Source organism: Drosophila rhopaloa, unplaced genomic scaffold (assembly GCF_018152115.1).
Source record: "Drosophila rhopaloa isolate 14029-0021.01 unplaced genomic scaffold, ASM1815211v1 contig_115, whole genome shotgun sequence".
Taxonomy (NCBI): domain Eukaryota; kingdom Metazoa; phylum Arthropoda; class Insecta; order Diptera; family Drosophilidae; genus Drosophila; species Drosophila rhopaloa.
The window spans coordinates 5,818,284-5,938,431 of NW_025334990.1; the positions used below are offsets into that span (position 1 = coordinate 5,818,284).

The 120,148-nt window shown below is 41.3% G+C and overlaps 13 protein-coding genes and 2 non-coding genes across 16 annotated transcripts; 7 read left to right on the forward strand and 8 right to left on the reverse strand.

Annotated features, from left to right (window-relative positions):
* Positions 1 to 8,096: 8,096 nt before the first annotated feature.
* LOC108052210 (tetraspanin-7-like) lies at positions 8,097 to 10,462 on the forward strand. The gene is made up of 6 exons (XM_044456822.1): positions 8,097 to 8,156; positions 8,526 to 8,684; positions 9,023 to 9,169; positions 9,575 to 9,757; positions 9,826 to 9,935; positions 10,444 to 10,462. Exons 1-6 carry the CDS (start codon positions 8,097 to 8,099, stop codon positions 10,460 to 10,462), a joined length of 678 nt encoding a protein of 225 aa, XP_044312757.1.
* Positions 10,463 to 15,044: 4,582 nt separating this feature from the next.
* Positions 15,045 to 17,354, forward strand: LOC108052205 (protein late bloomer). Of its 2 annotated transcripts, XM_017134545.2 has the most exons (5): positions 15,045 to 15,191; positions 15,278 to 15,347; positions 16,444 to 16,602; positions 16,667 to 17,002; positions 17,064 to 17,354. In XM_017134545.2, exons 2-5 carry the CDS (start codon positions 15,288 to 15,290, stop codon positions 17,133 to 17,135), a joined length of 627 nt encoding a protein of 208 aa, XP_016990034.1. In that variant the 5' UTR covers positions 15,045 to 15,191; positions 15,278 to 15,287; the 3' UTR covers positions 17,136 to 17,354. The 2 variants fall into 2 exon arrangements, with proteins under 2 accessions (XP_016990034.1, XP_044317088.1); XM_044461153.1 differs by lacking the exon at positions 15,045 to 15,191 and having other exon boundaries at positions 15,244 to 15,347.
* A 779-nt stretch (positions 17,355 to 18,133) lies between these two features.
* Positions 18,134 to 19,711, forward strand: LOC108052209 (protein late bloomer). Its single transcript, XM_017134548.1, has 5 exons — positions 18,134 to 18,334; positions 18,402 to 18,575; positions 18,635 to 18,790; positions 19,203 to 19,397; positions 19,508 to 19,711. Exons 1-5 carry the CDS (start codon positions 18,275 to 18,277, stop codon positions 19,577 to 19,579), a joined length of 657 nt encoding a protein of 218 aa, XP_016990037.1. The 5' UTR covers positions 18,134 to 18,274; the 3' UTR covers positions 19,580 to 19,711.
* A 973-nt stretch (positions 19,712 to 20,684) lies between these two features.
* On the forward strand, positions 20,685 to 27,482 carry LOC108052208 (protein late bloomer). The gene is made up of 5 exons (XM_017134547.2): positions 20,685 to 20,991; positions 21,659 to 21,832; positions 21,893 to 22,048; positions 22,109 to 22,306; positions 27,377 to 27,482. Exons 1-5 carry the CDS (start codon positions 20,932 to 20,934, stop codon positions 27,446 to 27,448), a joined length of 660 nt encoding a protein of 219 aa, XP_016990036.1. The 5' UTR covers positions 20,685 to 20,931; the 3' UTR covers positions 27,449 to 27,482.
* A 715-nt stretch (positions 27,483 to 28,197) lies between these two features.
* On the reverse strand, positions 28,198 to 29,387 carry LOC108050941 (protein late bloomer). The gene is made up of 4 exons (XM_017132857.2): positions 29,283 to 29,387; positions 29,053 to 29,226; positions 28,618 to 28,977; positions 28,198 to 28,552 (listed from the first exon to the last, which is right to left on the reverse strand). The coding sequence occupies exons 1-4, from the start codon at positions 29,340 to 29,342 to the stop codon at positions 28,394 to 28,396; spliced, it is 753 nt and encodes a 250-aa protein (XP_016988346.1). The 5' UTR covers positions 29,343 to 29,387; the 3' UTR covers positions 28,198 to 28,393.
* Positions 29,388 to 29,461: 74 nt separating this feature from the next.
* On the reverse strand, positions 29,462 to 33,660 carry LOC108050940 (polypeptide N-acetylgalactosaminyltransferase 3). The gene is made up of 6 exons (XM_017132856.2): positions 33,165 to 33,660; positions 32,785 to 32,885; positions 31,943 to 32,123; positions 31,717 to 31,883; positions 30,208 to 31,466; positions 29,462 to 30,143 (listed from the first exon to the last, which is right to left on the reverse strand). Exons 1-6 carry the CDS (start codon positions 33,296 to 33,298, stop codon positions 29,982 to 29,984), a joined length of 2,004 nt encoding a protein of 667 aa, XP_016988345.1. The 5' UTR covers positions 33,299 to 33,660; the 3' UTR covers positions 29,462 to 29,981.
* A 352-nt stretch (positions 33,661 to 34,012) lies between these two features.
* Positions 34,013 to 35,518, reverse strand: LOC108050921 (protein late bloomer). The gene is made up of 5 exons (XM_017132835.2): positions 35,401 to 35,518; positions 35,158 to 35,331; positions 34,935 to 35,087; positions 34,537 to 34,734; positions 34,013 to 34,470 (listed from the first exon to the last, which is right to left on the reverse strand). Exons 1-5 carry the CDS (start codon positions 35,458 to 35,460, stop codon positions 34,396 to 34,398), a joined length of 660 nt encoding a protein of 219 aa, XP_016988324.1. The 5' UTR covers positions 35,461 to 35,518; the 3' UTR covers positions 34,013 to 34,395.
* A 1,547-nt stretch (positions 35,519 to 37,065) lies between these two features.
* Positions 37,066 to 39,434, forward strand: LOC108050923 (protein late bloomer). Its single transcript, XM_017132837.2, has 5 exons — positions 37,066 to 37,232; positions 37,821 to 37,988; positions 38,050 to 38,202; positions 38,634 to 38,816; positions 38,876 to 39,434. Exons 1-5 carry the CDS (start codon positions 37,173 to 37,175, stop codon positions 38,945 to 38,947), a joined length of 636 nt encoding a protein of 211 aa, XP_016988326.1. The 5' UTR covers positions 37,066 to 37,172; the 3' UTR covers positions 38,948 to 39,434.
* Positions 39,435 to 42,421: 2,987 nt separating this feature from the next.
* Positions 42,422 to 44,299, forward strand: LOC108050926. The gene is given in 5 exon segments (XM_017132841.1): positions 42,422 to 42,543; positions 42,748 to 42,832; positions 42,834 to 42,868; positions 43,684 to 44,013; positions 44,082 to 44,299. Coding segments are annotated over 5 exon segments (738 nt in total). The 3' UTR covers positions 44,248 to 44,299.
* Positions 44,300 to 44,401: 102 nt separating this feature from the next.
* Positions 44,402 to 44,475, reverse strand: Trnat-agu. The gene has a single exon. It is a non-coding gene; the product is annotated as a tRNA-Thr (tRNA).
* A 730-nt stretch (positions 44,476 to 45,205) lies between these two features.
* Positions 45,206 to 45,279, reverse strand: Trnat-agu. The gene has a single exon. It is a non-coding gene; the product is annotated as a tRNA-Thr (tRNA).
* Positions 45,280 to 47,799: 2,520 nt separating this feature from the next.
* Positions 47,800 to 48,754, reverse strand: LOC108050924. The gene is made up of 2 exons (XM_044461893.1): positions 47,979 to 48,754; positions 47,800 to 47,917 (listed from the first exon to the last, which is right to left on the reverse strand). Exons 1-2 carry the CDS (start codon positions 48,665 to 48,667, stop codon positions 47,824 to 47,826), a joined length of 783 nt encoding a protein of 260 aa, XP_044317828.1. The 5' UTR covers positions 48,668 to 48,754; the 3' UTR covers positions 47,800 to 47,823.
* Positions 48,755 to 76,962: 28,208 nt separating this feature from the next.
* On the reverse strand, positions 76,963 to 86,043 carry LOC123037199. Its single transcript, XM_044456825.1, has 3 exons — positions 85,507 to 86,043; positions 80,934 to 85,416; positions 76,963 to 77,123 (listed from the first exon to the last, which is right to left on the reverse strand). The coding sequence occupies exons 1-3, from the start codon at positions 86,041 to 86,043 to the stop codon at positions 76,963 to 76,965; spliced, it is 5,181 nt and encodes a 1,726-aa protein (XP_044312760.1).
* Positions 86,044 to 91,403: 5,360 nt separating this feature from the next.
* On the forward strand, positions 91,404 to 115,383 carry LOC108050937 (protein espinas). Its single transcript, XM_017132853.2, is given in 7 exon segments — positions 91,404 to 92,629; positions 104,269 to 104,878; positions 105,991 to 106,104; positions 107,216 to 107,344; positions 111,956 to 112,159; positions 112,941 to 113,378; positions 113,381 to 115,383. Coding segments are annotated over 7 exon segments (3,537 nt in total). The 5' UTR covers positions 91,404 to 91,610; the 3' UTR covers positions 114,404 to 115,383.
* LOC108050938 (cytochrome P450 9b2) lies at positions 115,349 to 117,361 on the reverse strand. Its single transcript, XM_017132854.1, has 4 exons — positions 117,122 to 117,361; positions 116,549 to 117,056; positions 115,843 to 116,479; positions 115,349 to 115,580 (listed from the first exon to the last, which is right to left on the reverse strand). Exons 1-4 carry the CDS (start codon positions 117,325 to 117,327, stop codon positions 115,414 to 115,416), a joined length of 1,518 nt encoding a protein of 505 aa, XP_016988343.1. The 5' UTR covers positions 117,328 to 117,361; the 3' UTR covers positions 115,349 to 115,413.
* Between the last annotated feature and the right edge of the window lie 2,787 nt (positions 117,362 to 120,148).

The window sequence follows — 120,148 nt, forward strand, 5'->3', positions numbered from 1 at the left end:
AATATTGCACCATACCCATCTGCACTAGCGTCAGTGTGAAGTTCAACCGGAAACTGTGGATCATAGATGATAAGTACCGAATCGCTAACCAAAGTAGATATAATCTCTTGGCGCACCTGCTCATGTTTGTCACGCCACTCAAACTTGCTGTTTTTCGAAGTTAATAAATATAAAAGTTTCATTAATTCGGAAAATCGTGGGACGAATTGTCGAAAATAGGATGACACGCCAATGAATTGTTTGAGCTGCTTAACTGACTGAGGGGCGGCAATGCGGCCAATGACTGAAAATGACTTCAATTTCTCGCCAATATTTATTTATTTCGACGTATATTATTAATCGTTAAAACTATGTTGTTTGCAAAAAATTCATTCCTTCATTCTTAAAATACTGTTAACGCACAAAAAATTTGAAATAAATGCCAGTGATACTATGATTGAATAATTGCATTGTAGTTTTACATATACCAATAATTTTGTTGCCTTGGTTAAAATGTGAAGAAATCTAACGAACTCAAGCATTCTGGGTGCTTTCGATTACAGACACCATATTTTCGGCCATGTCACACAAATGTGAGTAGGTCTGCATGTAGAGGCTATCCCTGTAGGCCTTCCTTGAGCGTAGTTTTTTGAGGAGATACAGACCGAGGTCTTCCTTACGTAGATGTCGCATCCAGGGCTTGGAATCTGGACCTTGGTCTTCGTCATCGTCCTCCTCCTGCTGCTTGACCTGAAAGCGGTTTATCTCCAGTTTAAGACCATTCAGTTCCATCGAGGCTATCAGCTCCTCCCACTCCTGGATGCCATTGCCAATGCAGTCGCGCACGTAGATGAACCTGGACCGAATCCTTTCATCATTCCGACTAAAGTGAGTGAGCGAACTATTGCCACCTTGACGAGCTTAGCAATGTGGAGTTCGCTTTGTTTGGGATCCCTGAGCCGTAGGATTACCTCAAGTATTGCCTCCAGTCGCAGGTTCCAAGCGGGTTCCTTGGCTTCTTCAGAGCTCGATGCAGCGCCTTCAGGGTCTCCAGGTAGATGGCATTTGGGAAGATGCCAATGAAGCGCTGCTTCAGCAGGTGGCAGCCACGTGGCCTGAAGAGCGCCCGGCACACCTGCTCCTCGACCGGGAAAACGGTGAAATTGGTCTGGGACATGACAAAGGTATCCTGCCCCCGTTCGACGCTCTTCCCAGTGCGCTTGCACTCGGCCACGGTCCACTGGCAGTTGAGCACCTGCGACCCACGTTCTCCACGCGGGTCTCCTCCTTGACCACGTTCTGGTACGGGTGGCACTCGAAGAAGACACTCCTTCTGCCCGAGTTGAAGAACAGCACGCCGTTGATCTTGACGGCTGCACGGTCCATCCAAGTTTCCAGGATTTGGGACGTGCTGCTCACTCTGTATATAGAGCCACAGGACACCCGCTCGATCTGACTGCTGTCATGGTTTTGATTGAGGTACTCCTGCGCGATGTCGCCCACCACTTCCAGTTTGTCCACACCCGCTGGCGAAATACAGCCTCCGTGGAATCCGACATATGATCCAATTTGTTCAGGTGACATATGATCCAATTTGTTCCTTTAAGGAACTCTGAGGTCTGCACAATATCCTCGGCTGCATTGCAGATCAGTCCGTACAACTGGATGTATATCGAGTCATGAAAGTGCTTGGAATGGGTAGGGTCCTCCTGGTAATCTCCCCTGGCCATTCTTGTCCGGAGGAGCTGCACTTGATCGTCCCATTCCTCCAAGCGGCTGGCTAGTATTCCTCGCACATAAAGCACCTTTGTGAAGTAACGTTCCCTCAACCTTTCAAATGAGTCCGCCCTGCCAAGGGGAAGACCATGTACATCCTGTTCATTACACACGCGATGAATTAGCGAGTGCACACTGTAGTCCCAGAGAAGGAATGGCCCGGCCCAACCCGCTCGTAAAACTCCTGAAGGAGCTCCAAGTCTCCGTAAGTTTGGGAATGGAAGCTCCTGTTTCGTCGATTGAAAGCCTCACGCTCATCCAGCTCCCGAGCATATGGACAGAGGATCGAGACCCGCTGCTCCAGATGCATCGGCGGAAAAAAGGGAATATTCTCGAGGGTCTCCATTTCCAGGCACTGAACTCTTTGGGCGGAGTACAGCGACCGTTCAGGTTCAATGTGAAGCCACAGGGTCGGCAGAAGAAGATTATAGGTTTCGTGGAGAGCAGCCAGCGTTGCTTGACAATGGCCACGCAACGTGGTTGATACAGAACAGTGAAATCCCGGAACTCGCCAGCAAAAAGCATGAAAGGACCCACATCGAACACAAAGTCATCGCTGTCGGCTTCCATGAGAGTGTCATTGCCCGAGAAGAAGTTGACCTGTTCCACTATTTTCGATACGAACTATGCTACGCAAATGCCGCCGGAAGGGATGGCAGATGAATGTCCTGTCTACAGTGGGCGAGAATTCCGGGACATGTGGCATGTAAAGGAATCCGTTGATACGGACACTTGGCCCGGTCGACGGTTGTTGAAGCCTTAGTACCGATTGAACCAGCTCACTTCATCCACTCGACCTTGAGAGTGTAGCGCTTGCTCGGAAAAAGATACGTTTCTAGCGCCATCTGTTGGACGTTGTGAGAGAGGGTACTGCGTTGCCCCCGGAGTTAAGATGAGAATGGAAGATATCGGTAGGATAGCCGCGAGAGAGCAACAGTGGCAAGTGTCAACTGCCTCCGCTTTCACCCTGAATTCGACCTGGGGTTACCGCCACTTTTCCGGCGGCGTGTTCGTTCTTTTCCGTTTTGGCAGCAGCAGGGTGAAGTCATAAATTAGCAGTGATCAATTAAAGCTCGAAAAATACACGCGAGTGTTCTCACTTTAGTGCCAAAGGGAAGGAGTAAAACAATTTGGCTTTGAGCCGCATAAAAAGGGTGAGAAGAAAAAAAAGTGAGTTTATATGGGCAACCGTTGGATGATGTTCGAAGGCCACAAAGTAGAATAAAGGCGAGTTCGATTGAGACGAACGGGCGCCAGCGCAGTCCACATAACCAGCGAGCAACCTCCACGCCAGCGTTTCAACTCAGAGCAGCAGCGCACAAGGAAGGGCGCAACTATGTGTCCATTTATATTTCTATCTTTAATTGTCCTCGTTAGCCGGTGTGTCAGCCCCAAATTTATTAGGCCAAGAATGTGAGCTAGGCGCCGGCCGACCATCGAGCCGGTTAATCGAGGCGAACAGAACTCAGGTTCGATCGAACCGAAATTACCAGTTTCGCTTTGCTCGGAGTGCGCATACGACGTTGCGGCTACGGTCTGCGTTTTTGAAAGAAATTCTCCGGTAGTTAAAAAGGCAGTAACTCAAGTCAAGAAAATCCTCGTCGTTCCGGCCGAATCCCGGTCTGGAAGGTCAATCGGAGTACCCGCCACGGAGAAGCGGGATGTTTAGGGTTAAAATTCGGTTTAAGTTATGCAATAAGTGTTCGTTCGTCAAAAGGAGAGAAGAAGAAGGTTGATTTTATTTTGTTCGGTGAAAGTGTGGTTTGGGGATTAATTCCTAGTTAAATCCCAGATAATGCAGTGCTGAAGCTATCAGAAGGTGCTCACTGGCTGTACATTCAGCTTTTCTAATTTCTGGTTTTAAAAATATATGTCTCTCTGAGTGTGTTTCCCTTAATTAATCTTATTTAGCCATCGTCAACGAGGAAAGCGCTTTCGTCGGTGAATGAACAAAAGTATGGTGAGTTTTAAAAAGAAAATCTATACCATAATCTCATAAGAAAAGTCGAAAAATTAAAATCTAGAATGTTAACCTAAAAGAAAAAAAACGAATACGGAGAAATAAAGAAACAAAAATTGCTACACTCAGAGAAAAAAAAAGTAAAGTAAATTAGATTGAATTCAGATTTAACTGAAAGCTGGTTATGAATAACGTGATGCATCCTTCCGTTTAATGGTGAAAATTGCAAAGTCGAAAAAGTGGCCGCAGCTAACGTTGTCTTGTAATGTAGGGTAGCACTTGATGAAGGGGTCGCTCAGGCTGTTAAGCGCTGAGGATATGAGCGACCATCGGTAGGTACATTAATGTACAATAAATGAAATTTGTAAAAATGTCGTAAGATCTTTTAAAAAAATTCACGAAAATATGCCTTTTTTGTGCTTCAAGACCCGGATAACCCCTTAAAGGTCATGACAAGTCCTCTTAAAAAAAGAAACATTTGGAAAAGGAAATCCGTGTTTGTTAATTAAGAGATATAAATATATGGCGGGATGCAAAACCGAATTACAAATGAAAATCATGACCGCACTTAATGCATTTTGTGATTTATTTTGTATGCTAAAGATATTAACGTAGCAATAGTGCCAGTATGTACATTCATTCTCAGAAAGAGATTCTTAGAATTGGTGCAACACTTAACCAATTGTCAAGATTGTTGGGATGGTTTTCCTTTCTATTTTTGGTATGTTTTGTATTCATTTTGCACAGTTTTGTATACGATCTAAAGCAAAGACACACACTTACAGGAAACATTTGATTTGTGGAGGATAATCTCAAAACGAGAATTCAAGGCTATTTGTTTACTATGTCGGGACTACTTCTGTGCTCTCGATGACGGACACGATGTCCTCGGACATGTTGCACAGATGCGAGTAGGTTTGGATGTGGAGCGAGTCCCGGAAGTATTTGGAGCGGTCCAAGTTGCGCATCACCGGCGACCTGACCTCCTCGCCCAACTCCGCCTCGCCGATGATTTCCATGAGTTTCTCCCTGTCGATGGGCGTCACTGGACTTGACTGTTTTGGCTGTCGAGGCAGTATTGGCTCCTCCCCGCTCTTCACGTCATCGTCCTCTTCCTCCTGCTCCGACTCGCCCAACAAGCTTTGGTAGAACCTCTCTAACTCCGGCTTGAAGAAAGAATCCTCCACATTACACATGAGATCCTCCCACTCGGCAATCCCGTTGCAGATCACACCGCGCACGTAGATGAATATGATTTACTGAAAACAAAAATGAAGTACAATACTAAATCTGTTCATTTTGAACTGGCTTTTAGCATAATAGAGGTAGTTTAAATAATAAGGCCTATTTTGAAGCAAAAATTAAATAGGATAAAATCAGGCTTCGTAAATCGCAACAATAAGAACAAGAAACATTTTTAATTACAGTCAATAAATAAATAATCAATAAATTTGTAAAACATTTTGGACACCCACTCTTGTGCTATAAACAAACGGGTAAGAAATATTTTCCTGTAAGCTCGTTGACAAAAACCAATTTGTACTTTTTTGTTGACTTTCTAGTTATACAAATTGTAATGTATCTAATTTGTTTTCCATTATTTTTTTAATTAAACAGGTTAAATCTACATACTCGTGCTAAATGATTTATTGGGTTCGGTTTTTGTGCTCGATTTTAGGATTACAATCTTGGTGCAACAAACCGAAAAATGTAACCGGGGAGAGAAAGCACGCCTATAGTGTATACACTTGGTCTATTGTCGGGCTCAAAGCCTTTTTTTGCGGTGAACAGCATAACTCGTTAGTGGATGATCGGAAAAAACAAAAAAAATTGATTATTAGTTAAAATGTTTCTAAAGGTAACTTCGTTGAGTTTTTTAATTCATTTTTTGGATTTATGGTTACACTTTGAACTCAAAAACGTAATTTTAGCCTAAAAATTCGATATATTAGTTATTATAGAATGAAAAAAAAAACAGTAAAAAAACTGTCGTCAGTACCTGCGGATTTATGTACAGAAATAGTGTGCCAAATTTCAAAACTATTCGTTCAGTAGATTTTGCAGGATCGTGTTCACCGACTTTGAAATGACAACTTTTCAGGAGATCGTTTTTAAGTTTTGGACACCCAAAAATCTAATACAAATCGAGCTAACTGACCAACATTCAACTGCCCAGTTTTACTCGGATCAATCCAAAGCTTTAATCCAATGTTCTTCAAATGTTGTGAATTCAGAAAAAACAAGAAAGAAAAGCTAACTTCGGGCGGAGCCAAAGTTGATATACCCTTGCAGAATATTCTGTAAGTTATGGCATTTCCAATTGTTCAGTTATATGAGAGCTATAGAATATAGTCGACCGATCCTTATGAAATAAAAACCACAGAAAATCCCAACTTCCTAACTTTACAAACACCAAAGTTATGGCATTTCCGATCAATCAGTTATATGGCAGCTATAGGATATAGACGGCCGATCCCGGCCTTTCCGACTTATATACTGCGTGCAAAGGAACGAAGGGTGTGTGCAAAGTTTCAATTCGATAGCTTTAAAACTGAGAGACTAGTTTGCGTAGAAACAGACAGACGGACAGACGGACATGGCTATATCAACTCAGGAGGTGATCCTGATCAAGAATATATATACTTTATAGGGTCGGAGATGTCTCCTTCACTGCGTTGCACACTTTTGACCAAAATTATATTACCCTCTGCAAGAGTATAAAAATTAACCGTGTGGTTTCTTTTCGCTTTCATAAGAAATCAGAGATTACATTTTTGGAATATTTTCGCAGTATAAGTTTTGTTGGCCAACATCTGGCTTATTTCCGGCTATTTATGTCTGATAGCAAGGGATTCAAGTAAAATAAAGCATAAAATATATGTATTTATTTTACTGGAATCACTTGTTATCAGCCCAATTTGATTGTAGTTTGACATAAAAATTAGCCATATGGTTTTCTTTCGCTTTTGCCCTGCATTTTGCCATCGTTTCTATGGCAGCTATATGATATTGTCCGATTTTGACAAAACTAAAAATATTTTATTCAAAATAAATATTTTTATAAATAGAAAAACAGAGAAACAAATTTTTTTTCATTCTTATTTTTAGATTTCGCTATGGTAGCTATATGATATAGGTGTTCGATTTTCATTTAATTAAAATCATAATTCCATAGTATTTAAATATTGAAAAATCCCAAAGAACAAAAGAAAAAATTAAAAACAACAAAGTTATCCTTTTTTTAATATTTTTCCGATTGTTCCTATGGGAGCTTAATGATATAGTCGGCTGATCCGGCTCGTTCCGACTTATGTACTACCTGCAATAGAAAGACAACATTTGGGAAAGTTTTAAGCAGAAAAAACTGTTGACTGAAATTTTAATACCCTCTGCAAAGGTATACAGATATTTTAATTTTATTTCAATAAGAGGTAAAACTTTTAGTCGTTCTAAACATTACTTCTCATGTGTGTTTCTAACACAAGTAAAAACGAGGACGGAAACTAACTTCGGCAAGCCGAAGTTTTAATACCCTTGCAGACTTTGCCGAAATTGCTAAAATTTAAAAAGTAGCGAAAGGAATAAAGTTTACTTAAGTATAGTATAAAAATAGAAAAAAGGTATATTTTCGCAGCCTTTAACAATTTTTCTATGAAAGCTATATGATATAGATGTCCAATCGGCAAGCGCTTTTAGCCCGATCAAGATATGCGTAAATAAATAAGACTTGGAAAAATTTTATGTCAATAGCTTACACACTGCGCGAAATAGTCTGAAAATCATCAAATTTGGACCGATTTCACCCTATTGTTCCTATGGGAGCTATAGGATATAGACTTCCGATCGGCTTGCGCTTTTACCCTGATCAAGGTATGCATAAAAAAATAAGATTTGGAAATATTTATGTTAATAGCTTTTACACTGCACGGAATATCATCAATTCATCTAGATATATCCGATTGTTCCTATGGGAGCTTTAGGATATAGACGGGCGATTTTCAAACTTGATCTGCGTACACATGTTTTAGGACGACTGTGAAAGTTTCAGATCGCTAGCTTTTAAACTGAGCTTGCAAACGGTATTGAAACAGACGAACAGACGGTCATGGCTATATCGACTCCCCTATTGATCCTGATCAAGAATATATATACTTTATGGGGTCGGAAACGTCTCCTTCACTGCGTTACAAACTTTTGACCAAAATTATAATACTCTCTGCAAGGGTATAAGAAGAAAGGAAAGCTAACTTCGGGCGGAGCATATTCTGCAATTTTTTATGAATGTGACCGTGATCCGAGTAGTCCGCGCTGCAAACAGACCGACAATCTGTAAATAGTTGCACGTGCTAGAAACATTGAAAGACAGAAACAGATATTCAAAATGAGCTGCGCAACGAGCACTATAAAGTACTCGTTTTTCTTCTTTAATGCAATATGGCTGGTAAGTAGAGCACGAAGTCTTAATAAACATATGATGCTTTGAGAGGGTTTTTACAAATATCTAGCCATGATATTTTAAATATACGAGCTTCGATGTCATGGGTTCTGTTTTAGACTTCCCATCCGGCCACTAAATTGTATTAGTGGAAACGTAAAGCTTTTTCTAATTAATTTAACAATTAAACCTTTGTCATAAAGTATAAGACTAATAAATTAATTTAGTGAATTAATCAACGAATTAAATTTTTTTCCGAACAATGCTGCAAATTCTTTGATTAGTTCTTCGAGTCATGGAATAGATTTTGATGCTTTTTCATCAGCAAGAGGCATATTTATTTCAGCTTCTTCTAATTTTCCGCCAAACTTTCAGATGTTTGGAATCCTTGTGATCGTTTTCGGAGGCAGTAGCTTCGAGAAGATGGGGAATGTGTTTGCTATTTGCGGTCTACTCTTGGGTGTCTATATACTTTTGACATCCCTTTTTGGCTGCTATGGAGCCGTTCGCAAATCACCGCGCATGCTCTGGATGGTTTGTACTTGAACAATGCTATTACATAAATCCCACACGAACTCCATGAGTTACTTCCCTGCAGTACCGTTCATCACCTTTTAATCGCTTTTTTATCACCAAAAATTAATCGATGAATCTTCATACAAATTAGTGATGAATTTAACATTGGCATGTCCTAGGAGTTAATCAAAGAAAAATTCATCACTCTTTAATCAGTAATTCATCACTCTTTAATCAGCATTTGCTGATGAACATGCGATGAAATAGTGATTAACGAGGGATGAATTACTGATTATAGAGTGATGAATTACTGATTAAAGAGTGATGAATTAAAGTAAACTTTATTTGTCCTGCAGTACGTGTCGTTTCTGCTGGCGTTGCTGGTAGTACATGTGACCGTCAATGCCAAAGATGCGATCAAGAAGGCCGGTATCCAAACCGTCGAGGATCAATGGAAACTGGAGGAGACTCATCCGGGTACCATGGATGGAATTCAGACATCTGTAAGTACGGCCTTATTCTTTATGTTTGCTTATAAATAAACCATTGAATTTTAAATGAATGTCTTTTATTAGCAAAGGTAATATTTATTTATAAAAAACGAGGACGGAAGCTAACTTCGGCAAGCCGAAGTTTTAATACCCTTGCAGACTTTGCCGAAATTGCTAAAACTGAAAAAAAGCGAAAGGAATAAGGTATACATAAATAAAATAGATATGCATCGTTAGATGTCAATTGCTTTTATACTGCAAAAATGTCATATAAAAATAGAAAAAAAGGGATACTTTCGCAGCCTTTAACAATTTTTCCTACTGAAACTATAAGATATAGACGTCCGATGAAATAGCAATGTTTTTCTCGAGTTTTCTTTAATCAATTACTACTTCATAAATGTCCATTCATTGCAGTACCAATGCTGTGGCCTAGATGGTGCCGCGGACTACCTGAATAGCGAAGTCTGGAACCACACTGTACCCAACAGTTGTTGCAAGAATAATAGCTGTGTGAATCCCCAGAATCTCAATAGAGAGGGATGTCTCAAGAAAGTGGAACTTTCGGAAGTAGGAATGTGGGGACTGCTCGGATTCAATGTGAGTGTTACCCTATTAAACATTCTTAAAATAATGAATAACTTAATCGCATATTTTCTCTTTTATAGGGTGTCATCAATGTGTTGGGCGCAATTTTGGCCCTTCACTACACGAAAAGCTTAAACAAGAAAAGAAAGCTTACTTCGGGCGGAGCCGAAGTGGATATACCATTGCAGAATATTCTGTAAATTATATTGTCCAAAATTTTTCATATGATGCGTTCTTAATACTCATAAAAAATCCTTCCTAACTTTAAAATCACCAAAGTTATGGTATTTCCAATCGTTCAGTTATGTATATGGCGGCTATAGGATATAGTCGGCCGGTCCACATGAAATTTAGTAGATCGGATTGATTGGCCAAAAATAAAATCCATAGAAAATCCCAGTTTAAATTCAATATCTTTAAAACTGAGGGACTAGTTTGCGGAGAAACGGACGGACGGACAGACAGACATGCTTATATTAACTCAGGAAATTATCCTGATCAAGCATATATATACTTTATAGGGTCGGAGATGTCTCCTTCACTGCGTTGCACATTTTTGACCAAAATTATAATAGCCTGTGCATGGGTATAAAAATGTGTACTTTTTAAAGAGTTATCAAAAAGTAAACATTTACATGCAGTGTAGTTATGCTCGTGCTAAAAGATTTATTGGGATCGGTTTTTGTGTTCGATTTTAGGATTACAATCTTGGTGTAAGGCGTGCTACGACAAACCGAAAACTGTAACCGGGAAGGGAAAGCACTCCTACACTTGGCCTTTTGTCGGACTCAAAGCCCTTTTTACCTGCGATCGCTTTTCGACCTCAGCAGTTAATGAGGCGGAATAATAGGGTGAAATCGGTCCAAATCTGATGTTTTTCAGGATATTTCGCGCAGTGTATAAGCTAACGACATACATTTTTCCAAGTCTTATTTATTTGCGCATACTTTGATCGGGGCCGATCTTGAGACATCTCCGACCCTATAAAGTATATATATTCTTGATCAGGATCACCTCCTGAGTTGATATAAGCATGTCCGTATGTCTGTTTCTACGCAAACTAGTCTCTCAGTTTTAAAGATATCGAATTGAAACTTTGCACACACCCTTCTTTCCTTTGCACGCAGTATATAAGTCGGAACGGCCGGGATCGGCCGACTATATCCTATAGCTGCCATACAACTAATTATTCGGAAATGGGATTTTCTATGGGTTTTATTTTTGGCCAATCAATCCGACCTACCAAATTTTTAAGGATCGGTCGACTATATCCTTAACCTGCCATATAACTGAACGATCGGAAATGCCATAACTTTGGTAAACTTTGTAAAGTTATGAAGGTGGGATTTTTTATCGGTGTTATCTTTGGCCAATCAATCCGACCTACCAAATTTCATAAGGATCGGCCGACTATATCCTACAGCTGCCATATAACTGCCATAACTTTGGTGTTTTTAAAGTTAGGAAGTTGGAATTTTTTATTGGTTTTTTTTGTCCAACCAATATAATTTACAGAATATTCTGCAAGGGTATATCCACTTCGGATCCGCCCAAAGTTATCTTTCCTTTCTTGCTATAACTAGAAACTCAACAGAAAACCAAGAAAGGAAACAAACTTCTGAAAGCCGAAGTTTATATACCCTTGCAGTTATTACAAAACAATGAGCTCAAAGAAGTATGGTCGACTAACATCGAATTTTTGAAATATGAATAGCTTAATCATTGGCCCATTTTGCCCACTTTTTTTGCATTTAGTTTTAAAAATATGGAATCTTCGAAAATTTTCGAACTTTTTCGAAAACATTAAAGTTGGCTTTTTTCACTTTTTTTTTGAACATATTTGCCTGCAGAAAAAATCGTTTGCTCACCATTTTAAATTCGTTATTTTGAAAAAAATGAAAGATGCCCATGTTTGCCCATCTCCTAACAAGTAAGAATAAAAAATAATCGTTTGTCCACCTCTTAAAACAGCCATTTTTAACAAAAATCAGTTGCCCACACCTTAAAAATCGTTATTTCGAAAAAAAGAAATTGGCCATGGGGGCAAACATAAAAAATGCTAGTTTAAAAGACTTTTGCTCAACCAAGCTCGCAGAATCTATTAAATTCTTGCTTATGAAATACTTATATTTTATTTTACTGAAATCACTTGTTATCAGGCCAATTTGATTGTAGTTTGACATCAAAATTAACCATAAGATTTCTTTTCGCTTTCATAAAAAATTAGAGATTAAATTTGTGGAATATTTGGCAGAATAAATTTTGTTTGACCAACATCTGGTTTATTTGTATGTCAAATTCAAATCAAGATAAGAAATCTATACGCACATGGCAAGGTTTTTATAAAAGCGAAAAAGAAACCATATGGTTAATTTTTATGTCTGATAACAAGTGATTCCAGTAAAATAAATAATAATATATTAATACCCTTGCAGAGGGTATTATAATTTTGGTCAAAAGTTACAACGCAGTGAAGGAGACATCTCCGACCCTATAAATTGATATAAGCATGTCAGTCTTTCTGTCCGTCCGTCCGTTTCTACGCAAACTAGTCCCTCAGTTTAAAAGCTAATCTGCTTAAAACTTTCCCAAAAGTTGTTTTTCTATTGCAGGTAGTATATAAGACGGAACGGCCGGGATCGGCCGACTATGTCCTATAGCTGCCATACAATTGATTAATCGGAAATGCCATAACTTTGGTGTTTGTAAAGTTAGGAAGTTGGGATTTTCTATGGGTTTTATTTTTGGACTATTTTTGAACGATTGGAAATGCCATAACTTTGGTGTTTTTAAAGTTAGGAAGTTGGGATTTATTATGAGTATTAAGAATGCATCATTTAAATAATTTTGAACAATATTATTTACAGAATATTCTGCAAGGGTATATCATTGCAAATATATAATTGCAAAAAAACAAAAGGTGTGTGCAAAGTTTTAATTCGTTGTCTTTAAAACTGAGAGTCTAGTTCGCGTAGAAACAGACAGACGCCCGTCTGACAGACAGACGGACATGCTTATATCAACTCAGGAGGCGATCCTGATCAAGAATATATATATGTATAATACTTTATACTTTTTGACCAAAATTTAATACCCTCTGCAAGGGTATAAAATGCTTTAATTTGAATTATTTTTAATGCTGTCGAATCTTAAAATATTCCATTGGAATTATGTTCGGGAAAACATAAAAAAATCGTATTGAAGAGTTTACTATTTAATTAATGTATAAAGTCTTTTTCCACAAAGCTTGAATATTAACATATACGAATTTTTTTTATTTTTTGTATCAAAATAAAAATATCTGAAATTAAATACTAATTTCTGTCAGTGTGGATAGTCTTCTACGTTGGAGTAAATTGACCACTAGAAAGCTATTCAAATCAATTGCGCAAACGAAACGCTAGTGGTCTGGTGTAAGCATAGTGACGTACAAGAAGAAGAAAATAATAAGGCCCAAAATGACGCTTCCTCGCTTTATTCATATGGCTGTATGCTCGTGTGGAAGGAGTTTGGGAATCTGGGTCGGGAGAGGGGGAACACTCGAGCCTAGACACAACAACAACAAAGCGAGAAAGAACTTTAGTCAGTATTGGGGATTGTATTGGTAGTCATCAACTTATTGAAAAATTGACCTAATGGTTTCAAGACACTGAGCTAGGCAACACTTCCCAGTTTCAAATCCCACCAAACAAAAAAAAAACTTTCTTAAATTGAATGAATAACAAAAGTTATAGCAACTCTGTTTTTAATCATACTTTTAAAAAAGAAAAATATGTCTTTGTGAAGAAAACTGAAGAATAAGACTTACTGAAAACAAAAATGAAATAAAATACTAAATCTGTTGCACATCATTTAGAACTGGCTTTTAGTAAAATAGAGGTAGTTTAAATAATAAGGCCTATTTTGAAGCAAAAATTAAATAGGATAAAATATGGCTTCGTAAATCGCAACAATAAGAACAAGAAACATTTTTAATTACAGTCAAATAAATAAACAATAAATTTGTAAAATATTTGTGCTATAGACAAACTTGTAATGTATCTAATTTGTTTTCCATTATTTTTTTAATTATACAAGTTAATATCATATTTAAAAAAAATGTATGTTTTTTTTAAGAATTATCAAAAAGTCGAAATGTACATGCTCGTGCTAAATGATTTATTGCGTTCGGTTTTTGTGCTCGATTTTAGGATTACAATCTTGGTGTAAGGCGTGCTACGGCAAACCGAAAACTGTAACCGGGGAGAGAAAGCACTCCACTTGGCCTATTGTCGGGCTCAAAGACCTTTTTACCTGCGATCGTTGTTCCACCTCAGTTGTTTTTGAGGCGGCGTTCAGTCCATCGGCCTTAAAACCACTCCAATGACAGTTTCTGGAGATTTACGTGTTTTGCCTGTCCGAATGTCGTAAACCGACAACATAATATGCTGCTGATCGAAAACCCTTGTTGTTGGTCTGCAACTTACCCCAGGTTCTAGGACTGGGCAGTAAATAATGACAGCTCTTCCACTTCGGGGTTTTTTTTTGCCCCTAGTTGCCTTTTCCTCGAAAATTTCCCCGAGCTTCGCTTATATACCAGCTAGGCCCAAGTATTCACGTCAAAACTTACAGATTTTCACGACCGGATCGGTTGGAGGTTCGAATAGGAAAGCCCCTTAGCAGCCGAAAAGAAAACCGCTCTCAACAAAAATTCAACTGACATTTCGCCCTGTTGACCTACTGGCTTTCTCTTACCCCCCAAGTAAGCCCGCAACCAACCCACAGATGGCGCTTACTCAGACTTGGTTACTTGGTAACACAAGTTGGATACTGTAATTTGATTATAAAGTTTTATTAGTTTTAATTTACAGAGTCACAATTTACAGATTCACACGTTTTGTCTTCGAATCTTGGCTCTGGTAGGGAGAGAGAGTGACCAGCCGAGTCTTTTCAATTTAGAATTTGGTTTTGGTACTGCTTCCGTCCGCTGTGCGGGTTCTTAATCTGGACCGCCACACTGCTTTTCATTTTTCTACCAGCGCTACAGTGTTTTAAGTTGCTTGTGTTTTCCAATCAATCCAATCACCCACCATATTTCAATGGCTCTACAGACGCCCAATAATAATACAAAAACACCACTGAACAAAACACAAATCGACGTGACGTCATTGGCTTGGAGCGGTGACCTAAGTACAGTGCTCTCTTTCGAGAGTGCGACTGTGCTCTTTCTGTTTTATTTTGATTGCGGGCGAAGCAGTGAAAAAGGGGAAAGAGAATAACAACAACTTTTCCCGCTTTCAGTTCGCCAGCGAACGCAGAACGTGCCAGACCCAAAAGTTCAGTTTCGAGAACGCATATTCCGGACAAACATCCAGCGGAAATTCATTTCGTTGAGAATTCAAATCCAGCCACGAAAGTAAATAAACAAAGTCGAACTTGACTCGTGTGCAGACGGAGAAGTCAAAAGGTTAACAGACTTTTATTTGTGAAGTGGTCGTGTTTTTTTTCAATATTTGGATATTAAACTTGATGCATTTGGAACATGTTTTCCAGGTCCACAAACATGGGCTGTGCCACGACCAGCGTTAAGATCACCTCCATCGTTCTGAATGCCATTTTAGGGGTAAGTCATCTCATACTTGGGCTACTAATTACCTCGACCGCATCGGATGTATCGTATATATCCACGTTTCGTGGAAGGAAATTAGCATGATGTCATGTGGAACGGGTTGCACAAGTAAACGCACTTCAAAAGAGCCTCCAAATGAATTATTTTTGAAATATTCTATACCATATAAACTTGAAGAGCGCACAGTCAGAAAGAGAATGTTTTCGAAAATGTCCATTTGGCTCGGGAATGTTGTTCGTTAGCTTGGTGTGTATTTTTAAGCGTCGCCCGTCATTTGTCCGGTTCGTGCCCACCTGAGATAGACAACCTGGTCTCAAGGTGGCCAATTGCTCCTCCTCTGCCCCGTTCGGTATCCACCCACGAATGCCACCCGCCTGGCTTTCTGGTTGCCATGACAATCATGTTTACATTTTGGCCTATTCCCTGCTGGTCGACTTTCGCTAGAGCCTTCAATTGCTCTAGTTTACGCTCCCGTAGGATGATGTCATGTCCATGCACCCTCGACCAATATTCGCACTCCGGTTTACACTCTGACCCATAAAAGAAATCGAATCACTGGAGCTTGGAAAGGGAGAACCCGAAACTAGGACACGCACAAGGGTGCTTTATAAGACCCCAAGAGACGGGAATGGAAGTGCGGGGGAAGAAGAGGATTCATTACATTATCACAGCTCAGTCAGGCGAACTTCCCCGAACGATAAATTATGTGATGCATCAGCTGCGGGTTTTAATTGTAACACAAATGAATAGCAATTGCCCTTGTAATTGCCACTGCAACTGCAGTCAGATCATCTTGTACAGTCAATCTTCCCTAACATCAAACATTATAAAGAACCACATTATACATTTAAAAATACTAAAAACAGGAAGGAGCAAGGAATATTAACAATTAATCAATTCAAGTTTAACCATAGACTTTAACCTATATATATGTAAATCTTTCAGTTGAATAAAAAAAGAGGTTAACACTCCATGAGTTACCAGTTTAAAGTTATTGATTTACCCTAGAATTTATACCGCAATAAAACTTTTATGTTCCTATAGTTCTATCGAGTTCGACCTAAATGAGTTTCACTGTTATTAATTTCAGTTTCTGGCTGCTGGGGCTATAGGCTGGATAGCTTATAATGCGGACACAGAGACCGAAGAATTCGTTGTGGCTGCCTACATAGCGTGCTCGGTCATCTTGCTGTTCTCATTGCTGGGCATCTTCGCGGCCATCCGGGAATCGGTGGTACTAACAGCGACGGTAAGTGGATTTAACCAAAGTAGTTAATTGGATTAGAAGATAATGATTGTTCCCCAACCGGCAGAGTGCCGTGTTCCTGCTGATCCTGGCCATCCCGCAAATCGTGAGCACCTGCCTGTTCCTCCACCAGTACGATGTGAAGAGTGGCCAGGAGATGGTGGAGGTGGCCTGGCTGGCGAACAACATGGATGCAATGCAACAGAAGCACGAGTGCTGCGGCAAGAACAGTGCCCAGGACTACGTACACCTCACCCAGCAGATCCCGCCCAGCTGCTACGCCGATCTGGTCCTAGCGCCAAGCCATCTGTACGTGGAGGGGTGCATCGAGAAGCTGCAGACGTTCTATGAGGATGACAAGCTGCGCTTTATCATAGTATCCTGGGTTCTCGTGGCCTTCGAGGTGGGTTCCCTCGCCCCGGATTTAACTCCAATACAGTTTTAATATCTTGATTTCATTATAGTTAATTTGCTTCGCCTTGGCCGTTTTTTTGGCAATTAGTTTTAAGAACAAACAGCGACGCATGGAGTTCTAGGACAGTGGAAAGTTCGACCTGAACTCACAGTACAAACGAACTCGGATTTTGAAGTATCGCTGGTATATCTCGCTTCGACATTTCGTAACCAAATTTAATGGACAGTCATAAATTATTTACTCCTACCTTTAACTTACCTGTAATTAAAGTACATATTTATAGTTCAATTACACATTATAAGTATCATAATAAATGTACGCCATGTTTGTTTTCACACGATTCGCCGCTTGTCGGTTTGTTTGTTTGTTCAGCGTGATGGAAATATTAAGCATACGACGCGTAGACCCGGCGAGCTTTGAATAGTCAAAACTTTTGGTTTTTTCGTCTTTCATGGCCAGACAACTTGTTGCTCGTCACGTAATGTGCGAAATGTTTGGCTTACTTCAGGGTGAATAAATTTTCTGCCCATTAATCCTTTACAGATGTCCTACATTCTCCTGCGCACTCAGATGAATAAAAGCTTTGTTTTTCGTTTTCACCCCTTCCAATTCGTTGATAACGGTAACGTAATGAAAGCTTTCGGTGTTGTGACATCATGCCACCCACAAATCGACGACACCGCCACATAAAAAATTCGCAAGAGTGATATAAATACACTCAGCAGAAACGGGATTTAATAGGGTAAAACAAAATGTTTATAACATATAATACGTCTGGAGAAAAAAAAAGCACAAATTAAAAGAATCTTTAAATATATAAATTAAATAATAAAATGGAATGGAATGGAGAATGAAATGACATTAACGAACAACAAATAATATTTCCCATTTAATTTTGGTTAATTCATAAAGAATGTTCTTTAAGCAGCCTAAATATGTATAATAACCCACAGATTCTATATAATATATTACCAAACTTCTTCTGGATTCTTTTTCATTCATTCTTTTTTTCAAGTGTGGAAATAGTTTATTTCCTTCGAGTGGCAGAACCCACTAACTGGCGCTTTTGGGGGCGCCACATTTCAAATAGAAAGCGTTGCGCTCAGTCGCACGTCAACGTTTATGGCAACAGGGCTGGCGGCATTCATCGAGGTTTTCGCTTTCCTGTGGTCATCGCATCGGGTTAACTGCGCAGCGGAAAACAGGTGCGGGGACTAAGGATAACGCTGTCAGTAATTATAGGGATTATTGATTGGCAATATGGCCTGCCGCACCTCGTTCCTGAAAGCAATTCTCATCATACTCAATGTGCTGCTTTCGGTGCGTATGGGTGATATGGGATCTCCGTTGGCTTCAATCGATTGAATCAATGTAACTTTATTGGCAGCTGATTGGCGTCACTCTGATTGCCCTGTCCGTGTACGAGCTGAACAGCTCCACGCCGGGCACCTTCGAGCACATCGCCATCGTTGTCCAGATCTTCGTGGGCACCTTTGTCGTGCTGACCTCGTTTCTGGGCTGCTTTGCCTCGGCTCGGGTTTCCCTCGGACTCGTTTGGAGCGTAAGTGGAAAGTGTCGGATGTCTATACAGAGTTTCATGGATTTTCCCTTATCTGTTAGTATGTGATCTGCCTGCTCATCCTGTTGTGCCTGCAGATCTACATCATTGCGGCGGCCCACTCCACGGACTATGTGAAGCGGTCCAAGAAGGACTTCCTCGCCATCTGGGCCGATCCGAGGGCAAATAAAGAACGCATATCACTCATTGAGCAGAAGGTACATTTTATTTAAGTCATATCCCTTACCCGTTGAGTAGAGTCTGTTTGAAAATCTGGATCACGAAAACCATGAAAGCTAGATCCATTTTATTTGGAAAAATGATTTACATTATTTCAGTGACAGTTTAAATTTATACATATTTAAAGACTCTTAAATGGAGTCTTGCACGTGACACTACGATTTCCATATAACGCTTACAGTCTTTTAGACAAAAGTCCTATATTATTTGTAATTCATATATTAGGTATTTCCGTTCATTGTGTTCTTAGTTGGCAAAGATTTTTGTATTGATTATATTTTATTTGATAATATTAATTGTAAAGATTTGTTCTTATCAGAAATAACATATCACAAAGCGAGTACAACTTTGTCTATTTCCGATATGACTTCTCGTCACTCTTTGTTGCAGTACTCGTGCTGCGGAGAGTTGGGCTACCATGACTACATTCTGATGGGCCGGGGAATACCCAGTAACTGCTACAAGTTGTTCTTGCGGCATGCGGAATTCCTCTTCACCGAGGGCTGCCTGCAGGCCGTGCAAGCTCATGCCACAGACAACGTGGTGATCGGACTCATCATCAAGTGGATGCTGTTGGTGGTGGAGGTAAGTTCCACGCGACCTTGGGTGCATAGCTCCCGCCAATGGCGGGCCCTAAAAATAGACTCCAGATTTGGGTGGAGGGCTCTAATCATTTTTCCCCTATCTCCGCACAGTTCGCCGCCCTGGGAGCCGCCACGCACTTGGGCATCACGGTGCGCAATAAATTGCGGCGCGAGAGATTCTAACAGGTCCCCTGCGAATCACCGAAATCGCTTGTTGTTGGCAACGCATAAACCAATATGTATGAATTTTTATAACAGCTTAAGATGATCTGGAGGCAACAAAAACGTAGAATAAAAAATAAACCAAAATCAAAATATTCAATAAGTGTTGTTTGTGCCAACTATATGCCGAACATCGGAGAAGCTGCTAAGTATATATGTGTCTGCCTATAAAGACGCATATAAAAATATACGAAAGAATGAGGTACACTCATACAAATTCTTATCAAAGTTTCAGAAATATTTAATTTTGTTTGTAGTAAACTTTGAAAACAAATTATTGCTTAGTAAAATGCTCAAGATTAAAGCCTTTATTAATGCTTAAACTCATATTTTCAATATTATTTTTTTAAGGCAACAATCTTAACACCACAAATTTATTTGTGTATACTCATCACTCATAATATTAATATTATGTTTTTGAAACGCCGTTACTCGTTAAGAATAAAGGTATATTGTATTAAATAGCTCCCGAGATTTCGACGTATGGCGATTAATTCTCGGAACCTAGAAGATTTTTCATTTGACATGCAGAAATAGTAAAATTATATCGGGATTAGATGGAGTAATTATTTTGGGCAGTATAAATTAAAAAGCAAAGTTTCCAAATAGAACAAATATAATATTTCAAAAGGTGTTAACAAGTTTAACATAGTCAATAACATCAGCTCTAGCTGAAAAGAAAACATAACGACAGATGGCGTCACTTCTTTTATTTTCGCCGCGGAAATATAATTGCGAGTAGCGCCATCTGTCGGGGCTATACTTGTTTTAAAATCGAATAAAATATTAAGTTTCTTCTTTCTTGAAATTAATTTACAAAATTGTTACTTGTTACATAAGCAACAGTTTTTCAAGTTGAAAGGTACACTTATATTTCCAGGAAGAGAGTTGAAACAGTTGAAATAAGAACAAAAACCTTACTAACAGGGCTGAAAAACCTTGTTTAAAGACAAAAATGCGTTTTTTATGAGTGTAGGGCGGAAGAGGTGGGGAGCCAATGGGATCTGGTGGCGGCCGGTCTTTTGAGTAACGACCGGCACACAAAACGCCGGAACGGAGACCGAGACGGACACGGACACGGATACGGACACGGACGGCCACTCGGCGGATTTGTAAACATTTCGCAGCTTCTTTGCGCTCTTCTTTCGGGTTTCGCTTTATTTTTTCCCGATCCGACGGCACTAACCGTTCGGTCACCGCGACGCACAGTCGGTCGAGAGTGGAAACGCGTCCGCTGCCTGGAGTCGCCACCCGAATGAGTGTTGAATTAAATTTATTACATATAGAACAATATTGCTAATGCAAATAGTAAAATGCCCACAGTTCGCGTGTTCTTGCAATGGACCTCGGTTGTCTTCAGTACAATCACGTTGGTAAGGGATTTCTCCTGGGCGTACATGGCGTATTACTCATTTTGCATCATAAAATTTCCATGTTCAGTCTTGGAAAATACAATACGGCAATTAAGCAATCATTGTCACTGTGCACTGTGTAAATACTTTTAATGCAACAGTTAGCAGCTACACTTTTTGAGTGACACACGGCGTATGAGTAATGGCAACAAGTGCTCATGGAAATTTTGATTCGAATTTAACTCAGTGACAGTCTGTCAAAGCAAGATAATTAAATTTCTTACATTCCTGTCCCATTTTTCATTGACGATTGTAATTTTTTTTGTGTTGCCCGAGTAGATAGCCAATTTGGCAGCAAACAAATCCAAGTCCAAATTTCCATTTCTACCAGACAAGATGTCACTTGGCTCTCGTTCTCCTCGCTTTTGTTGGGCAAACGAATTTTCGGCACAATCGAAGCGACAGCAACAAGAAAGGAAACTGTGTATGTGCCATTTAAAAATAAAGCCCAAAGTAATTCAATTTATTTTTGCGCCAGTTTTGTTTTTATTTTGGTTGTTCTCGCTGGCCGATGACGTCGCCCACGAGCCGAAAGTTTGTCTCTGAAGATTTTGTTTGCCCATTTGATGGCCCATTAACAAACGCTAAATGTGAGCAGGCATAATTTATAATTTTAATACCGATTCAGATCGTTGGCATCCTGGCGGCCCTGGCCGGCGTCTATGAGCTGGACAAATTCAACGAGGGCTCCGCGGAGCACCTGGAGAAGTTCGTGCAACTGGGCATGGCGGGTGCTCTGATCTTCGCCGGACTGGTCGGTTGCCTGGGAGCCATCCTCGGTTCCATCAAGGTGATGGTGGTGGTGAGTAGACCAAGCAGATGATTTGTCGATTGACGGGACTACAGCTGCCTAGGGTTGTAGAACCTGATTGTGCTTCTGATCCTGATAGCCGCGCACATCTGGAAAGTGTCCCACTACAACGAGACCAAGCAGCAGGACGCCACTGAGGTGTACGTGATGGATCTCTGGATGAAGGAGCTGGTCCACCACGGCGCCATGCATCACCTGCAGCAGGAGGTGGGTCAAGGATTTCCAACTCCCGCCCGACTTTTAAGACTTTTCCTCCCCTTCTTCCAGTACGAGTGCTGCGGCGACAAGGGCTTCTCCGATTACACGAGCCTTAACCTAAAGGTGCCGCATAGCTGTTTCCACACAAAGGACGGGATCCGCGCCCTGTATCCTTATGCGGTGGGCTGCATGGCTGCCGTGAAGCAAGCCTACGCGAAGATCTACTGGTACGAGAATTGGATCCACTGCGGACTCATTGGCTACGAGGTGAGAAAGTGTGGTGGGGAAAATGGTTAGCCTTTACTCCAGTCTCATACTCAGAAATCTCATTTAACTAAATTCAAATCGATAATCGTATCGGGGTGCCTTCCAGTTCCTAAACCAAATATTCGAAACTTTACCCAGGAACATAAAAACCACAAAGAATAAGAAAAAACAAGAAAGGAAAGCTAACTTCGGGCGGAGCCGAAGTTGATATACCCTTGCAGAATACTCTGTAAATTATATTCATATTATGCATTCTTAATACTCATAAAAAATCCCAACTTCCTAACTTAACAAACACCAAAGTTATGGCATTTCCGATCAATCAGTTATATGGCAGCTATAAGATATAGTCGGCCGATCCTTATGAAATTTGGTAGGTCGGATTGATTGGCCAGAAATAAAACCCATAGAAAATCCCAACTTCCTAACTTTACAAACACCAAAGTTATGGCATTTCCGATCAATCAGTTATATGGCAGCTATAAGATATAGTCGGCCGATCCTTATGAAATTTGGTAGGTCGGATTGATTGGCCAAATATAAAATCCATAGAAAATTCCAACTTCCTAACTTTACAAACACCAAAGTTATGGCATTTCCGATCAATCAGTTATATGGCAGCTATAGGATATAGTAGGCCGATCCCGGCCGTTCCGACATATATACTGCGTGCAAAGGAAAGAAGGCTGTGTGCAAAGTTTCAACTCGATAGCTTTAAAACTGAGAGACTAGTTTGCGTAGAAACAGACAGACGGACAGACAGACGGACAGACGGACATGGCTATATCAACTCAGGAGGTGATCCTGATCAAGAATATATATACTTTATAGGGTCGGAGATGTCTCCTTCACTGCGTTGCACACTTTTGACCAAAATTATAATACCCTCTGCAAGGGTATAACAAGAAAGGATCGGGCGGAGCCGAAGTTGATATATCCTTGCAGAATAATCTGTAAATTATATTGGTTGGCCAAAAATAAAACCAATAAAAATCCAAACTTCCTAACTTTAAAAACACCAAAGTTATGGCATTTTCAATCGTTCAGTTATATGGCAGCTATAGGATATAGCCGGCCGATCCTTATGAAATTTGGTAGGTCGGATTGATTGGACAACAAGAAAGGAAAGCTAACTTCGGGCGGAGCCGAAGTTGATATACCCTTGCAGAATATTCTATAAATTATATTCTCCAAAATTATTCATATGATGCATTCTTAATACTTAAAAAAAGTCCCAACTTCCTAACTTTAAAAACAACAAAGTTATGTCATTTCTAATCGTTCAGTTATATGGCAGCTATAAGATATAGTCGGCCGATCCTTATGAAATTTGGTAGGTCGGATTGATTAACCAAATATAAAATCCATAGAAGATCCCAGCCTCCTAACTTTACAAACACCAATGTTATGGCATTTCCGATCAATCAGTTATATGGCAGCTATAAGATATAGTCGGCCGATCCTTATGAAATTTGGTAGGTCGGATTGATTAACCAAATATAAAATCCATAGAAGATCCCAGCCTTCTAACTTTACAAACACCAATGTTATGGCATTTCCGATCAATCAGTTATATGGCAGCTATAGGATATAGTCGTCCGATCCTTATGAAATTTGGGAGGTCGGATTTATTAGCCAAAAATAAAACCTATAGAAAATCCCAACTTCCTAACTTTAAAAACACCAAAGTTATGGCATTTCCGATCGTTCAGTTATATGGCAGCTATATGATATAGTGGCCCGATCCGGCTCGTTCCGACTTATATACTACCTGCAATAGAAAGACAACTTTTGGGAAAGTTTCAAGCAGATAGCTTTAAAACTGAGGGACTAGTTTGCGTAGAAACGGACGGACAGACGGACAGACGGACGGACAGACGGACATGGCTAGATCGACTCTCCTGGTGATGCTGATCAAGAATATATATACTTTATAGGGTCGGAAATGTCTCCTTCACTGCGTTGCAAACTTTTGACTGAAATTATAATACCCTCTGCAAGGGTATAAAAATAAAACCCATTAAAAATCCCCACTTCCTAACTGATCAAGAATATATATACTTTATATGGTCGGAAATGTCTCCTTCACTGCGTTGCAAACTTTTGACTGAAATTATAATACCCTCTGCAAGGGTATAAAAATAAATAATAATTATAATTACACAGGTATAACATCACAGATTATAAAACTATCAAAAATATTTACAAATATCAAGAATAAAATAAGTAAACCAAATTCTTTATTGTATCAAATTTTGTTTATTAAGTTACAATAGGTTTTTTTGCTAAATGCTGTTACAGAGTATTGAATTTTGAATATTACTCGTGAGGTAGCTTGTTGTCATCCTCTCGTAAATTAGGACAGTTAAAGGCCTGGGCGAATGAAGGCAGCTTTGTCAATTGATTAAGCATTCCGTTCATAGGCAACCCAGTTAATTCGATGTGATAGCTTTGGGCCAACCTCAAGAAAGAGAGCTGCTTCAGGGTTTTTGTGGTGAAGCTGGGCTGGATCTGTGTAAACATTGATTTTGGTGCAAAGTAGGATTCATGGACAATATTCAGGGCGATTAGGATCATTTGTTGAATACCTAATAAATTTTCGCTATTCGAATGGTTTGAACAGTATAGGTTTGGTACATTAAACTTAAAATCGTCAAACATTTTTAGAAAATCAATGTTTTTTTGGGTACAACTTTTTGCTTTGTCAATATCTATCATACCTATGACAAATTTAATCCCCAGCTGGGTCATCTTAAATAAGTCATGGCTTTCGAGGTCAAAGGCTAAATTTTCCAATAGATTGTAAGGCACCACAATGATATTTCCAGATCGTTTAATTTTAGATAAACCGCTGAACAGTTCGCTCTCTTCTTCAAGACCCAGGACTTGCCGAGCCTTAAGAACTGCGGAATCGTAGTCGTCTTCAACGGTAAAGTTTAAGTGCTTATAGCGGTTTGTTACAAACTGACGATGATTGAATTTCTTTGGTAGATTTCCAATTCTAAGGGTCAAACTATTTAAATTTTCTTTAAGATCCTTAATCTCAGTCGTCGTCCAGTTAAGTGAGTTTCTTTTGAGTCGGGTGATTATTTGATGGCGGATCGCTTTGAAAATTGGTTCAACTTGGGACTGGTATTGACTTACTTTTGCGGGACCCAAAACACGCTCCTCATAGAGTAGGTTGGAAGCTAATTGCAGGTAAGCGGTCGTAGATGTGAAACATTTATGAACCTTTTCGATGTCGGGAAAACGTAGCGAGAATTCAAAAGAACCATATAACTCGATAATATTCCGCGTTTCACCCGGGTGAAAGTTTTTCAACAGTTCCTTGAACTTTTGAAAGCTCTCCTGGCTCATAACATGTACAGTGGCACTGGGCGGAACGGTTTGATCGAAATAGAACTCGAGATATTTGCTCAGGGATATCCCATGCTGGACCTCCAGTTCCTGGAGAGTCAATCGTTGCACTGGTTCCATGTAATAAGGGCTTAGCGTCCTCGCCAGACAGATATTATAGAATCGCTGCACTTTTCCCTCCAGGCTACCCTCCTCAAAGTCCTGACCCTTTAATTCGTCGAACATGGTATGAAACTTTGCACGCGTTGGTGGTTTTATCCAGTTTGCGTACTTGGTTGAATAGTTGTGAAAGTTCTGGCAGGGCTCGAGACTTTAATCCATGTAACTAAGCACTTGGTTAAAAAGTGCGACATTGGGATCGGCCCAGGCAAGTTTAAGATCCACGCCAAGTAGCAGCACGCAGCTAATCCAAAAAAAGGGTCTAATTCTCGCCATCGCAACTAGCAAACTAATAAGTCTCTTAGAGATTTTCGTTGCTGAGCCCCAAAATACTTCAGAGATTAAGCACTGCTTATCAACTAAGCAGTAAGACCTACACAATCATTTAAAAAACAATAGTTCATTGGAGTAAAACAGACGTCTTACAAAATAGTCAAGGCAATCAGTGGGACATGATGAAATCCAAGGTCAATCCATTTCAGTCTTAATTCAAGTTGGTTAGCTTCATATTTTAGAACTGTAATTTGTAAAGTCCATTGAGTCTTTTGATTGTTTACCTCTCATTTTATTTTTGGCTAAACAGAAAAAATTTGTTTATTTATTATTTTTTTTTAATTTATTTGCAAATGGAGAGGCTTTATTTTGAAATATTTTAATATTTTAAATATGCCAATATAACAGTTTTTGGGATTATTTAATATCTTTAAACTTGAAATTATTCAGCAAGTACTTAAGACTTACAATTTTATCTCCAGACAAGAAAGAAAAGCTAACTTCGGGCGGAGCCGAAGTTGATATAACCTTGCAGAATATTCTGTAAATTATATTATTCAAAACTATTCATATGATGCATTCTTAATACTCATAAAAAATCCAAACTTCCTTACTTTAAAAACACCAAAGTTATGGCATTTTCAATGGTTTAGTTATATGGCAGCTGTAGGATATAGTCGGCCGATCCTTATGAAATTTGGTAGGTCTGATTGATTGGCCAAAAGTAAAACCCATAGAAAATCCCAACTTAACAAACAGCAAGGTTATGGCATTTCCGATCAATCGGTTATATGGCGGCTATAGGATAAAGACGGCCGATCCCGGCCGTTCCGACTTATATACTGCGTGCAAAGGAAAGAAGGGTGTGTGCAGACAGTCGGACGGACGGACAGACAGACATGCTTATATAAACTCAGGACGCGATCCTGATCAAGAATATATATACTTTATAGGGTCGGAGATGTCTATACCCTCTGCAAGGGTATAAAAAGTGTTATTGCAAATTGATTGGCCAAAGTGTATGGCATGACTTTCTAATGAGAGCTTTACAATATGGGGCACCAATTTTGAGACCTTTATGAAATCTCCTAATTCACATATTATTGTCTTCACAAATAATGAAGTAATGCTGAATTGCTATAATTCCTGCTAAGACGATTACCCTGATAATGGGATAACCAAAAGCGAACGGAACTAAAATAACCCAATATTATTCATATTAATTCTTGAAAAATATTTATTGAGACTGTTAATGGTAACACATTCCTTTCTCCATTACAGGTCGTGGGCATCATCTTAGGCATTACCTTGTGCTGCCAATTGACCAATAAAACTCGTCGTTACACCTACTGATAACCAATGACATTTATATAAAAGCCTATAACTTTTAAATATCTGAGAAAATAAGGAAAAAGGTACAAAAAAATATATATATTAAATGATGATCGATTTGATCTCAATTTATAACAAAATAAATATTTATCTTGAATAATATCCATTGAAATTATAGAAAAAAGAGGTAGTATAAAAGGTATGCAATGGCAATTTGAACAACAATAATGATTAATCATTATTTTTAGTTTTTCAGCACTAAGTTTTATTAATTTACTTTAAACAAATTATTTCATTGAAAAATAAATCATGGTGGGAATCCACAAATGGTACATAAAAAAGGATTATAATGTAAATAATTCCTTTCTGCTCCATTGCAAGTGTTTTTTTTATTTAAAACAAATACAAAATGGTTGTTCTAATGTTACATTTTTATCCTAAAACTGAATGTATAGGCTATCTATCAAAGTCAGCTACGGAGCGTTTAAAGAAAACATACCGAAGTGATCAATACTTTACACACATTTTTAACCCGAATCCATCCGCTTCAGTTTGCACAGAGCGCATGGACAAATATATAAGATTGGTATAATAAGTGGGCATTTAAGGTACCGAGAATGAAAACAGGAAAATATCCCTTTGTGTGGATATTGGTGTTAAAGTTGGCATTGTGAAGGAATAGGTGATAAAACGAGTGCCCCGATAATGGCGCAATAAAAAGAGTGTTATTTGCTAAAACTATTAAAAAAGCAATAAATCGAAAATATATATATAAATATAATATTTTTGACCCCTTAGTCAAAATTTATTTTTATTTTATACTCGCCACATAAGAGAAAAACTCAGCAAAACTGTGATAGCAATCCGCTGCTTCTTGAAAAAGTCAAAATTAATTCTTGTAAATGTCCAATTTCGTAAGACTAATGAAATTTCTACAACAAAAAACCAATTTGATAAGATCAAGCATCAGGCCTCGTTGAGTAGCTGGGCCCGTGAGGCGGTCACATGATTGGAGCGCGGTTCCCGCCGCACACCTGGTGGCACCTGTCTGCGCGCGAGGCGCTGCCGCTGGCGAAGTCTGAAGAGCAGCACACTCAGCGCCACCGTTTGCAGCAGTATGAAGATCTGCGGGCGAGGAAGGTCAAGTGTTATTAGAGAAACTGCAGTCCAGCCTCAAGTCATTTACCCACCTCAAGGCCAACGATGGCCCACATGCACAGCTTATCGCGCTGCTGAATGTATCGCTGGCTGTGGCTCAGTGTCTCCAGGCAGCCGATCGGATAGATCTGCTGGGAGGTTTCATTGGCAGTGGCCTGATAACAACTCGCCGGCACCAGCAGATGCAGGCGCTTGTAATCGTCGGCGCTGTTGAAGCCGCAGCAGTGCTGCGAGGCCTCGTACTGGTGCATCAGCTCGGGCTCTCTGTCCAGACCATTCCAGGCCAGTTCCAACTGCTGCCAGGCGCCACCAGAGCCCTTGAGAGTAGGACTGTGATAGTGGTGCAGCTGTAGGTACTCCGCAGCCAATGCAATCAAAATGAACAGAGTGAACTGTGGGAAAACAAATGCTGTAAGTTTGTGGCAAATGTTATCCCTCATTAGGAATCGATATTACAATAAGCTTACGATCAGATTGACACACAGCAAGTTGCAGACCATGCCATAGCATCCAAACATCACGATCATGCAGATGGTGCCACCCAACACCAGGCTCTTTACGAAATACGTGTGCTCTGGTGTGTTGGGCTCCGCCACCTGAAGCCCCAATCCTGCTCCAGACATGACGCCTATGCCCAGTAGCTGAAAGTCCAAAGATTATTAACCGATTATATACAAGAAATTTTATTCAGGCTTACCATGTAGAGCAGATTGGACAGCAGGCCCGTGTACTTTATTGTGCTGTAGCAGCCGTTCATTGCGAGAGTGCTGCAATCTGCGGGAGATGCGCAAAATTTAAAGCAATTGCATCGCGACCTTTCCCAGGGGCCAGCGATAAGCAGTCACAAAAAGAGAAATATAATGCAGCGACCCGTTCTACATTTGGTTGCTTTATTAAGTGATATACAAAAAGTAGGTTCGAAGGTATTAAGTAATTTAGTACAGCTTAAAATTGCCTAAGACTTGCTTAATAAATATGATGTAGACTTAGCACAGAAATATGCTATCTAGATCTATCGAGTCGCAATGCGCGGCGAGAGAAAAGCTCTCGGACGCATTCAGATAGTGTTTAAAAAACAATTCTTGTGGGTCTGCATCGGTGTTCAGTTGTTTTGTGAAGCCTGGTTCCACTGTCACTAATTTTTTCCACCACTACTTTAGATAATTTTTGATCATTTGATTATTGCTGCTCTAATGGAGAATGTGACAGTGGTATCGGGCTTTTGGATAGCTAGTTTGCAGGTGTTTTGTGTGCTTGTGGGTTGGTTACTTGTTTACATAAAAAAATCAACGAGTGAATTTCGTTAAACAATTTCAATAAATATCACAATGCGTTAAAGAGTTGCTGGCAGGGTTATTGGATATAAATTCCTGGCACTGGCATGGCACCCTTTACTCTACATGCGCCATGGCAATGGTATAAAGCCCCACTTCTGGGTGATGTCCTTGAAGTCGCACTCCATGCTGAGCACTACCTTGTCGACCTTCTGAAGGCGCGCATTCGTAGCCGCTTTGAGGGTCAGGCACAGCTTTGTGTCCCTATGCGAGATTTGTTGCGTCTGCGGGTAAGATAATAATTATTGATATGATACCATGATATCTTTGGAATATTAAGCCCCTTACATCCATGTCATAGGTCCACAACTGACTGGAGTCAGAAGCGCACTGCGCCAGCATTACATTTGAAGTGGTAGCGTTGCGGTTCTTAAGCATCTTGATCACACCCAGCTTTGGCTGGCGGTAGGTAAGGCATACGTTGTCGTTAGTCATGATCTGGCCCTTCGGGGTTATCACGAACATGTCCATCGTCTGGGCGTGGGATGTGCAGTCGCCCACGGTTACCGGCGACAGCGAGGAGCGCGGCACGTCTTCTTTAAGTGGGCGCAGACACTTGTCCCGCTCCAGATCGATCAGCGCCAGCAACTCCTCCGCCTTGGTATCGATCTCTTCGAACGCACGTTTCCACTCTCGTGACAAAGCACGACCTGGAAGGTTTTTCATGTGCTTGCTGTAGGCCTGGGCGCATTCCGTCTCCCCGTCCAGCCAGATGATCTTGCCGAAGAACCGGTCGGGGGCCGGAAAGAAGTGCTCCGGCCAAATGTTCTCCAGATACCAGGAGAACGGTTTACACTGCAGTCTCTCTCTAAGCGCCACACGCTCCGTCACATTCACCTTGTCTTTGGCACCGAGCGACAGACCGGAAGTGTAGAGCATCACAAAGTACTGCCAATCGTCCATCCACACGGTGGCTGCCCTCGCCAAATTATCGGTTAGCACCTCGCTCATGCCGCCGGGAAACGTATATGGCGTGCTGCTGCGGAATACGTGACCCACGTGGGAACAGGGACTGATCTCGACACGACCGCCGCACTGCCAAATGCGAAAGGACATCTCTACGTTTTCGCCGCCCCAGACGCGCATATTGCTGTCGTAGGATCCCATTTCGTAAAAGTACTTGCGATCGATGGCGAACAGTCCGCCGGCCATTCCGGGCGTGGCTATCGGGGCAGTGTTATCCTTGGAGCTGTTACTGGCGGTCTGACGCTTGCGGTCGGAGGAGAACCACCGGAAGCTCAGCTGCCAGTTGAATGCGCCCCAATGGTTCTCGAAGGTCTTTGTGTAGCTGAAGTTGTCGTCAGATATGATGTCGATCACAGGGCATATAACGACCTTGCGCGATTCCTTGATCCGGGAAAGAAGTGGTTCCAGCCATCCTCGCGAGCACTCGCAGTGGGCGTCCAGGAAGGTCAACACATCTCCGCGAGCGTGCTCGGCTCCCAAAAGACGGGCGGGTACCAAGCCACTGCGCTTTTGCATGCGGAAAATCCTGGTTGGCACCGAAAGAACCTTCACATAACTCTCCAGCTGACGTTTTAAATAAGCTAGAAAGAACAAAAAATGTCGGTATTTATAAATTCACTTTCACTTTCATAAACGCTATGAATAATAAGAATACTATGTTTAAAAATATACAAGCCAAAACACAGTAAATGAAACTGCAAACTTTAAATAATCTAAATTCCGAAATGTTTTTGCATATCCGATAAAAAAAATAAAACAAAAAATAAAATTGTTTACTTTAGGTTATTTTTCCGATATTTAATCGGAGTATACATAACGTTGCTAACTCACAGCGATCGCTGGCATCGTCGACCAGGATAATTTCCTTAAGGGCGTGTCGCGGCGACCGATTGATGACGCTGGTGATGGTGCGCAGGAGTACGGACCAGGCCTCATTGTGAAAGACAATGATCACCGATGTGCTGGGCAGACCGCTGGCGTACTTCTTGTCGCGACATCTGCGGGTTAGAAAAAGCTCATAAGTTATGGATATAAAACAATTGAAGAATATACTTACTCTGGGGTACGGTAGTCCTTAAGGGTGCGGTTCAATGGGATGCGATCGCTGGCCAGCAAGTTGAAGCTGTTTAGCCGGAAGAAGCGCTGCATGCGAAAGCGGTCGCGCGGCGGCACCACAACAGGTCGCCCATCGGCACCTTCTCCCTTGATGGGCTGGAACAGGTTGATGTTGTAATCGTCTGCAACCGAGTGGATATTAATGCATTTCGACGTTGTGTCATTGGTGGGAAACTCTTTAAGTTATTTTCCATTAAAGATGACTTGGAAATGTGCAACTCGGGTCCACCGATTTTATTAGTTTCGGGGTAAGGTAAATTTGAAAGTATTTGTCGGTTTGGTTTTTATGCTTAATTTCTTTATATTTATATGATTGCGCAATTCTATATTATTTTGACTTAGATAAGATAACGAGTAAATACTATATATTGTATCCGGTTAAATAAAAAAAAATTCAAATAATATACATCATTATTTAAAAGTTATTTGTTGCAGGAACAACATGTTGATATCTATTTATTTAGGGTATGGCAAAGAGAACTAGATAAGGTTCTGTTTAAAAGGTATTGACAATTTGATACGTTTGAAACATTCAAATTCATGAAAGAAGATAAGCTCCTTGGTAAAATAGGGTATTTAAGTTTTAGTATAAAACCTTTCCCTGATTACCTTAATGAAATGTACTTCTAATGTGATTGCTGTAGTAAAATTAAACTAAAAAAATGTACCCAGCTAGTTTCTTGATAATTAAGAGTATCTATACAACATCAACTACTAAAAACGTTTTATTACGCAAATTAACTACCTCAGCTGATGGTGATGAAGTGGAATCATCTTACTCACCTGCAGTCATGTTGCCGAAGATGTCTCCCTTGCCGATGTAGTGGGCCACTATGTTTTTGTGCGGCCAGAGGGATCGGCGTTTGGGCGGTGGTTTCGGATGACTGTGCGGGAAATCGGGGTAGTGATCCAGAAGAGCCAAATGGACGGAGATGTGACAATGGTATTAAGACTTGGCATTTACAATGGCCCTCGAATCACGCGAAGCGATGGCAAAACAAACAAGAGACCCAAATCAAATGCAAAGTGCCTCCGCAATCGAATCGCGGAGGCGAGGCACTCGAGTGGAACTCTTGCATTTTGCAATTCGAGCGCCAAAGGGAAATTGTGCAATCCGGCACATCCTCGTGGGCCTAAGCTAGTGGGTAACGGATATTACTCACCGCATCTCCGAATCGCTGCTCTGGATGCTGCTCACATAGAGGTTAATGCTGATGGCGAACATGAAGAACGCGAAAAAGAGGAGAAAGAGGTAGAGCAGCCAGAGCTTCTTCAGTTGCTGGAACCGCAGACCCATCTCGAAGGCCTATGGGTTTGGTAGTGCTTCTGGCCAAAACGATGCGGTGTGAATGACCGATGCGATCGCCAGCTCTGTTTACTGCCAACTAATCAAGCTACTGTTGTTGTCCGACCGTTTTAGTCACCGATCCAATCCAGTCTAGTCCAATCCAACGACTCCGCGGAACGTTCGCCGAAGAAATGCGGCGCTTCTGCCCCGGGGTCGCTTTAAATTCCGATTCGCAGGTGTACGGAAGGTGCTTATGAATACATGGTGCTTGTTCGGCAGTCACTCACTTAGACAGCAATTGTGCAAATACGGCCAAAACAATTCATTCTACTGCTTTCACCAGCATTTCAGCACTTTTGACAACAGTTCACGGAACCAGTTACCCGGTACCAGTACAGCAAAGCAGTATTGAGAATTTAGCTACTCTCCAGCCAAATCTGGTTTATTTTGTACTGTGCCAAAAAGTAAACATTTCACCAGGCAGAAAATCTATTTTATTTTTCTATGGTAAATACACTAGGACTTTTAATACGTTTATGAATAAAATATGATTAAACTATTTTACTTCTTCTGGCGACGCTAAAGTCAAAAGTTGACAGCACCAGCGCGCTACTTCATGCAGTCAGCTGTTTTGCCTTAGTTCAACCGGCTCGATAGCTGTGGTGGAAAATAAAGTTATCGTGCGCTGATATCGATATGCGTTGAGTTGAATAAGGGGTATTTAAATAAGTTCGAACTAAATTATTGTTTAGTACTTTAATCATTGTTAATATTATTTTTCTTGAAATAAATATGACCTGCCGTAATAGCTCTGGCCTTTTCGCAACATTTTGTTATTAACCTGTTTTGGAGTGATAATAATTATGTATTTCTTATTTGAAAAATTAGAAGACTTTGACAACTATCTTACATCTCCAACAGAATTAATCCACTTAATATTTGGGATATATATTATACTAATTAATATACAAATATTAAAATTGCCTTGTAAGGGGATTGTTACGAGTTATTTGTTAAGCTTGACTATTTACAGATTTGGGAACAGATTTACTATATATATTCGCACAGCTTATAATACTGTTGACAGATATACTAATAAAAAGCTTCTATCGGTAAAGACGACGACGCTCCGCATTTTGCAAGGTTATAGCCAGGAGACCGGCCACTGAAACGGTGAGCATCTGAAGAATATATTTCAAGTTATTAAATCACTGCTAGTCATATATGCATATATTAACTTTGATTACCTCGACACCCACAACGGACCAATCGCTGATCCGCTCCCAGCGAGTCCCCTTAATGAAGGCAGCTGCCAATTTCTGATCACAGCCTATGGTATAGAGATCCGTTGTCACCGTCGCATTCTGGTTGAAGTAGCAGCTCTGAGGAATTCGCAGGCCACTATCCGGATAGTTGTTAGGCCCCGACTGCCCACAGCAGTGGTACTAAACAAAGAATGGTTAATATTTACGCAAACAGAGATAAAAAGGTAATTCCGATAAAATTAAACAAAATACTAATTGATAATATTTCCTGGAAAATTTAAACAATTTTTTTTTTATAACTTTGAGGCATTAGTAACACACACTAGGTAATTTTATAAAAATAGTTCGGGGCTTTTTAAACTTGTTCCGCCATAACTCACCTTAATCTCATAGTAGGACATGCTTCGCTGATGATAGAGCTGACCCTGCCAGGCGTCGTATATCGTCTCGTTGGCCAGTAGTTCAAAGTTTATGGGCTGGGCGAGGATCACGGTGATCTGGCCGAATACCAGGGCCATCATGATTGCAGCATACTTTCGGGGCGATATGAGGACAGCGTTTGGAATTCATTGAGGGTCAGCTTGTGGAGGCTTTACTACTCACGATCCACGTCATGCGGATGCTCTCTCTCAGGGCGGCAATGCAGCCGAAGATCGTGCTACCGAAAAGCAGGGCTCCCAGCACTATCCCCAGAATACAGGGTATTCGGATGGCCATGCTGTGGCTGAAAGTGATCAGGGCATAGGAACATGCTGCGATGGTCAGTGCCGCCAAGACCTGGGGGCGTGGAAATATATATAACAAATAAATTCACTATCAGTTGGCAATTTGGCGATAGCAACTCACACAGCACAGAAAGTCCAGAACGAAGGAGGACACCTTCAATGTCTTTGTGCCGCAACTCATTTTGGCAGGTTTTTAGGTCTAGGCTGTCGGATTCGGCCGCACTCGCTATCGGAAATCAACTGAAATGTAGCGCCCATGCCCAAGCAGCGTACTCCAATGGGGCTTAGAATTATCAAAAAACACCCGGCCATCGGACTGATAAGGCGCTTCGCAAACAGCTGAGCTCCCATCAAACGAAGAGCGTAGTGATAGACCAACTGCCTTTTTATACCCTTGCAGAGGGTATTATAATTTTAGTTAAAAGTTTGCAACGCAGTGAAAGAGACAACTCCGACCCTATAAAATGTATATATACTTCATCAACATCACCAGGAGAGAGATCTAGCCCTGTCCGTCCTTCTGTCCGTCCGTCCGTTTCTAGCCCATCATTTTTAAAGCTATCTGCTTGAAACTTTCCCAAAAGTTTTCTTTCTATTGCAGGTAGAATACAAGTCGGAGCGAACTTTATTATGATAAAGCTCCCATAGGAACAATCGGAAATTTTTTTTAAAAAAGTATAACTTTGTTGTTTTAAATTTTTGGTAATATTTAAATACTTTGGAATAACGGTTAAAATCGGACATTTATATCATATAGCTAATTTATCATCAAAATTAAAAAATATAAAATGAAAAAAAAAGTTTATTTTTCTGTTTTTCTATTTATTAAAATATTCCTTTGAGATATAGTAATTATTTACTAATTATGCTTTTAGTTATTGTCAAAATCGGACAACAATATCACATAGCTGCCATAGAAACGATGGCAAATTGCAGCGCAAAATTGACATAGCTTCATTGATATTATTAATATAGGCATAGAAATCGAAATGTAGTCGTTTTATAATAACAGCAAGGGTATATAAACTTCAGCTTGCCGAAGTGTGCTTCCTTTCTTGTTTAGTCGTCGTATTTGAAAAGCACTTGAGCATACAAATTCGCCCGATATTTGTTTACCTCACCAAAACACTGAGTAGGAATGCCAAAGTTAAATTCGGGTGATCAGGTTTCGCAAAAAAAATTGAATTTAAATATTTGAAATAGGTTTATGCTATTAAATGATGCATTAAAAGAAATTACTCACTTGTGGCGAAAGGGATGTACGAGTTTTTTAATATCAACTATGTGCATATTCATTTTGTTGCGGTTTTGGTTGAATTATTCGAAGCAAAAACAAAGAACTAAAGAGTAGTTATACTATTTACATAATGATTTATAAATAATACCCACTATCAGCCTATCATATATGGCCACCCTAGAGAGCAAACGCTTGAAAATGTTATAATGATAATTTTGTAGGTGAGAATTCATTACTTATCTGTCTGCTATTTTCATGAGCATTTAGCTTTTCCTAAACAGAGGGAGACTTTTTATCTCATTGTGAATCAGTTGAGAGTAACGTTATAATAATGCTAATTTTGGGGAACATTTCATCACGTTCATTTTGGTGATTGCTAACCACACTTCGAGATACTCAAAAAAAAGGTTTAATTATTTTTTTTACAAAAAAGTTTAAGTCAGAAAGGAATTATTTTTAAAATTAAATTGTTAATATTAAAAATTAATTTTTTCAGTGATTGTCACACTCGATTGCAAGCACAAACGAAACTCAATCGACGATCGTATTTGCCCAACTATTTAGTATAGCAATAACCTTCTAGGAGTAAGCATTTGAATTAAAGTTAGTAAAATACGGAAAAGTAGACCACGCGTAGACCCAATTTTTATATCGCCATGGGTTTGTCACCGTTGTTGATTAAATATCTAGCGTTCCTGTTTAATTTTCTTTGTGCGGTGAGTTGTGATATGCCAAAAAATAACGGTGCGATCAATTTAATTATAAAATTGGCTGCAAGTTATACGTAAAAAAATGTGTAAATAAAACATGTGCAAGTGTAGCAAATTTCAACTAATAATCAGCCCTTTATAAAGTGATTTCCCAACATCTTAGTTTATGGAAAACAATAAGGGAGTAAAAAATAAAAGTAAAATAAAGGAAACACCTAATTTAAGTTTAATAAAAATATTAAATATATATTTCAAATTAATAGTACATATCGGTGAGATAAAGTTTTAATTTACATACATCAATTCGAAGTTCTTTAAAAAAATTAGCAAGTACGTATTTCGCGCAACAATACGACATTCATGTCTTAGACGATTTTGAGTTGTATAAATAAATATTGGTAAAGCGGAATTAAAGCTCATTTAATCTCTATTGTGAGTCATTACAGTTGCCTTGTCAAACGTTATCTGGGCCGACTGTTTTGTTAAGAATGATTAATGTGGGTAGGGATCTGTGAATATTCATAAATATAATAGATTCCTGTGTTCAGCTATAATATTTACTTATTAGGCTAAATAAATTGAAATAATTTTCAGGTACTAGGAATCGTGACTATCGTGATCAATGTAATCGCAATAGAGAGCATTGATCCAAAGGATCAACTCATTTTGTGCATCTACATTGCCGTCGGTTCTATCGTATTCCTGTTGTCCTTCTATGGCTGTTTTGGGGCCATTAAGGAGAGTATCTGTATTACCTGGTCGGTGAGTGATCACTGTAAAACACTTATTAACCACTTACTTATGAACTTTTTTAAAAATTCAGTACGCTATCTCGATGCTGGTAATGCTGCTCATCTCTATAGCCCTGCTGTTCGTTTTTCGCATGCATTTCGATGACGACTCTCATAATAAACTACATGAGGCCTTTGCCAAACAGTTGAAAGACCAAGATGCAATGTCTAAGTACCAAATACAAGTAAGCTTACTTTCATACAATGGGGAAAAAGCACGAAAGAATTCAAAAGTTAAACTCTTGCTTCTGTATCAAAATTGTACTCATTCATTCTTTACCGTGAATAACGTACATTTGTATATATCAAGTTTTGAAAATGATGTCAAGTTTTTAGATAAATGATTCAATCGTTCCTATAAAATTTTACATTGCTTTGATGTAGTAGTTAGATTTTTATGAAATTTAAAATGAATTTTTAATATATGCTAACAACTTGTTCCTTTCATTTTACGATTTTTCTTCCGATTTTTAATAATAATTAGAACCACATTTCTTAAATGCAAAATAAAGTACTAAACAAAAATTATTTGATCGAAAAAATTAAGACTTTCCAGAAACTATTATTGAGTTAACTTTTTCTAAAATTTGATTTTATTTATTGCTTTTAATTAAAGTACGAATGCTGTGGCATCAACAAATTAAAGGATTACACCGACGCCTCTATACCCCTTCCCAGTAGCTGTTTTGACAAAAATGATTCGCCCTATAAGGACGGCTGCCTGTCCAAAATGAAGGCTCAACACGAGGAGCTGTTGACGGGTCCCAAGATGGTTGGCTGGATGCTTATGGTCATTGAGGTGCCCTTTTACATTTCTTTTTGATATCCTCTGGTTTCATTTTGTCCATTCTCTTACAGATCGGTGCCTTTACTTTCACCACCATTTTGGGGGTGACTTTGAGGAACGAACAGCGGCGCTCTGAATACTAAAAATCTGACTGATTAGCTGAGTTGAGACTCATTAGTTAATATTAATAAGAAAATAAAAATATTCTTGCTAATAGCGTATTTCTATAGATACTGGTTAATAAATTAAATACATTAAAATTAATACATATAATATTTTGCTTTAATTGCAAAGCACAGCATGAGACGTTAGGAAAAAGCCCATGTGTCAGAGTGATTCATCGAAATCCATGACAACTGAAAGTAATAATCTTTACGCTCACGAATTGCTAGTTTTAAATTGTGAAATTCCAAAAAATACATTTTTTTACAAATTGTATACGGTGGGAAATCTGTAAGCTTTATGGGTTATCGGGAATGGTTTTTGAAAATTCGGAATCCTTTCTAATAAAAAAACAGTTGTAAATTCTTTGGAAAGTGTAATTAAAAATTGAACAGCATGTTTAAACAGTTCAATCCGTATGCTAGTTATTAAATCTGAACCTTAATAAAAAATCGGTTAAAATGACTATTTTCATACAGTTTTTTCAATACATCCTATCTTGAATTTGTATTTTAGATTTCTTCTCTCTGTGCATTCGATCATCCATATTCTTTTCGCGCCTTCTACATATTTAGAAGCTATTTGGTTTGCATGCGGCGCGTCGACAGTTGGCAACCTACAATTTTAATTGCCAAACTGTCTGCCGAAGTCAGGCGATGTGTGTGCGAGCGGGATGTGCCTTCGCTGGATTGCAAATTACTCAAAATAAACACAATTTAGAATACATTGGCACACATTTGCTCTGTTTTCCCGACCCGAAAATTGCCGCTGAGTTGTCCTTAGACATGCTAACTCAAATCAAATCGCAGTCGAGCGCGGGCTAACGAGTGACATGAAGACTTCCTTTCAATCCCCTCTCCCCCTCCTGTTGGGTTGTGAGCCAATCACCATCAAAGCGTACACCTTGTTGGCGCACTCAGCTCAACCCTTTCACCTTTCACCTTTCTCCTGTCTCCAGTCGCCGTTGCTTTTGCGCTTTTATGCTTCGGAGCTCCCGGAGCCGGAGACTTCAGCCAGTTTCATTTGTGAGTTTCGTTCGTGCAGTTTCGAAGCAGCCGAAAATATTTATCCCCAGATTTATCAACTGAACTACACTCTCGGGTGAAGTAAAGCATAAGTTGAGGCGCCGCTGCCATGAGTCGCATGCAAGCGTAAGTTGTATGCAAATTTTCACGGGTCGCGTGCACTCAGGTGCTAATGAGTTCGAACCCGCTCGCAATGCCACTCCGTGCTCCCCTCGATTCCCACAAAATTGTGGAGAGGAAGGCGGTGCAAATTGCCTAATTTGTTTAGCTGTTGTTTAATTTACGCCCACGCACATGTGAGCCCGCCTTTCGCCAAATTCCATTTCGAATCCCTCATCCATTTGACGTGAGTCGGGAAAAGTTTTGTGTTTTGGAAATTAGTAACCTGCTTTCTGGTTCGGGATTCGTGCTGCGTTCTCATTTTGGCGGTTCGATGAATGCGTGCTGGGGAAATCAAAGGTTAATCCGAAATGGATTCGTGTGCACCGGGGAGATAAATAAAAATATTCAAGATTCAATCCTAATTAATGGCATTTTCATATTAATCTGCGGTTAATCATAATTTCAAAAGCATTTTAATATATTTGAGAGCTTACATAAATAGTAAAGATCCTAACACATTCTTCAATCTAATAATTTGCATACTTTTTTGAATGCCTATTAATTTTAAAGTAAAACATTAACAAAAACAGTTGTCCTTGTAGTGCAAGTAAAACGATTCCGGCCATATACAGAATATATATTCCTCAACATTAAAATCTGAGATCTATGGAACTATAATTGTTTTTCACCTTAAACATATGCAAATTAAATTCTTAAATTCTTAGTTGGGAACGATTAAATGGGATATTTTGCTTTTCTTTGTCATATTATAGTCAGAAAGATAATCGTAATATTATCCTACATCATATAGTATTGAATTAATGAATTAATTTAAAGCAGAAGTATTAATTCAGGTCAAAAATTTGTGTAATTGTATTATATTAAATGTTTTACTATAAGGGGTCCGAATAGTACGAAAAAAATATTTTTGAATGTCCAATCCCCCTAACTTAAAAATGGACAGCTTCACGGAAAACCATTTAAAGGATTACATCAATCTTAAGAAATGAAAAACTTGAATATGAATTTAAATGACTTTAAAGGATATATTACTTGATCAATGTGAATTAAGTTAATTTGTATTAATATTGATGACCTAAACAATAAGAGTACATATTAAAAAAAAAACAAGAGAGAACGCTATAGTCGGGTGCCCCGACTATCAAATACCCGTTACTCAGGTAAAGGGAGTGCGAGGGAGATGGAGATAGAAACTTTGATCACGCATAACTTTTTAACGAATGGTCCGATTTGAAAAATTTCTTCTACATTTCGATAGGTATTGATAAACACAATAAAACTGCATTTTTACTTTTCCGAAATATTTAAATTTTTAAAATCGTATATAAGCGATTGTGGGCGTTAAAGGGGGCGTGGCACCTTTTTGAAACAAACTTGCGCTGCGTAGGAACTCCTAGAATCTGCATGCAAAATTCCAATCTTCTAGCTTTTATAGTTTCCGAGATCTCAGCGTTCATACGGACAGACAGACAGACAGACGGACAGACAGACGGACAGACGGACAGACGGACAGACGGACATGGCTATATCAACTCAGGAGGTGATCCTGATCAGGAATATATATACTTTATAGGGTCGGAAACGCTTCCTTCTAGCTGTTACATACTTTTGCACGAATACAATATACCCTTTTACTCTACGAGTAACGGGTATAATAACTTACATTAAACTTCATTCAATGACCTTACTTCATGAAATGATATCGCAGATTTATCCAGAGGTATGAAAATACCTTAAGTAATTCAACTATTTTTCACCATCAACCTGCGGCTTTTTATACCTATTCGTGTGTCCTGCGCTGTTCGCACTGTTGTTTTGGCAATAACACCGACTGCCATGGCCTACCCCAAGTGCTCCGCCGTCGAAATGCTCAATTCTTCTTTATTTCCCGGCCACTTGATTCTCCCATTTGGGAACAATGAGGAGTCGTCAACTCCGCGCTTCATGCACGTGACTTGACAGTTATTTCAATTTAATAACTTCATATACGGATACAGATGCATGCCGATAGATTAGATTTGGAGCGCCAACGCGAAGTTTGCATACGCTGCCGTAGCGGGAAACTTTTGCGATAAAAAGTAATCAAAGTGCTTGAAAGTTCGCGCCCAAGACGAAGACACTCACCTGGCCGCGAATACCGCGCCCAGGTGTCGCAGGGCAGCCGATCAGAAGTCATCAACTTCGGATGGGAATCGCGTGCCGTCAAGGCCCCAAGTGATTCCCTTCAGCCCACACGTCCATATGGCAACACTTTGCCTTTGACTGGGCCCGAAACCCAGTATACATCCTGCCGAGTGGCTGGTGGCGATGACACCCACGTCTCCGCCGCCATCCGGCCGATTGCAATTGGAGCGCCCCGGCAGTGGATTTATGATAAGCGGCACGCAAGCCGGAAGGCTCAAGCCAAATTCGAAGTTGGCGCTGGCAGCGTGAGCTATTCCCGGGCAACTCCACCATGGTTATAGGTAAATTCCATCGAAATGTGCCATCCCTAGGCTCCGCTGGATAGCGGGCCTAAACCAACAAAGCTTCAAAGAACTTTTGACGATGTGTGGATACCCCATCATTTCGCGGGGACGAAGAGGGGACCTTGTCGATGGGCAGGACTCGTGTCGGCATGTCGGTCCTGTCAGTGTGCAGATAGCAGCGCTCGGTATTTGTTTTCCGCTGCCGGCTGGCAGAGGCAGCTCCGAAAATCGGCAGTCCATCGGTTAAAATAAACACCATGACCACCTGGACCACCATGAAAACGCGGTAGGATTTAACACAAATCGGAGTCTGTCAAGTCGCGGGTGCCAAAGAAGTTCTTAGTGCTTATATTGTGAAATAAGAAGTGTACTCAACAGCCTAGCATAGTGACAATGAAATAAACCAGTAAACAGTTTTATCAGGGGAAAGCTTGGTTCACTTTTGAGACATTTTATTTCTCTAAAAGTTTACATTAATTTGCTTAATCGACTCTGCTTTGATAGAGAGTCAAGGAGAACAAGGTTCAACAACGACACACGGAGCTATAATTCCCAACTCGTTCTAGCTGCATGTTGGAAGTAACTCCCCCGTCGCTTCTTTAAGCCTAAGACGTCACTTGACCCATTACCATATTATTTTAAAATACTAAAGTTATTTCATATTATAATTTTTATTGGTTTTGAAATACGTTTTCCAAAATAAAACGAGATAGGTCGCTATAGTTACTTGTTACTTACAACGCGTTGTTTGCAACACGGTATACATTATATCGGAATGTTTTCCTTCAACCTGTTATGTACTTTTCAACAAAAACCATATACCCTTTTACATTTCAAGTAGTTTCCTACGTAAAAAATATATATGAGTAGGTACTGACTGATACATTGAAATGAATCTGATATCCATTCTGGAATTAGAGAATTACCCCGAGCTACCATTCTGTTCATTGCTAATATGAAACAAGTTATTCTTTTTTTTAAGTTTTAGGTATTTCTTAGAATTTGTAGTGTATTTTATCTCTGAGTGTATGATTGGATTGTTTTGATTGAAATATGGATTGTAAGAAAGGGCTAAGCAATCATCTCGATTACCATCCGCAGGATAACCGCATCGGTGCGCACCACCAACCGCATGAATGCCCTGCTCTCGGAGTCGATGTTGAGCAGGCGGCGGGCCGCCCAAAATCCGGAGGGCGAGGCGACCGCCGGCGAGGGCGGGGAGCCGGTCAAGGAGAAGCCCAAGAACGACTGGAAGTTCTTCCACACCAACTTCAATATGGAACGTGCCCTGAAGATCATCGAAGATTGCATCGAGGAGCGGCTGCTGTGGGATCGCTTCAGCCGCAATTACGACTCTTGGCGGGCTCTGCAGCTGGTCGAAGGTCTGGCGGCCGAGATACGCGACCGGGTCAAGAAGCTGAACCACAGGCGGTAAGTGGCGATGCCAGCTCCCCTGCCATCTAATCACTTAGCCCCAAAGATACCCGTTAAATTGACAGCCACCGCATCGTCTGCCTGCTGTCGATCGTGGAGAAGCAGAACCAGGGCGTCCACCAACGGATGTGCCATTTGATGGACGAGAAGCGGGACAACTTCACCCAGCTGGTCTTCGAACGGCCCACGTACTTCATGATCGTGGTGCTCTATCTGGTCTACAAGGACTAGGTGTGAAAAATGTAGTTGGAAGCCGCACTTCCAGGTGCTTGTTAATTACTGTTGTTAGGTTTAGTTAAGTGTTGACCCAGAATTACGCATTAGGTTATCGAAAAATAAAATAAAAAATTCGAAAAAAGAGGAAAGCTTTTCCATCCTCGACTTAAGGCCCCGGCGAGATTCGAACTCACGATCTCCTGTTTACTAGACAGGCGCTTTAACCAACTAAGCCACGGCGCCGTTGTGACATCGGCCGTTGAACTACTCAACTTAAGAGAAAACTACCACCCTCTTGGCGTTTTTTTCAATTAAAAAATTAATTTGGAAATTGATATTTGCTCAGTTGTTTCAACTGAAAGTCATTAACTGATATGAAAGATATGAGATATAAAGTATTCAAGACAATTTTTGTCATTGTACGGAAAAGCTTTAAGTACGGAAATAATTTTTGCTGTATATAAAGCTTTTAACATTTGTACTAAAAGCTTACCGAGGAGCTAAGGATAGACAAGAACCTTTTGTAAGTATTTTCAAATTCCAAAAGTGAAACATAAATTAAAATAATCAAGCTAAAAACCAGTAAACAAATGTATAATCTATTAGTGGCGAAGATTAATTTTAATCTACTGATTTTTGTCACCCTATATTTGATTTATTATTAAATGTATTATATAAACTTAAGTTGAGAAAGCATTCCAAAAAGCTCTTCCTTGACGAGGCACTGAGAATGGTGAATTGCCCGAAACCCAAATAATATCAGCAACATTTTAATGATTATTGAACCTATTATGGCCGCAATTGGAACACGTTAATGGGCTGCAGAGCGTCAGCTGGCAGGCAGAACAATAAACAGCCGTAAAGAGCAATGAAAATATCAGTTATTGTTTTGGGGCCCCAGTGGGGCAACAGGGGGGTTAGTTTGCGTGTAGAAAAAATAAAAACACCCCAGAAACACAATTTTTCAAGGGTTAGGCCCCGGCGAGATTCGAACTCACGATCTCCTGTTTACTAGACAGGCGCTTTAACCAACTAAGCCACGGCGCCCACGAAAGCTTCTCGGTGAGAACGGCGCATTTGAGTTGCGGCACGACGACGAGCGGAGTCTGCGGGGAAATTCATAAATAAACGCTCCTCCGTCATGTGTGCACAGATACTTAGATACTTATGCTTTCAGATACTTATGCTCGGATATCCATATGTATTCTTGCTGCAAAGCGAGCTAACAAAGTTTTTTTGTGGCGCAGAACTAGTTATGTAATCTATGCCATATTTATCTACAACTTGTGCCGTATCGTTTGCCGAGACGACAAAAGTATTTATAAGTAGACGTATCTGCCAGCTATTTAAATACTGGCCGCTGCGCCCGGCAGGCATGTTTGTCTTTTCTACCCTGGATTGGGCTGGGCTGAAGTGGAAAGAAATATGCAAATGCCGCCGCCTTGGCCAAATGGAAATTATTTGTACTTTGCGGTTAACTCGCACACACTGCGAAGAGCAGAGCAAACTTGGGCACTCGAATTGTATCTTTGCAATTGCTGCGAGGTTGGCCCCCAGCCAAAAGGCAACTTCTTTTTTGGTCGGGCCTCATCGGCTTATTAGCAAGTCGGCTCTGTCGGTTATTTCTATTTGTTCTCCGCAACTCAGGCTTGTCAAAGAGTTCAGTGGAGCAGCAAGAGCACGAGCACGGAAAAAGCCGCAGGCGATTGTTAAGTATAGAATGCGAGGCTCCGTTAGAAACGAATGTCATTCCGGTGCCAGGGGTCATGTGCCTGGGAATTGTGTGGAAATCGGGGGGAAATTTCGGATCAATCCGAAAGTATCTGTAACTTCCCCGGCGGACTGTCCACAATAAATCACTAGGAAAACTTTTCGGGCCTTCCTGAGCCCACCATTTGCACTGAATGCCCACCTCCGAGCAACAGTTTAGCTGGACACGCACAGCAATTGGCAACTGGGAACTGGCAAGCGTTTACCAAACTAATTGCCCGAACTTAGTTGCTCATCAAATTGCCGCATCATTTTACGCAGATTTTTATCGCACCAACACAGCTCCATTCTCGGGACTGGGGGCATTGGCGGTTCAGAGGGGGAATCCCACTCACTACCACTGCGAATCGGGCAGAAGTATCTAATGCGTTTCCTGTGTTTCAGCCATGTAACAACAGCCAACCGTCCGGTGTCTGTATTTGTGTATCTACATGTTTCCATCTCTGTTTGCGTTCTCTACATCAATGGGTATATCTGTGAGGGAAATGTGGGGAAAGTATTGAATACAAGCTCCTATTTTTACTAATTTTAAATTAATTTAATTTTTAAGACTGTAAGTCCTTTGACTTATAATTAAATGACATTATCTTAGGTAACAAGTATAAACAACTCTAACTTAAAGCTGATCAACTTATATCTCAGACAGCTTACATTATTATTTTAAAGAAAGATAAAATTGCTATATAAATAAAATAACTCATTTGCAAACCTAGAAATGAGCAACTTTGTTTGTTATATTAATAGTTTGTTATACTAGTTAGTACTAGACATGTAGGAGGGACAAACAAGGAGATTTGTAGGCTCAATATGTTATTCCGTTTCTGAAAGTACTCATCGAAACAAATTAAAAACACATTCAGACTATTCTCGATTATCTCGATTTTGGAAATGAAAGCGACCAAACAATTTAGAGTGAGGTTACGCTTCAAGTTATTGTAGGTGTCTTCACCGTTATTGTAGGTATTGATTTAAAATAATATGCATACTAAAATTCAAACTAGTAAATTAGCTTAATTAAGTAATATAATAAACCAAGTACCAAATACAGCGTTTTTTAAGACTTTGTTTTGTATATAAGGGTGTAAAATGTTCGTCGTCAAACTAGTTACAGCACACAGCCTGTAGCCGCTTGCAACCTTGCGATTTGGCATTGGTATTAGCACATGACTCCAATAAATTCGTTTTCGCCATTCCCGCCCCCTCTCCACCGTTCTTTCCCGGCGTTATCTAGCATCTCACTCAACCCGGGACCCATGTCGATCCGGACTCCCAGAACCCAACCTCCTCGTCAAATGCGCAGCAATTGAGTTTTTACGCATTTCGAAAACCTCCAAAAAGGATATGGGGCCAGGAGATGGAGCAGGAGATGATGCTGGAGCTGGAGCAGGATAAGGATTTCAGCCTTGGCTGCTGGCCCTCAGCCCGAGGCAGTCAGCTTAGCTCCCTTCTCTTTCAGTGTATGTGTGTGTGGTGCGGATTTCCTCGTTCTCCTGCGAGGATGGGGAAAGACAAATCTGCTTTTGTTTTTATCTGATGCCGTTTCGTATTTAGCCATCTTATCCTGGTGGGAATGCGAGCACATTTGGCTGACGTCGAAAGTCGGATTAGGCGACCGGAAAGTCCATGATAGCCTGACTTCAATGATGGCCGCGAGTTGAAATTGTGTTATTATTATTGGCCACAAAAGGGCCGTTACGGCCGCCGAACCTCAATAACCCTAATTGGGCGACATTTCCCAGGCAATTAAAAACAGAGGGCCCACGAAAATAAAATGTAAATTAAAGCATTAATTGCTGGAACTTGGCTAAACGGAACCCCAATTTATTCGCGCTCTTCCACGTCTAAAGAAGCAATCGAGTTGGTCGGAGTTTCTGCAATTTTGGGGGATGGGTTGTCAACAATTCCACGGGTGAAACTGTAACAAAATTATGTTGTATAGATTTTAGAAATAAGACAGCGAGTTAAGGGCTACCCACGTGATGCTCATCTCGCGGCAGAAGTATTGGAAGTCGCTGACCATCGCATCGAGGAGATTGTGGAGGAAGACGCGCAGCAGGAGCAGCTGGACACGGATGTACTGCCTGTTATGCTTGTGGCAGTTCATGGGCACCACACACTTCCGGGAGTTGTCCGCATGGACAATCTGGGCGTGCACCTTCTCCCGATAGGTGGCGCAATCAATTTTAATTATCCTCTGTTGCTCCCAACGCTCGATGCACAGCCCGAATTGGTGGATGACCCGGGGCTTGAACTCCTCGAACTGGGCAAGTTTCCGTTTCATCTGGAGGATACGCGATTGGAGCAGGCAGCGCCAGTTCTCGAGTTCCTCGATTTCCCTGCTCGTGTCCTCCAGGTGTTCGGTGGCCTCCTTTAGGCGACACTTGAGCACGCACTTCTGGCGGCGCAGCTCCTCGAGCTGCAGGCTCTCGCGGGTCCTGCCGGTCGAGTCCTTGTGGTCGCCCATATCCTGGCACTTCTCCGGCTGGGATCCTAGGATCTTGTGGCGCAGGAGGATCAGACGCTGCTTCATCTCCTCCAGCTCCTCGTAGGCATCGGTCATCTCCTCCCTGCCGCTGGGCTCATTACCGCTGGTCAGCACTTCGCTCTCATCCTCCAATTTTAACAGGCCAATGGCCCGACACTCATCTAATTTCCATGTGCTCATGGCGATTCAAATGGAAATTTGAATACGGTTGTGTTTGCTCCGGAAATTTAATCGGAGTAATGACAATCTGATTATAGCCAGATGACAGTAAAGTACAAAAATATAATGATTTAACTAACTCATCTTAAAATTCCTGAACAGTTCTAAAATAACTCACAATATATGAAATAAGAACACATGTAAATACAATATGTAAATATGTAAATACAATTAATCCATTACATTTGTAAATATGAAAACTTTGTAAATATGTAAACTTTGTCAATAACTTTATATTAGTTCCATAAACATATCTAAGCGAGCTGAAGGCCTAAGCTGCTATGGCTCTTACGAAACGTTAGCTCTTTGTTTAACACTAACTGTTAGCTTTAGATAAATAAATAAATAAATAAATAATGATTTAACTAAAAGTAAATACAACAGCATACCCGTTTATTTTAAGAGTATAGATGGCTAAAATTCAGTTTTCTCCTAGACCAATCAAAAAATTAAAATTTTGTTTTAATTTGATATGGGCATGACAGCAACTGTTTGGATCGTTAAATCAAAGTTTAACTGATTTTCCCTCCCACTTCCTTTGCCCCAATTTAATTGAGTTAAACGAATCCGTTAGCCCCCTCGTTTCGCTTTCAATTAAATAAACAACTTTTCAGCGGCTGCCAAAACGCTTCCCTCCCGCATCTCTTGGCGTTGTTATGGCATTTTAACCCCTAATTTATTAATGACTGCCGGCATTCATCAGAGCAAAAAGTTCATATTTCAAAAACTGCCGCAGAAAGGGTTGGAAATTATTGGGCGGCATTTGATTAATGACACTTGCCACTCCACCGAGTGGGAGTTTGGAGCTCGTGCGCATGGGGGGATGAAGCCCAAAGTGTTTCAACAAAATATTTGCCAAGTTTCACTTTTCGTCGAGTCCTGTCACGTGCAATCTGCAGCCGGGGCCAAAAACTAGGATGCCAACGAAGTGAAGTCTGGGCTTATCCATAACAATGTGCTACCCTCTGGGATGTTTCTGCATACCGTTGCGCATTGTGACATGCCAGATGAATTTGTCCGAACATGTGTTCAGCTCCTGCTGCAGCTGTTCCAGGACCCCGTCTCCGGAATTCCCCCCATCTGATCTCTGGGGCGGTGGAACTGATACAGATAAATTTAATTTCGTTCGCTCTGTTTGCCTGTCGGAGGATGGCAGACATTGAACTTGCATGCCAACACGAATTTTGATTTTTCTTTCTGCCCCCTCGATGGCTTTCCATATCCAAAACTCCCTTTTCCTCCGCCGGAAACATTCTCCCCGTGTGTCCCACATTACTTGTGGATCCGGGACTGTCAAAGGTTATTGGCATTATAAACACGTAGTCATGCATACGGCTCTTGGTGCCGTTATATCATTCTAGAAATAGGTTTATTTGTGGTCTTAATGGGAGCTTTAGCTGAAATTTGGTAAATGAGATATTAAAGTTCAACTCTAATTTATGATTCAGGGTTTTAATCAAAATCATAGGTATGGGAAATCTAGTCTAAAACTCGATCATAACGTTATGCAAACACATCGCATTTCGTTTATTATAATTAATTTAGTAAAAATGTTAGCCATAGGTATTAAAGTTGTAGTTCACAACCAGATAATAATTTTCTGGTTCTTCAGGTTCAGGTTCTTCAGAAAATAATAATTTCTAAATGTCTATTTCTTTAAAAAAAGATTGTTATGAACACGAATTTACGTTATTGTTAATAGTGTTTTGGGTTACCAAAGTTCGCCTTTGATAAAAGTTGAATTTATTTTAATAAAAGTTGGCACTTTTTCAGAACCACATTTAAGAAGATGAATGGAAATGCCCTTAAACAATAAGTACAGGGCTGAGTCTCACTGAATCCATAAGATTTTCTGCGATTTGAACGTGGCTTGGCGTTTTCCGCTTTCCAACCGAATCCCATTGCTTAGGAAACTTTACTATGCATGTGCGCTTGTCGTTTCCATAAATCACACGATGGCAATTCCCAATAAGTTTCCATTCGCGGCATAAATCTGAATATTTTGGGACCCGAGTGGAGCAGACAACAAACCTAATCCCTGGCCAAACGTGACTCAATTATATGGCCAACAATCTCTGCCATCGCATGTGTGTGTGTGTGCGGGTGCCACTCAGATTTCATATGATGTTTTTTACACAATGCATAATTCGGAGCGAATTTATGTGGAAAACAATAAAATTAAATTGTTTTCGCATTCGGCATTCAAAGGCAGCGCCCCCGACTGGCAACTGCTGTTCGCATAATGAACTCATCTAGACGAGAATAATAAATTTTCCCAACAGCATCCGAAGCAGGAAAGAAATGGCGCAGCCATTTCAGGGTATTTCCCATCCCCATTCCGCCCCAGGATCCGTATGTGATTTTATTCCTGCCGCCAGGATCCGTCCTTCGCGCTTTCTCCCGCCAACCAGGTCGTAAACCACAAGTGCCCGCCTTCAGTCGAGTTGGCTTCGCTGAGTTTGCGGCAGCGACTTTGTCACTCCGCTGGCTTCTGCCTTGGTCCTTTTGCCCAGTGCCCCATGCCCCATGCCCCATGCCCTGTGCCCCGTGCCTCGTGCCTCGTCGAGTGTTTAACTCATGAACGCCCACTTTGATTTCTATTTGAATTGTGCGCGCAGACGGCGACGCGAGCCACTTGTAAAGTTGCCATATGTGGCACCGATTTACGGCAGCGGCAAGTGGCAGAATCCGAAATGGGGAAGCAGTTCTAAGGGGTTGCACGGTATCGAAAATTTAAAAAAAATATATATTTTTTTTTAATATTGTGGAGGGGCTTGCATGAAGGTGGCATTCTGCAAGGAGGCAGGAAGGAAGCTGACTAGTTGGATAGTATTTCATTAAGGCTTGGAGTAAAATAACAGAAATGTGTTAGCATTTACTAATTTGCTTATGCTGTTAATTATCCTCAGTCTTTTTACATCTCAGGGATTTTAATTATATAAACAAAACGTACACCTATGTATATCTGCATTTTTCCTTTTCCAGCACTAACAGTGGGTAGTAGTACTCACATATAAGGAAGGTATTTTTTAGCTATTCGGGAAAGGTTTTTTAAACAAATACTTATTTGAAATTTATTTATCAGCTCAGCTTGCAAGTTTTGTAGGAAGATTACAGGCTAACTGGCTCGTAGAGTGGGATGTGAACAAGCATCGGATTTAGCGGAAACTACGAGCCAAATGAAGTACATGTTAGCCGAGTTAGGGGACTTTTACCCCGCTGCTAAAAAATCCTTATTCTTTTAATCCCTGCCCTTTACTTTTTTCGCAACTGTTGCGAATCCTTCGGATGCCTCAAGGGCTTCTTGTACCCAAAATCCCAGAAATTTTATAAAAAATCGGGAAGTTTGCCAAAGTCCTATGAATTGAGATCATTACTTGCTCTTATTTCGGGACTCAAAAAAAACTATTCAGGTTATGGAAGCCCCGATAAATTGAATGAAACAGTATTGACGATGAAATGCATGTGGCTTTTTAAAACCATAGCATAATAATTATCCAGCTATTTATAAAAACAACATGTGTTGTTAACATTTACAAAAAAATGTTTATTTAATTTTTGACTTTATGCAAAAATAATTTCACACGATTGCCAATGCGAGGTGGGTAAATCGTACTACAATTCAGCTCACCGTTGTTTCATTTAGCTGTGTTGTGTGTGGAGGATCAACCAGGAGATGCCCCTTCTCCTTGAGTTGGTTTTCATGTTCCTTGGCATCTTTCATCTGCACGAAAATACTTAAATATACTTTCACCTGCTGTTCAGACGATTCAATTAAATGCAATTCGCACGCACACATGCCTTGACTGCCACCCATACTCCGCCTGTCATGTGTTTCTTTGAAAAATAGATTTCTAAAACGTTTAAGCTGCAGCATGTGTCTTGAATTTTAAACCCCTGGCCACCCCCCACATAAACATATTAAAATTGCGCCAAGGTGGATGCAAGCTAGACAGCCACCCCCAGGATACCCGAATCCGAGGACTTCCAGCATATGCCTTGGCCGCCAAATAGCACAAACGTGACCAAACTTTTTGTGACTCTTTGTGCATTGTTGGCAGGCGATCATTTATCTTAAATGCCAGGCCATGGAAACGGCCTGGGGAGTCCTTTGTGCGGTTCCCCATTCCCATACCCAGTACCCAAAAAGCCCCAAAGTATGCCCGAAATGTGCATATCCTTATTTATGTAGAATAATCAGACTTTGGAAGCTTTTATTTAATATGTATCAGCAATTGTGTTAATACAATTTCTGTATTTCTTGTTTATTAAATTTATTATATACTTATAAATATTATCAACTTTGCATTTTGTGGAAAGTAATATCTAAAACTAAAACCTGACTTCAGCCGTACTTAATAAGAAAGCCCCCTCAGTTTTAATGTGAAATTAGGTATGTTTTCCGTGCGTACAGGATATCTTACAGTTGGGTCACCAAATATTTCGTTATTTTCCTTTTATTTTTGTTGGGTGCTAGGCAACCTTCTTGGCTGAACAGGGCGGAAGTATCCCAAGGTGAACGCGGACTGCCTAATAAGGAGCATTGTGGACGGTGGAATTCATGGCTCTAAGCCGCTTTGCAGGCAGGACAACCCAGCGTCCCATAATGGTCAAACCTTGAAAGAAATGGAAATCCTGCAGTTGAAAAGGAAAAGTTTTTCGGGGCAGAAAAAGTTGATTCATTGAACGGAAGCGAAGTTCAAACACAAATTTTTTTTTGGGGGTCACTTTAGGTATACATCCATAAAAGGACTTTTGCTTGAATTTAAGTAAGCAACTTTGAAACAGTTCAAAGTTCTCAATCACTGGACACTTTTCCATCTAATTTAAAACAGTTGGCCAAAATTAGTTTTCCCCTTTCATATTTGCATCCCAGCTGAGGCTTATAAAACTTTCTGACAAAACAATTACGGGGCGTGCATAGATAAACAAACAATGTATGGCTCCCTGCGCATCCGACCCCGCATCAAATGTTATATCCTTTTTTCAGTGCTTTTGTTTAAGAGGAACTTTTAAAATTTTTGTTTGTTTGCCCAGCGACTTTGTCTGGAAATTGTGCTCAGATCCTTCTTCCGCCTTGGACGGATATTAAAATTGCAAAATTTTTTAATCTTTTTTTGCAAGAAGCGTTTTACATATTCTATAGATTCGGGCGCACGACATAATGTCCCTATTGGGCGTTCGAGGTCCTGGCATCCCGGCATCCCAGCATCCTGGCTGGAGCACATAAGGTTGAATTTATGTATGTATTCGGGCTTCCCAATTTCCCGTGCCGCTCGCACGGCAATAAAAGGAATATCCTGGCATAAGGACGTTTCCGTTCAAGCAACACCCAATCCGGCTCCTGGCACTGCTGCTCCTGAGTGGCAAAACTTTTTTGTCCTTTGCCGATGCCAAGAACGTAAAATTTTTATAGACACGTAGGTGAGTGTGGCAGTGTGTGGATGGGAGGATGTAGGATGCTTAAATCCCAGTTTACTACTTTAGGTGTTTACCACACAAAAGGCCAGGGGCAAAAAGTCCCCGCTCCGCCGGCAATCGTCGAATTATGCAGAAGAAGTTGAGTCTGAGCTGGGACTGAGATTGTTTCTGCTGCCGCCGCTTGATGAAAGATTTTTATCATGCAAATAGTTAGGGGGAGTGGCATGGGCGGGACGGCGGCGTTACTCCCACATTTTATGGGATCTACTAAATTGGATTTATATCAGCATCTGCTGCCGCCCCGTCGAGGGCTTTAAGCCAGAGATCCAGATACTGGCGAGAAAAGTTTTTACGCATTTATCACCCGATGGCTCGGGAAATATGTTTTAATCATATTTATTGCGGGAAAGTTTCGCGAGCGCTGGGCGCCCACTTAACTTATTGACATTTGACCTTACAGCGACCCTTCGGATGCGAATGGTAAACGAACCAGGGCGAAATCATTGTTGTGCCAATACATTGTTGTTATGGTGAGCTGCAGAGGGGGTGGAGGGGTAATCCTGTGTCTCCTGCCCGGATCTAATTTATTTCCCTGCTCCGTATTTGCATGCCACTCCGGCTTGTTGTTCATTTAAAACATCTTCCATCATTTGTTGCTCCCGGCTTTACCAATTTTCCCCATTGTCGTCGATACATCCCCCCCGCCCCCCCTCCATCACACTCTGATTTCCTGGACTCCTCTGTTTGGGAGCAATGATGATGGCATTATTATGTGTCGGCGCCTTGTTCATTTTTCCCGGCGCACACCATTTTCCTGCCCGTGCCCATTTGCCCATTGGCATTACTTCCGCTTCCGCTGGCAGCGGGGTGGGTTGTAAAACTTTTCTTTTCGGGTTTTCCTTTTGACATTTTTCATTAAAACGCATTTTTCTGTTTCTCCGTTGTGGTTTCCCTCTGGTCCCTGTGAATTATGTGTCACGTTGGAGCAGTTTCGTGAAATTGGAATTCTTCGTAATTTATGTATGATTTTATTGAATTTTAATGATTTCGTAAGCTAATAGGATTTGTTTTTCATTAATTGTGTTTGCGCAAGTAAACTGTTATTATTAGATTGTGGAAGCCTGTCAGCTATCAAAAAAATATAATTGCATTGTAAAGTTACCGCAGATTACAATTAAATTCAAATTTCCTCTGCCAAATGCATGCCAATAATTTATGCAAAAATATTTACAAAATTAATTTACCATAGACAAAGCTTTCCGCTTAAATACACTCATTCAAACATATTCCCGATTTGATATTTAATTTGGCTAGTTTTTCGAATATTTTTCGGCAACGTAACCAGGCCACACATGGCGTATGCGCAATTAAGGGATTACATTAAATAAATGCCAATTAATGCGGTCATTATTTATTCAGCTGTGAAATGTTCTGCGGCTCATTATTGGCTTGCCGACCATTAAATTGTATTTACATTTACATTTTCCGCTGACCGCACAAAAGTGTTATTTTACGGCTAATTGAAGCTAACTCCAAATATAAACGCAAAACTTGAGAATTTTAAAGCTTTAAGTAATGTCCAGTGGGGATGATGACCATTTGGGAGAGTGCTGTGGAAGTGGTCCCCGGTGGCGCACCTAATCCCTAATGCAAACATGTGCTGACCACTGAACTGTCCAGAATTTATGCACTAAAGTGGGTGGCGGTAAATGGGAAGCGGAAACCGGAAACTAACTGCGCGCATTTCTGGTTTTCTGGTTTAGGCAAATGGAATATTTAATTAAAACATTCGCAGACAGCCAACGGGTTGGCATTGGCACCTGTAACCCAGGTGGAGCATGTGCAAGTTGCGGTCCGGATGCCAAGTTCGGAGGTGGGTTGGAAGTCCATCTGCATTCCGTCCCTCGAAAAATTTGTTATTGCATTTATGGATACACGTGTACGGAGGAACACAGGGGCCATAACATTTAAATTTTATGCCGGCAGGGCTTTCAACGCCTGGCCAACTGACGACGATGATGGTGATGGCCATGAAGATGACGGCAATGATGTTGCCTAAGACGACTCTTTGGCACAATAAAAATGTGACCATAAAATTATATTGTCCAGGCCAGGGCAGTTTGCCTTTGACTCCGGCCTGCCAGCAATTTGGCCCCCTTCTCCAGCGAACGGGCCCAATCGGAATCCCCTTCTGGCCCAAAGCCCACCGTCATCATGTATGTGTGCTTGTATTTTTATTATGCTAATAATGGTCTGAATGCCGGGCCTTTTACTGCCAGTCATGAGCTTCGACTTCAACTTCGACTTTCAGTAGAGAGTCCCCGGAAAGTAGGCAGTGCAGAAATCACTGCCAAGTGGCTGAGCTGCCCTTTTACTACAGTTTAATAACTACAGTTTAATAACCCAGACGCAAGGCCGCGTCCAAATTTATGAGCATTTAAATGTACATATACGGACATCTTCCTTTATTATTTATAACAGATGCTTCAGAGATTTTGGCAGAGCGTAAATAAATATGAGTGGCTTCAAATATATTTGCCTGCCGTAAAGATAATGCCTCAGTGGGTGGGAGGGACTTTACTGGATGAGGAAATGAGCTTTTATTAGTGTTCATAGATGTCGTAAAATTGTGAAATATGCACAAGTAAATCTGGAATAGAAATCGATTATTTCATAAGATCTGTTGAGTAAATGCTTATTAACATGTACGCATTAAATTGATACCACACGGGAAGTGCATCAGAGAAAACATAAAAAAATTCAGTAGACCCAATCCCTATTATGGCAGCTATATATATAGCTATTCGATCCGTGTTTAAAGTGGAAAACTTAATTACTAATTGGAAAAGGGTGCTCGTCAGCCGTCGCACACTTTATTTACCATGTTTATAGGCCAGCTGTTTACTTTTAAGTAGCTAGTTAAGTGGATACCATAATTTTATTATAAAATAATCCCCAGCGTTTTTGTTAAAAGCTGAGTTTTAGCAAACAATTTCATTAAAGCCGTGCCACAACGGTTTAATGTCTCTACTCATTTGTAAACAATAAATATACAATAAAGGTAAGAAAATAGTTATTTTGAAAATCTGTATAAGATTATTAACACTCTGTAAGGACACACAAGAGCATTAAAGCCTCAATTTAAAATAACCATTCGTAAAGTTTTCTGATAAAAAATAATATGATAATATATAATATTGTCATCTTGTGGTTTCCTAACTCTAAAATTGTAGTTAAATAAAAGGAGTACGAAATTCGTTTGGTAACGCTGATCTTATATAACTGGTCATTGCTGAAATCCTTGGTAACCCCATAGAAATGTTGGCTTCAAAGGCGAAATGTAAGACCAATCAGTGTGTAAAAGCTCTTAGCTGCTCGAAATTCATTACTAATTGGGCACTCCTTGTGCACCAACCAACCAACCTCCCCCCACCCCATTAATTAACCAATGCCGTCTGCTGTCAAGTCAAACGTTTCGCAGCCATTGTATTAACAGTTAATTTCAATAAAGGTGCCCACCCACACCCACACCTACACCCATCCAGCCACCGCACATCCAAGGACTTGGCATCGTGTTCCTGTAATGATGTCCTAATGCCTCGCCGGGTTTTCGTGTTGTGCCAATGTCGGGCAGGCAGCCAAGTACACGTGTCAACACGGTGGGCGGGGGTTCCTTACCAGGCTGGGGGGGCGTGGCATGTCGGGATTTATGTCTCGGCTCATTAGAAAGCTAATTTGTCATGTGTTCAACGCGCGCGCTTAGTAATCCGGCGGGAATTTAAATTTTTCAACACTTTAATTGAAAATTTCCAAGCTTCTTTCCATACACAAAGCCGAAGAAAGGGAAACGAAAATAAGATGCCCAAATTGCCAAACTTTGTTTGCCAGCAATGCGGGGATTAACTGTATTTAAGTGCCACGGAGCAGTAGGATAGCCGAATTCCGCTCGGCTAATTTATGGGGCAATGGCAAACCCCTGGTACACCCAACTTACCCCTTTCACTTTCCCATAATACCGGTTTTGAAAAAAAAAAAGGAGAAAAATCAGCGAAAGAAAGAAAACAGAGTGAAAATCGGGGTCTTAGCAGTGCATAAATCTTAAACCGCAAGGAATGGGGCGACCGTAAAGCGGATTACTTTGCCGTGCATTGAAACAATTTATTTTATTACGATTCCGCCACGTTTTTTTGCGCACATTTTACATTTTCCCTCGGATTGTAGGCGTGGCTGCGTTGACAGTTTTAAAACGAAAGTTGTCTACTTTGCAGCTGCTTAAATATGCACAGAAGTCCCTACTCCGTTTAGAACAATCCAACTGCAGCCGGGGAGCCCTTGTCGATTGCATCCGAGAGTGGAAAAGTTTATCGCAACTTTTTACTTGCTCAGCTGGATGGCGTTTCTAATTGCTTTAGCTATGCAAATTAGATTCCATCAGGGTAGGGTTATACGAGTAAAATGGTAGCCAAATGGAAGGGAAATCAGATTGGCTAGCAACCCTAAAAAATCACCCGTTTTTTGTATCAACGCAATTGATAATATTTTAACATATTTTCACTTTGAAATAACACTGATTGTCTAAAAAAAGTGAAAATTTACTTAGTTAATCGATTACAACTACAATTCTATATATTTTTGGCCTGAATTATGGATTAAGCCTAGTATTCTAGAACTAAAAGGTTTCTTAAGCAAAAAACTGCAATCAACATTTCGACAATTAAAATAATTTATTTTGGAAGAGATTTAGTTTGCTTGAATATTATACCTCATTCATATACGTTTCTTTACTCATTCATTACATTTCTTTCACTGTTTATTATAAAGAAAAATTCTTTGTTTTATCTTTTTATCGTGATATGTTCTTCCCAAACAACGATTCATGTTTGCTGTTGCTTAACAACTGTATCTTCAGACTCCGATAAGCCTTTATTGATATGCGTACAACAATGAATGTAATGAAATAAAGCCGAGAGCTTCAATTAAATTCTTATGCCAGATTTACATATGCGATACACATGAAAACGGTCGACCAACGATTGCTGATCTATTTGAGTGGTCATAGGATCCCAATCCTGTTCCAAGGTTATCCGGTCTGTGTATCCTCCTGCTGATTGGTTTCCCGTGTTTTTCACCCCCTTCCCCCCCTGGTGACCCCGACAGACGTTCTCAACTTTCGAGCAGTCAGCCCTCGATTTATGTTAAAGACTGCCCCTGGACCAAGCTTCAAATATCCCTGACTTACTACAGAAAAGCACGCACTGCAGTCGCGGTAAGAGAAAAGAGAAAAATAAGTGGAAGAAGGGAAAAACATTGGCAATTGTGATATCTGTTGGCAGGAACGACGTGTCGACAGGCAGACAACAGAGCGATAAGATATGCCCCATCTATTTAGTCAAAGGCCGGAGCCAAAATTCAACTTGACTGTTGTGGCCTTCAGGTGGTGCCGAGCTGCTAAGTTGCTAAGTTGGGAAGAATTTACGCTAATCTGTTGGCAACACGCCACAGAATTGCAGGCTCCCAGCGGCCGACAATTCATTAGCATTAGCTCAGTTGGAAAAATTGGGAAGGAGGAGTTTGGTATAAGGTATATAGTATGTACATGTGTTGTGACGCTGCGGACAATGCAAATGTGAATGTGAGGCATTTGAACAAGCGCATAATTGCCAGGGAATTTACGATAATGTTTTAAATTAAAAAGGATGTTGGACCAGGCATCCCAAGCTCATCCACATCCACATCCTCAGTCACCTCCTCTCCCATGCCAAGTTGCCTTCGTTGGCTGAACGTTCTGGCCAGAGTTGAGTTGGCATTAAAACATCTTGACGCAATTTTTGCGATAAGTCGACAGCAACGAGCCACAGCGAACCCAGGGCAGAAATAATGGCTGGATTATGTACGAATCATGTCGTTGTTGTGCTCGTTGCCTTTCCTTGGCCATGTCTACAGCGAAAGATCATGTTGGGAGCGAGCATGGCCAGGATAAATCAAGGCAGAGGCACCTTGCCACGGCCACTGGCCGGCTAAAAGGTGTTAAAACTATTTTTGTAAATTTAATGTGCGATAAAAGAAATGAAAATTCAACAGGTTGCGCGCAGAGCCCCGTAAAAACGTGACGAATTCCGCTCCTCACACCGTTTTTCTTTTTTTTAACTTTAACATTTTAACTTGGCTTTTTGTGGGAAAATTCTGACTTTTGGCCAGCCGGAAGTGCGAGAGGCGATTTCTTCGGAGGCACTTAAATTGGAGCTAGGCCAAGTCAATTTGCTACCTGCAGCTATCCTCACAGGTGCTCCTGCCAGTGGCCACCCAAGGCCCGACCATTAGCATTGTGTCGGCCTAATGAGCCGGCCGCCATAAATGGCCGAAAACATTGTGCTCCAAAGAAGCTTGTAAAATTAGAAAGCAATTTCAATTGCAGCGCACAAGTATTTGACCAGGCCAAGGGGAAAAACACACGTTTGCTGCGAGCCATGAGCCATGATGGGAATGTTAATGCTCATGTTGCACTTAATGTTGTGGGCCTGGCCGAAAAGCACTTATGCTAATCATGGCAATTAACAATCGAACTTGACAACCGGTTCGAGGGAGATCTCCGGTCCTCCGGCTGGTGTCCGTCCATCAAGGTGCAAGAGGATCCGGAGCCAGACCTGTCGATTCAGCTGGCTTGTCGCCAAGATCGCTGTCCGCAGGCGAAACCGTTAGTGGCAGTGGCAGCTAGTCGTCTAACGATGATCCAGTTTCCAGTGGCACTTGCCCCCCCGAGTCCCCGCGAATGTTAATTTAAATTAGAAAGTAACGGCGCTTTATTATTATGGCTTAATCACATTGCATCACTATTATCATCGCCTACTTGCTGCTCGTTTTTTGTGGCTGCAACACCGATTAACACTTTCATCTAGCAGGTAATGGCATAAAAGGTGTTTGGGAATCAATTAAATTAGCTGGCCGGAAGAGTCGGACACTTCGCTGGGCCCTAGGGCGAAAACAGAAAAGGTAACAAGAATTCCCCACTGAAATACGAGTCCAAAACGGCGATCAGATAATACCAAAGAGGGTCTGACTATGAAGCATATGCATGTGCCTGGCCTGTACTGCAGAACTTTGCTTGAAAAGGTTTGCTTGAAAAGGTTTATTTATCTAAAGTATTAGAACTGGAATCTTAAATTTAATAAGTTAGTAAGTAAAAATTAAATAATAACCTTACATTGTTACTAATTGATGAATACCTGTAGTTTGTTGTTGACCACTTTCCACACACCCAAATATTATACAGTTTTGAAAAGATTCATTAAAAATGATTCTTAAGCTTTATGCGAATCAAACAATTTTGAAATTTTAAGCCGTGTCAGAAGTTTAGTATTAAGTTTACGACGCAGGAAGGGAAATCGAAGTTAATATATTTGCTATCAGTTTTAAACTTTTACAATTATTTTAACCTTAGTAGTAGTAAACGGTAGTAAATTTCCACAAAAACGATTCAATTCAGAGGTAAAGTTGATAATTCGTATTCACAGAAATAATTAAAAACAAAAAATCTGTTGAAATTGATCTGTATTATATCATATGTGCATTCCAATCGGATACGGCTAAGATTTATGTGAAAGCCCCGTATTATTCGAAAAACATATGTTCTATTGGCAAAAGACAGTTGAAACAAAGGGGCTTCAACTCCATTTTGTTGAACCATTATCCATCACTTTTAACTCGATTGATCAGCTTATGCTTTTTATGGCTCTTACGAAGAACTTCGTCAGTTTACAAAAAGAAAGGCAAATATATATAGAAATATTATTTTGGATTACTGAAATCCGGAATATTTCTCTCTGAAGTTTGAATATAGAAATACCGGGGAATAAAAATTAAAAGTTGCCGCAATTCCCACAGTCAAGCGTCAAAAAATATGAATTGCTTCTTTTTCAAAGCCTTTATATAAAATTTTAGTTATAATTTGAGCCATCATTTTATTATGCTCTGTTTTTGCTTTAATGGTGTAAATACCGGTCAAATGTATGAAATTGACATTTCATGTAGAAGTTCTGAATTTATAAATACCTTGAAATTTGTTACGCTACTTTTAAGTTATTAAATGCCAGACCGTAGAAATGGGCCTTTTATTATTGAATTCTTACCACTGACCTAAGAATATTGGATCACTTTTTCTGGCCTTTTGTGCAATCAAAGCTTATGTTCATGACGACAATAAAATTTTGTTGGATGGACTCGCGTTCTGACTGTCTGATTCGTCTCTTAATTTCCATTTTAAATTCGCCTGCCATTTCCATTGATGAGTTAAGCTGACAGTCAGAAGAATCGAACTTGATACTGTCCAATGAGCTTAAAGATTGGCCATTTCTGAGGTGGGACTAAGCCGACCAAGGATGTGGGTCTGGCGATAAGGATACTAGCGCTTTCCGCGCCGCATCTGGCAACCCTGGCCGGCAACCTGCTCTCATTAAACCATATGCCTACGAGGCGATATCGCATTCTATGCAAGTCAAGCTGGCGAAGCCAAGGAAAAAAACTTGCACTTCCAGTGGAGCGGAGAACGATGAAGATGCACGCCACCGAGCGGGAGGAGGCTGAAATAAAATGAAACAAAAAACTCGTTGCGAGAGGAGCTAACCTGGCCGAAAGCCCATCCCCATTCCATTGGCTCGGTTGCAGCATTTCGTATTGCTGGCCAGTGCGGAAAGCAACCTCGACGCGAGCAGAACTCGATCGCGAACTCTCGGACCGCCGAACCAAGTCCACCATCCACATCCAGATCCAAAACCGAGAACCAGTGCGGATTTCGCGATGTGCAAGCGATACGCTACCGCCTGGTGTAAAGAAGGCATTAAAATCGCTTGCCAAGCTGACAAAACGGCAATAAATTAAGCCAAAAAACAGCCGCGGGTCGCGGGAAAACAAAACGCAAGAACAACAATACGAAAACGAAGGAAATTTCATTTCGCAGTTTACACGGTTGCAGTTTTCGAAAGGTAACCGAGGTAGCAGCCCATAGCCCGAAGACCAGTCTTCTGCAGAGTCTCTTCTGCGGTTTCTTCTGGGCCAGGTCGTTGGCAGTGGCTGCGTGAGCGGAGAATCGGGAATCGGGAATGGGAACGGGGCATGAAGTTCGTGGAACGTAGAGTGGTGAACGTAGAACGTTGGACCCAAGAACGACGAGACCCCAGAATGGGAATGCGACGCGGCCTAGGACTATTATTAGTTTTGCTCACTTGCGGTAATTAAAGCGTGAAAATCACTCTTTAACTTCCCATAAATTTGTGCTTTTAACGCAACATTCCAATCCGAGCCAGCAGCAGGCAACCAAGTTGTTGTGATATGTGCGTGTGTGCCAATCTGGTAATGCGTTTTCAATTATAGACTAGACACAACTCGGCTCAAATCGCCTCAACTGGGATTAAGCCGATTGCCAGTGCACCGAGAGCTGGTAAGTACTTGTCCATGTTGGCCAAATTAATGGGCGGGGGCGGGACCGGCAATTGCGGCACACAGCGACTGTCAATTGATTTTAATTTAAGCCCAGGCGATTTGCTTTAAATTGCCAATTATATTTAGTCGCTAGATATACGATAAGGCCGAGAGCCAAAACGAAACCGAACTAAGCCAAGCAATTTTGTGCGATTTTTTCTGTGCGCCTTTTGTGTATTTTTGTGTATTGTAAATAAACGAGTAATTGGCCGGCTACAGACAGCAGTGATTTAATCTTGGACTGAGTCGCAGACCAGAAATGCCAACACTTTCGAGTGCCCCGGTTCGTTCCCATACAATGCGATACAATGCAATACCATCCCCCGTACCGCCTGCACTTGCTCATTAAAAGCGCGCCACACTGACCTCAAAGAGCTTAAGTCCCCACAAAAAACCCCCTTATCCATTTCCTTGCAGCAGGACCAAAACAATACAGAAAAAGAATTAAAATAAATTGCGAAAACAAACGAAAGCGGGGGCCAATAAAGGCTGAGGGGCGGCGACGGCGAAGAGTTAACAACTTAATTGGATTTGCATGTAATTTTACTGTCCAGATTGAAAAAATCGACAGTTGTTGGCAGTTTGTTTGCTGGCCCCAGCATCAGAATCTGAGATAAGCGCGGTAAGCGGGACAAAAAAAAAAAACAAAAACAAAAAGGATACCAATCGGGGCGGCAAAAGTCGCGCATAAAACGCACTCAAAGCGCTACTAAAACGCTTGCAAAACGCTGTTATCCGTTTCGATTTTGGTTTATGTGTTGATAAAGTCTTTTAGTACTAATTTAATATGACTTTTCTCTATTTGATCAGCCAAATGACTATTATTGGAATGGCTTAGCATATTGGAAACTGAAAAACAAAAAAATAAATAGAATACATTTTTTTAACTGTCTTAATTTCCCTGTTTATTCATTGTTTATTAATTGCCAAATTAGTAAGCTCTGTCTGTTCTCATTTTAAAAAGTTGAAGGGGAGGGAGTGACTTCGAGTGGGTGGTTTTGTTAACAGGCTCTTGTCCAGAGCTGAAATCCAGTCACACAGGTTTAATGCTAAATGGGGACCACTGTACTGGCGATAAATTGACTCTGGCATAAATTATGTCTTTGCCGCTTAGGCTAATCGACAGCGTTTGACCAGAAGTGACACTGAAGCTGAATTGTGCAACAGCCTCCTCCAAATCAGCCACCTAAATCCCCATCGAGTCCACTTATCCGATCCGCATCGAACTCAGGTATTTAAGCAGCCGATAAGCGCTACCTTCAAGTCTTTCCTTAAAATTTCGCTTTTTGGCCCGCTGACAGGCCATAAAATTTGGCGCTACAGAAGCTGCCACCATTTGTCGCCGGCAAATGCGATTTAAAGTGGATTTTTCGGGCGGTTTCAGCTGTCGCTGGCTGTGTGGTTAAGCAGGTAAATTTATGTCGAGGGGAGAGTATCAAGTTATAAAAATTAAATGCGGCTGGCTTTAAGTAAGTGGTACAGCTTAACGCAGTCAAAGCTAAACTTGTCAGTATATGAATATTTATGGTAATGTTAGTGGCATCAACTAGTTTTGGGTAAATCAAGTTCTAATCAACGGATTTGTGCTACAATTTTTTACGAGACTTTTATTGACTTACAAGTTTTCTGAAGTAATATTCGGCTTTTAACATTAAAATAAGGTTGTTAAGGGGATATTTTATGGCATAAGCCTTCTAGACGCCTTTTTAGACTTCCAAGAAAATATTTATGAATGCATTAAAAGTAACACATAAAACTCTTTTAAAATACAAGTTTTTTTAAATTTGTTCAGATGTTTTAAATAAAGAAATAATTGATTTTTTTATATTCCATTTAACTAATCTTGCCAAATGATGCATTCCCGTTAATATCGCAAGGTATTTGCAATCTACAACCTATTACATTTATTTGCCGAGAGTCCTTTAAATTTGGCAGCTATTAAAATTCAAATTTGGCACACTTTGCCCAACGCTGTTAAGTCTTTACTATCATGATAAACTGAAAATAGCTTTTAAATTGAGAAATCTGACATTAATATAAGAAGAGATAAAGACTTTCTAAGTAACAAATAACTTTTTTTTTAATTTTTTCTAAGAAATTTGTTAATAAAAAAGAGAAGGGCAGTAATTACTGGAATGCCTACCATTACTAAACCGAGTTTGCAGATATAATCCATTATAAATGTCCTCGATCGACCCTCGTTGTTTTGCTTGCCTGACTTTTATTTTGACAGTCGGCCGAACTTTTATCGTCTCGACTTGAAAATTAAACATGTCAGCGCTTTCAGTGGACACTGATAAGCCCGACTGACTGGCGATCCTGTCCCATGAAACTTGAGATTCGGATCCAGGTACGAATCGAAATCTTTTGGCCCTGCCCCATGGATCGCGAATTGGGGTACAGGAATCGGGAATTACGCAATTGAAGCCTCGCCGCGCCTTTTATGGCATGACCGCTGTGATGTGGTCCATAAATTTGACTGCCTCTTTGATTATTTCTATAAAAATAAATACTCATAAGCAGTTCATAAGTTGCAGCGCTCTTTTGTTTCTGCGATTCGGTTTTTCTTTATGGGGCTGCGGGGCTTGTTAGGCCGAGAGCCGTGTGTGCATGTGCCATAAATTAACGTCAATTGGCGGCAGGGCAGGCACAGATACAGATACAACCCGGCTGGGGACGGGAGCAGATACAGATGCGGACGCAGTTGGCCAGCTTACCACCAGTTTGCCAGTTTGGCAGTTGGAAAAGCTTGGCTCAGGCGGCGGCGCATGCGCTCATAAATCTTTTTTTGGCTATGCAACCGCGAAGGCAGCGGTCAGCAGAGTTCATGTATTCATTTCTGACAAGCCCACTTTCAAGTAGAAGTGCTCGAGACCCCAGTCTATGGCCGAATCCGAATCCGAATACGACCCCGAGCCCTGTCAATTGGGTGCATTTAAATTGTGAAATTAAGGTGGAAATTGGCAACAGGAAACATAAAGAAAGAAGCAGGGGCCAGAGGCCAATTTATCGGCATTGTTTCCACGTCTCTGCCTCATTTTGATTGAATTCAAATCGCGCTGGCCGGAGACAAAAGAATGCTTCGCAGCTCGGCAGCCTCGGCAGTACCGCCTATACCGGCAGTGGAATGTCAAAGTCATTTTGGGCCTGGGAGAGAGGAAGAGGCCCAGCCACCGTTCTGGCCAGACCCACGCCGGTCTGGGCCAACTCTTATCCCACCCCGCCACCTCCTCTGCAGAACAAGTGGCCGCAGCTGTGTAAAATGTTCATCAAATGAACGCTTTAGCGGCCCCTCCCCACTGGCATACAATGCAACATTTAAGCAAACAGGGAGACATAAAACGAAATAAAAACATAGACTGCTGTAGTCGACTATGAAGTACCCGTCTCTAAATGCTTGATACAAATGCAGGACATTCTTACAGAGTTCAGTTATAAAGTTATAGTAGAAAAGTGGGACTAGTTCGTAACAGATAACTAATATGTAAGTCATTCCCTTTATCTATAATATCTTTTTTAAATCATTCTCATTTATTTTGCCTCATAGTTTTAATATACTGATCTGGAATCAATTTACTAGATGCTTTTTCTTTTGTCAACATTTTGGTTATTTGATTACAATTTTATTTGGAAAATATCTTGGTAACAATATTTTACATTTATACCCAAAACAATAATTTTATTAGAAGTCTTAAAAATGTAAAAGATTTATATAAGAATAATCTGAGGCACTTAAAAACAATCGATACTCAAATCTTTATATAAATCTGCCATCTCCCTGGGACTTAGCATACCCTTGCACATAATGGGTACCTAGTATAAAAAGCTGCACAAAGTTAGCCGAGGAGAACCCAATTTAAGTTGCTGTAGTTCTGCGGTTAACAGTCGGTTCTGGTTTTTGTCCATCTGCAATTTTTCACATGCCTCGTCAGATACGTCATTGTCATTGTCAAGTGCGCAAACGGCGGGCCTAATGAAAGTAACGATCGGCCAAGACAACAACTCGGCTGGCTCCATGGACATCATCGAATTACACAGCCCGGGAACGAGTCAGAAGTTCCTTTTGGAACGAAAGGCGATATCCTGCGATCGGAACAAGATGGTCGAATCAGTACAGGGGACTTATGTACTGGAGACGAGGCTCCAGAATGTAAAACTCAGATGTAACAACTGCATCAAATCGGATAAGTGGTGGTTAAACAGAACAGAGCTCAATATATTGTATTTAAAGACATCAAAGTTTTATTTTACAAAAATATTTATATCTTTTCATCCAAGACACATATTTTTTATTAGCCTTAAGGGTCATTTTGGGGTTAATATAAGATAAGTAAAAATTATTATTATTTATTAGGCATCATCTCTATTTTAGATTACAGAGCTAATACTTCGGTGAAAACCAGATATCGCAGGCTTATTTCACCACCAAGTTTTCATATATAAGTTGTATCAATATTTTATACCTTATTGCCCATTTAAAAAACTTAATTTGTTTAACCATAAATCACTTACCGGCTATTTCGCTTTACGCCTTCTTTACTTAACAATCGTTTTAAATTTAACTGCTTTTAGCGGCAAAATTGTTGTTTGCCAAAAAACTTATTTAAACTATCTTATTCAAATGTATTTTCATACGCCTTACGCCCTCCTTACTTTATGAACATTTTATCTAATGAACCCAGTACATTAAACCAAACATGAGCTATTTGAATGATGTCCATTAAAAAAAATAAATTAAAATGTCCATTATAGTTTAAATAGACTTTTATAATGTATTTAAAAGTTATCTTAATGGTGCAATATAAATAAATAAAGATAACCGGTTTGCGAAAAACGAACATTTGGCGGAAATTAATTTAAGACGCCATAATCTTACATTTTTAATACGTATTTATTCTTAATTCTCGCCACAGTCAGAACTTTAGATTGGTACACTCAAATAAAATGTCAAAAATTGTTTAACCAAATTGTGTAATTGATTTGCACTTACTAACTTTATTAAAAGCTAAAATTGTTTTCTATTTGTTGGCAAGCATCATATACAAAATCCCATTCTTTCACATATACAGTAGCTTAAACCAAAGTTTCTATCAACTAAATCTCCATAATAACGTTGCTTATTTTACTGCAACTAAATCTGCAAAAATTTTTGATGCATGTTAATGCCTTTCAGTCGAACCTCCTGCGGGGAGTATGCGGCAATTTTCCAACATTTATGCAACACATGCCACCAAAGGGGATTATCGTCATGCATAGATAAAAGCCAAAAATCTGTGTGTGGCAAACTTTTGGCTGTAGTGGAACATTTTTGAATTTATATGCAAGTTCATAAACAAAGCACTAAAAGGGATTTAAGTTTGGCAAGCAACAATGGGCCACAATGATGCCATAAACAATAAACAGTCAAGTTTTCTGGAAGCCTGTAAATTGTTTGTGCCAAGCGGGAGTATCAAGGACTCCATGCCCAAAATATTCCTGGGCCACAAAAGCTGCACACAAAACTATGCCGCACACACTCAACTGGAGCCGAGTTGAGCTTCCGAGTGGAAAGCGGAAAAGTTGGGAAGTGCCGGGGATTTGTTGCAGCCAAAAAGTTTCGGTGTCTGTGCGAAATTAATTGCTGGCCCAGAGTTCCCTCCCCCGCACTCAGCCCCCCCTGCACTCCTCCACGAAACCATTTTTAAGCCAAAACAAAGCTATCACTTACACGCCGGGCAAGGATTAGTCCAAGGATCCAGCGAGACGGAGCATGCGAAATTCAATTAGGCGCCATGACGTGCCACATCCGTCGAAAGGGAGGGGACTCCAAGTTGCCTGGCAATAAAACACAATGCAGATAATTTGGCGCTTTTTCAATTCTTTCTTGGAAGCCACAGGCGCTGTAATTTGCCACATAAGTCACAGAGTCAACAAAAGTCGTTGGCGGGAAGCGGAGGAGGAGGAGCAGAAGACCCGTCTTAGCCAAGGTCCAAGACGAGCCGCAAACGACCAAAACCAACAGCTCAATTCTCCATACTCCTTCCATGCCTCCACTCGCATGGGAGACCTTTTCAGACCCTGACACTGACCCCTTTGGAGGGGGTGCCAATGGGGATATGGGGCCAGGGGGCCAGGGGCCAGGGGGCGTGGCAGCCACACCCCAAATACACTTACGAGACCCAGAACACGCAACGATCCACTTCACTTTCAGCTGCTGGCCGCATTCAACTAACAAGATTAAAGTTGAAATTGTAAATTGCTTCTTAGTCTAATTACGATATGTTGTTGTTACTGCGGCTGATCACCGTGATCATCAAGAACTAACCACACATACAAATGGATGGAGAGGGGGAGAGGGAAGATATAGACCGAAGGAAAAATGAATACACAGCGGCGGTTAACAAAATAGCACTGAGAATTGGAATAACTTATATATTATTAGTAAAGTTTTTCTTAATCATAAATTTAAATATATAGTCGACTGGTAATAAAGGCATTGGTATTTAAGCATTGACTAACATAAACAAATTAATTTAATTTGTAGCTCTATTATCAGCTTCCATTAATAGCTTCCCCATCTTTTAAACAACAATCATAGGCTTTTATTGAAACATGTATTAATAATTCGTTTTTTTAATTAATGAGACCTCATCATTTAATTTAATTTATTAACTTTAGTGACGTATTTATGGCTTTACTCTGATAAATTGTTTCCAAAATTAAAAATCCTTTTAAAAAGTATGTTTCTCGCTTTTTGGCAAGACTTTTATCTGGGTGATATTTGATTGACCGCTGCTGTTCGTTCCTTACTTGGATCTTCAGCTTAATCGACCATCTTGTTGTTGCTGCTTGTTGAGCTTGTTGTTGCTGCTGTTGTTACCCGTTCATTTTCGTACTTTAATTACAACAACTAAACGGAGTACAAGACTCCGTGGAGGTAATTACCCGGCGGAGCAACAAGCTCGCTCCTGTGGCAGCTGGCTTTATTAAAAAATTCTAATCATTTCTGCAGATTTACATGGAGATAAATGTTCTGGATTTTACACGAGAATTAAACTTTGATTGTTTGTTGGAATGCCCTGCGCTTAGGGATTAAGAGGTCTTCGGATAAAAGTAGCAAGTTAATGACGGACGTAAGATGAATGGGACTATCCTATGTTCAGGTGGGTATTTTAATACTTTTGATTGGCATCAAGCAAAAAAGAAAATATTTATCAAAGGGTTTTTCCGTACGACACAGTTTTTAAAAAGCATAAAAGGAACATTATTAAAAGTGATGAATTGAGTTTTTATACTTTAAAGGGAACAAAAATTACTTAAACAAAACGTATTTATCAGTTTTAATATTCACCATTGTTAAATATTAATTAAAAACGGAAGACAATCACTATTATTTTACTTATTGTGCTCTTATCATTAAAGAGTAAGGTTAGGGTAACATTTAAACTGCATTTTTTAATCACGGAAAATAACTTGATTTCTTTAAGAAATCTACATTGTTTAAAAAAATAAATGGCAGATTAGTTAATTCTTATTAAAAATGCATTTCTTGCTAAATTTTGTTAAAAAAAAACGCTTTTCGCTTAAAAATAAAATGCCACATAACTCCTGGCTTGCACCCAAAGGCAAACCGGGATCACATTCTAAAAGAATAATGAAAACACGATTGTCCCGCCAGATAGGTGACCATTTTGTCAAGGCATTCGAAGAGGTTCCCGTCTTTTGGTCCGGCCGATTCACCCACTGGGGTTATGGTTATGCATCCGCATCTGCATCCATGGCCATGAATTGTGTGCTGTTGCATTTCTCAAATGTCAAGCGGGGCTTTCTGCACTTTCCTCAGTCGAGTTATGAGCCCCTGCCACCGATCCGGACCCTAATCGAGCCCATACAACGGTAATTGCACTTGCAGATAAATATCACTGTTAGAAGCCCACACGACGGACTCGCCAGTCTGAAGTCTGCAACCGGAGTCTGTGGCAACTTTGAAGCTGTTTGCTTAGTTGGCAGAGGCGAGCACTCACAAAAAGTGGTCAGTGGCAGCCAAATGGGAATGGTAAGACGAGTCCGAGATAGACTGGTCGCCAAGAGTATCTACTGCCTCTGTCCCCCGTCTCCACTATTTTACACTTGGAGTAAAAATTACTATGGAAAATTAGCTGAAAATTGGGAAACAAATTTCCCAAGAATTGTCTTTAATTTAATTTATGTCCTTAAATAATTCAAATGAAAATCTACTTTCTTCTCATTTATTGAAGTTAATAGGAGCCAAACACTTTTTGCTTACCATCAAAAAACAAGTAGATTTAAGAAAATGTAAATTAAAATAGTTGTAATTAGCAAAGGTCAGATAATAAAATAATGTTTACTCATCAAAACTTTGAAATCTAATACAAAAGAGACAAATTAAATATATATATTTTTTGATAAATAAAGTCCTAAGTTTTTTTTAAAAGATTGTTAAAAAGATTGTTCAAATTCGTTTGATTGCAAAGTCAATATTATAGATTTCTGTATTTTATAATATTTTAATGAATATATTTGTTTCGCATTTAGGGTCAACATCAAATACAAATAGCACCAAACATTAGAAGTTAGGTTAACCTTTTTTAAATGTATTTTCCAGAGAAATATAGATTCTGCCAAATGATTATTCCCTGTACCTAAGTGCTAATTATTTTGAGTGTAGTTCTGTTGGCGAAAGCCGGAGCGAAGGAAGCAGTCGAGGCAAGGCAAAGATGCTTTATTAATTTTAACCGTTTGCTGCGTGCCAGGCAGCCTTCGAGGAGACTGCACAAGAAAAAAGAAGGGGGTGGTGGGAGGTTGGGGGAATAGCCAGGGTTGCCAGGGGTTTGCTGTTGCCGGCTGTTGTCGTGAGACAAGTTTATTTGGCTCAGTGCCGTGTTGACGTTTAATAAATTTACGAATTGTGGCCATGCGCGGCATGTGGCCAAGACATTGGCATTGGCATTGGCAATGGGTTGGCGATTGGACGATGGGAATGCCGCATTGGCAGTTAGACAAAGTACGTGCTCCCAGTGCAACTGCAACAACAACAGCTGAGACAGCAGCTCTTGCGGCTTAGAGTGGCTTCATCAATCTTGGCCAGAATGCCGGGCCAATGCCAGTTGCTTGCGTTTTTAATGCGCCACATCAATCCTGGTATTAAGAGCAGCAGCGAAATCCAATGCGAAGAACAAAAGCGAAACAATTTCCCTGCTCCGGCGGAACTTTTAATTTCTTTCGAGCAGCGAAATAGAGATACACAGACGGCCCACTCGACAGATAGATTGAGGGGGTGAGAGTCCGATAGAGATTGAGCCAGGGACAGAAGCACTTCTGCTGTAATTAAAAACTTGAGTTCACTAAAAAAGGCGACGTCGCTACGACTTAAGAGCCCTTCGAGGGCTTCCAATGCTCCAACACGCCGGAGTTGCAACAATCAAAAGATAAACTGCCGCCGTGGCAGTGTGGCAGTGCAACTGGCAACTGGCAACTGGCAACCTGGAGTCGCCACTGTTCCCTGCATTCATTGAAGTCCATTTAGACTGCAATTAAAAAACTCACAACTTATACGCGGATTGCAGATAAAGGCAAGGCAAAGGCATCAAGTTCACTTAACTTTGGCATAAATGTGAGGCTTCCAGCTAAGGAATGCTTTGGCTCCAGCTACAGTCCAGCTATCTATATATCTCCGCGTACCTGTATCTCAGTCCCTCTGTATCCGTAACTGTGTGCTTGCATCTGCATTGGGTGTATCTCCTCGGTCTGGGCAACCTGTTCCTGAACTTCAGATACGTCTGTCAAAGGAAAAAAGTGAATTAAGTGAATAAGAAAAACATGTTTGTGAAAAATTGTGCGAATGCTTTAAATAATTAAGTAGGTGGACAGACGGGCGACTCCGAGAACAGGTCGGGGAAATCAGACTCAAGACTCTAGCAATGTCATGGACTGAGCTTTGACATAGCTCCAGGGGTTAAGCATACGTAATTCCTGCTAATGAGAAGAGCGCCGGAGAAGTTCACCGAATACCTCTAGGAAAATCCCCCATATGTAAGTAATGTTAATGAGAAGCGAGTAGAAGGGTCAGAGCTTCCTTATATGTATGATGTGACTGCTAATGTGGAGGAGACTGAATTAATAGAATGGAATGGAGATAAGAGCTCCCAAACGTGAAATGATATATTGAAAAAATAAATAGAAAATACGGACAAGAACTAGAATATTGGAAAATAATTTGTTAATATGTTCTAACTAATGTGGGAAGATACCATAAGTGCTGACTAACAAAAACCTAATAGTACTGAGTTAAACCTACACCTAGGATCTGTCCGTTTAATTTAAAAAGATATATAGTTTTATACAATTATTTTATATATTCAGAATTCCCATAGTTGCTTTCATAGCGCATCGGAGATTCGAGGCAATCTGCCCACACATTTAGCATAACACATGCAGTTCAATCGATCACTGACTGACGATCGGTATCTTCTCCATCTGCCCCTTTGGCATCTTCCCCGCACAATACTCAACACGTTTGCAGTTCTCATCGAATGGAATCGAGAAAGACAAATGGCAGAAGCTTCTGCTGCTGACAACCAACTAAAAGGCACCACATCCTGTGCCAATCGCCAACGACTGCTCCGTCTTCTGCTCAGCTGGCTCGATGTCTCCACTCAAATTCCAATAAACCGAAAAATATACTAAAAGAAAAACATTTTGTTTTAACAGCTTTGGTAAGAAGAAAGTTCTGGCTTCATAAGGTCGTTTGTCGCACATGTTTACTTGCACTTGCAGTGCCCATAAATTAGATTGAAAACGGAATCACAACCAAAACCCCACTGAAATCGACAACAAATCAATTTTTGTGCCATTGCAGCAGAAAATGCCCCATGCCAGAACTTTTCCACTTCCCCCCCAAATAGGTTTCGTAGTTTTCAATTTTCCCATCATTGGCGAACAGGCAAAAGGCAAACTCGAATCGGGGTTTCCCCCTCAAACAGCTGGACACAATCTGTGTGGCATTTCTGGGTGGAATACGAGTGGGTTTTGGGATAGGTGGGGGGATGGAGCTGCTTAGATGGCCAGTAAAAATGCCATTTCCGCTTGTCGACGTAAAAACTTTTTGCCAAAAGTATTCCGCTCGTAAAATTGCGACTGACACATGCGAACAAAGTGTTGACTACTGTGAGGGGCTTGGGGATTGGATCGGACTACGGCAATCGTTATTGCTGTTTAATAGTGGATAGCTTTTATGACAAGTCCCGGACCGAACGAACGCATTTCACACATTCATTAATATACTTTGCCAGCGGGGATGGGACTAGCCCACCCAACTCAAAGGAACAAAAGTGAGGAAATAAAAGTTGGCCGTATAAATAAAAGCCGCCAATCTGCAGAGGCAATTTCAATTTCAAATTTTGTCAGGCCATTGGGAAAGCCACCCTCTCTAGTCACCCCATAAAGGAATTAGGAAAAGGCAAAAGCGAGCAGGAAGAAAAAAAAAAACATTCAAATCCTGTGGGGCAAAAATGCACCTTCAGCAAGGACTCGAGGGTAGCTGAAAGCTTCACCTTGGCTGCTAAGTATGCTCGCATTGGATTCATGGCCCACACCTTCTGTCCACTTGCCTGTATCCAAAAAATCCACCATCCATCCCCACGTAATTGGGCAACGGTGCGTAACGCATGCACATTTATAAGAATTGCAAATAACTTTAAGCAAAGTTGTCAAGCTGCTTATCCCACTCCCTTCCCCATCCACCTGCCCCTCCACATCCACAGCCACCCAAGGACCGCGAAACAGTGTCCTGGCCACAAGATGTCCCCCTCTTCAGGTTTTCCGTGTGCGGTTTCCGGCTGGGAAAAGGAAAAGTGAGGTGGGGGTGGCGCAAGGACGACACTTGCCGGGGTCACCAGCCATCGTAAATGGCCAAGTCTCTGGGGTGGCATAAATGTTGGCCTTCAGGCTCTGCCTTCCCCTCTTTTTCGGACTGCCCCTTGCCGTTCTCGTGCCTTAAGTGGCTGCATTATTGTCGGGTCTTAGCCAACACTAAAACAGATTGATTTTAATTCCCATCCATTTACATACATTGCGTTTTTTTATTGACGGATTGCCAATTGATAGCCACTTTAATGGAATAGGATAATAGACTGGGATAGTAAAAAAGACTTTAACTAAAGTTGAAAGTTATTGGACTTGAGAGGAAAAAGTGAAACTGTTAAATAAGTATGGTTAATTAAAAAAGTACTTAAAACTTAAACAGTGTCTTGTTAACTTTTATAATTGAAATATAATACATTGCCTTAAGGTGCTTTTGAATTTTGTCCATTTAAATTAAAATGTATTTATTAAAATCGCAAAATAAATAAAACTTTAATATAATAAGATAATATAACAATTCATCTATTTGTATGTTATGACTTTTACTGAAATCACAAATGGTTTATGGGTATTTATAAATTCGTAAAATAAAAAAGTTTCTACCTTTTTTTGTCAAAAAAATCGAGAATTCCCACAAATTGCAGCTTTTGTTATACCAAATAGATTCACTCTATCCCCTTGTGTTACATAGCTATGCAATTAACAAAAAAAACAGTTTTGAGCTTTCATCGTTATTAGAAAATAATAAAAAACAGGAAATAAAACGATTATCTGTTTTTGATAAAGGAGTTTATTAGTTAAATAAAAGTGATTATAGCAAATTATTCAGAGAACCCCAATGACTCTTAATTATCCCAGAAAAGGTGGGATTATTGCAGCTTATCAGAACAGCATTTCACTTAACCGACGGAGACAAGTATGTAATTAACGCTTATAAAAGTTTTGACCTTAATTTTGTGTGTTTTTAATTAGTCAATTTATTAGCCATTTATATGTAAGATATTTAAAAGCAATTTCAGAAGAAAATTTAGAATTCCAAAATGCCTTTCAAGTACCGAATCGTAAAATTGACGTCTAAAAAATATTAAAAAAATCTGTTTTGTATTATTCAGTTTATTAGCCATGAATGTAAGACAATTAAAAGTGTTTATAGCAACTCATTCCGATTTCCCCAATGTCTTGCAATTGACAAATCAGTCCTGATTGCCGGTAATAACACAAAAAGTGCGATTGCTGCCGCCAATCAAAACAAGTGCTAACAATCAAAACAGGAGGCTAAGAGCGAGCGTTCTCTTAGTTGTTGCATGCAACTAGGCGAAGAGGGATTTTCGAGGGGCGCCTGCGCGTATGCAACGCGGTTCGAAGCGGCAAACCAAAACAAAGCGAAACGGACACACAAACACCCACGCGAGGCAAGTTCGATGCCAGACTTGAAGTCACCAGGACCGAAAACAGAGCCACGGAGTGTCCTGGCCAGACAGTCAGTCTCCGGCCGGAGTTCAGTTGCGGTTTGCTATCGCGGCACTACATAACGTGCGCGGAGTATCCTCGAAATCCTCGACATCCTCGATATCCTCGACATCCAGATCCTTTCTTCGCGTTCCTCGACTTTCGCGTACCGCCTCGACTTCAAGTCCATTCGAGTGGACTTTGTGCGAGGCTGACTGAGAAGGGTTACCAGAACAAGAGTGTTTTAATGAATTCCAATTCACGAACGCGTGTGCATAATTGAATAACGAAGGTGAAAATTGAAAATTGAAATGCCAACAAATTGAATTTGCCTGGTCGACTCTTTGTCCTCGAGTTTTGTCGCCCGTTTCGAATTAAATTTCGGTTCGCCTCACCGCGCAAATTGCTTAACGAGCCAGTGAAAGTCTAACAAGAAGTATCGCAAAAAGTACGTGCAGCGGCGGAATTTCTAATTGGATTAGAAGTCAACCAACTCGGAGCCAAGAAAAGCCGGGGGATTTCCCTGCGAGCGAGTTGGGTAAGCGTAATGAACTTACAGCTGCCAAGTTCGAGTGTGTCTCAACTGGCGGCCAAGTGACCAAGTTGGCCGAAGAATGGCCAAAAGCCAAAGCTGATGGGCGTCTAATTGGTACCGAGAACGACTGTGGGTGGTTCATAAACTTAACTGAAGGTCAGGGTAATGAGACGGGTAGGTGTCATGTGATATGAATGCCTAATTCGAAACGCTTCCTGCCTCACTTTGAAACCAGAGAGCCCATCTGCCAGGGATATCGGCCTAATGACTAAGAGGCGATGAATGGGAATTAATGTCCGGAACAATCAAATTTCCAGGAGGAGAGCAGCCCAACAATAGATTCTTAATTTAGGGTTGCGATTCGAAAGCCCAATGAAGTGAAAGTGATTTCACAGAATAAGGTTATAAAGCCCCTTGAAATTCTACAAAGTATATTTTGTATTTTAAATAAAAAAACCAAGAGGTTTTTGTTTGTGAAATGAAAATACGATAATACAAGTAATATAGTTTAAAAACTAAAAAAATAACTTTAAAAGTTTAGGACCAGCATGATTTTGGTCATAACTTTATTAGTTGTAAAGTTAAAACTAAAGTCAAAAGTAGTTTATTAGTTTTAAAAATAAAACTTAAATCAAAAGTACTTTTTGGATTTTTTAAAACTTTTATTTGAAAACTTAAAAAGTATGTTTGCGAAAAGTAAATTATAAATGAAATAATTGCTATGGTTTCTGTAATAAAAGAATAACTCCAATGGAATCAAGAGTCAGATCCGATTCAAACATAATCTGCGTAAATGTTAAAAAGGTCAAATAAATGATTTTATTGAACCGAGTGGTCGAAACGCTATAATATAATAAATAGTTTGCGTGGTTGTACATTTTTCGATTTTAAACTGAAATAAATATTTTCTGCAAAGCTTTATCAAAAATCATTAGTAAATTTTTCACTTTCTTAAATTTGAAATCGAAGTTTCGTCTTCTAGAAAAGCTCGATTGAAACCAATATATGTACTTTTGTGATACTATGAATTAATTCAAATCTGTGGAAACTATAAATAAAATTCCCTTCTATTTAAATTTGTGTACATTAAAGACAAATCTAATATCCATTCCAAACTAGTAACGTCATAAAAACAGTGAAAGCCGCGAACAAATTAAATTCATTTGTTAATTACCTTCTGTATTAGCCTCTATAATCACCTGGCTTATCTGTGCTCGAGTTCCCCCTAGATTTAGATTACCCGTGGGTTATCCCCAGGCAATTGCCTAAGGCAACCCTGACATGAACCACAATTGTGTCGTTAACACTTACGAACTACAACTAGTACTACTGAAAAGTACAATTTATTTTAATTTAGCCACTCTGCTTGGCAACTATTCAAAGGTTCGGGGGCGGTGACACGCCCCACCTCGACCGATAAGCCCGGGCATTATGCAAATTCAGGGTGCGGGAAAAGAATTGCGAAGAGGGCTCCTGATGCGACACCTAATAATGAATACTAATTCGCTCATTAGGGTGGTGATGACATTACTTCCACTTAGCCCGGTGATGTGAAGGGATGGGTTTTCCACCTGCTTAAAGCAAAAGTTTCGCTTGTCGCACATATGAATTATTAAAGTTAATTAAGTGAATGTGACACTGCCGGAATCCGGAAACACCCCGCCCATGTCTCTCCTCATATGAGAGTTTACGAGTGCGAGGTATTCTTTGCCGGCGGTTGGAGATAATTAAGAATTTAATTATTTACACCCCCACACTGCAATGTTTATTAGCTTAGACACACACTCGTAATACTTATGCAAGCTGAAGGCTTTTTGCCTGATTTGATGGCGAAGAATCCCTGCAGAGGTTGGGGTCTATTCAATATTCATAATTCTTAATGAAAGCTTACTAATTCCGGGGGTTGAGCTGGAGATTGAAGATTCATGGGCCGGGGGTGCAGTTTTCAGCTGCCTTGCACTTTTCATTGTGTTTGCTCGAAGACAAAGGCAAAGTGTTTGCCTTTGGGCTTTCCTTTTATTTGTTTGCCTGTTTGCCCGAGTCAACGGCTCCTAATTGAGGGTGTTGGCTGGTGTTTATCGAACCCATCCAGTCCAGTTTACTTCGGTTCGGTTCATACGCATTGCCATTTAATTATGTACACAATTATCCCATCCCATCCGTTTTCATTTACCCCTCCTCACAGTTCACTTGGAGTGTCGTGTGCTGAAATCTCTCTGAAAATGATCAGTGCGATTGCAGGTTTTTGCTGAATTTTTCATCGCATCATCATCGGCCAATGCAGACAATGCAGCCTTTCACTTTCGTATTTGGTCAGCGGTAAAGCAAAAGTGTTGGCAAATTGCCTCTGCCTGTCAACAAGTTGTTTGACAAATGGGCAAACAATATGGCATGTCACGTTCATTTAATTGATGGAAATGGTTTTTGTTCAAATCGAAAAACGTTCACCCCAAAAGTAGGCAATACCTATAAAGGTTAGACTAATTAGTCAAATTAAAGCCAGCATATCTATAATACAGGGAATTATAAAAGAATACGGCTTTTATATAAATATATTTTAACAATAAAACATGCATATTATATGGGGCTTAATCTTTACAGAATGGCGACAAATAAAAGTTCGATTCTAGCTCCTGCTAAATCATAATTCATGCATTGAATGATTAGCAACAGTAGAATTTTTAGAAATTTCATAATATGCTATGAAAGCTAGAAAAATAATAAATAATATAACTGCTCTTTTAATCTCTTTAGATTAGAGAACGAGTTGTGCTCAACTTGTGGTCATACCAAATTATGAATTGTCTTCACCATTCGTAATTTTTTGAGAAATCTGATAATAAGCAATTAAATCTAGTTATCTATTTGAGAGCTTGAGAAAAGATAAATGAGGATGAATTGTATATAATACCTATTTAATGAAGTTCCTGGATACTTTTCATAAAGCTGTTAAATAATTTTCATGTCAAAACATTGGTTTACCCATAATTTGCAAAAATACAAAATGAACAAGAAAGGAAAGCTAACTTCGGACGGAGCCGAAGTTGATATACCCTTGCAGAATATTCTGTAAATTATATTCTTCAAAATTATTCATATGATGTATTCTTAATACTCATAAAAAGCCCTAACTTCCTAACTTTAAAAACACCAAAGTTATGGCATTTCCAATCGTTCAGTTATATGGCAGTGTTGAGCTAACAACCCTTTTTGTCAGCTATTTTTAAAAACAAATCACAAGGCGAGATAAATTCAATATTTCAGTTTATTAACGTTATAAATGTATGCAAGGGCTACGGGCTTTGCGAACACCGCAGCTTGCTTATCAACAACAACAAATTTATGCGCTGGCGACGGACCGTAGGCGTTGAGAGGCGGGCTCAGACTGACAAGTCCAATTAATAGAGAGATAAGAGGAGCCGCTTAGAAATGAGTGATTCTGACTCTCTATTTAGTTGGAGTGGTTTGCCGCTGCGCTCAACATACTCCCCCCGTTGGAAGCCTGTCTTTCAACTTCATCATTGGTGGGCAGCAGGCACAACTTATTAACAGCTCTCCTGATGTCACACGTGGACGTTTTCAGATCAGCAACTCGGCAAACACCATCTCGTCCAGGAATAAGTGCGGTCACCCTAGCTAAGGGCCACCGCATGGGAGGTAGATTTTCATCCTTTATCAAAACTACGTCGTTGACCTTCAGCATTCGTTCAGGAGACCGCCATTTGGTGCGTTGTTGCAGAAGGGTAAGATACTCCTTCTGCCATCGGGACCAGAATAGTTGCTGCAGATATGTTACACGCTGCCAACCATCCAAGCGGTTATAGTTAAGCTTGGTTAGATCGGGCTCAATGATAGTAGTGGAAGGGCCACCAAAAAGTAGGTGGGCAGGAGTCAAAACATCAAGATCATCTGGATTCTCTGAAATGGATAGCAAGGGGCGAGAATTAATGATTGACGCAATCTGACAAACCAAAGTGCGAAGCTCATCAAAACTAAGCGTTTGGCGGCCAACAGAGCGGTAGAAATGGTGTTTGGCCGTCTTGACTGCTGCCTCCCACAATCCGCCAAAGTGTGGTGAGCGAGGCGGAATAAATTGCCAGTCGATTCCCTCAGCCAAGCAAGCTTGATGAACAGACTGCATATGAGAATCGCTAAGCAGCAGCCGCTTCAAATCCGCCAACTCATTTTTTGCTCCTACAAAGTTGGTAGCATTGTCCGACCAAATTTGACTAGGCTTTCCACGTGTAGAAATGAATCTTTTCAAAGCACTTAAAAACGACGCAGTTGTTAGATCCTTGACAAGCTCTAAGTGCACAGCCTTGCTTGTAAAGCAGATGAACACGCATACGTAGCACTTGATGGGAGACCTGGTGCGAACTTCTGATTTGTAAAGGAAAGGTCCACAATAGTCGACGCCAGAAACAGCAAAGGCCCGTACGCACTCCAAACGTTCCTTCGGAAGATTAGCCATGATTGGTTCCAGAAATTTGGGCCTGGCCCGGAAGCACTCCACACAGCCTTTCAGTACATTTGAGACCGTTCGCAGTCCTCCAATAGGCCAGTATTGTAGTCGGATGCTTGCCAACAGAGCGCGCGGTCCTGCATGCAGGTTCATCTTATGGAAGTGCATGATGAGCGCTAAGGTGAGTGGGTGACGACGTGGCACTATTATGGGATGGCGAGCCTCATACGCAAGTGTTGAATTTTCGAGGCGTCCACCAACTCGAAGAAGGCCACATGCATCTATGAAGGGCAAGAGCGAAGCAATAGAACTTGATTTCTTAACAATGCTATTTGAACGAAGCTCCTTTATATCCTCCCATAAATGAGCCAATTGGACGCCTCGCCAGAGCATATATGTCCCACGTTGCACATCAGATATTTCGAGACCACGATGCCACAAGCGATGAGAAAATTTGTAAATGTATGCGAACACGCGCTGCATGGATCTAAGGGTAACATCAACGTGAGGTGACTTGACCATCAGCACCTGTTTACGTAACTCAAGGCTCGGATCGCCATAATGCAGACGCGTAGGCCAATCCTTGCGACCACCAAGTAAAAATGGTGGGCCATGAAACCAGATCTCAGAAAGCGCCAGTAAATCCGGAGTAGACCCCCTGGACAAAATGTCGGCAGGATTCAGTGTAGTCGGAATATGATGCCATTCCATATTAGTAGTCAATTCCTGTATAGAAGCCACTCGGTTTGCCACGAAGACGTTGAATTTGAAAGGCTCATTACCGATCCAGGATAGCGCCACAGAGGAATCACACCAGCAGTGAAAAGGACCATTGAACATATCCATTTTCATAACTTCATTCATCAGCTTGGCTAGTAGCAGGGCGCCACATAACTCCAGCTTAGGTACAGATATCGTTTTGAGAGGCGCTACTCGGGATTTGGAACATAAGAGATGGCTGCTGGCTGGAGAAGTGCCCCTAGACAGCACATATATGCAAGCTCCGTAAGCTTCCTCGCTGGCATCGCAGAAACCATGAATTTCAACATCAGTTTCTGAAAGAAGCAAAAATCTTGGGAATGATATGCGTTGAACGCTCTGAAAACTGATGCACATTTCAATCCAGCAGGTGTTACGATCTAAGGGCAAACTTTCATCCCAATCCAATTTGTCCTTGCAGAGTTGTTGAAGAAACACCTTGGCCTTTGTGATTACTGGACCAAGAAGGCCTAGCGGGTCATAGAAACGAGCAACGGTGGCCAGAACAGATCGTCGGCAGGCCTTGGAGCCGGGATCTAGAGACGATAAAGAGAACAGCAGCTCGTCTGTTGCCGGATCCCATGCAAGACCAAGAGTTTTGGTTATATCGCTGCCATCGTCGAACTTCAAATACTTCTCCTTGTCATCATCTGACACATCCTTTAAGACCTCGTGGTGGCTGGTGCACCACTTTCGTAACTTGAAGTCACCTCGAGCAAGTATCTCAGTGGTCTGTCGCATTTTCTCAATAGCCTCAGCAACAGAGCTTCCACCGGAGATGAAATCATCGACATAGAAATCTTGTTGCAGAGCAACTGAGCCAGCAGGGAAGGAATCCCTCTCATCAATGGCCAGCTGGTGCATTGCACGAACAGAAAGGAATGAGGCAGGCTTGGTTCCGTAGGTCACTGTATCCAGTTTGTAAACTTCGAGCTCTTTGTCCGGTTCGTCTCGCCATAAAATGCATTGCAAGTAGTTATCGGGTTCACTCACCCTTACGCACCGATACATCTTGCAAATGTCTCCAGTCAGGGCCACCTGATAAGTACGAAATTTTATCAAAATGTTAAACAGCCTTGGCTGTATAACGGGCCCAGCCATAAGGACATCATTAAGAGACGACCCGGATGAGGCTAACGCCGATCCATCGAAAACAACGCGAAGCTTGGTTGTTGTGCTATCCTCCTTTAGAACACAATGGTGCGGCAGGAAATACTTGCAAAGACCCACAGCCTCGGGGCTGACTCTGGACATGTGGTTTAGCTCCAAGTATTCCTTAATAAAGGCCACATATTGACGCTTTAAATGGGGATTCCTTTGCAGTTTGCGTTCAAGATTAAGAAATCTTCGGTGTGCCTGTGTGTAGGAATCGCCAAGGGCTTTAGCATGGTGCTTCAACGGCAGGCGAACAGAGTAAGCGCCAGAGGGAAGACGATGGAAGTTTTTGATAAAATGATCCTCACACTCCAGCTCTTCCTTGCTGGCCATTATGACTCCACTGTCCAAATTTTCGACTTCCCAAAATCGCCTAACCAGATCCTCCAAGCGGACATTATGTAGTGTAGCTCCATTTTCCAAGCCTTGAGATGCTAAAAGAGATGTATTGCCGCGAAGTCTATCTCCACCACCAGTCACGATCCAGCCAAGGCGAGTCTTCTGCAGTAGAGGCAATCCATGAACCAGCTTAATTTGGCCCACGCATAACAGGTCATAAAATAGGCCGGCACCAAGAAGCAGGTCAACGCGCTGGGGACAGTTGAATGCAGGGTCAGCCAACTGTATGTTAGATGGCATATTCCAATCAGCGATATCAATGATGTAACTAGGCTGACTGTCTGTAATCGTTGGCACGACCAGTGCCGTTAGAGCCACAGAGTATTCAGAAGAACGCGACTGGAGGGAGATGCTGACTGTAGATCCTTCTGAAGAAACAGCTGTATCACCAAGACCAGTTACCGTTGCTGCTGACCGAGATTTCCTTAACTGCAACTCCTGGGCGAAGCGAGATGTAATTAGGTGTAGTTGAGATCCAGAATCCAGTAGGACTCGGCAAGGTACCGGGGAACCAGCTCTGTTCTTTACAAGAACTATAGCGGTGGCCAAAAGCACAACATCAGAATGAAATCCTTGGGCCGCAAGCGAGGCAGATGGCTGCGAGGGTGGTGAATCATCAGGGCGTAGATGGAGCAGCGTGTGGTGTTTTCCACCGCATGTGCGGCAATGGCCGGAGTTGCACGTTCGAGTGTGGTGCCCCTTCTTTAGGCAATTGAAGCACAAGGAAAGTCTTTTTATTTCCCTTTGCCGTAGACTAGGAGACAGACCGGCGAAGGAGCTACAGGAGTATATTCCATGACCAGGAGTATCACAAAAAACGCAGCTACTCTGGCTGACCTGGGCACCAAGTAACGTCCTTCTGGCAGGCCTTGGAGCTGAATGGTCATGGGCCATGTTGGAAGCCAAGGCATGCTGAACGCTCTCCAGTTTCTGGCATCGCCCTTCAAGGTACGAGAGCAAATCCTCCTCGCTTGGAATCATATCCGTTGACAAACTTTCCTCCCAGTTGGCTTGGGTTGCTGCATCCAATTTTTGCACTATCATGTATACAACCATGCAGCCTGAGATTTGTTTTAAATCTCCCAAGGCCTGAAGCGCTCGCATATGCCCAATAATTTTGTCCGAAAAATCCCGCAATGCCACAGCAGACGCAGACTCGAGCCTCTTGAGCCCAAGAATTTCATTGATGTGTGCCTGGAAAACAAGACGTTTATTATTAAAACGTTTATTTAGGATTTCTAGTGCCACACGATAATTGGCACCAGATATTTCTAATGATCGAACCGACTCCAGCGCAGCTCCAGCTAAGCATGACCGCAAATGTTGAAGCTTTTCTATGTCAGCCAAGTAGGGGTCCTTATCTATCACCGAGATAAACATGGAGAGGAAATCTGAGTATTCGGTGTATCCACTAGAGAATGTAGGCAGTTTTACTTCGGGCAGGCGAGTCCTATGCCCTCGATCAACCATGACAGTTGACTGATCCAGGTTGGGATCAAGGTGCATAGTGGAAGATGTTGGCATTCGAAGCTGACAGTTGTCAAGTTGCCGTCTTAGCCGTGACTTGACCGATACCATGAGCATTTCAAAATTGTCGCTAAGCTCACTGCCGATTTCCGAATAGTCTAGCTCCTCCAGCGCATTGTGGGCAAGCCTGAATGAGGCTTGAGTATGCTCAAGAAGTTCTAGCCGAACTGTCAACTCCGCGGACCCAAACAGGCAAATCGCGTCTTTAGCTAGCGAAATATCCATGCGCTTTAAGCTATTGTACACCGATTCGGCTTTGCACTTCAAGAACCGCACTTTAGTTTCAGCCGTCATAATATTATGGTCTGCCACTGTGCTGCCTTCGTCTGAACTCATCTGTGCGTATGTATTTGTATAAAGCAAACCGAAACGCACTGCACAACTCGGGAGTTTACAGTTACAATTGTCAGAAGTCTTTGTTTTTGTAACGGCAAGAAAGTACAGTCACCAGTTGGCGAGGCAGAAAATTTATTAGGACCAGCTTAAAGCGGAACCAGCCTAATGTAACAGTTGTTTTTGTCTTCTTTGTGCACTGTTTCTTTTGCACAAACGAATTTCCACAGACTTGAATTTACGAATCTCGCCGGGGCCTCCAAATGTTGAGCTAACAAGCCTTTTTGTCAGCTATTTTTAAAAACAAATCACAAGGCGAGATAAATTCAATATTTCAGTTTATTAACGTTATAAATGTATGCAAGGGCTACGGGCTTTGCGAACACCGCAGCTTGCTTATCAACAACAACAAATTTATGCGCTGGCGACGGACCGTAGGCGTTGAGAGGCGGGCTCAGACTGACAAGTCCAATTATAGAGAGATAAGAGGAGCCGCTTAGAAATGAGTGATTCTGACTCTCTATTTAGTTGGAGGGGTTTCCCGCCGCCCTAAAAGGAGAGATAAAAAAAAAAAAGAGATCCTTATGAAATTTGGTAGGTCGGATTGATTGGCCAAAAATAAAACCCTTAAAAAATCCCAACTTCCTAACTTTACAAACACCAAAGTTATGGCATTTCCGATCAATCAGTTATATGGCGGCTATAGGATATAGTCGTCCGATCCTTATGAAATTCGGTAGGTCGGATTAATTGGCCAAAAATAAAACCCATAGAAAATCCCAACTTCTTAACTTTACAAACACCAAAGGTATGGCACTTCCGATCAATCAGTTATATGGCAGCTATAAGATATAGTCAGCCGATCCTTATGAAATTCGGTATGTCGGATTGATTGGCCAAAAATAAAACCCATAGAAAGTCCCAACTTCTTATCTTTAAAAACACCAAAGTTATGGCTTTTCCGATCGTTCAGTTATATGGCAGCTATATGATATAGTCGCCCGATCCGGCTCGTTCCGAGTCGCGGCGCCTTCGCCAAACAAACCAACACTCGGAAAAATAGAATTACAAATAAAGAATTAAATTTAAATATCAGTTGGCTTTAATCATGTTTAGGAGTTTAAATGAAAAGACACCCAGATAATGCGAAAAACCATGAGCCACATTGATTTCTAGAATGGAAACATGCAAGTAAGGTGTTTCACATACAAATAAAACATTCACAAATCGATCTATATACTTTTATCCATTAAATTATGAAATTCTCTCAAAAGAAAGCAAAATGGCGAATTTTAATACGGAGAGATAAGGTTGTGTTTTATTTTTCATTAAATGAGTTTTTATAACGAATGTATATCCTCTTATTTGTAATGCAAAATTCTAAGGGTATAATTATGACCTTTAAGGCGCTGTGTGATTTTTTATCAAATGAGTTCCAAACCTATTTAAATTCATCGTCAATATTTATGTCTCAACATACAATTTTTATAATTCCAAATATCATTGTTCTCAATCAATTCAGCTGAATTCAACATTCTCCGTTCTCGAATTACAGTTTGGGATCTTTTTTCCCCTGTACAGTGAAATATAGGGGAGTGACACAGGCGAGCATGGGAGGAGGAAAAGAACAGGGTTTATGCAAGAAAATATTTACAATCAAGTCGATTAACAAAAGGAAACCTTGTGACGCGCACTTTGGGTTTTTTCTTGTTGTTTCTGGCTCGAAGCCCCGGCTTTCTTCTTTTTTTTTTTACTCGCACCCGCTGTTTGGTGGGCTTTTCCCCCACCGCTCTCATTTTGCGTTTTTAATTAAAAATCAGTAGACTCACGTAGTCGCTGCTTTTGCGGAGCCTCTTCAGCTGCCGACTGTCATCAGCGCCATTTGGCAAATCAACGTAATCATTGCTCCTCCCACTTTCCCCCGTCCAATTGTCCCGCTGTTTTCCTTTATCCCCACCCTTGCTGGAAAATATTTTTCATAAATATTACGGAGGCAACACTTGAGATTTTTTGCCACATTTCCCCGGCAGCAACAACAATTCATAAGCGACGTCATCATTAGGGAAACATTCGCCGCCTACACACTCCTGCCATGCGAGTGTGTGAATTGTGGCAGCTCCTGCTGCTTTCTCCCCGCTTTTCCAGCCCACCTCCTCCGCGCATCCTGGCTCAGTGCTTATTGTCTTAAGAGGAAGTCGGCCAAGAAGCGGGAGGAGAAGGTGGCGGAGGAACTGCCACCGAGATTGGCAAGCGGATTGGGGCTACGCAGCTCGCTTTTCATAAAAAAGACTCCCTGTTGCTGGTTTTTATGCTGGGGCGGATGTAAGCAGAGAATTGCACGAGTGGGCTTACTGTGGTTCTAACTAAAAATCACAAAAGTCTGCTAGAATGATACATTTAATGGCACTACAATAGTTTTGCTCTTCAGCTAAGTTTTCGAATATCGGAAATGGAAGCAATTTTTTTTTTAATTTATTTAAATAAGTTAAGCATTGTTGTTAGTAAAGTTAATAAAATAAAAAATAACTCAAAAAATGTATTACAACTGGAATACATCAAATAAATTCATTTATTCATTTCTTTTATATGTATGTTCTTAACGAAAATGTTTAAAAGGAAATCAAATTAGAAATACCAATCGAATTATTAATTTGTTAATTTTAGCCTTTTATTTTGCCGATTTGTTCCACTGTGCGTTTACTGTTCAGCGAGCAATTGCAGCTTCAATTTTTTGCGTTCTGTGCCCATCCGCCCCTTTCAAGTGCTTTCGCCTCTCCCTTTCTCTTTCCCTTTCCCTTCTCGCTTATATTTTATATATATATATTTTGCAATTTTTCACTTTACGACTTTCACATTGTTTATGCAAATAGGCGAAAATGCTATTTGAATTTAGCAGAAAAGAATTATGATAACGCGATTGTCAACGGCAGCCTTGATTTTATTTTATTTCCCTCTTTTTCGCTCCCATTGCTGAATTTCCCGCTGAGATACAGTTATGATTATGACAGGGCACCATGTTGTGTGGGCCAAGTAAAAAAATATTAAAAACAAAACAACTACGAACAACCCCCTCATCCCAAAAACACGTGCCACAAGCCGCACAACAGTTGATGTTATTGCTCGCGTTGTTGCTTTTTTACAAAGTGTAAATTGTTTTAATACTTTTTAGTGCTCTACAGCGCCATCTTGCGTCGCATAGTGGAGGCAGCTGCGACAAACTGCCACGCCCCCGCCTCCCAGGGGCAACTTTTGACTTACACGTGTACGCTGCACGTTCAAATCTCAACTTTTACGACCTCTGCAGGATATTATCGTCGTTGTTTTACTAGCGTCACTTTTGCGTTTGTTATTTTTGTGCTCCCGCCATGACGCTGACTCTTACCTGTTGGCCATTCCCACAACCTTGGGGGTTAGAAAGTACACTCAGAATAAAAATGTTTAAAAGTTTAAGTCATACAAACTTTGTTAATCATTTGTTTAATAGCATTTTCTCGACTTTTTAATGATAGTAAAACTTGTTTACTCCAAAAAATCTTGTACTATATTCTATACACCTTACAAAATACCTTAGTTAAATCCTTTACTTGTTAAAGAATAAAATTAAACTTCATACTTGTTTAAGAACAGAATAAATTGACAAATGATTAAATACAAATTGGGTTCAGATCGGGAAGAGGTTTGGACTCTAAATGCATACATTTGTACCCGTCAAGAGTTATTTAAAGAACCAAAAAATTATACATAATAGAATGGATTTTTATACACAGACCAGAAAATTTCCCAAAATTAAAAATCACAAAAGGCATTTTAGTTGTCACATGCTTAAAAAATACACATTAAATATAAATCGAATGAATAGAATCCGTTAAATAATTTTGTAACATATATCCCAAGCTTTTTTTCCCGGTGCACTCATTTTCACCTGCTGGCTGGCATCTGCCAACTGCTTTTGCTGACATTTCTCCAGTTGGAGACTGTGTGTCTCAGTTTTAATCAAAATTGTTTCATGAATTGTTCAGTTGTTTCAACTGTCAAATAAAGTTTTGACGCTCCCTCTTTTTCGGGAAACTCCAGGCAATTAAAATACTTTTGCAGTCACTTTGCTTATTTCGTTTGCTTTCTGCCGTTTCATGTTTACTATTCTCTGTCTTGCTCTCAATTAGTTGGGCAATTTCGTTCATCACTCTTTTGAGTGTCAGAAAAGAGTGTAAATATTTAACTTTAAATGAGAAAATTAATTTATTTGCTTTCGACTTTCATTACAGTTGGTAAAACAATTTGTTTAAACGCGGGCTACGCAATGGCAACTCAACTGGAAAAGTTGTAAATGTAAGTAACTATAGTCTTAAGTTTTCGTATTTAAAATGATATAAATGGTTGGAAAAATTTGAGTGTTAATCATTTGTTGGCATGTTTAGAAATCAGCCTTAATTTTACCCAAAGAACAGTATAATTTATTATTATGCTAAACAGGAAATGTACCACTAAAATAAATGGTAAAATATCGCGATAAATCGCTTACTATTTTATTACTCGCAGTGTTGAATGCATTGCAGTAAATGTTAAATGGCTTTGAAAGAACGATTAAATATATCTCTAAAATAATGGCTAACTTTACACAATTATGCCTCGATTGGTAGTAGTTAAAAGCCATGTGTTAATTGAATAAAGTGGGTCCATTCCTTTCCCACAATATGAGAATCCCATGCAGCATTGGGGATAACCACAAACCCTAATTTCCATTGATTGGTTTATTCGCCTTTTCACGTTCTATCAGCCTGTCTTTATTTTCATTGGCTAACTATATACCTGCCCCGGGCACCCGGATGGATTTCATTGTGAGGGGTTTTACCTGATTACCACATTTTCACTTGGCCCGCAGTCTAATGACCGCCTATAAGTGCGCCGCTAATGTGGCAACAAAACGCCCAAAGGCCGCACTGTGGCCTCTCTCCGTTGCAATCCTACTCCCTTGTTGGCCATGATTGAAATGGGTCAATCACTAAACGGCCTGAAATGTGTCAAATGGCCCGAAGACAGCGGAACCAGCTACCAGAATCTGCCACTTCAATGCCTGGCTAATAAACGCAACCAGGTTCTGGCTCGAACCAGAAGCACTCAGGCGAAAACCACTCGACTCAGGTGGCACCTGTTTTACCTGCACTTGTTTTGGCCAAGAGAGAGAGGCAGTTGTGAGAGAGTGTTGTGGTGAGTTTGGCCGCGAGGTGAGTTTGACCTGCACCAACCTGGCTAATAGCCGCCGCCTCTTGGCCAACATCAACATCAACTTTCTACGCGATCTTCAGTTGTTTGAGCAGCCCCAAAGCGAGCGGTATGTGAGCTGCTCTTCCGTGAAGTTAAGAATTCGAAACGAGAACCAATCGATCGATCGCGAGTGCACGTAATTGGAGCAAGCGGATTGCCCGTTAATTGCTGGCGACAGTAATTGCAATTGCAGCTGCCTAAGGTGTTGCCTGTTCTGTTAATGTGTCAATTGATTGATTGGCCCGCGACCTGAGTGATTGAAAATGCAGTTAAAGAAGCGCTGGTGGCAGATCCGCCTGCCGCAGGTGGTGAAGCAGGATCAGTCGAGGAACTATCGGGACATAGTGAACCTCAGCGAGTGCTCCTCGGTGTTGGCCAACACGGCCACCACGATTAGCGACAGCTCCACCACCACCGCGAGCAGTGGCAGTCCCACTCGCCACCGGAGCTGCGACAGTCTGTCCAAGAGTTCGCAGGCGGAGGCGGGCAAGCTGTTCCCCCGGAACATGCCCAGCATTCGGCGGAGTCGCCGCCGGGCTGTGTCGGCGGAGCGCGAACGTTTGGCCAGCAGGGAGCGGATGGAGGAGCAGGTGCAGCCGCCAAAAATGCCACAGATGAGCGCCGGGCAGCAATCCCGCCTATCGACAGTGACCAAACTGACGCCCAGAAAGTCAGGTGGCAAGTCCACCTGCTCCAAGAATCGCGGAAATCAGCCCGCGGCCGCAAAGTGCATCATTAAGTCAGCGGTGCGAACCAAAACCAAGCCAAAGGCCAAGATCACCCTGGCACCCTACGAAATAGCCCTGGAACTGCCCAATGAGTCACCAGCTCCCACTTTGGCCATGGCAGTGGCCCAATCCTCCGGCTGCGAGCATAGGAAATCAATCAGCGAGGAGCAGTTCCACTCCTCGGGAATCTCCTGCAACGGAGAAACCGACGACGATGTGGAGGTGGCCATGCTGACCGGCAGCCTAACTCCCGCCCAGATGGCCAGGATCCATATGCAGCAGCAGAAGGATAAGCTGCAAGGATCGGCAGTGACCCTGCCGTTTGGAGACTTAAGAAATCTAAACCTCTGCCGGAATCGAAATGCCGTCTGGCTGAATCCCAAGGATACGGAGCAGCTGATCGAGGTGGAGGACAGGAGCAGGAGGGAGGCCTTCTGCTACTTCAACAAGGCCATTGCCGACGATATCCAGCTCAGCGATATTGAAGAACAATTGGCCCGGTTTGATGGCCAGTCAAAGAGACCGCCGCCGCCAGCAGCGACGGCAGCCAAAATGTAAGTCTTCCGCCGGCCTATCTCTAATGGCCATAACTCTCGGCGATTGCTGGCCAACTAATTTGAAATCCATTTGATGAGCTTTGCATTTTTCGGCATTAAATGACCATAAAACGCTACGTTGGTGGGGGGAAGCAGTCGGGAGTTTATGGCCCAATTTAATGACTCCTTAATAGCTACATATATGAGCGAGCTTCTTAGCCCGAATTGAGAACAGTTGGCTTTGCAGGATTTGGTTTCTAATCACTAAAATCATATTTTATGGCTTTTTGGTGCAATGGTTATCCAGAAGTTATGGGCAAAGTAGTTCACATTAAAATGGGTTAGGAAACTAGCTTTCTTGTAGATTTTCGTCTCATAAATAATTAAATGTGGCTTTGGGTATTGGGTAATTTAATACCTTTTAGCGGCCGCTGAATATGTGGGTCTGCAACTTTCTACAAATGTCGATTTTCGATTTCAGACTTATTGAATGAAAAATATGAAGGCCAAACAATTCGGCGAATACAATTGTAATTGTGTAAATAATAATAAACTAATAGACAATAAGTGTTGTTTTTAAGGCTTGGTTTTTTAAGTTAATCTGTGAATTATTAGGCGTTTCTTGAAGAGGAAAAAAATGTTGAATTTATAGAGTTACTTCATTATTTGTACGAGTTATTCCATTGTTTCTTAGGAAATATATTTTAACAAAATTTATAAAATATGTAAAATTGGAAATATAATTTCAACACCTTAACTAAATGTTTAATCAGATAGTTTTTATAAAGTGTTGTTGGTTCAACTTCTTTAAAATCCCGCCTATGTATCATACTTTCCTGGGTTATAAATAGACCAAAGTTTATCATTTTCACCTGATCAACAGCAGTTGTTAGCTACGCGTATCAGTTTCAATTGTGCTGAAAGTAAAAATCTTGCAGGTTGCTATCGAATAATGGTAGAAATAATCCGGCATAAGAGGCTCAGTCAGCTGGAGGCGATTCTTTGGGACCCGCTAAGAAGGTGTTATTAATGCCCGACTATTTGCAAAACTGACACAAAAAGTTATTTATCAACTTTGTGGTTAGCACGTGCTTTTCCCTTGCCTTTCCTGTCGACTTTTGTAAACTGGTCAAATGAATTGCATGCAGCTAAGTGGCAACAGCACCAGTTAAATTAAGTTGGCAGAACTTCGGGTCCAGTGGGCCCATGACCATCCTCCAGAGGTTCTCCCCTGTCACTTTGTGTTTGCATCATCATCCAGTCCGAGGAGGAGATTCTGCACTCTCATAAATTCCATGCGTCGACTTCATAAATTGAGTTCTTCTTTTACCGCCTGACTGAAGGCCCTTCGTCGATAAGATTTTCTGTATCTTGGCGATCTTCGGCATCTTCTGCCATCTTTTGTTCTCTTTGCATTCCGTTCGAGTTCTTAATTTGAATGGACTTCTGTTCATAAATTTTCGCAAACTGTTAATTAGATTTGGTTTCTGGTGCGTCCATAAAATATTGCTGGAAGTAGTGTGTCATAAATTTGCCCCAAGATAACTTGGTAATGTGAGACGCACAGCCCTTGCAGTTACATCCACATCCACATCTACACAGCCCATTAGCAATCAGTTGGGGCTATTAAATTCCCAGTTTAAATAAACCAAAATCAATATTGACTGGCGGCTACTTAAAGCGTAATTAAGCGCCTGGCTAGGCAGAACACTTTGCATAGGAATCCGCTCCCCGAGAGACTCAACAATAAAGTAAATAAATAAGGCCTGCCGATGGCCTTTTTTTTCAGCCGGGCTAATTGAAGTTGGCAAAAAGCAAGAGGCTAGTCCACGAACTCTCGGGTGGTCCACTCTGGGCTTATCGGTTTACGATTTGCTTTGATTTAAAAATGAGCTACGCATTTGATTTTAATTGCATTGGATGTGCGCCGTAGTTGGGGATGGAGCGAAAGGCTCTTGGCCGTGATATATGGCATTTTAATTGAAATGGCAAAAAGGCCGACAAACACGGGGGGTGAGGGGGGTTTAGGGGGGCTGGGCCTTAATCTGACTTTAACTGATTCGCGGACATATCAAGTAACGCCCCTTTAATGCTCTGCGCTCCAGTGAAGTGAAGCTGATTTTTCTGCTCTCTCTTTCAACATACATATTTTCTAATTAATTTTTTTTTTCGTGGGGCGTATGAGTAATTTCTTGGGCTGTCAGCGAAGGAAACCAATCAAAACCTCTACTCGGTTCGCGTAGTTTGTCAGAAAGTTCAACCCCCTCCAAAGAGTGTGACACAATCCCAAGCCCAAATGTTGTATAAGCCATCTTAATGGCCCCAAGTCTTTGTCCCAAAGTGGCTGAGAAGTCAGAACCCAAGTTTTATTGATTCAACACCTAATCGTGAATCCATAAAACGCATTAACAAAACACAAGATTTACAAGTGAATGGGGAAGAAGACAGAAGATTTGATTGATTTCGCCTCGAGTTGGGGGAAATTCAATTTATAATCAAAAAGTTGCGTGAAAAAGGGAGGGGAGGGAATGTATTTTGCCAAGCAGAAAATGTGTTTATGAAATAAAATCGAAAACCGCAAATAAAATTAGCCAAACAGGGCCGAAGGAGGGGGAGGGGCTCGCTAAATTGAAGGGCGTTGCTTTGGAAGCTCATTATATTTCCTGTTCTCCCCGGCGGATTATGATTATATCTTCTCCTCGGATGCGCCGTGCGGTTGCCCCGCCAACAATTTGCTGTATTTATATATACATCGGCGGAACATAAGACATATGGATGGAGATGTGGATGGAGTCGGAGGCAATTTAGTGGCCATAAGTCAGAGGCGGCCCAGAGGTCGCGCCGCTGGTTTGGAGCGTGTGTAAACCAAGTTAAGTGTTCTAGCCACGATCAGGATTGGGATTCGGCAATGCCGATATAACCAGTTTGCCTCTTTGTTGCGTTTAATTTTCGTAATTTAGGTTTAATTGAAATCGGAGGAGTGCGCAGCCCCATGTAATTAATTTAATGGCCATCGCTTTGTTGGTCAAATACAGGTGGGAAGCGGATAAAAGGCGCGATTTTGTGCCGTCATGCCGCTTACAAATCGTTGCCAAATTGTGGCAACTTCGAGCTGGACAATTACCGAGTGGCATTGCAGAGATTTCAAGCCGCCCACACACCACATCGATTTCTCATGGCAGCGCTATAAATATAAACTTTAGAAATTGCCATCAATCAGACGGCGTCGACTTAATCAGAATCAAATGCAAATCAAGCGAACCAGCAAACTGGCACAAATGTCACTTGGCCGAAAAGCTTGTGAAAGTGTCTGTGGCTGGTCGCCGATCGCCGATCGCCCGCTGGAATTCAAGTTGATAATCGTGATTTTCTTGAAATATTTTAGCCACTCGAGTTGAGATTTCCGCAAAGTAATTTCGCCCCCCACCTGAGAGGCACTTTGCGGAGAAAGCCAGCTCGCGGATAGATGCATTTCGACTCTGCCGATCCCAGATAGCAATTTGGCTGAAAAAACACGTGTTGCCAGCCCGGTAGACATCCACCTACGGCTGCTTTTACAATGAGAAAAATAATTACTTAAAGGCCTAGGGATGAGAACTTAAAAAATTAAAATCCATATATATGAAAGCGCTTTAGTTCTCTTAAAGCATTGCATATGTTGATATGTTTTTAATATTATTACATAATGGTATTTAATTAAAGCAACAAGATAACAGTCTGCAACAATTATTATTAACAAGAGGCCCTAAAGTCATCCGAGATATTCTTAAGGTATAAGTTAATTGTTAATTTATTTGCTTAAATTATTATATTTATTATAATGCTGTTTTATGGTTAAAACTACAAGTCAACTTTGAGATATAGGAGCTATATCGACGGAAGTACTAATTGTGGCCTGATTTATAAGTTCTTTTCTTCTTTTCTGTTTTTTTTGTTAACCTAATAATTGTTTAAATTGTATTGTATTGATTATGATTTATTTATTTAAAATGGATCTAATTAATTGAAATGTTCGGTAGGAAAGGATATACTGTGGATAGGGTTCAGCGACTTGAACAATGCTGTTAAATGATTTATTTAATGAGTTAATTGGATGTTAAAGAAAACAATGTCTCCCTATTTATACAAAAATATATAAATCGAAACATGTTAAAGAAATTCAGCAGACGTGATTGTTTGTCATATGCAGGTGTCCAATTTAAACCTAAACCTGTGTAGTTGTTATCTCTTTGACGGGGCACTCGATTGTATCGTTTTTCTCTGTGTACACAGATGGGACGTGAGTTGGGTCACCGCGAACACAATCGTCAGCATCAATCCGCAGCCGTTTCGACGAATCCCCATATGCCGCGTTCTGCCGCCTACGCGACTGGAAGCGTTAATGAGACGCCGCTGGGCTTTTTGGCCGGACCCTACAAATGGCACTTGATAAATTGGAGCCAGCTCCTAACGGATCTCCGCTCTGCGTTCTCCGCCCAGACACTCTAACAAGATCCTGTTCGCGGTCTCGGCATTCAGGCTTCATTAGCAGTCGGCCGCGTCCAGAAGCAGTAAAAGTTGGCAGTGGGGGCCTTCGCATTCGCCCAGTTTCCCTCTCTGCGGCAGAACGAGACCAGAATGCCGGACCGGACTGGATGGTGGCTTCCTGGTTGCACCCAAATGCATTAGTCTAATGCGAACTTGGACTCCAAGTTGGTCTTGGTCTTTCGAATGACTTGTGTGTTTGTGTTTGTGTGTGTGCCTGTGGCTGTGTCAAGTCGCTTGGACACTCAGGCCAAACATTTGATGACTTAATTGCGCATTTTAGCAGATACACATGAATGCAGCTAGAAGCCGCAAGAGACTGTTTAGTGCACTGGGAGAAAAGCTGAGGAATTTATGATTTCTAGAATGTTAGTTTAGTAGGGGTGTTTTGTAGTTTGAATTTGTTAATCTGATTATAGATAGAATCTATAGAATTAATTTTATAAATATGTATATGTCATTAAAGCATTCGTTTTTGATTCAGTTAAAAATATTAAGTTCAGTTTCTTGGTTTAAATTATTCAACCGATTTTCAGGTCATAATAATTCAGTTTTTAATATAATGAAGAACTTTAAAACAAGCTGGTTATTAAAGATTGGTTGTTCTTATTTAATATTCCAACATTTCTGCCAGTGTGACTTGTCTTCGGGCTTAAGGAGGTTTCCCTGTGATGCACCACACAACTTTATTTTGACAGGCTGCGATTAGAAGACGACGTTACCCAGCCTTCCATTCCATCCCCCTCCCCCCTCCTCCTCCTGGGTCTTTTGTTAATTGAAATGTTGTTGTTGCCTGCTGATGCAGATGCTGATTCTGATGTTTGTTTGCTCTGTCTCTGTGTCTATCCCTCTCCCTCTTCCTGTCCCCCAATATCGCCGTCTCACTCCCTGTCGCCTGTCTGTCAGATGCTTGTTGCTTTTGTCAGTTGTTATGTTCTGAAAGGGGACCTACACGATTTTGACATTGGCATGGCGATTGCCATTACAGTTACAGTTAGCCATGTTTGTCCGTGAGTCCCCTTGTCCGTTTGCCGCTTGTCCGTTTGTCCGTTTGTCCCCTTGTCCGTAACTCCGTTTATTTCATGTAGGAAGTCTCGGCGGCTGATCAAACGCATGCAAAAGATAATCCGTTTACGCCCCAATGGAATTTCAATTGGAAATTGGAAATTGAAAATTCGTAGTGCGTGAGAAAACATCTCACCCCGCTGCCCGTTTGCTCATATATGCCGTCATTAATTATGGGACCAAACATCCTTTCGGCCGCTTTGCTGATCGTCGGAGCAGAGAGTCGAACCAGAGCGGTCATAGATGGCTGCACTTGCTCCGCCACTCCTGCCTTTTCCGGAGCTGCGGTCACGGGCAGGTGAACCAGGTGAGCTTGGTGAACGAAGTGCATTGCAACCGCAGGGAAGAATGTGCGACTCTTACATTATTTTCGGTAATTGCTTTTGGCCATCGCCATCTCGGGGTTGTCGCTGCCGAAACTAGATTCCCACGTTCCAACAGGTGAAGCCAGTACCCTGCCCACCTGTTGGATGGCCAACCATCCATCCATCCATCCATTCATCCATCTTTTGGAACTCTGCTCGCGTTTCACGCTCGGTTGGATTTGCTCGGCTGTCATACGAACACAGACAATAAATTCTACTCTGTTTTTGGTTTTTTTCTTATTTTGCTTTTTTCGGTTTGTTTGGCTGCGTTCTTTGTTCTACGTTCTTTGTGCTCCTCCGATTTCACTGGGTTTCTACGAAAACAGTCAATTATTTCGTTGGATTTTAACGCACTTTAATTTAATCAACTTATTGTGGGCACCTCTCTCTGTGTTCTTCTCCGATTCCCAAATATAATCTCTGCTTTGATGTGCCTTAATTTGATGGGAGAGAGACACAGAGAGATTGTTGCCGAGAAAGCAATTACATTTATCACCGGCTTCAATCATCATCATCATCATTAAGAGCAGCACATCAAATTAGAGGAGATATTTAATTTATGTCTAAGACCTGTGAGAGCTTCGTATCATTGGCAAGTAATCTTTTGGGCCAGGAATTCACAGCTAACTAAATGGTTCAATTGTATGCTGGGAACGAGTTCAGAGCAACGGAACCCGGCTTATACGATCCATCACAAATCGGAACGGCCAGAAACCATATGTTTCTGTTCGAAAGCAATTAAAATCCAATTGAATCCGCGGCAAACAGAATCCCATTTTGTCAGGGAAATCAATATGGAAGAAAAATCAACACACAAAAACTTGGCCATCAACTTGGGGGACTAATGAAGCCAGAAAACAAGTTGGCCATAAGTATTGAAGTTCGTTGAAAAATACCTCGAAACAGACGCCTGGAAAAGAGCAAAACAAGTAGCGAGCGAATACACGAAGTGAATTACAGAAGAAGAACAACATTTTGCATAAATTAGAGCGAGCCATGCAACATGAAAATCGCTGAAACGTGTCTAAAGTTGTTGACAGCGTGGCATGGGGGGCGGCTGGCCAAAAAGGGGGAGTGGCAGCGGCTGGCTGCATAAAATTAAGCAAAAGCTGTTAATGACGATGGAACGCGATTCAGCTCAAACTCGACTCAAACCCGACTTGAGTGGAGTTGGGTTTTCGGTTCTGTTTCGCCTCACATGCCACATGCAACCAGCAGTTCCAGCAACATGCAACATGCAATGCAGCAACATTAGCGGCAGCAGCATCTGCAACTCGCTCTCAAAATCGCGAACTGCCAGTGTGGGCTGGCCAAGTGCATTCGGCTGCCGCTTCTTCTTTTGGCCCCCCGATTAATTATGCATTTTAGCCGCTGCTGAAAATGCAGATGCAGATGCTGAAGCTGTTGACTACGATGCTCTTGTTTGACTTGACTATCTAAATCTGGGAGCGGCCTTCACGAAAGAGGGTCTTGGGGGGCTCAAGACACCCCAAAGAGATTTGAGCCGGGGCTTACAAAATAGTAAAGGTACAAAGTATCTTCATAGGTCTTGAGTTTAGGTGGTACTTTGACGGAGATGAAAATAACTAAAAAGTTTTATTAAAAAAAAAGAATTTGTTTCATTGTGATAATACAATGATCTGGGTTCAATCCATCGCAACCTTATTTGTTATATTTATATTGCTCTCCTTTAAATTGGTTCTTAAATTCCCTGTTGGATAGACCTGCTTTCATTTCCCAAAATGTTTTAATAACGCCTTAAAGAATAAGTACTAAATATTATGTTCATGCCAAGATGGTCATATTCATTTACTGTGGACTTTTAGTCATATTTTTTATATTTTTTTTTTGAGAAAAGGGGTAGGAAGCCTAATAATTTCTCAAAACTAAAAACTGGGCTAGGCATTTAAGATGGTTTACAGGACTGAGTTGCTCCTTTTAGCCCCCCCAAAATATTTCGAGCTCACGCCTCTGCCAGATGCGATGCAGCTAGCTTATTGCTTATGGCTTATCACCAGCCTTGGTCGCCTTGGATCCGAATAGTGAATAACGTGTACCGCCTAACGGGAACGCTGCACTAAATCACCACGCGGTACTTAAATAGGCGTTGCTGCACACACACATTCGCCGAGCACTAGGAACCAAGAAGAACTTGTGCAACGGGCCCGACTGGCTCCCAATCCCAGACCCAATGGTATCCCCATCCAGGCAGCGATTCCAGGTGAAGTCGACCTGCAGACAGGCGCACACACAAAATGTGCTCATGTTCGTACAAAAACCCATAAAGAAAGCGAAGAAGCTGAGGGAAAAGCGAAGCGAAATGCATAAAAATGCTGAGCGACAGCAACACGTGCAACATATGACGCGATTGCATGTACGGACTTTTTTGTTTACTGCCCGGTTTCGAATCAGATGTGCTTGGGGTTGGTGGGTTATTCGTGTGACGTAAAGCCAGTCAAACGCGGCAGTTTAACCCGAAAGTCAGCTGAATAGTCGAATAAATTGCGGCGTTTGGGAGTCGTTTTGGGCCAGACAATGAAACACGCAACGCAACAAGGTCACGAGTTGGGGGGCGATTGCACGAGATTTCATAATAGGCCCTGCCCAGCCCTGATCTGCCACGCCCCCTTTTGGGCCAGATTCTGAATGGGGCATCTCAGATTGAAGATTGCAGATCGCAGGATCGCAGATCGGAGATCGGAGATCGTGTGCTGGTCATGGATAATCAAGCATTACCAGGCTTAATGCCAGGCTTAACCCGGCCAAGACGGGCGTTTATCTTTCGGCCAATTGTGAAAGTAATTTAATGCCGATTGGCTGCCTCGACTCTTTTCAATTATTAAGAATAGCATGTTACGTATTAATTTCGTTTCCTAGTGCCTCAATTGCTGCCGTTCTGTGTCGTAGTGCATTTAGCATTTCCCAGAATCGGAGCCCCATTGGAAAACGTGTTTTTGTTTTTTTCTGGGGATCTGTGCGATCGTTGTGGTTGTGGTTGAGAGTCTTAAATGATTTTGAACCAGTTACGTGTTCCTGCTGCGAATTTTTCTGGGGAAACTGCGTGTCTAAAATTTAATGAAATCGTGGAAATACTGCCGCAATACCGTGGAACGAATAGAAATGCTATCGATACCGTGGTGTTGCACATAATTGAGATATTATTACAGCTGGGATTTGGCATTTGAGCAACAGAAAACGTGCTGAAATTGCTGAAAAGTCCGTTAATAAGCAGCGCATAAGATTGGATTGTTTTGGATTGGATCAGATCGTAGCTGAGCTCTGTAAGATGTGGAAATCGAATCGAAAGGAAAGGTGGGGAAAAATATATAAAGCGGCACACGGTTTTTGAAACGGGTTATGCATACAAAACAGCGAATGAGATTAGATATTGTTATTAGTTATGAATGTGAGAAGTAAAGTTTAAAATTAATGGCACCTTTTTGCACCTGGAAGTCAGCTTACCGATGATATTTTTACTGGTGTGCTTTTGAATCAATTAATTTAGGTGGCCATTGAACCTTAAACCATATATGTATATTTTGAATTCGTTAGCACAACTTATAATTTAAAATTATTTATTTTTTAGTGGTGTTTCTGAGCAACATGATTTTATATTCTGTGCCGGCATAATCCTTTTTAAATACCCCCTTTCTAGACACATTCAGGCCAGCCAGTGCAGTTTTTCGCACACAAACATGAAACTTCGATAAGCACAGATTATTCCCAAAAGTGTCTTCAAAATACCAAAGTGTTGGCCAAGCCGAAAAGACCGGATTGCCAATTGTGGAACAGCAGAGCCATATTTCTCAAGCCATTCCCATCCGATTTGAGTGTCAAACAATTTACTTTTAATTATCCTCAGACGTGCGCAATTGCGACAGGCCATCAAGGAAATGACAGACATCAAACCAAATAAACTCAAAATCTTCTTAACCCAAATTTATGTATATGTCCAGATCGCGATCCGTAGTTGGTCAGGCGGCATTTTTGCGTATTTTTCGCCTGGCCAAGTGGCGAAGTGGCGTCCAGTGCAGAAATCGCATGCACCCGTATAGAAACCGTGTAGAAACCGTCAACAGGTTTCGCTGGTCGAAAAGAGAAAACCAACTGCCGACTGCCGTCTAGGCCTTCCGAAAAGTGGCAGCCAAACAACTGTTGGCCATATTCGGCAGCCGGGACTGGGACTTGTGTGTCGATTTGAATTGATCTGATCTGATGTGATCTGGCTTGGTTTTTTTTGTTTGGCCCGGCGCTTGGCCGCTGTTTTCCGCTATCAAAGTCAATCGCCAAAGTCAGTCGCACAATTCCCAATTCATTGGGTGACAGATTACGCCCTGGCTTGTGGCTCGGACAATCCCAAGCGAAACTGTTTAGAAAGTACCCTGCGATCGATCAACTTTTGGCACCACAACCAAAGCTACCTGCGAGCAAATGAAATTTGCATTGGAAAACCAAAAAAACAAAAAGAGTGGCCATAAAACTTTCTCCCCACACGCTGTTTCATTCCAGTGGCACTGAGTGATCTGCAAACTGCAAACACTGTGTGGAGGTGTTAATGGCTCCTGGTCATCCAGCTGGTACTAATGTAAGATACATTATCTGACTCTTTGACCCCCAGTGACGTTCACTTTTCGCGGCACTGTGGGCTTTGCTTCATTAGCAGAAGGCTAAACTACGATTGTGATGAGATGTCTTTAATTTGCATAAACCACCTGGCCGTGTAGATAAATCGACTTTCGGTGGAATGGCAAATTGTTTTGGGGTTTCTTCTCACGTTGATTAGTAAATATAAAATGTTGGAAGGCCTAATGGCTTTGTCTGCCTGTTATTCATGCTCTGGATGTTGTGCAATGCGATATACAAATGTGCGACGTTTGTGAATGAAACAGTTTAATATCTCACACACCTCGGCTCGACTGTGAGCAAACAAACAAATGACTTCAATTGCCACATAAACAAGTAGGAAAAAAGCGAATTAAGGCTGAAACATGACCGTCTCCTCCGTGGGCCATGTGCTGGAATTTCTCGGCTGTCTCTGCTTGGCTGCATAATCGCGCAGCGTGCCACAAATCGAGTGAAAGTACAACAGAAAGCGGCGGCAAAGAAGATTCCACTGTGGGCAGCGGTCAAGCGAGTAGGCAACCAAACCTTATGACGCTGCCGGGGCTGCAATTTCGGGTTCGGGGTTTCATCAGATTTGATTGGACCACTGCACGCATGCAGCTGCGGTGGTAATTGCACTCAAAAGTCATTTCAAATGCCTGCTGGCACTCGCAAAGAATACGTTTTCCGCTAGTCCAGCAAACTAATTGCAAATGAGTCGGGCAAATGGAGTCAGGAATGATTAAGGCGCTTCATGTTAGCTGGAATTGCATAACGTACATCATTTCTCAGTTATGCCTCGGAGTAATCAGCTTACTCAAACATGGGTCTTGTCAACTAAAAACTATTATAACTCTATGACTACGAATTTATTTATTTTAAAAATAAATACAGTTGTCATTTCGAAACATGTAGTTCAAGAAACATTTGTAAAAATGTAAGCTGTAGATATTTTGTGTAATTAATTTCCTAGTTTAGCCCGCGCTTTCTTTTAATTAAATTTTATTACTTCTTAAAACTAGAAACCATACCGAATGTTCGTTTTGTAATCTGGACACCTCCTAATGATTTCTCTTTTATTTTTTTTTTTTATTTTTGCAGCACCCAGCCCAGCCAAGCAGCCATTAGAAAATTCAAGCCGACGCCCGCGCCCCGCACCAGCAGCAACATGCAACAGACCCCGCAGCAACATCCACAGCAGCAGCAACACCATCCGCCCAGCAGCAGCAGCTACTATACGCAGACGGAGAGTGAGTTGCTGCAGATTGAGGCGGGCGGAACGGGCCTGATCTTTGCCCCTCAAACCCAATCGCATTGCCACTCGGCGGTCAGCGCCCTGCAGCCAACATCGCTGGGCAGTCAGGTGGCATCCACATCCAATCTGGACGTGCCCTCGGCCGCCTCCAGTGGCAGTGGGGGAAGCGGGGGTAGTGGGGGAAGCGGTGGAGCCCCGGGTTCAACGAGCCACTTTGTGTCGCCCCTACAGCGTCGCCACTGCCAGCCGCCCAGCCATCTGCCGCTCAACTCGGTGGCCTCCCCCTCGCCCCTCCGCACCGCCAGCTACAAGACGGCGGCGGCGGTGGCGGGGCACGGCTTCCATCACAGCCACCACCAGCAGCTGGACTTCCAGCGGAACTCGCAGTCGGACGACGACAGTGGCTGTGCCCTCGAGGAGTACACTTGGGTGCCGCCGGGTCTGCGGCCCGACCAGGTAGGTCCCAACAACCAAATCCAAAAAGATCCGCAATCGGGCAAGAATGTGTACTCGATAAATAACATTTTTAAACCTAACAAAACCATAAATACAAATTACCTCCCAATTAGCATAGCCCGAAACGTCTTTAAATCAAGTTACAATGACTTTCAAACAATTCTTTAATTAATTAAATTTACAAAAAATACTGATGTCATACCAAATAATATAAAGATATTATTTATTGAAATCTTACTTATTCAGACCTTTTCTAGAGTTATATAGAAATGTTATTTATGTTATGTTAATTAAAGCTTCAAAGGCAAAATATTGCATATAAGTTTCAAGAATGATAATCAGATTTATAATTTAAAGTGTTGACTTAATACCAATTTATTCCTCAAAGACGTTATTTGGAATCACCCTCTCAGAAATCAAGGTCTAACTTGGTATAACTTGTTATTCTATTTGGTATTTGGAGGTTAGCACCTAAAACATGCCCAACATCATCGGCATCGTCATCATCCTCAACATGTGTTTCGATTTGTCGCAACTAATTAAGAGAAATCCCAGGCGATGCGATGTGGGGCGAGGTGGTTGCCTTTTGGAGCCGCATGCCACCCGCTGCCAGCTTTTGCTTTCGATCGATTTTCCACGCTCTCCCAATCGGATTCCGAAAACCAAATCCAGTTCAATGTCTGGTCGTTGGCCACTTGCGCGCTTAAGGAAATCAATCGGGAAACCACTTTAATTACACGCTCAAGAAATTATCGCTCCCGAATCGCCATCGGTATCTGGTGGAAAGCGAAAGCGTTTTGTAATTAAATTGCCGATACATTTGGCGGCAATTAGTGTTTGAAATGTTTGTCGATTTATTTTTTCGGGGCGGAGTCTTACATAAGAGCTCCTGGGAAAAGCCGAAAATCCGTTGAGATTGGTCTGAGCTTTTTCTTTTCTGTCGAACTCAATTTTCCATCCGCTATGCGACAGTTTAATACTGGCACGACTCTGTGCACAGTATCTACTGGCTTTCGATTAATTCGTTATGATTTAAAGAGTACATATTCCCTGGGGCTTATGTTCAACCGGATCCTAGTTCAACTTTCTGATTTGCATTTACCATTTTGCAGGTCCGCTTGTACTTCAGCCAACTGCCAGACGACAAAGTGCCCTACGTCAACAGTCCCGGCGAAAAGTATCGTGTCAAGCAATTACTGCACCAGCTGCCGCCGCAAGATAACGAAGTGAGTATTGGGCAAAAGAAAAATGAAAGAACAATGGGGCTGGTAAAAGAAAAAGATAACAATGGGGAGTCCTGATAAGGAACTGACCATTTTAAAATTAGCTGGAAACAAGAAAGGGAGCAGACTTCTGCAGGTTGAAGCCTTAAAGTTTTAACAGCTGTTACAAAAACCAAAAATTGTATGTCTGATATTGTAGGCGTACATATGTGCCAAACAAAAACAAAGCTTTGTCGATTTTCCCATGAATATTTTGATCATTCCTAAGGCAGCTATATGTTCATATACGCTATCATATGGTCGTGCGTTACGACTTATTTATTTATTTATAGCTTTTGTCGATAATATCCTTGCTTATGATTCCCTCTTACTTAAACTACTCTAATAAAAACTTTTCATCAAAATATTGACTTAGTATAGTTTTCTGCGCATTCAATTAACCATAAAATGTAAATTATAATGATTTGAAAAGTCGTAGAAAAAATGTTTTTTATATATAAAGCTTTTTAACAAAGTTTAAATGTATTTAAGAACCCTAAGTTCTCTAATTGCGTATATACTAATTTTTTTTAATCTTAATTAAATCCGCGAGATATTGCGGTAAGACAAATATTCCCTAGAAAAACGTCTTATTCAATAATTTCTCGTAAAGTTCGGTCCGCTTTGAAAATTTCCCAAGAACTTAAAACCACCAAAATTATTCAATTAACTATAAAACAATTGTATTCAGACAAATGTGTTGTATGTGTAACTTAAGTTACACATAATTATTATGGAAAGTCGAAGTTGTGACAAATTGTGTTGAGCAAGTTCTGCTAGAATAGTTGATGCAAATTTTGTGTATTTTTATTGCTAACTAACTAACTAATCCTATAAAAATATTCCCTTTGAGGGATTTTCCTGCCTAAAAAGGCTCGTAGAATAAGACATTAAAATCAGCTCGTTGTGACAAAATTAATAATTACCCCGGCGTGGGCATTGAAAACAGAATATAAAAGGAGCCCTTCAAAAGGCCCGGCGAGATTAAAAAACTTGCCACTGCCTTTTGAGTTGCCTTAATTAAAATGCTGGAATACAGAGGCTAACTTTTTCCCCGTCTACGTGTCCGTTGCAGGTGCGCTACTGCCACTCGCTGAGCGACGAGGAGCGCAAGGAGCTGCGCATCTTCTCGGCCCAAAGGAAGCGGGAGGCCCTGGGTCGCGGGGCGGTACGCCTGCTGTCCGACGAGCGACCCTGCAAGGGGGTAAGTTTGAAAACAACTTTGCTATTTTTATTCTTTTTCAGCTCTTTTTCGCACCCCCTCTTCCGCACATTTAATTGTTGCAGAAATTTGCATTTTATTATGCACGGAAAGTATGAAGATGAAGAGTCGTTTCGATTTCATTTGTGCCTTGGCCGGGCAAAGTTTTGCGCCAGAGATTCCTTCTTGGCCCCGGCAGAGGAAAAAAATTGACAATGGCCCGGAAAAACAATGGGGGAGACCGGTGTTGCCAACTTTCAAACGTCTCGAAGTAAAAGATGACAAAAAGATTTCATTAAGTACACTTGAAGCGAGCGGAGTGAGGTGTTGGAAGTGAAAAACGTTGTTGCAAAAACAATTCCAATGACTTGCCTCTGACAACATAAAGGCTAAAAGAGTCGCAGCTTTTCCCCTCCACAGTTTTCCTCGCGCTGAAAGTGAATGGAGTGGCCGGCAACTCCAAGACGCAATGAAATGGCATTAAAGCACAATGGCAGTGGCATGAAATAGTGGCAGAGGTGGCACCCACTGCACTGCATCCTTTCACAGTCTGCTCTGGGAAATTTGCATTGTTATTAGCTGACAGTCGGAGGACTCTCCTTTTCTGCCGCCGATGTGCACTTGGTCAACTCTGGCTACATAGTTTGGTAGCTCGATTTTATTGTGCTCACATTGGCCACTCGTAAAACTTATTAAAAACTTTATGCCGCATGTTGCATGTCTGGGACGCGGTCGGCTCCTCCCTGGTCTCTTCTGGTCGGAGGAGTATGGTCTGGTCTGGTCTGGTCTCAGAATCTGAATCCAAATCCGTCTGCTACGTGCGCGTGCGAATGGGAATCCGGCGGATAGGGACTCACCCGGAGTCGTGTGCGTGAGTCTGATTTCATTTGGCAGTCTAGTTGGGTTTATTATCACTAGGGCCCAAGTTCAGCAAACACTTTCCAGAGGTTTAAGTTCATTACAGTCCCGAATAATCAGTGTGAACTTGGCAAAGAAATCTCCCAAACTTTGCCAAGCTCAAACTTATGTGTTTAGCGAGAAGGAAGGCTGGGTTTGCAATAGGTATTATATAAATTACTTAGTTTTACCAATAGATAATTTAAACTATTTTCCAATTAAATTTAATCGCAGCAGGAAAACGTTCAATTATTAGGGAATCAGCTTAAGAAACTGTGTTGGTGTTAAAAGCTTATTCAAGAGAAGCCAATTTTAATATATATTTTTTAACTGAAATCTAAAAGAAATTGGGTATCAATACAGGAAGAGCAATCAAAGGAATGCCTTTATCATGACTTTGGTGAACCGTGTAGGCGTTTTTCGTTCTGGCAAACTTTCTAGTTCGTTTCCATTTAAAATCTGATAAACTTTAAAAAGGATTTGAAAATCGGAAGCCATCCCCTGTCCCCCCAGTTGAAGAAGACCCATGCGAAAGTGCTTAAAATTCACAGACCATAACTGACTTGCTAAACGGACGTTAAAATGCGAACAAAGGCCTCAACCCAAAGCCATCCAATCGAATGGCGTGGAAAGCATGGGGAAATTATAAGGGAAAATTTATGAAAACGTTCAATGATCCTGAATCCCGAGTCAGTCAGGCGTAAATGAGTAGCAACGTGGCCCGCAAACGTGTGTCACATCCAACTGGCAATGATTTTGCCAAAAAATAATGGAATCGAGAAGCGGAAGGCGGGGCACACTTCTTGACAGATTTTCCACACGAACAGCAACGAGCGGAAGCTGAAGTTTTGACAAGGATGTGACACTAAAGGTCGTCCTGGCAACAATGAAATAATTACAAGTAAAGCCATCTCAGACTCAGACTCGGTACTTTACTGAAAGAAATATATGTATTCCCAAATACTGAGAAAAATTAGTAATAATATAGTCTGCTATTCAAATATGTGGATTTCCTAAATATATTTTTATTATCCAGAAATTAAATACAATGAATTAAAAATCAGTAATTTAATTTCGGTGCTATATTTTTTCCTCATACCTCTATTTTATTTTACAGTAGCAAGAACTTATATAAGTATTCTTTTCAGTGCAACAAGGTAGTAAGAGAGAAACAAAAAGAAACAACCAGCAAGAGGAAGGTAAAGCGCAGTGGCTGTTAAGCGAAAAGTTTATGTACTGAAAAGGGCATGATAACGAGCATCATTAATAATTTGAGTTGCCGTTTTGGGGGGGTGTTTCGGGATGGGATTGTTTTGGGACAGGACACCTTCTTGGCACCGTCTGCCAGCGAAGTTTGTCGCTCCGAGTTGGATTAGTCCGGACACGAAATGGGTTGGCGGGGACACTTCCCAGCCCTCGGGTCATCCGGTCTCAGCCAGTTCAGTCAGTTCAACTAGGTGCTGCGATGGCACCGCCGGCAACAATTTGTCAATAGCATAATTGTCTGGCGCAGAGTGCCTGCAAACAAGAGCCAGCCAACTGCCAACTGGGATTAATTGGATTGATAAGATAAATGAGCAGCGATTGCTGTTATTTACATGACATTTAGCCGGGCTGGCAGCCCGATGAAAAATGTCGTTTTAAGTGCGCAGATTTTCCGGACAAACTAATCGATTGCGGGGGCGGTTTTAGGACTGAAATTGGTATCAAACCCCACCCCCAATCCATGCTGGAAACTTTCGCACTTTGTCCCCACCACAGAAACTACTTAAAGCGCTTCCTGTGGTAAAAGTTTTTTGCTGAGTTTCTGGGGTTAGCCACGCCAAAGTGCAAGGACAAGTCTATTCCGACTTCAATGCGTCATTAGCCAGGGAAGAAAAGGCAGGGGAACTGCCTAATTAAAGTGCGCAGCTCCTAGAATGGTTTTTATGATTTTCCTGGCCCGAGGCGATAAATTTTTGAAGTTACCAAACAATTAACGACGCATAGAGAGAAGCTACTTACGCCCCGGGAAATTATCAACCCTGTACAGTCGTGGCCCAAAGCGTTCGCCGTCAATGCTTAATGGCTTGCAAAAGTAAATGCTGATTGCGGGGTCTCCTCGGTGGAGAGTGTTGTGACTCCAGGACTCCAGGACGAGCAACCAAGGCATCGCCCGCGCCGAGGTTTAATAGCCTGGAAAGTTAAGAAGCTCCTGGATGCTGGCTGACTGGCAATGGCGTTTCGGGCCCTGAATCTTATGCGGTGGCTCTGTGGTGGCGCCGTGTAATTTGCCTGCGCCAGATACCGCCAAAACCGAGAACGGAGACGCAGTCGAGCAATCCCGCCAACTGCCTGAAATGAGGGTGCAAATTGGCGGGGAATTTCGGTTTGAGGTTTGGCCCGCAGGAACTGCATGTGTCGCTTCTTATTCGAGGATTGTGCATATATCAGTGCGGACGGGCTAATTGCTTCATGCCGGATAAGCGAAAAGTGCAGACAGGGATTGTCAAAATATAGTTATCAAAACGGAGTTCTTCACATTAAACCAAATTAAAGCCTAACAGAACAAAGTCACCTTAAGGTTTTGGACAATTTAAATAGACGATAGTAAGTTAAGTATTTTTAGCCGTTAATAAATCCAAGAAAAGGAAAATGTCTTCTTTTTGTTCCAAACACTATGAGCAATGAAATACTTAAATTTAGTTTTGCTAAAAATAAATAATTGGTTTAAAGTAATGTTCTTTTTCTGTGAAGTTAAATTTAGTTTTGCTCAATATACATATTTGTTTTTAGTATGCTCTCCTTCTGTAAAGTTTTATAAACTTCTTTATTATGTTTGTATTTTGTTTAAATACGTTTTAAAGTGCTATTATGTCTATTATGTGTTTTTTAACAAAATATATGGTCAGTTGACAAGTAAATAATATAAATTTAGACATTGCTCAAGACATCTCATATAAATACTAAATAATAAAACTGTAAGGGCATTTTAATTGTTGGTCCTCGCAGCAATATACGTTTTAATACGCTTGGAAATATTTCATTTTGAAATAGCTGACAAGAACTGAGTTAAACTTCATATAGCTGAGCATTTTCCTTTTGGGAGTCTGACCGCTAAGCGAACTCAATTAGAACCTTCGTTTAGGGACATAAAAACGTCACCAGAATTTGGCCTTTGACCGTGCACCCTTTTGCGCCGAAATAAGTTCATTATGCGAGCGTGTTTAAAGTTAACGAGTCTCGAGCTGCGTGGCTTGCCAGTAGTCATTAAAAGCGGCTCTTCCTGCTGGAAACTCAGGAAAATTCCCAGCAGCCAGTTCCATTTAAAGCGCTTCCTTGGCCACATCCACCGAGGAGCACTTTTGGGGTGGACCTGAGACCAGAGAACACGGACACATGGCCGGCAGCTATTTTTGCATGATTTCCGCTTTGGAAAATCCGGGTAGCGTGGGGAGGGGGGGGTGGCGGGGGAAAACCGCAGAGCAGGACAGGGAATTCTGCGGCAAAGAGCAAGGACTTTTCTGGGCTGGCACATCTTTTCCGGGGGGCAGTTGTGGGGCGTTGAGCTTAAGCGTTTTATTACCGTTATTTAGCATTTATAGTCGCTTAAGCATTTTTGCCCCAGCAGCAGACAGACGCTGCAGATTTTTATCGTTCGAAGAACTTGAGCATATTTCTCCTATTTATGAGATTTACCCAACTCACTCCTGCTCCTCTTCTGATGACTCCTTTCAGTGCGAGGAGCCTCTGTCGGGCGGTGACATCGTGGTCTTCGCCCAGCGGTTGGGCGCCCAATTGTGCTGGCATCCGGGCTGCTTTGTGTGCAGCGTCTGCAAGGAGCTGCTGGTGGACCTCATCTACTTCCAGCGGGACGGGAACCTCTACTGCGGTCGGCACCACGCCGAAACCCAGAAGCCACGCTGCTCCGCCTGCGATGAGGTAAGTGTGTTCGTCAAAATCCTGGGCAGCAAAGTGGGCAAAGAAAAGTGGCAGCCTTTAAAGAACAGATGGAATTTGGGTAAAATATTAAATCGTTGTAGGATATTGAATAGTGCTTAAAAATGGTATTTTTATATGGAATCTAGTTCAAAGATGTTTTGTATTGCGTAGTTGATTAACTTTGAAAATATATTAATGACAAATTTAAATATTTGGGCTGGGACACTAAAGATTGTGCCAATAAGTTGTGTATGGCGGTACGGTATAGATTTTGGATTTAGAAAAGACATGGTTTTTTATAATACATATCGGGAGTTATAAAAATGAATTTTAAATTTAATTTTGTTAAATATTGTATTGGGAGAATTAATTGTTGTGCGGTCTAGTTCACTAGTAAATACTTAAGCATTGGAAATCGGCAACAAAAATGAAAGCTCCAAGAATTAACTTCTAATTTAAAACGTTGAAAAGTTTTCGGTAAGTCAAGCTTTATTGTTATTGTAAATGTTATTTTTGACTTGCCTTGAATCTTGCTGTGAGTTTTTTAAAATTAATTATATTTAGTGTTGATGGTACAACGTATTTGTGAATTTAAAGTAAAATTACTGTCCAAAGTAACTTATTTGGAAGTTTCTTATAGGAAGTAGATAGTAGATTCCAACTGTTGGTAAATGGTTCTATTCCATTTGGGCATTTAAGACATTTAGCGAGTACTCACCAAAGATCCACCAAGAACGCTGGTCTAATGCGAAGTTTCCCAATATCTCTCCTCTCCCTCCAGATAATCTTCTCGGACGAGTGCACGGAGGCGGAGGGTCGGACGTGGCACATGAAGCACTTCGCCTGCCAGGAGTGCGAGCACCAGCTGGGCGGACAGCGGTACATCATGCGCGAGGGCAAACCGTACTGTCTGGCCTGCTTCGACACGATGTTCGCCGAGTACTGCGACTACTGCGGGGAGGTGATCGGGGTGGACCAGGGTCAGATGAGCCACGACGGGCAGCACTGGCATGCGACGGACCAGTGCTTCAGCTGCTGCACGTGCCGCTGCTCCCTGCTGGGCAGACCCTTCCTGCCCAGGAGGGGCACCATCTACTGCTCGATCGCCTGCAGCAAGGGAGAGCCGCCCACGCCATCGGACACGAGTTCGGGTCCCCAGCTGCGGCCCACGCACCGGGCCTCAACCTCTAGCCAAATAGCCAGGTCCCCGCGGAGGGGGGTGCACAGGAGCGGGAGCGGGAGCGGGATCCGGGACGAAAGACCCACCATGGCCACCATGTAGCCAAGGCCACTGGCAGTGCCGGCGATCTCCTGGAGCGGCAGGAGCGACAGCGCATGGAGGCTGCCGGCGTGGCGGATCTACTGCTCGGCGGAGGCGTTCCCGGCATGCCACGCCCAGCCCATCCGCCGCCCATCGACCTCACCGAACTGGGCATCAGCCTGGACAACATCTGCGCCGGCGACAAGTCCATCTTCGGGGACAACCAAACGCTGACCAACTCCATGCCGGACATGCTGCTCTCGAAGGCGGAGGATTCGCACAGCTACCAGAGCATCGACAAGATCAACCTGAACTCGCCGAGCAACTCCGACCTGACGCAGAGCACCCAGGAGCTGGCCCACGAGCTGGAGCTGGACAACGAGCCGGTGCGGGAGCTGCCCCACGATGGCTACGAGCAGCTCTTCGCCGGCAACCGCAACCAGGAGCACCCGGCCGACCAGGAGATGGAGGACGAGCAGCTGGACAACCGGCCGCTGAAGGAGGTGCGCTTCCACAGCGTCCAGGACACGATGTCGCGCTCCAAGAGCTACACGGACAACTCGAACGCCCGGCGGCGACGGAGGCGTCGCAACCAGTCGCGCAGCTCCTCGGAGATGCAGATCAACCAGACGAATCTCCGCCTGCACAACGCCCAAACGCAGGTGGGGGGAAATGCAGGTACCGGTGGCGGAGCCCTCAACCTGCTGAACAACCTGGACAACTGCGACGTGGCCAGCATCTGCTCTACGTGCTCATCCAGCTCCTCCAGCGACATGGATGACTACGTGTACCGGCTGCCCGCGCGAAAGCACTACGGCGGAGTGAGGGTGGCCTATGTGCCCAACGATGCACTGGCCTACGAGCGCAAGAAGAAGCTGGCCCAGGACTCGTCGTTGAATCCTGGAGAAGGAAGAGGAGGAGGTGCGTCGATGGCCGGGGCACCGGCGATCATGCACGAGAGCAAGAACTGCACCATTTCCTGACCACCCCCCATGCTGCCGCCACCGCCCCTCAACCTGAGCAGCTACTACATCCTGGACACGATCCTGGAGGAGCAGAGTCTGATGCTGCCGGAGAAGAAGCCCGGCTGCCTGAGGCGGGTGTGGAACTTCTTTGGGTTGGGAAAGCCCCGCCAATCCACTTCGCAGCACACCAGCAACGGTCGACTATACAGCGTGTAAAGGGGAAAGTCTTTTCTCACACGGTTGCCATGTTATTAGTAACACCAACTCCATTACATTCTGGTTACCAAAGCGAGACCACACTTAAGGGTAATTATTGAAATGGCAACCGTGGCTGTAAATAACATATCCACATGTATAATATACCGATTAAGAAGACACATATGAGATCAGAGATGAGAGAAATCGTTGTACAAAGCTAAAACTATATCATATTTGCATATTCATATACACATGCCCAGCCAGGGGTATTTTCATTATTAGTAAGTTATTCTAGGGCTAGATGTAGGCAGAACAGAAACAAACGAAAAGCAGAGACCACAAACAACGCAATCAACGAACAATAAACTCCAACGAAATCCAATCGATGGCCAACAAAAGAATCTCCAAAAGAGTGAAAGTATTATCTTATTCAGATATTAGCCAAATGTGCAATAATTTAAAATGGCAAAAGCAGAATGCGGAAACAAACAAATCGAAACATTAACATTTACAATATTTGCGGTTTCTTTTCGTCAATATTTTGTTTAACAAATCAAATTGAAGATTCTTTTGTTTGCAAACCAAAACGTTTTATGTAATTTGCGTGCTTTCTCCGCAGCGTGAAAGGGAAATTGTTATATAAAAGGAATGTGTCCAGAATACTTGGAGTGAAGAAAGTTTTGTAAGCAACCAGTGAGAGTTAAACGAAAACATATGTCTAAGCTATGCTATATCAACAAGTGTGTATGGAAACATAATCAAAAGTAAAATATATGTCTGTGTATTTTATTCTAAAACAGCTCAGTCGCCTTTTTATTTACACCATAATTTTATTTTCGGGGCACCAAGTTCATCCAGAATCCGGACCGGGGGGTAAAATTAAAGCCGCGTGCCGATCCCCACAGATCCTTGGTGGTCCTTGGAGAAGCCTCGATCTTGTAGTGCAACAGCAGGTTGTAAAGCATGCCCTTCACCTGCATCAAAGCATAGCGGTTTCCTGCGAAAGGGGAATTAATATACATATATCATACCAACTCGGAAAATTATAATTTTTAAGCAAGTGAATAAGAGGTAAGAAAAAAATAATAGAATAGTATATCAATGGTATTAATTAGATTCCTTTTTAAGATTTTTAACAAAATCATATAAAACCGAGCTCTTAAATTGCTTAGTCTGCTTATGTAAAAAGTATGCAGCCAAATAGATTGAAAATGCAGTAACAAAAATCTTTAGAAAAATTCTTAGAAGTTTCAACTCACCTATGCAGTTACGAGGTCCTACACCGAAAGGCAAATATGTGTAGGGTACCAACTCGTTCTTTCGCTCATCGCTAAATCTCTCCGGATCGAACTTTCTGGGTTCCGGGAAGTAACGATCGTCCATGTGCAGCCCAGAGATCGGGATATTGATGCGGTCGCCCACCTTGAAATCGAAAACCTTGTTGCCGTCCTCATCCGTGAGGGTGTAGTCCTTGGAGCAGAGACGATCGGTGGCGGCCGCAAGAGTCCACTTACGCAGGGACTCGGAAATGACCATGTCCATGTAGGTCATCTTCTGCACGGCGTCATAGGTGAGGGAACCGCCCTTCAGAGCCTCTTGGGCCTCCTTTACCTCCTCGTACAATCGCTCCTGGATGTCGGGATTGTGCAGCAGTTCGTAGGTGGTGGTGCAAATCAAATTGGAGTTGTTTTCGAAGGCAGCAAAGAAGAAGATGAAGCACTGGGCCACAATCTCATCGTCGGTCCACTTATCCTCCGACTCCTTCTTGGCCTCCATCAGCAGTTGGATCATGTCGGGACGCGTGATATTGTTCTTTTCTCGGTACCTAATGGCATCCACCACCAGGCGAACAAAGTACTCCACTTTACTGGAGTCGAAGATTGTTACACCAAATAACTAAAGAACGAAGGTAAATGTCGAATAAAACATTATTGCATAAATTGCATGGCTTAAGAATGCACTCACGTTAAAAAGTTTGGGCACTAGCGAGGCCATCATGAACTTGAAGAACTGAAGTCCGCGGGAGAACACCAGTGACTGTCCGATCTCGTAGAACTCATTCTCCGGGTTGTCAAACGAATTCACCTTCAGTCCAAACGCGGTTGTGGCGATAATGTCGTTGGAGAGCTTGTTACACAACACCTTCATGTCCACCTCGAAACCCTTGCCGCCAGCCGATGTACCCGTTGGGGTGTCCAGGTGCTGGAGGCATTCCGCGAAGCTATCGTTCATCAGGGTGAATATGTTGCGCATCTTGGCAGCCGTGAAGACTGGGGTCAATGTGTTCCTCATATGCTTCCACCGCTGATCCCTCATCACGCTGAGCATGTCATTGATCAGACGCTCATTGGTGGTGATGAAGAGCTGGTGGTTGGGGAAGTGGTCAAAGTCCTTCACGCAGATCTTCTTGATGAGTTCAGGGTCGTTCAGCTGGATCATTGGCGTACGAAGATTGAATAGGCCCACGATTTTGCTGCAATTTTATATAATTTCTATTTTAGATATCAGCTTTTAATAGCTTAACCGCAAACTACTTACTGTTGTCGAGTGCGAATGTAGAACTCGGAGAGCTGCTTCTGGAATGAGGCCTTCTGCATGGCCGATGCAGCCATGTTCCCGACGAAGGGGTACGGTTTCTCGAAGTACAGGTTCCGCTCCTCGAAGGTCTTGAAGGTGGAGGTGCTCCATTTGTAGAGCAGCAGACCGATGCCCAGGAGGGCTAGACAAATTTCTAGTAGGGCCATGGCTAGGCAAGATAGGTTCTACCACTTGGTCAACTTGTTGCAAACTGAGTTTCACAATTACCAGCCAGCGCAACTTATATCCGCCGTAATCAAATACACGAATGTATATGTTGTGGAGCAAGTATATAGATAGGTAATATACGTTCTCAACAGGTTAGACGCATTTGGTCATGTTTGTTCTGACTGTTGCTGTTGTGAACTCATACACACTTATCAAATACTCTCTTTTAACAATCGTTGTAGCTTGCGAGATTGCGAATCTGAGGTGTTGTGTTTGGCGCTTATTGATTTGTTTATATTTTGCTTATCTACTGAGACGATTTCTGGATTGAGAGAGCTTTAAGTACTTTTCTCTCTATCTACAGCGCTGCAATCTAATCTTTAGAAATAAATAATTACACAGAACAACAAAATAAAACTTTGCAAGGGGGCCGGCATATACAAACGTAAAAAATTCATTTAAAATATGTTATTAATCCATTTACACCAAAATATTATCTCCAATATTATTTATTTATTTCCAGTACCTCTTGCTGACTTACTTATTAATCGATTGCCTTTGAAACAACTCAAGTACATGTAACTAACTTGTATTAAGTGTTTAATTATTTATGTTGAATAATATAAAAACTGTTTTTGTAGGTAGATGACGAAAGTAATACTTATAAAAATGTAATACCTATAAGGGGTATTTAAAATTAGAAGCAGAAGAAATACATCAAGAGAAATAGATTAATTTCATTGCCTTTTCTTTCACGAAACCACGGATTGCAATTGTTGTTAAAACGCAATCCAAATTGCTGATATCAATGCGTAATTTGGTTATCATTATACCCTTGCAGAGGGTATTATAATTTCAGTCAAAAGTTTGCAACGCAGTGAAGGAGACATTTCCGACCCTATAAAGTATATATATTCTTGATCAGCATCACCAGGAGAGTCGATCTAGCCATGTCCGTCTGTCCGTCTGTCCGTCCGTCTGTCCGTCTGTCCGTCTGTCCGTCCGTCCGTCCGTTTCTACGCAAACTAGTCCCTCAGTTTTAAAGCTATCTGCTTGAAACTTTCCCAAAAGTTGTCTTTCTATTGCAGGTAGTATATAAGTCGGAACGAGCCGGATCGGGCCACTATATCATATAGCTGCCATATAACTGAACGATCGGAAAAGCCATAACGTTGGTGTTTTTAAAGTTAGGAAGTTGGGATTTTCTATGAGTTTTATTTTTGGCCAATTAATCCGACCTACCGAATTTCATAAGGATCGGACGACTATATCCTATAGCCGCCATATAACTGATTGATCGGAAATGCCATAACTTTGGTGTTTGTAAAGTTAGGAAGTTGGGATTTTCTATGGGTTTTATTTTTGGCCAATCAATCCAACCTACCAAATTTCATAAGGATCGGCCGACTATATCCTATAGCTGCCATATAACTGAACGATTGGAAATGCCATAACTTTGGTGTTTTTAAAGTTAGGAAGTTTGGACTTTTTATGAGTATTAAGAATACATCATATGAATAATTTCAAGAATATAATTTACAGAATATTCTTCGGCTCCGCCCGAAGTTAGCTTTCCTTTCTTGTTTTTTTTGAAATCGGACAATAATATCATATAGCTTTCATAGTGAGAGTAAAATCGACCTAGCTTCATTGTTATATAAGGCGATTCGAATTAGCCACTTCCGTCAGTTCGTAACTATAACTTTGTCGTTTCCTAAAATATTTCCATATACTCCAAGATATAGTAAATTTTAGCAATCTCAGAATAATAGTTTTAATTTTATAAAAATTTTAAGACTATATCATATAGATGCCTTAGAATGATCATTAAATAACAGGCAAATCAACACAACTTAAGCGTTTTGAAACATTTACTGACATTTTTGGAAAAATCATATGTTTTAAGATTGTATACAAATCATATAGATCTCGCAAATAAGATTGGCATACTGACATAATCTTTTCCTTTCAACAGATTCCCAGATTGCAGATTCAGTTATTTTTTTATTTTAAATATATTTTTTTATTTTAAACATCTGCCATCTATTTTACAAAGGTCTTTTTTATATTAAAGTTTGATACCCCCACGACTGGTTAAGGGTTTCTCTGATAGTTTTATTTTATATTTATTTGTAACCCTACATACTAAAACTTTTACAAATATTGACGAACACTATGCAGGTTATGAATAATACAGATAATAAAGCTTATGCAAAGGTAGGTATTAGGTTACTGAATATTAAGTAACGCCCCTACAGAAAGTCACCTTAATTTAAACAAATTATCGCAGAAACCCTTAACTTTTACATTTATGAATCAAGGGCAGGTATATACAACCCGATAGTTTGATTTCATATTGCAACCCAGTCTACAGGTCAAAAGGTCAGGTAACTGAGTCACTAATGTACACGTACACAATCCTTTAATTGCATAATCAAAGTAGTTACCTGCACCTTTCTGCACTACGGGATTCTTCGTGAGAAAAAGGGTTGACCTTTGTGTTGTCAACAGGTAAAATACCAGCCTTTATATTGACACGTATGCCTAATCCATGGATTAGTCTGTAAATAACAGTCGCCGTATAACAACCTGTTTATTACTTGTATTGTGTACTTTTTGTTATTCAAAAGTGAAAAATTAAATTTAAAAGTGCGTAAAGTGATTTAAAGTGACATCTCCTACAATTGATAATTGGTAAGTTTCCGTTAATTTGTTAAATCTGTCCGAATTTTCTGTCTCCCTTTGCTGTTTTAATACACATTATATTTTTCCACAATTTAATAATAACAATTGCAGTATTTTATCTATCAGAAAGTTTTA

What these genes read in the sequence shown, in the direction of transcription:
- LOC108052210 (XM_044456822.1), top strand. Translation starts at nt 8,097, where the DNA reads ATGAGCTGCGCAACGAGCACTATAAAGTACTCGTTTTTCTTCTTTAAT. An exon ending in TGGATGGAATTCAGACATCT is followed by an intron (nt 9,170 to 9,574) that starts GTAAGTACGGCC and finishes CATTCATTGCAG; the next exon opens with TACCAATGCTGTGGCCTAGA. An exon ending in GGGGACTGCTCGGATTCAAT is followed by an intron (nt 9,758 to 9,825) that starts GTGAGTGTTACC and finishes TCTCTTTTATAG; the next exon opens with GGTGTCATCAATGTGTTGGG.
- LOC108052205 (XM_044461153.1), top strand. Translation starts at nt 15,267, where the DNA reads ATGTTTTCCAGGTCCACAAACATGGGCTGTGCCACGACCAGCGTTAAG. An exon ending in TTCTGAATGCCATTTTAGGG is followed by an intron (nt 15,348 to 16,443) that starts GTAAGTCATCTC and finishes TATTAATTTCAG; the next exon opens with TTTCTGGCTGCTGGGGCTAT. An exon ending in GGGTTCTCGTGGCCTTCGAG is followed by an intron (nt 17,003 to 17,063) that starts GTGGGTTCCCTC and finishes ATTTCATTATAG; the next exon opens with TTAATTTGCTTCGCCTTGGC.
- LOC108052209 (XM_017134548.1), top strand. Translation starts at nt 18,275, where the DNA reads ATGGCCTGCCGCACCTCGTTCCTGAAAGCAATTCTCATCATACTCAAT. An exon ending in TACTCAATGTGCTGCTTTCG is followed by an intron (nt 18,335 to 18,401) that starts GTGCGTATGGGT and finishes CTTTATTGGCAG; the next exon opens with CTGATTGGCGTCACTCTGAT. An exon ending in TATCACTCATTGAGCAGAAG is followed by an intron (nt 18,791 to 19,202) that starts GTACATTTTATT and finishes TCTTTGTTGCAG; the next exon opens with TACTCGTGCTGCGGAGAGTT.
- LOC108052208 (XM_017134547.2), top strand. Translation starts at nt 20,932, where the DNA reads ATGCCCACAGTTCGCGTGTTCTTGCAATGGACCTCGGTTGTCTTCAGT. An exon ending in CCATCAAGGTGATGGTGGTG is followed by an intron (nt 21,833 to 21,892) that starts GTGAGTAGACCA and finishes CTAGGGTTGTAG; the next exon opens with AACCTGATTGTGCTTCTGAT. An exon ending in TGCATCACCTGCAGCAGGAG is followed by an intron (nt 22,049 to 22,108) that starts GTGGGTCAAGGA and finishes CCCTTCTTCCAG; the next exon opens with TACGAGTGCTGCGGCGACAA.
- LOC108050941 (XM_017132857.2), bottom strand. Translation starts at nt 29,342, where the DNA reads ATGAACGGCTGCTACAGCACAATAAAGTACACGGGCCTGCTGTCCAAT. An exon ending in TGTCCAATCTGCTCTACATG is followed by an intron (nt 29,227 to 29,282) that starts GTAAGCCTGAAT and finishes TTGGACTTTCAG; the next exon opens with CTACTGGGCATAGGCGTCAT. An exon ending in GGGCCATCGTTGGCCTTGAG is followed by an intron (nt 28,553 to 28,617) that starts GTGGGTAAATGA and finishes CCTCGCCCGCAG; the next exon opens with ATCTTCATACTGCTGCAAAC.
- LOC108050940 (XM_017132856.2), bottom strand. Translation starts at nt 33,298, where the DNA reads ATGGGTCTGCGGTTCCAGCAACTGAAGAAGCTCTGGCTGCTCTACCTC. An exon ending in AGCAGCGATTCGGAGATGCG is followed by an intron (nt 32,886 to 33,164) that starts GTGAGTAATATC and finishes TTTCCCGCACAG; the next exon opens with TCATCCGAAACCACCGCCCA. An exon ending in CTTCGGCAACATGACTGCAG is followed by an intron (nt 32,124 to 32,784) that starts GTGAGTAAGATG and finishes ACTCGGTTGCAG; the next exon opens with ACGATTACAACATCAACCTG.
- LOC108050921 (XM_017132835.2), bottom strand. Translation starts at nt 35,460, where the DNA reads ATGAGTTGCGGCACAAAGACATTGAAGGTGTCCTCCTTCGTTCTGGAC. An exon ending in TTCTGGACTTTCTGTGCTGT is followed by an intron (nt 35,332 to 35,400) that starts GTGAGTTGCTAT and finishes CCACGCCCCCAG; the next exon opens with GTCTTGGCGGCACTGACCAT. An exon ending in GCATCCGCATGACGTGGATC is followed by an intron (nt 35,088 to 35,157) that starts GTGAGTAGTAAA and finishes TCGCCCCGAAAG; the next exon opens with TATGCTGCAATCATGATGGC.
- LOC108050923 (XM_017132837.2), top strand. Translation starts at nt 37,173, where the DNA reads ATGGGTTTGTCACCGTTGTTGATTAAATATCTAGCGTTCCTGTTTAAT. An exon ending in TGTTTAATTTTCTTTGTGCG is followed by an intron (nt 37,233 to 37,820) that starts GTGAGTTGTGAT and finishes AATAATTTTCAG; the next exon opens with GTACTAGGAATCGTGACTAT. An exon ending in TGTCTAAGTACCAAATACAA is followed by an intron (nt 38,203 to 38,633) that starts GTAAGCTTACTT and finishes TTTTAATTAAAG; the next exon opens with TACGAATGCTGTGGCATCAA.
- LOC108050924 (XM_044461893.1), bottom strand. Translation starts at nt 48,667, where the DNA reads ATGAGCACATGGAAATTAGATGAGTGTCGGGCCATTGGCCTGTTAAAA. An exon ending in TGCCGCGAGATGAGCATCAC is followed by an intron (nt 47,918 to 47,978) that starts GTGGGTAGCCCT and finishes ATTTTGTTACAG; the next exon opens with TTTCACCCGTGGAATTGTTG.
- LOC123037199 (XM_044456825.1), bottom strand. Translation starts at nt 86,043, where the DNA reads ATGACGGCTGAAACTAAAGTGCGGTTCTTGAAGTGCAAAGCCGAATCG. An exon ending in CTGGAGCTGCGCTGGAGTCG is followed by an intron (nt 85,417 to 85,506) that starts GTTCGATCATTA and finishes CTTGTTTTCCAG; the next exon opens with GCACACATCAATGAAATTCT. An exon ending in ACAGGCTTCCAACGGGGGGA is followed by an intron (nt 77,124 to 80,933) that starts GTATGTTGAGCG and finishes CTTCTCAGTCAG; the next exon opens with CCTCGCACAAAGTCCACTCG.
- LOC108050938 (XM_017132854.1), bottom strand. Translation starts at nt 117,327, where the DNA reads ATGGCCCTACTAGAAATTTGTCTAGCCCTCCTGGGCATCGGTCTGCTG. An exon ending in TACATTCGCACTCGACAACA is followed by an intron (nt 117,057 to 117,121) that starts GTAAGTAGTTTG and finishes ATAAAATTGCAG; the next exon opens with CAAAATCGTGGGCCTATTCA. An exon ending in TAGTGCCCAAACTTTTTAAC is followed by an intron (nt 116,480 to 116,548) that starts GTGAGTGCATTC and finishes TTCGTTCTTTAG; the next exon opens with TTATTTGGTGTAACAATCTT.